The sequence below is a fragment of the Hyaena hyaena genome, unplaced genomic scaffold (genome assembly GCF_003009895.1).
Source record: "Hyaena hyaena isolate Hyena2069 unplaced genomic scaffold, ASM300989v1 scaffold_858, whole genome shotgun sequence".
NCBI classification, from domain to species: Eukaryota; Metazoa; Chordata; class Mammalia; order Carnivora; family Hyaenidae; genus Hyaena; species Hyaena hyaena.
In genome coordinates, this window is record NW_024081484.1 from 245,119 (window position 1) to 389,297 (window position 144,179).

Consider the following 144,179-nt stretch of genomic DNA (forward strand, 5'->3'; position numbering starts at 1 on the left):
TTTGTGTAGCGTCTATAATCTATAGGTTTCTTCTCTTCTGTCATCAAGATCTTTGCACAGATGGTTGTTCATAAAGAGAGTTTGTAAGGGTGGTATATTAATGAGCGGAACTCACCAATGTTTTTCACCCTGATATAATTTAGTGTTTTAATGATGCCACTTAATGATGTGCAACAGATAGCAGAACATGTGTCTCTTTAAGTCATGATAATTAATTCAAAGGCTAAACAACTAGAGTATAAATAATGCTGTCGCAAGGCCAAACAAACGAGGAAAAGAGGAAGGGAAGAGAGAAACGCAAAGCTTAAGAGATCTCAAACCATGCTAGGGTATCATTCCCTTTTTGAGGGGATTTGCAGGAAGAACAGCAACAAAATTAAGAAGGAATAACAAATGGCCTCTCTCCTTGTTATTTTTTTATTGCTATCTTTTCAGGACATCATGAAATTGGACATGGTAGCCCTTAGGAAAACTTGATCTATGTATTAAAGGATATCCCCTGCATACTCAATTATCTGTGCCATGCTGAAGTGTGTTAAACCTTGGCATCACTGAAGTCTTAATGCTGTCATCATCCAAATCATTGTTTTCACATTCTCTAGAAAGCATCATTCCAAAATTTTCAAGATAAGAGAATGAAACGTCCCCTCTTAAAGTAATCTTCTTTCCCATCACTGTCAGCTCCTTACAGTTTTACAATATCTACTCTCTCTTTCCATTATGCCACCAGCTCTCAATCTAGCTGTGGTCAAAGCATGAGAATTTTGTGACATAAACTGAGATCATTTTATCACTATCTACTATAATTTCCCAGTGCCTATCATAATCTTTGACTCTAACTTTCAAGAGATACACAACTTGTTGTTTAAATGTTTTAGTGAAAATCACTATAACATCATTTTGGAGCTTTGAAATAGACCATACAACCAAAAATTAAGCATAAAAATATGTCTTTCATGTTAAATTTTACTCCAGAAGAGAAGACATATGTTCATTACAAACTGTGTTCTTGCCTGCTCATTATATTACTTCTGATGGGATATCTACAAGCACATTCAGGAAATTAACATTTACTTGGAACAGGAGATCTATCCTTGGAGTATATTCTCTAGGCTACCCTTGTTACTTACAAAGATGGTTACATACTCAATGCATTCCTGTTTCCTGTAATCTTCACCTCTTTACTCCTTCCCTTCTAGGATAAAAGAGGTGTGACTCTCCATATCCTAGGTGGAATCTACAAAATAAGAAAGTACAAAGTATACCTAGCTTAAGAAAAAAAAAAAACAAGAACGCCTTGTATAATAAAACGGAAACTTACATAAAATAAAATAATATACTACAGAGCTTTTTTTAAATTTTTTAAATGTTTATTTGTTTTTGAGAGAGAGACACAGATGGTGAGTGGGGGATGGGCAGCGAGAGAGAGGGAGACACAGAATCTGAGACAGGCTCCAGGCTCTGAGCTGTCAGCACAAAGCCCAAGGCAAGGCTCGAACTGTGAACTTTGAGATCATGACCTAGGCCAAAGTCAGACGCTTAACTGACTGAGCCACCCAGGTGCCCCTACAGAGCTTTAATTATGATTCAACTACTTATAAAATTATACTTACAAACACTTTTCCAGTGATTATTAGAAGTACTATATCTACAAATGTGGGAGTCAGGCCCTGGACCTTCAGATCCTGACACTGCCCCCTTGGCAGCAAGCAAAGTGATTAGTGACCTACAAATCATTAACACTAATAATAGGTTCTTTAGAAAAAAAACATTATATTCATTTTTCCTACAGTAACTATTAGCAGAACCAACCCTTTCTCCCGAAGTGTCAAGTCCTTCCAGAGTCTTCTAGAACACAACATGAACATAGACAAGGCTCTGGCAGGTAGAGCCTTGGAAGTATTATGCAATTCATTCAGCCTACTGGCTTGATGGGAATGTGTAACGAAACGCTGAAGACCAGCTCAGGCACGCATTCTTGTAAAGGTATTCATATACAGGTTACGAACTTGTCACCTGCTCACATTTTATTATCTCTTAAAGTTCAACACCACACTACTTACCATTACGACCTCCCATGGTAAGCACTAGCATATAAGAAGGTGGGATGGGGCTGAGGGCATGTCAGAAAATGGTTGCCATCTGCAGTTCTAAGATACCATCCTGGGAATGGGAATGCGAGCTCTCGTTGACCTCATCTTCTTTCTGAGGCATTCTAGCACCTCATTAGCACTTAGTCTTAACCATTTGCACTGGAAAAAGGTCACACAAAGATGAGAATATTCCTGACATCATGTCACCAGGTATGTTACTGAGATACATATCTGGCCTTCCCAAGATTTAGTTTTTAAAAAAAAAAAAATCAAAATTACATAAAAACAATAGAGAAAGATGGGGCGCCTGGCTGGCTCAGTCGGTTGGGCGGCCAACTTCGGCTCAGGTCATGATATCGCCATTCGTGGGTTTGAGCCCCGTGTCGGGCTCTGTGCTGATGGCTAGCTTGGAGCCTGGAGCTTGTTTAGGATTCTGTGTCTCCCTCTCTCTCTGGCCCTCCCCTGCTCATGCTGTCTCTCTCTCTCTCTCTCTCTCAGAAATAAATAAAAAACATTAAAAAAAATTTTTTTAAAAACAGAGAAAGACAAAAGGGAGAGGAACACAGTCAAGGTGGGTTCAAAATAGCCCCTATCTTCAGACTTCTGTTACTTAAACTGAGTTCTAGCTTTTCTACTTGGAAAAACTCTCCTTTTAAACTCAAATCCAGATATAGAAAAGAAAACACATCTGCCACTCTACCCACCTTATGCCAAACCCCTTCCTCTCCCTGAGGAAAGAGGAATCGCTAACCAGATTGATAAGGCTCAAAATATTCACTTGGCCACACTTAAAAGTATGAGAATTCACTGTGCATTTAAAGTGCATAAAGCGCACACAGATTCTCTCTTGGCTTGCTTTCTTCTTGGCGCCGGGTGTGTAAATAGCCATGAAATTGCCGCCAAGAAAGGGCAGGTCCTGCCAGGTAGGGAGCTGCCCATTACTGCTGACTACCATGATTTGGGGCTGCCCAGAGGGTGGTATTGCGACCAGATATAGACAGGGTTGGGAACAGCGCGTGCAAGGCCCTGCTTAGGCTTACAGCAGTGCCTTTGAAAGAAACACTGGAGGGGCGCCTGGGTGGCTTAGTCAGTTAAGCGTCCGACTTTCGCTTAGGTCGTGATCTCACGGTTCGTGGGTTCGAGCCCCGCGCCGGGCTCTGTGCTGACTGCCAGCTCAGAGCCTGGATCCTGTTTCAGTCTGTGACTCCCTCTCTCTCTGACCCTCCCCTGCTCGCGCTGTCTCTCTCTTTCTCTCTCTCTCTCCTAGAAATAAAAAAAAAAATTGGTGAACTGAACTGGAGTATGCCCGGAGGCACACAGAGATTCAAAGATCACCCTCTGAGAAACACTAATCTAAGATACGAGGATCAAACAGGCCTGAACCACCTACGTTTCCCCTTGTCCTCATCTCTTTTGAAAAACGAATTGGAAAGCAGAGAAGCAGCCACAGAGTAAGGCAGCGGCTAGTTCAGCTGGCTAATCAGACCTGAGTCTTACATAGAACACACAGCGTAAGTGCGTCTTATTCTCATCGACAGAGCTCAGCTGGAGGAATCGCCTCTCTCTACTGCCTCGTACAAACTTCCGCCACCAAAGCTGTCTGTGTTCCTCATGACCCGGTACCACTCGATTAACAAGACTGGTGGAGCAGAGAAGGGGACACACGATACCACTCCAGGCCCTGTGGCCTCCACACCACCCCAAGAACGGTCCACTTAGAACTAATTAGAAAAAGTACAATCAATAATGCATTAACCAGCCTTTTGAAAATTCTTAGGGGTCAGCAAGCATGGGTTCTGCTGAATTTTACACTTGAGGAATTAACCAATTCTTGCTTTTATTTCAGAAGTCAGAGAAATAAGGGAAATACCTCTTTCTTTTCCAGGAAATTCATTTAAAAATTGGCATCTCGCATGTAATAATATCACTTACAGTAAGTCTGGAGGTAAAGTAAAAAGAACAATGTTTTCTCTCTAGAATCATCCTATTGATATTTGAAAATCCTCGGGTATTAATTTTAATTAATAATATCTCTTCCCAAGGAGCCTAGGTTGTTTAGTCAGTTAGGCATCCGACTTTGGCTCAGGTCATGATCTCATGACTCCATGTTACTCAGAACCCTGGAGCCTGCTTCAGATTCTATGCCTCCCTCTCTCTCTGACCCTCCCCTGCTCACACTCACTCACTCTCTCAAAAATAAATATTTAAAAAGTAATAATGAAAAATATTATCTCTCTCCCACCGGCATACAGTCACATAATATGGTGATTCTGATAAAATGTTGTTCAAATATGTACACACCTGAAATACTAAAATGCTTAAAGTGGGAGATAAACAGAAGTATTCTAAGATGCTATGACTATATTCACTTCTGCATTTTTGAAATGGGAAACTCCTGGAATCAAAAGCAAAATATCCATCAATAGGGGACTAGATAAATGAATCACAGTACATTCACAAAGTAGTATCACATTCTGCTCTTTGCTTTTTTTAGCTAAATTTTATATATTTAAAATCTTTAAGCTATAAAAAAAAAAACCTCAAAAAAGCAAAAACAACAACAACAAAAAAAACCTGGGTAGATCTAAGTCTGTTTTTCTGGGAAAATCTCAAAGACATATCATTAATTTTGTTTTTAAAGATAACATGATCCTATTTGTGTAAATTTCTTTGTGTGTGCGTGCATGCTCGCACGCATGTGTCTGTCCATCTGTGTGTTCTCAGGAAGGTATATTCACTCATTCAACAATAATGCATTATGCCCTCTTCTGTGCCAGGCACTACTCTTTTCTAGATATTATGAGAACATAGAGGAAAAAGACAATGTCTTTATTCTCATGAATTTACTTGCTCAAGGAAGAGAAAGATAATAAACAATGAAATGGATAGATACATTCAGGGAGTGACCAGTGCCATAAAGAAAATAAAACACACTGATGGACACATTGCATAAATAGGCTGAGGAAAGACCTGCAAGTCAGATGAGATCCAAGTGAATCTTTCAAGCAGCAAAACCATCCAGGTCAAGAACCTCAGACAGCACAAAGCCAGTGAGTTGAAATGGGCCAAAAGGAGACAATGGAAAAAGTTAAAGAAATAGGCAGGGCCAGATTGTGAAGAGTCTTTAGATCAAGTGAAGAAGTTTACATTTTATTCTATATGCAGCCGGAAACTAATGAAGCTAAGATTGAAGGGAGAGGGGAGGTGAGCCAAAATGACTTCCACATCCTAAAAAGTACATAAACACTCCCCATGCCAGTCCCTAGGATGCTTTAGAAACACCTAATATTGAAGGAGAAATTTTTCTTTATTTTTTTAACTATATGCATATAGTATTTGAATTGTTTTGCAAAAGAGACACAGAAAGAACGCAAGTAGGGGAGGGGCCAAGGGAGAGGAAGAGAGATAATCATTAAAAAAAATTTTTTTAATGTTTATTTATTTTTGAGAAAGAGAGATACAGAGTGTAAATGGGAAAGGGCAGAGAGAGAAGGAGACAAAGAATCCAAAACAGGCTCTAGGCTCTGAGCTGTCAGTACATGTGGGCCTTGAATTCACAAACCACAAGATCATGACCTGAGCTGAAGTTGAACGCTTTACCGACTGAGCCATCCAGGTGCCTCTTGAGAAAGAATCTTAAGTAGCCTCCACGGACAGCACCCTGCTTGACATTCTTTCTCTCTACCTCTGCCCCTCTCCCCCTTCCATGCATGCTTTCTCTCTCTCAAAAATAAATAAATAAAATAAAATATTTGCCACTCTGGAAGGTATAAAGCAACATGTCAATGTTAATTTAATTTACATTTTTTAAGGGTTTTTGTTGTTGTTTTTTTTACTTTGAGAGAGAAAATGTGCATGCATGTGTGTGCAAGTCGGGGAGAAGCATGGAGCAGGGTGATTGTTGGAAAGACCACCAAATGCCAAATAGAAGTGAGGCAAAATTTTATTTATGGCCGGGCCAAACCTGATCTCCTGATCTCATGGAGAAATGTGGAGAATGGCCCCTAACAAAAGTAGCAGTGAGCTTATATGGACTTCAGCAAGGCAGAGTATGTCATTATTTAGTTAACCAATTACATTGTGACACTCAGGTGTTAGTTTTGGCAGAGACCTATCAGTTTTAAGTTCTTTGTCTTGAAATGACCAACCGTAATTAGACATTTGAGAAGCCATGGGGTAGTGACTACGTGACAGACCACCAGGGTAGAGTGGTGACGTGATGTTCTGTAACCTTGCGTACCGGGTGTGGGTGTGGTCAACCAGAACAGGGAAGTACAAGCTTGCTAAGCGGATTTACAGAAGCAGAAATAGTATGTTAGTATATTAGTATTTAACCGTGCTTGAGGTTAACCTACAACACAGCAGAGGGAGAGGGAGAGAGAGAATCCCAATGAGGCTCCTTCCTGTCATCACAGAACCTGATGTGGGGCTCGATCCAAGAACCAAGAAATCATGACATAAGCCAAACTCAAGAGTTTGATGCTTAACCGACTAATCCACCCAGGTGCCCCTAGTTTGCATTTTTATGACTACTATTGCATTAGAGCATCTTTTTTTTTTTTAATGTTTTATTTATTTCTAGGAGAGAGAGAGAGAGACAGTGTGAGCAGGGGAGGGTCAGAGAGAGAGGGAGTCACAGACTCTGAAACAGGCTCCAGGCTCTGGGCTGGCAGTCAGCACAGAGCCCGACGCGGGGCTCGAACCCACGAACCACGAGATCATGACCTAAGCGAAAGTCGGGCGCTTAACCGACTAAGCCACCCAGGCGCCCCACATTAGAGCATCTTTTAATATACTCATCAGCTGTTTGGATTTGCCTTTGTGAACTGCAGATTTATATCCTTGTTTATTTCTCTATTGAGTTGCCTTTTCATCAAATTGTAGGAGCTGTGTATTATAGTTATTAACCCTTACTAAGTCCATCATCTGCTTTGCAAATATTTGTTCCAAATCTAATGACTATCTGCAGGCATAGCTTATAGTTTATTTTGCATACCAGATTTTTAATATTATGTTCTCAGATATGTCAATTTTTTAAAATAGCTTCTAGGATTTATTATTATTATTAAGATCTTTCTCTCACCCTAGATTGTGTGTTGTCTTCTAAATTTCTTTCCAAAATGTTTAACATTTTAATTTTTTATATTTAAGTATTTTAACTGGAATTTACATATATATATATGAAATATAGGAATCTGATTCTATATTCTTATAGATGGGCAATCAGTGTTACCAGCGCCAATTGTTAAATAAATCTTTTCTCTCAGAATTGAAATATTCTTGTCATATGTTAATTTTTTTGAGAAAGAGAGAGAGAGCACACAGATTGGAAGAGAGGAGCAGAGGGAAAGGGACAGATAGAGTATCAAGCAGCTTCCACGCTCCAAAACCAAGAGTTGGATGCTCAACCCATTGAACCACCCAGTCACCCCAGTCATATGTTAAATTTTAATGGTTCCTGCTTTATATATGGATGAACAATCTATCTACTCCCATACCAGTTCCATATTACTTGGGTTTTAGTGGCTTTATACCATGTTCTGATATATGGAAAGGCCCCCTTACTATTCTTTTAGATAAATTTCCTGGATATTTTTAAGATTTTTTTTTGTCTTCCACGTGAACTTTAAGGTCATTACGTCCAGCTCCAAAAACAAATCCAAGTTGTTATTCTAACTGTAATTATACAAAATGTATAAATTGATTTGGGAATAATTACCTCATACAATTGAATCTTCTCATCCAAGAACATGGTATGCCTCTCAATTTGTTCAGATCTTGATTTTATGCTGAAATTGTTATCATTTTCTTCGTGTAGAGCCTTCATTCATTTGGTTAATTTTGGGGGATAAATTGATTGTGGAATGCCATCATAGAGGCAGACTAACTTTCCCACCTCATGAAACTTGCTTTGACCAAAACAGGCAGGCAAAAGTGCTAAATGCTGGTTTCAAGCCTAGGCCTCAATATTCCTTGCATATTCTGCTTGTTCTCTTGTACTGTTGCCATAGCCATGAAAAGACTTTTCTCTGTAGCCACTGACCCTCCAACCTAGAAACAGCTCCCAGAGCAGAGACAGTCACCCAAGCCCAGCCAAGAGTTACGGGGGAAATTACCTATCAAGATGGACCATTCAAAGGTCCAATTTGCCATTCCCAATGTGTTCTTGTGAAGAAAGCAGCCCCCAGCTATCTCTGCTGTGACTTATATCATGTACATCAAGAACAACCAAGCCTGCCACTTAGAGCACAGCAGATTGGACCAGATATTCTTGTCTATGCTAAAAGCAGACATGGTAAGCTGCACATTAGGAAGAGCTAATCCTCTGAGAAACTTGCGGTGAAACTGCCCACTTGGGATGCTCTGTATCAGATGGTAACGTATCAATACACTCTGTTCCTCTTGCCAAGGATGAAGTGCTGTGCACATGAAAGTGGGTCTTGCAGGCACTGTGTGATAAACAATTGCTCCACACCCCCCACGGAGCTTGCTCACATGCCAACCAGGGAGGTGCTGGTCGTCCTCTTCAGGTTTGGCCAGCGAATACCAACAAATCTCTACTCCCCAACTTTTCATTTTCCAACAAATAAATAATAACTGGTGTATTTTAATATTTATCATAAACAATACAAATAATACGAAAGAAATCCAGTATTGTACAACATTTTTTTTTTACAAATAGTTTATTGTCAAATTAGTTTCCACATAACACTCAGTGCTCATCCCCAAAGTGCCCTCCTCCATGCCCATCCCCCTCCCCCCCACATCCATCAGTCCTCAGTTTTTGTCAAGCATTCAAGAATCTCTCATGGTTTGCCTCTCTCCCTTTCCCCCACCATTTCCGCCCTTCTTCTCCCCCTTGATCCTCCGTCAAGTTCCTCCTAATCCTCCTATAAGTGCAAACATATGATATTTGTCCTTCTCTGCCTGACTTATTTCGCTCAGCATAACACCCTCAAGGTCCATCCATGTTGCTCAGTATTGTACAACATTTATTTGTCTTACTTTATTTAACCCGAATAATCTGAAGTAATCATTATTATTGTTCCTTTCACAGGTGAGGAAATCGAGGTGTAGAGAGGTAAAGTGACTAGTTCTGGGTCACATAGCTTGGACGGAGAGGAACTGGGGTACAAATCCAGACTTGTCTGGCTCCCAGGGTGGTCTTCTGGGCTTCGTTAGTGTGGTTCTCAATCTGTCGTCCCCAGACCAGCAGCATCACCATCCCCTGGGAACTTGTTAGAAATGCATATTCCTGGGTCCCATCCAGACTTACAGAATCAGAAGCTCTGAAATTGGAGCCCAGGAATCTGTGTTCTAATAAGCCCTCTCACCAGGATTCCAGTCTGCCTGCTTAAGTTTGAGAACCATTGTTCTCTACCATACTACCTCCATAGAAAGATTTTAGGGGCACCTGGGGGGCTCAGTCTGCTAAGCTCAGGTCATGATCTCATGGTTCGTGGGTTTGAGCCCCACGTCGAGCTCTGTGCTGACAGCTAGCTCAGAGCCTGGAGCCTGCTTCTGATTCTGTGTCTCCCTCTCTCTCTGACCCTCCCCTACTCACGCTGTGTGTGTGTCTCTCTGTCAGAAACAAATTTTAAAAAACACTTAAAATATTTTAAAAAATGATTTTAAAGGAAGGAAAGAATTCTGTGAGCAGAAGTGATCTGAAAGACTCTGAAGAAGATATATTGTAAGCTGATGTCACAGGATGGAAGAATAGAACCAAGTGTAAAAAGGAGATGGGAAAACCTAAATCTACTCTTACCACATGATCTCATGATTATTCCTTGTTACTTATCCACATGGGTTGGCAATTCATGTCCCTACAAAAACTGGTACCAAAATATGTATAGCAGCTTTATTCATGATGGCCAAAATTTGGAAGCAACCAACATGCTCTTCGGTAGGTGAATGGACAGACAAACTGTGGTACATCCAGACAACGGAATATTGTCCAGGACTAAAAAGAAAGGAGCTATCAAGCCATGAAAAGTCATGGAGGAACCTGAAATGCACATGACTAAGGAAAAGAAGCCAATTTTAAAAAGCTATTTACTTAGAGTCATATGACTCGACTCGACTCTAAACATATAACATTCTGGAAGTGGGCAAAATTGTGGAGACAGGAAAAAGGTCAGTGAGAGAAGGCAGACATTTTTAGTACTTAGTGAAAATCCTCTGTATAATACTATAATGATAAGTATATATCATTCACCATTGTCCAAACATATAGAATGTACAACACCGAGACTGAATCCTGATGCAAAATATGGACTTTGGATGGTTATGATGTGTCCCTAGCAGTTCATCAATTATAACAACATAACACTCTATTGGGTGATAATGGGAGAGATTTTGTGTGTATGAAGGTGGGGATATATGAGCAATTTCTGTACCTTCCTCTTAATTTTGCTATGAACCTAAAACTGGCCTAAAAATTTTGTCTTAAATTAATTAAATAAAATATAAGTACCAAAAGTATTTTGCCTAGGAAAGTGCAAAGTCAAGAGTGATTATTTGGATGGAAAGGCCAATACCAGCTTTCATAGAGGAGATGATCATTAAAAGAAGCCATAAAGAATGCTTAGAATTTGAACAAAGAGAAAGGAAAGGACTGTTTAGATTGGGTTTCTCTACCTTGACACAGAGATATTTTGGAAGAAATCATTCTTTGTCATGGAAAAGCTGTCCTGAGCATTGTAGCAGCATCCCTAACCCTACCCACTAGATGCCAATAGTACCCTCCAGTTGTGACAACCAAAAGTCTCCAGATACTGTCAAAAGTCCCGAGTCGAGGGGAAGAGAGAAAAAAAAAAGATTGTCCCTGGTTAAGACCCAGGTAAACAACCAGGTGAAGGGAACAGCAATGGAAAGGCATGCAGACAAAGAGCATAAGGCAAGAAAATGTTTGGTTGAAATACAGTATTGTACCAACTATTCATTATGAAAGGAGAAGCTGGAAAGCAGTAACAGAATGAAAGATGGGGTTAGAAAAGTCTTCCGGGACCTTAAGTCTTCATATTTTTGGTTTAAGAGTTTGAGGCAAATTCTGTGAACAAAGAGGAACTACTGAAGGTTTTTGATCTGGGAGTAACAGGTTTAGAGCACTAAGATTTTCAGATAAGGTTATTTGAAGTACACATAACTTCTTTGGTGACAGAGAAAGAATTGTTACATAATTAAACCATTTATACTAAATATTTTCTTCATCAACTATATGGTTGTGAATGCTTTTGGTCAAAAGTTTATATATGTGCAATAGAGTTCATAGTAAAATGTACTTCTTAGAAAGCTCACTGAAAAAGAGAGAGAGAGAAAGATAGCACTATTTCTGGCCATTTATTCCCATTTTCTCTATTATACTTTGAGCTCTAAGGGAAGTGACAGTTCTCAGACCAGAACGGGCACCTATAGATACTCAAAAGATCTGTTCAATGAATAAAAGCTTTGACAAAAAATAATAAAAAATATATTTTATTGTAGGATTTAGGAGAAATTGATTTTTACACTTCTGCATTATCCATGAACAGTGATTTTATTTCCGGGTTGTGTCTTTAGAGTCTAGCTCCGGACTCAGACTCTTCAACACAAAATGTTCGTGCCCTGCTTTCTTGTGCCTCTCCCTATATGTGTCATGTGCTCCTGTAGCACCGTGATAATAATCTGGTCAATAATGCTCCAGTAGCTACAGCAACAGGTAGGCTGTTGCCTGAAGAGATCAAAGAAGATGCTCCAAATTTAGCCTTGTTAAACTGAAAACATTCAGGAACCGGGGAAAATCAAATCATATGAAAAATAAAAATAATACATTTTGTGGTACTTAACTTCTTAAAATCTAAAGTGGACACACACTGAAGAAACAGAAGATTGTAAGTAGCATTCCATTATAATTATACAATGCTAACCCCAAATGTTAAGGTTTTCATTTTCTTCTATTAGAGATAGTCCTACTGGTGAAGATCACATAATAGTAATGAAATATGTGTATTTTCCCATGGCAGCAATTCCCTGACTGTGATTTTGATCAGCACATCTTTAGTTATGCATTAATACATAAATAATAATACATTTTGAATTTATAGATTTCTTCCAGAATCACATCCTGAAAAATGATACCCAAAGCGACCCTGAGTGATAAAGGTTTTCTGCTATGACAAAATGTCCTCAGTCTTCCAAGAGTTATTGGTAAATAAGAAGCAACAAACAAATAAGAGGCAGACAAAGCACATGAATACAACATAAATATGAAGCCTTAAGTACTTTGTGTACTTTTTAAAAAAGACAGTAGAGACTTCTTCAGGACGATGATTATTTTTATTAATATATAAATGTAAACCATGACTTCCTGCAGGATAATATAAAGGGGATCAAGTTTAATTGAATCCAACCTTTTGGAAAAGAATCTGTTCAAAGCTAAGATGAATAAACAAAATAAAAAGGGCAAAGATAGGGGTACCTGACTGGCTTTGACTGTTAGATGTCTGACTTTGGCTCAGGTTAGTAAGTTCAAGCCCCATGTCAGGCTCTGTCCTGCTAGGAGTCTGGAGCCTACTTTAGATTCTGTGTCTCCCTCTCTCTCTACCCCACCCCAGCTCATACTCTGACTATTTCTCTCTCTCAAAATAAATAAACATTAAAAAAATTTTAAGGGAAAAGATAATTATCTATGGAATTTTAAAAGCTTTGAGTCAGCATGCAAAGGCTATAATATCCCATGACTTAGGATAGAGAAGTCCTGTTGGCAGCAAATAAGAAATGTACTGTCCAGGCAGTCAAGGTCTATAGTCCCCTCCCCTTGGGCATGGGCTGGAATAGTGACTTGCTTCTAACAAATAGAATTTCACCAAAGTGATGGCCTAACAGCTGAGATTAGGTTGCAGAAAGACCATGGCTTCTATCTTGGGTGCTCTCTCTCACTCCCTGACACACTTGCTCTGAGGGAAGTCAGCTGACATGTTAGGAGAGCCTTCTGGACATGTGTAACTTGGAACTAAACATACGGAGCAAAGAACTGACCAACAAAGAACAGCCAGCAAAGAATGGAAGTCCACAGTCCAACATCCTAAGAGGAACTCAATCCTGCTAACAATCACATAAATGAACTTGGAAGTGTATCTTTCCCAGTCAAGCCTGCCATGAGGTTGTGGCCCCACCTAACAGGCTAACTGCAACCTCACCAGAGGCTCAGAACCAGAGGCATCTAGCACCTAACTCAGAGAAATTGTGAGATCATAAATGTTTGTTACGTTAGGCCACTGTGTACGTGTGCGTGGGTGTGCATGCGTACGTAAGTTTTGCAAGCTAAAAGAGAACTCACAGCTATAGCAGCTCAGCATTGGCTCAGTGGTTGAAAGAAGGTATTTTTAAAGAGTGTGACTCAGCAATTGATCCTTATACAAAAGATAAGATCTTGAGACCAAAGGGTAATGATGGGGCAGAGGACACTGGAGATGCTGTATCCAGGTTCTAAACCCCTCTCATGTAACCCAGTAAAGTGAGAATTTACTTTTAATTTCACTTAAAATATCTGCCTTGAAATTTCTTTGTGAAATAAAAACACTTAGTTCTACCTTGGAACCAACTGTTCCGGACTGTACTTAAAAAAAAAAAAAGAAGGCAAAGAGGGAAATGGGGAAGTATCAAAGGAAATGAAAAATGAGGGAGAGATCAGAACTCAGCCTTTAATAGAGAATGTTCCCTACTTGGGGTTTGTCCAAAAAAAAGGTTCAAGGTCCACTAGAGCACTTATTCTATACTGCAATTACTGGTTTATCCATCTTCTGTGCATACTATGAGAAACGTGGTTCAAAACTGGATCTTATTTATATATGTATTCCAGTGTATTTTGTCCAGGGCGTAGAACGTAGTAGGCATTTAACTGTTCAGTGAATGAATAAACCCATGGGATAGGAAACTCCAGGGGTTTAAGGTTCCTTATACCACAATACATAGTGAATTTATATAACACACAGGAAACGGGGTATCTCAATTTAAAAGATAACTAAAGAGTTTCTACTTCCATGTAATTTGTTGTAAGCCCACTACACCCTAATTCTCCTAATGATTATAACTTAAAGTCCTACAAAAGAATACAAAGAGCAGTATCTGAGGTCTCTGAAGATAAGTAAGAGCAGGCATATTAGGGAAGGAAACCAAAACAAGGAACAACCTATTCAACAGTTTCCCAGCTTAGACTTGAGAGCAGCACAAATACTACTGTGTAGCACGTGTGGACATGAAAACCTCCATGAAAAATACAGTAAAACCTTGGATGACAAGTAACTTGGTCTGCGAGTGTTCTGCAAGACAAGCAAACATTTCTAACAAAATTTAACTTGATAAACAAATGATGTCTTGTGATACAATTAGCACACGATGCCAAACATCACATGATCACAACTGAGCCAATGGTTCTCTCTCTCTCTCTCACTGCAGGACTGTGGGTGATTGGCTCCCATGTGCAGATCCTCCGTCCAGGCCATGGTGTTTGGCAGAAATCAGTAGTTTTTCAGAACATTGGAAGGTGCCCACAACTGGCACAAGAGTATCTTTGCCACTTCAAAGCACCTATGGACAGTTCTTTGCTTTTTTATATAAGAGTAAGCTTAAGAATGCTCTACTTCATTCTAGGTCAGGCTGCCTGCAGATATAGACCCTTTTCTCTGCTGCCTCATTACCAATTACAGTACATGACAAGACTTTATTAATACTGTAGTCAACATCCGTGAAGGCATAAACAATGGCCACCATGCAGAAAAAGATTCCAGTGAACCAAAAGATACAGTGATTCCATTAGTGATAGTGAAAATCATCCTACACAATAACCCTCCTCTCTCTTGTCTCCCTCACACCAGACACAAAGATTTTCAAAGGTAAGTACAGGTGAATTTATTTATTTTTCTTTATATTTTGTATTTTCCTTATTTTTTTGCATTATATTACAGTATTATAATTATTTTTATATGAATATTTTCAGGTGGTGGAAAAATCATCTGAGGTTACATTATTTCTTATGGGGAAATTAGTTTTGATATACAAGTGCTTTGGATTACAAACATGTTTCAGGAACGAATTATGCTCTCCAATCAAGGTTTTATTGTACTCTCTTTCTCATCATGAGATGGGGTAGTAAGTAGCCTTCCTGAGACTGTGGTAGAAATGTTTGTTTTATTTTTTTCTTTTTCTCTATCCCAGCCTTCCCCAAAGCAAACCCCAGTGTTAGAACAATGAAAGTTGAGATCTTGCAGCTCCTAAAACCCAGAGAGAAACCCTTATCTCCAGGCAGAAAGGGAAGGGCCCGCTCACCATACCCAAAAATGTGAGAGAAGCCCAAGAGATTTCTCTCGCATTTTTTTCTTTGTTCTTTTTCTCTCTTGCTCCTGTGCTCTAGTTATGGGAAGTGCACAACAGTGTTTGGAGGCGGAAGCCCTAGGAGAAACTGCAGCTTTCTAGTAAGAGGAATGGGATAACGAATCCTGGGAAGATGGGAAATCACAGAAGAGGAAGCTGAAAGAAAAATCTCTCACCCTATGTAACCCTGTGTGAATGCACACAGGTCTTGGGCTCACAGCTGAGATGCGCAGGTGCACTAGAGATCCAAGCCAGCATAGTGAAGGCTTTCCATAGAACTGCAGTACAGAGCCCTGCCCGGGTCCCACATTGTGACCATATGGCTGTGAAGACTTAAAAATTGAGCCACTGCCCGCAGAAGACAGGATTTGTAATTTGAACCTAATCAGGCTAACTGTCTACTAAACAATGAAATCAACAGTTCTAAGGATTTTATAGAACCCAGATATGTATAATATTCAAAATGTTCAAAATAAAATCCAAAATTACTAGGCATACAAAGAACCAAGAAAATCTTGGGGCACCTGGGTGGCTTGGTCAGTTGGGCATCAAACTTCGGCTCAGGTCATGATCTCCCAGTTTGTGGGTTTGGGCCCCACATCAGGCTCTGTGCTGACAGCTAAGAGCCTGGAGGTACTCTGGCTCTCCTTTGCCTCTCTTTGGATTCTCTCTTTGCCTCTCTCTCTGCCCCTTCCTACCCCTCTTCTCTCTCTCTCTCTCTCTCTCTCTCTCTTTTAAATGTTTTATTTTTTTCTAGGAGAGAGAGAGAGAGACAGCGTGAGCAGGGGAGGGTCAGAGAGAGTCTCTCTCTCTCAAAAATAAGTAAACATTAAACATTTTTTTAAAAGAAAAAGATATTAACAGCTCTTAAGAGAAACTACAACCATCAGATGCCTGGAAACATGTAGAAAAATTAAAAGAATGTAGAGGTCTCCTATAAATCTACAATTATACAAATTTAAAAAGTTTCATGAACCAAGAACCATGAGATGACTAATTTTAGAAAAGGTAGCCTCTGGGCAAAAAGTGGGAACCCCTGGAAACCATCAGAACCTCGAAGTGGGATCTGAGGACACTCACGCCCCATCAGTGCCAGCGGTATAGACTGACGGGGGCCCGTCCCCTCTCCAGCGATTGTCTGCTTGCCAGCTTTGTAATCTTGGCAAGGTTAAGCTTAAGTAACTCCTTGGTGCCAGTTTCTTGGTTTGCGTAATGGAGATAAAACAGCACCTGCCTTAAAGGTACTTGAAAGTACCTATTGTGGGAATGAAAGGAGTTAGAACACGTAACGCACTTACAGCAGTTCCTGGGCAGACCTCAGACTTTGCAGAAAAGGAGGCAAATGGATGGCGCCGCCTGTGTGCTCTTATGCCCGCAGCTTTCTCCTCCACACCCTCGAAGCTCTGCTAATGCAGCAGCCACTGCACTATACGGTTTACCTGCTTCCCTCTGTTTCATCCTCACGAGGCCACTGTGAAATAGGCGCAATTATTATTTGTATTTTTCAGATAAGAAAATTGGATTGACTTGCTTTACCTATGCACCTACTCACAAGGGTAGACCCAGACACAACAGCAGTCAGGTCACCATTATGTCTTATTTTTATTTGTGAGCCTTTCTGTCTTCCCAGGTAATATTTTATATGTTTGACATATCCACCATCTGTTGATTTTATAGGAAAAAAAAACACAAAGGAAAATACCATTTTCCTTTTTATTTTTTAAATTTTTTTAATGTTTATTTATTTTTGAGAGAGAGAGAGAGTATGTGTGTGTGTGTGTGTGTGTGTGTGTGTGTGTGAGCAGGGGAAGGGCAGAGTGAGAGGGAGACACAGAATCCGAAGTAGGTTCCAGGCTCTGAGCTGTCAGCACAGAGCCCGACAAGGGGCTAGAACTCACAAACCGTGAGACCATGACCTGAGCCAATATCAGACACTTAACCTACTGAGCCACTTAGGCACCCTACCAGTTTCCTTTTTAAAAAAATCTCTTGGCGGGGGGGTGGGGGGGTGGCGCCTGGGTGGCTCAGTTGGTTAAGTGTCTGACTTCGGCTCAGGTCAGATCTCACGGTTCATGGGTTCGAGCCCCGCATCAGGCTCTGTGCTGACAGCTCAGAGCCTGGAGCCTGTTTCAGATTCTGTGTCTCCCTCTCTCTCTGCCCCTCCCCCACTCATGCTCTGTCTCTCTCTGTCTCAAAAATAAATAAACTATAAAAAAAAATTTTTTAAATCTTTTGGGTGGCACCCCACTCTTGGCCTTCATATACCACCTACCTCACCTTTAAATATGTTATTTTAACCCAAAACGTGGAAAGAGCCTAAGTGTCCATCAACAGACGAATGGATCAAGAAGATGTGGTTTATCTATACAATGGAATACTACATGGCAATGAGAAAAAATGAAATCTGGCCATGTGAAGCAACATGGATGGACCTTGAGGGTATTATGCTGAGCGAAATAAGTCAGGAAGAGAAGGACAAATATCATATGTTTGCACGTATAGGAGGATTAGGAGGAACTTAACGGAGGACCATGGGGGAGAAGAAGGGGGCAAATGGTGGGGGAAAGGGGGAGAGGCAAACCAGGAGAGACTCTTGAATGCTGACAAAAACTGAGGACTGATGGATGTGGGAGGGAATGGGGGGATGGGCACGTAGAGGGGCACTTGTGGGGATGAGCACTGGGTGTTATATGGAAACCAACTTGACAATAAACTATTTGTAAAAATAAATAAATAAATAAAAATAAATAAACATTAAAAAATTAAAAAATACTTTTAAAAAAGTATGTTATTTTACAGATTTCCATCTGGACCCGGCTCCTTTGGCTTTGTCATGGGCACACCATGGTACACATGGAGGAATCTGACCAACAGGGTGTTTGCTGTATCTAGAAGTAGGCATTCTTAGAGGCACTGTGGGAACAATTTTCAGTAGCCATTCCATGTTATAATGACAGAAACATAGCATTAATAGATCAGACTGTCCCTGGCATCTGAAAGCAGACCTTACTCCTTCAGAAGGTTTTCTTTAAAATAAGTTGATCAATTTTTTCTGTACTTAATGCCAATGGCTGTGTCAGCGTTGCTGATTTGGAGGCTAATTACATGATTTCATAGCTATTCTGGGAAAACACGAACATACTGGAAATAGAATGAGGGAGGGTATGAGAGTGTTGACCTAAAAATGGAGACAAGCCAAACTGTTAATGACTTCCATGGTGCTCAGCAGAAATCATCTCTCATGGTCTCTTTGATATAGTTAGAATCCAGGAATGACAGATTTCCAAGTTACAGATCACTTAACACGTGACTATGAGAAGTTATCTCATCCTGGAATTAAAAAGAAATTAAGGTCTACTTTAAAATAAATAGTCATTATTCAACAACATTTTATTGACAAGTTTTAGCTTGGTCCCTCGATGAAGGAAGTATAGTATATCCATATAAAAAATTAAATGCAAATTAAATCTCTGGAAATCCTTCAAAACTAAGTGAGAGGAAGAGGTAGAAGTTAGGAGAGATGAGAGCAAAACTATTCACAAGGGTTAAGGAACTCAGATCAATCATTTTATGTGTATTCTTCCCTTGTCAATATTTATATACAGGCAAAATCAGGTAAAACTATATTGCACACATTCTTAAAACAACTAAATTATTGAATCCATTAACAATCAGTATATGTGAGAGAAAAACCTACTCAGACTGGCTTTAACAATAGTCTGTGTCATCAAAGATTCCGTTTTTTCTCCATCTCCCCACTCTGCCTTTTGTCATATATGCTTTGTCCTCAGGATCTATATAATGGCCTTCCAGGGAAGACTCAGGGTTTCCCTACTGGTGACAGTAACATGGACACAATATAACCAACTTCACACGTTATACCTCAACCTCTTGGACAAAACAGATGTTTTCTCTGCCATTTTCCACAATCAAATTTTTTTCTTTACCTTTCTTTTTATGAGACATCTCGGCAAGTGCAACCTTAAATATCATTGTTGTGATCTGGTTATGCACACATGTCTGAGGCAATCACTGTGGTTAGAAGGATAAGACACACAGATTAGCTTAGGTCAGCAGGGTCCACATGTTCCACAATAGATGTAGGCTGCACCCAGCTCTGCATTCATGAACCTCCAAGTCTCCATTATCAGGCTGTTTCCTCTTTTCCTAATCTTTAGCAACCTTTTGGTGGACTTTATGGACATTCTTTCAACAATCTTCCATTAGGACAAACACCACCCATTTAAAAGGTTTTAATAACACTGGACCTCAAAATTTGAAAATTCAATCTCCACTCTCCCAGGATGTGTCTCTTCTCATATATAAATCACTCACCTCAGTGGCCAGCTGTTGATACCATGGAATCATGGAGGAGACTGTCCCTTATAAGGCCATATTTCCTGCAAAGAAATAGGTTCCTCTTGGCTCATCTTTGTACAACTTGTACCCTGAACGGAAGTTGAGCAGCTGTATTTCTTGATCCAAGGAAAGCAGACATGTTCACTGTTAACCTTTTGATAAGTGTAACAAATAAAACAAAAAGAAACATGGACAGATTATAGGCATACAGCTAAGTAAATTTCACAAAGTGAACATACTTTATAACCAACCTCCAAGTCAAGACACAGAACACAATCACAGCCAGAAGTCCCTCCACAAGCCCCCTTCAATCACTTAAACCCCACCAAGACTAATCAGTATCCCGCCTTCTAATACCATAGATCGATTTTGCCTCTACTTTTATTTCTACTTTTATTATAATGACAACACATAGTATCTGCTCTTTTCTGCCCAGCTTCTTTAGCTCAAGATTGTTGTTTTAGGTTGTTATAGCTTCTTTCATTCTTAAGTTCATATTGTGAGGAAGAAAAGTGAAAAGTGAATTTATCATTTCACTCAGAAAAGTAAACAAGATGGATTTTCAAGTTATGTAAGCTTCTTTCAAAGATATAATATGAGGTTTGATTCCAGAGTTCTAGAAGACTTCCAGGTAATGATGGTAAGGAAGCCACCTACTCTGATTAGATCTTGACAATAATAGCTAACATTTATAAGTGCAGCCAGAAACTGTACTGTTTTATGTGGATTATTTTATCTCCACAACTTTATGATTCTTTATATTTAGTAGAGGAAGAAATTGAGGTCTTGTATTATGAAACTTGTCTAAGGTCACAGAGGTAGTCATATCACAGCAGTGCAAGATTCTGGATATGAATCCAGTGTCTCTGGAACCCATGTTCTTAGCTACTAAGCTGTGTTCTCCTCTGAGACACTGAATGACACAATTCACATTACTCAATGTAATGTGCATATCTATTTCCAGTACACTACAGATAATACTTCACATTAATAATAAGAAGAAAAATAGCTTGCATGACTTCTCCCTACTTTAAAAATTAATGCCTGTAATATCAAGGATGATATTATATTAAATTGATCAATATGGTAAGCAATTTATAGACTTCATTTGCATCCTATAGTGGGCATTTTCTTCCTTTTACCCTTTTATAGAACCACAGTTTTCATTCCTGTATCTTCCCTATCTCACTCATTGCACGTGTTTCATGTATAGACACTGATGAGTTTAAGTCAAAGAGCACATTCATCACCTGGTCATAGTAATTAATTCAGGGAAGGGTCCATGATACAATTCACATCAATGAAATAAGAGATGTTTGCTGGAGGCTTTGGGGAAGAAAGCATACTTATTTTCCTGCTGAAGCTACATGAAGAGATGCCTTTAATCCTTCTAATCAGAGGGGTATATGGATGGGAGGCCTAGAACTGCAGCTGTTTTTCCATAATAAGGGAAGTCAGCCTGAGGATGAAACCAAGACACAGAGGAAGGAAAAGCTAAGAGAATCACTGATGACTGAAGAGCCAGATGAAACCGTGTGTAGAGTCTCCCCTCAACATTACATTACAAAGTTTCAAGCCCGCACTACCATGGCTATATGATGAATCTACCCAACAGACACTAGTAGTTATATCTTCAACCATTATCCATGTAACTGCCCTGCTGGAAAACTAATGCTCTGCCTTTCTTCTATAAAACATACTTATTAAGCCCCATGTCACACTGCACAATCATGGTTAATACTCTTCTCCTCTATGCCCACATATGTCTATTCTCACCAGTCGAACTGTGTTGTCGTCAAGTCAGTCAGGTTCACCCAAACCTGTTTATTCCAGTTGAGCTTATTACTGTAAATATATAACTCAGATAAATACCACAAAAATCAATTAAATATAAAAGAAAAAGGCAAAGCTGTTTCAGTAAAAACTAATGTTTGAGAAATGCTAAGTAATAGAATCATACTGGCTCTTTCACTTTAGTAACTCAAGGAAGGTCAATCTCTAAGAACTACGGTCTTTAAATTAGAAGCTGAAGAGACCCTCCAAAAGATAGGTGAACATATGTTAAAAACATAGGAGCTTTCCCATCATTTACTTCACAAGTGTTTTAAAGTTTCCATCCTGGGGACACCTGGGTGGCTCAGTTGGTTAAGCTTCCAACTTTGGCTCAGGTTATGATCTTATAGTTTGTGTATTTGAGCTCACATTGGGCTCTCTGCCATCAGTGCAGAGCTGGCTTCAGATCAATCCTCTCTCTCTGGCCCTCCCCACTCATGCTCTCTCTCTTTCTCTCTCTCTCTTCAAAAATAAACATTAAAAAAATAAACAAAGTTTCCATCCTATTTTCAGGAAACAAAACCAAGAATCACAGGTGACAACTATTGTATGTATACCTCACATATATATGAAAGAGATTACAAAACTCCAATCATGCAACCCATGTGAAAAAAAAAAAAAGCCATGACTCCATTCCAAAAATGTGACAAAAGCATACATATTTATGTTTCAAGTTTGAATTACACATTGAATGTATCAGTTTTTATAGATTCTTGGGGGGGAAAAAGGAAAAGAAAAAATGTAAGAAAAGAGTCTAGGTTTAAGCCACATTGTTGATTAGCCAACCAACCACCAGGCCCAGCTTTGTGAAGTAAGAATGTTTCTGCCATTGTTCACAAACAAATAAAGTTGCACAGTGTACCATTGTCTCCAGCAAGTACCTTGGGCCCAAAATGAGATGTGGAAACAAAGTGCAGATTATCACAAATAAATCCAAGCTTATACTGAAAATGATGATGGCTTATGGAGTCATACTGACTTTCATTATCTTACATGCCTAAGAACCGGAACAATGTCTCTCTCATAATAGGTGATCAAAATACTCTTCTTATATATCTTTCCTGGAAGTGTGCTATTTTTATTGAATACTGCCATTTCAGCAGCTGGCCATTGCTAAATGATTATAATGATAAATCGTTCCTGTATCATACTCAAAGAGGTCTGAGATTATTCCTTACCACTTTTTCAAAAACCTTAGGAACAAGGTAAGATCAACAAAAATATATCCTACTTATTCACTTCTTCATTATATTCAGCCTGTTTTTAGTCTTTTGTCTTACCCAGATAGAATCCTTCTAATGGGCTAATTATTCTACTATACTAAATGTCCTAATTTGAATGTAATTATCTCCCTTGATATTGAACAAATAAACAGCTACAAATTGACTTGCCTATATTTCTAAGAAAATCCCAATTAATTCATTTTCATTTTACTCTAAAAGGTAAGGCTACATAAAGATAATGCTACATTTACTGCTTTGTACATATTACTAAAATAAAAGGCTTTTCCTCTGTCATTTTTTATCATCTATTTTATGTATTTATCCTTTCCAGTTAATTTCATCCATGTAAAATATTCAAATTAAAATTTAAGGTTCCATTGTGGGGATGAGCACTGAGTGTTATGTGGAAACTAATTTGACAATAAACTATTTGTAAAAAAAAATAATAATAAATAAATAAATAAATAAAATTTAAGGTTCCAGGATAGATCGTTTTCAAAGTAACTAACATAATATAGAAGAGAATGCGAATGAAATGTAATATGCTTACGAGTTCTAGTACACAATACATGCCTCTGGGGGCAGGCCAGAAAGGTGCAGCGGGCAGGCCCTCAGCCAGTTTGGGCCCTACTGAACTTCCATGATTCTAGTATAACAAAAATAATTTGTGACCATTTGTTACTACTGAATGACTGCTCTTTGACATGGAAAGTTTAACTTTCTCAACATTCACAAAATTAGACATCAATCTGCTCTTGAAGTCATCCCATGTGGACTTCTTTCTCTCATGTTATTATTTGAGAGTGTCACTTGACTCAGTTCTGACGATAACTTAAGTGTATTATCCCACGTGAGTTGGAATGTCATGCTTTTAAAAATCCAGATGGTAATCATCAATGAGTTAATCCATCAAATGCCTTATTTTACAATTAGATGATGGGAAAGAGAAGTTGACACAATTTAGTTGTAGTCATAAAATGTCATTGAATAGTATGGCAACACTGGCAGACTAATTATTTTGGCAATCTGGAAACAGTACAGATTATGATGCAGTAGAGATTGGGTAGTAATCTACATCACAGCTGTTAAAGCAGTTATACATGTTGATTCAGATGCTTCCACGGAGAAACGCTGAAGTATAAGGAAATTAGTGCCCAGGTTTCTCTTAATCAACATGGAGCCAGAATTTTAGCAAAAGTCAGGGGAGGTTGCTGAAATGAAGTAAATAAACACATTAATTTCCTATGTTCTCACCTAACTTTGTGAGAGAAAACCCAACCTCCAAATCTAAATAGGAACTAGCACAGATCCTTGCTTAGAATAATACTTTTAAGGGGTGCCTAGGTGGCTCAGTTCATTAAGTGTCCGACTTTGGCTCAGGTCACAATCTCATAGTTCATGGGTTCGAGCCCCACACTGGGCTCTCTGCTGTCAGCACAGAGCCCGCTTCAGATCCTCTGTTCCCTCTCTCTCTGCCCCTTTGCAATTCTTGTGTATGCTCTCCCTCTCAAATATAAATAAACATTTAAGAAAAGAATAATGCCTTTAATATCAAATGGAACAAGAAGCTTTAGGATCTGTGGGCTAGACAATCAGACCCAGCTCCTTTTTCCCAGAAAAAAAAAAGAAAAGAGCAATTTCAGGCAAACTGGCATCTGAACTTTTTTCCTAAATTACATTAAAATAAATATAGACAAAAGAAACAAAACTCTGAAAGCACACCTGTTAGGAAATCCTTTCTTTTATCTAATGTCCCAAGTGTGGTCATACAGCCCTGTTTCCTGCTGATACGTTCATCCCAAAAAAGGAAGCAGTAGGGAGACTGAAAGTACATTGATATTGATATGCCATTAATACTGACACACTTGGGTAATCTGAGTTATCTAGGCTAGCAATATGAAGAAAACGTGCTAATGTGCAGGCCATGGTGGGAGGAAAGAAGACGAGGAAAGAGGGGCAGGCTCCTCTCTCAGCCCCTAGCAGGGTGGCATTATCTTGACAAATTCCTCACAGCCTTGGCTTGTTCTGAAAGCTCGTAAGCCTGATTTCTCAGTACACCATGCAGCAACCCACTCATCCAGCTCACGAAGACTGATAAATAAACTCGATTTCAAGCATGTTGATTTGCAAAGAAAAGTGTTCTTTTCGCCACACGTTGCCATCCCCAAGCATCCTCTACCTCCAGGAGCACTAGGTGGGAAGCTAAGTTATAATCCAAAGGTTTCTTGGTGATCATCACCTCAAGATGAGTAGCATTAGTTCTATGCTCCCTCTAGGTTATGGTCTCTTGTCCCTCAGTACAGTTGGTCTTTGCCCATGTGATCTTTCTTTTTCTGAAATTTCAGGGCTAGCCAAGGCCCCATGCCATCTGACTGACACATATTTTCTTTAGCAACTAAATATATTCTCTCAGGTTATAGTTCAGTGTTACCTGCTGAGCCACCATTCTTTCTCTTTAGAGAAGATTTTGCTATTCTGTCCTGTGATCTTTTAAACTTTTAATTCTCAACAGACAATGTAAAGGCTTAGTGAGGAATGGAGTTCACCTTCACTTTCAAGTATTCCAAACACGCAGTAATCTTGACTTTAAAAAATTCCTCTGTAGTTAGCCTTTCTTCACATGTCTCTGAAGTGTCACCTGGCAAAAGACTGTGTTAAGCAGGAGTGCATTTGTGAAGGGGAGGGAGATAACTGAGAGACATTCGTGCTTGGATACTAGGATTTGGGATACCAGTTTATTTTAGCCATACTCAGTTCCCAGATCAGCCTGTTAGAAACTCAAAAACATATTTAAGATGAAAGCAAGGATGAGGGGCACCTGGGTGACTCTGTCAGTTGAGTGTCTGACTCTTGGTTTCAGCTCAGATCATGATCTCTTGGAGCATGTGATCGAGCCCCACATTGGGTTCTGTGCTGACAGCATGGAGCCTGCTTGGGATTCTCTCTCTCCTCTGTTTCTCTCCCTCTGCCTCTCCCCTGCTAGTGCTCTCTTTCATTCTCTCAAGATAAATAAACTTAAAAAAATTAAAGTAAGGATGAGAAAACTAAGATGAGTCAGAAACTAGAAAAGTGAACAGAAATCACAATTCATGAATAGTGAAACCCAGACTAGAGGGTCAGTCATAAAATGGGAGCAGGCGGGACCCAAAAGAGAATAGAATGGGGGCTGCACCACTGGACATCCCGGGGGGGACCTTTGATACCACTGTCCATATGAGTGCTGCCTGCTGCACTCTGGCACATGCACAGAGGCTTAGGCATGAGAATAAGATCAGAGGCCCAGATCTCAGGAATAAAGAGAGCTGAGGGAACAGAATGGGAAGGGCAAAGCAGGCAAGACAGAAGATGGGAAAGGAAGGAGGAGGAGGAGAAAGAGGAGGAGAAGGGGTAGGGGAATGGGATGGGGGAGTGGAGGGGGAAGAATAGTAGGGAGGCCACTGCACTAATAAAACAAAAAAATTAAAATGCTCTGTCTTGGTTAGGGAGCTTTTCTAGAGTTCTGCCCAGGTAGGGAACACATTCTTTAAGTATGCAAATTGAAGCAAGCTGATACCCTGCTGAAGTGGGAAGGGGTAGGTAAGGATGATGGCAAGTCCCAAGGAGTGCTGCTTGCAGTCAGGATTTCATTCCAAGTTTCACACGTGATGGAGGATGACGTTTCCAAACTTATATTCCAATCCAGCCAGATGCACCATTGAAAAAATGCTTTGGTGGCCAAGACATATTTGAGAAATGAGTAGAATGTACTCCCCTGGTCAGGAATTTACAATTCTCAAAAATTTATAATGACACACATATAAAAAGCTAATCTGTTTATTTGAATATGGAATTTCTTTTTGTAACATGAACTTTCTGTGGAGCATGCTTTAGGAACAGGCAATTACTGTCATATGAAATAACTACTTAATTCTCCCTCAGGACTGATAGTACATGTAGGTTGAGAAATACTTTACTTCTAACCAAACAAGATGAGAGAAAATGAGATCAGAGGAAGTGTAGTGCTTAGGAAATGGCTTAGGCTCCTAGAACTGAAGCTCAACTATAATGACTTAAATCCATTAGAATCTCTGTCTCTCTCTCAATCTCTGTCTCTCTCTGTCTCTCTCTGTCTCTCTCTCACACACACACACGAGAGCTACACAGTAATCCAGGAATGCTATGTGGTCCTACAAAGTCACAAAGAACTTGCACTCCGTCTTTCTATTCTGCCATCCTTATCTCATGGCTTCCATGTTGAGAAATAGTTGTCAGGCAAGATAAGGCATAAAATTCTCTCTACAAGCTAAGTAAGTCCACCACTAATTTTTCAAATTCAGTTAAAATTTACATACAGTGAAATGTACAAATCTTACATGTACAATTCAATGGGTATACTGCAGAACCAACACCCCAATGAAGAGATAAAATAGTTCCATAATGGCAGCAAATTGCTCTGTGTTCCCACTCAATTCCAGTCCCTAAAGGCAGGTACTGTTCTGGTCAATTGCTATAGTTTAGTTTTGCATGTTCTTGAATCTCATGTAAATGGATTAATACAGTGTTCTTGTCTGTATCTGGATTCTTTCATTCAACATAATGATTTTGAGATTTATCCATGTGCTAACATGTATCATTTGTTCTTTCTTTCTCTCTCTTTTTTTCCTTTAAATTACCCAGTGTGGAGCCCAATACTGGGCTTAAACTCACAACTCTGAGATCAAGACCTAAGCTGAGATCAAGAGTTGGACACAACTGACTGAGTCACCCAGGCGCCCCTCTTTTCTTTCTCTTTTTGAAAACTGTTGGCTATGCTGTATTTTACTGTATGAATTACCACAATTTTCATGCACCCTCCCATTGGGAGATGTCTGTGCTGTTTCCAGCTTTGAGCTTTTATGAATAAAGCTGCATAACTATTCTTACACAGGTCTCTTTGTGAAGACATGTATAAATTTCTATCAACTGAGAGGCCTAGAAACAGCAATGCTCTAATAGTTATAACCACACTTAGTATCCAGTTCTTAATTTCTAAATATCATCCTGCACTAAAATATCACTGTAGGAAACACAAAGGTAATCACATGTGATGATGTATCATGTTAGCAACTTACGCTCAAATGGCTTAGGACAAAAAGTTGGTTATATCGTATGGCAACTTTCATGTAAGTTTGAGATTGCTTTTGTTTTGAATAAAAAATAAAACCAGGGAGAAACTCCTTAAAAAATAGATTATATTTAAGTCTTCAGAACGCCATGACTGAAGAAAGTTTCTAGTGTGAATTAACTTGCTCAAGGACAGGTAACCAGTAAATGACACAACATTAAATAAGAGATGCAAACTTCTGGCCCAGATTGTTCCCTGCAGGAGACAGTAGTTACGTTATTTTGGGTCATTTAAATTGTCCAGTTCTTCATCTCAAAAATGTCAGATGTTTCTATCTTCAAAGTTGAGTTTAAATCAGTTTCTGATTCTATTCTTATTGTGTTGCTCAAAGAAGGCACATAGAGATCTTTGATCTCTTCAGGTATAGGTTACCTAAATCGAGTTCTCCAGTAGTGATAGGGAGAAGCAGGGAAAGATGACAGATGAGAAGCAAGGGAAGATATTCTTTTTCTTCAATTTAATTCTGTCTCTGCTCTTCAGGGCATTCTTCTTGCCTTCCATTTATCCCAAGTGAGAACCCAAAGTGATACATGCACCAAAATGTTTTGGGAACGTGGAGTATGGCAGAAGACAGAATCAATGTATTTCCTTCTCCCCAACCCAAGAAAGTATAATGACATAGCCCACATATGATTGTATAATTTGTTCACATATTGTAAAAAGTCATTCACATTATGGCTTCTCATGTGAATACTTAATGTGCCAGTGTTTCCAGTACTCTCTGAATGCATTACATAAGATCATGGTTCTAATTTAATATCTTTCCATTTTTGTCAACAGCTCATCTAAGTACTGACAGCTCAAACAAACAGCATATGCTCTTCAGCCATTCTTGTCCCAAATAACTATTTGAGCAAACAATTATTAGTTACTAATTTGCCATTTGTCAGAAGATATTTTTATTCATTCATTTAACTTACCAAGGCCCTTGCCTGGGGCTCACAGAGAGATACTGCAACACTGAATTAAGTTCCCTTTGAATTCATGAAGCTAAATCTTCATCTTTCTCCCTCCCTATTTCACAGGCCTCTACCTCTGCAGGACTTGTTACTATCTCCTGCTATTGCATTCTCTTGCATCTCCATTCAACTGTCAAAACTCTCTGCACCTTCAAACCTTTCTAGAGGTATTTTTTTTTTTTTTTTGGCTATGATAATATAGTCAACATCTGGCTTTTCCCTGATGATATCTTTAACCTTGAAACCTGCTATAATAGGATAATTCTTCTTCTTCTCTCCAATTCAAAAGAAAGAGGGGTAAGCCTTTCCTTACTGCCCATCCCCCTTCAATTGTCCTCATACAACCCCTTTTTTCTGCCCTCCATGCCTTATGCAACTGGCTCCTCATACTTGTGCAGCCTGCCTTTCTCATCTAAGTCAGTCTGTGGTTGATAGGGGCATGTCAAAGGAGCATAGAGACCAACTGAAATAGCTCTTAGTCATCAAAGCTGGAACAATTTGAGCAAGAAAATAAAAAGTAGTATTGAATTATAGCCCAAAAGCATATGAAAAATGCTCACAAATCCACACTGATACTAATAAATTATTGAATAAATTACAGTAGACCCTTGAAAAATATGTTTGAACTGCATGGGTCCACTTATATGTGGATTTTCTTTGATAAATACAGTACAGTACTGCAAATGTGTTTTCTCTCATGATTTTCTTAATGATGGTTTCTTTTCTCTAGCTTACTTTATAGTAAAAATATAGTATGTAATATATATAACATACAAAATGTGTGTTAACCAACTGTTATTGTTATCAGTCAACAGCAGGCTATTAATAGATAAGTTTCTGGGGAGTCAAAGGTATGAAAGGATCTTCAATTGTGTACCCCCAACCCTCACATTGTTTAAAGGTCAACTATAATAAATGGGGAAGAAGAAATAAATCTCCTATGTAGAGTAATTCCAAGTAATGTATGTAGATACTCCATCCTCAAGAAGGCAGAGAATAATGCTCCACTCTGTAAGTGTGGTTTGAACATAGTAACTTCCTTCCAAAGAGTATGTGGTGAGGGTGTGCAGATCACAGGGCAATAACTTTACAGTGGAGACACCTGAAAAATACTACCTTAGCCAGGTGATCAAGATTCATGTTAACAGTAAGAAATAAATTCAAGACAACACCAAGAAATGGAAAGACATTCCATGCTCATGGGTTGAAGGACAAATATTGTTAAAATGTCTGTATGACCCAAAGCAATCTACAGATTTAATGCAATCCTTATCAAAATAACAACAGCATTTTCCCCAGAACTAGAACAAACAATCCTAAAATCTCTGTGGAACCACAAAGTCCTCAAATAGCCAAAGGATCCTCTAAAAGAAAAACAAAACTGGAAGTAGAGCGATTCCAGACTTCAAGTATATTACAAAGCTATAGTAATCAAAACAGCCTGGTACAGGCATAAAAACAGACCCATAGATCAACAGAACAGAACAGAAAACACAGAAATAAGCCCACAATTAAATGGTCAATTAAACTTCAACAAAAGAGAAATGAATCTCCAATGGGAAAAAGGCAGTGTCTTCAAAAAATGGTTATGGAAAAACTGCACAGTCACATGCAAAAGAATGAAACTGGACCACTTTCTTTCACCATACATTAAAATAAACTCAAAGGGGGCTAAAGACCTAACTGTGAGACCTGAAACCATAAAAATCCTAGAAGAAAGCATAGGCAGCAACATTTTTCTAGATGTATCCTCAGGCAAGGGAAATAAAAGCAAAATAAGCTATTGGGACTATATCAAAATGAAAATTTCTGCACAGTGAAGGAAACAATCAACAAAACAAAAAGGCAACCTATTGAATGGGAAAAGATATTTGCAATTGACACATCCAATAAAGGGTTAGTATCCAAAATGTATAAAGAACTGATACAACTCAGTTCCAAAAAACAAATAATCCAATTTAAAAATGGACAGAAGACACGAACAGACACTCCTCCAAAGAAGACATGCAGGGGGCCAACAGACACATGTAAAGATGTTCATCATCACTTACCATCAGGGAAGTGCAGATCAAAGCTACTCACACCTGCCATAATGGCTAAGATAAAAAACACAAGAAACAACCAGTGTTGGTGAGGATGTGGAGGAAAAGGAACCCTCTTACACTGTTGATGGGAAAGCAAACTGGTGCAGCCACTGTGGAAAACAGTATGAATATTTCTTAAAAAAATAAAAATAGAACTATCCTATGAAACAGTATTCACACTACTGTGTATTTACCCAACAAATACAAAAACACTAATTCAAAGGGATGCATGCACCCCTGAGTTTATTACAGCATTATTTACAATCGACAAACTATGGAAACAGCCCAAGTATCCATGGATAGATGAATAGATAAATAATATTGGAATTCAAACTTTCATTTAAGAGAGAATGAAATCTTGTCATCTGCAACAAAATGGATGGAGCTAAAGACTATAATGCTAAGTGAAACAAGTCAATCAGACAAAGACAAATACCATATGACTTCATGCATATGTGGAATTTATGGTTACCAGATGGTTACCAGAGGGGAGGTGGGTGGAGAGATGGTTGAATTAGGGGATGGGGATTAAAGAATATACTTATCATGATGAAATAAAATAAAATAAGATAAAAATGACTTAAAAAGAAACCTAAATAAAGAAACCTAGTAATACTGTATCAGTATTGATTCATTAATTCTAACGAATATATCATATTAACATAAGATGTTACTAACAAGGGATACTGGGTGTACGATATATAGGGAGCTCCTATCATCTTCATTTTTCTATAAATCTAAAACAGTCCTAAAAAATAAAGACTATTTTCAAAAATACAGTTTTGGGCTACATCTAGGATTGATCTCTAAGTCTGTGTTCTTCCTTCCTCACTATCTACCAATTAAAAGTCTAAATTTCTTAGTATCTAACAGATACTATTGTATTGTTTATACTACGAACAGATTGCAAAATATTGTCCCTTGATAATATACAATTTGTCCTATCAAGAGGTCTTTCCTTCAAAGTCACATATGGGCTCAGTCAATGACGTGCTAATGTGATAGAACCGGAAGAATAGCAAGTGGTTGAGCATGGGGTCTTGCGTTTGCTGCTCTTAGCACACTGCTGCTCTGTGAGCAAGCTCAAGGCTGACAGCTGAAGTCACAACATAGAGAACTGAGCCACACCAGCCATCATCCTGTCAACTAGACATGTGAATGAGGCCATCCAATCCCAGCTGATCCTCCAGCTGACTTCAGCTACATAAGTAAACCCAAGCAAAAGAGCTGAAGAACCACCAAACTGCTGCCAGTCTCCATTGCCAACCCATTAAGTGGTAAGTGAACAACTGTTTTAACAAACTAAAAATTAGGGAGGGATGGTCGTCACATGACAAAGCAGCAAGATGAACTGATGACTGATCTACTACCTTCCCCTAGCCAAGTCACATTTCCAGTGTTGTTTTCCAGAATTCCCCTATGCTTCACCGAAATTGCAGGTGCTTTTATTCCCTAGAAGTTCTTTGCACTTTCCTGAATATTTCCTCATGAAATTTTCTCCCACCTGAAGTGCCTTTACTCTCACATCTCTGCTTAAGGAAATATCACTCATATTCCCCTTGCACCGAAAGTTTTATATGTAAATATAAAGGGGGAGAAATTGTGGCTCATAGTTTCTCTTAGTATTCTTACTTTAAAAACATTTTAAAATGTTTATTTATTTATGAAAGGCAGAGAGGAAGAGAGAGATCATGAGCAAGGGAGGGGCAGAGAGAGAGAGGGAGAGAGAAAATCCCAAGCAAACTACAATGTCAGTGCAAAGCCCAAGGCAGGCCTTGAACTCACAAACCATGAGGTCATAACATGAGCCCAAATCAAGAACTAGACGCTTAACTCACTAAGCCACCCAGGCGCCCCTTCCTCTTAGCATTCTTAAGAAATGCCTTGGTGTGAAGGGTGGGAGCTTTAACAGCATTGTACGGATTAGAATACAGACTCAGCTGCAGAAATAGAAACCCAAAATACGAACGGTTTAGGAAGATAACTGTTTACCTCTCTCTCAAGGCATAGTCAGTCAAGAACAGGCAGAGGGACTCCATCAGGTCAGTATGGCTTGCTGCCCTACTAATCCTGTCTTTCTTATCTGCATAGCTTGAGAGGATGCTCACCACCGCATCCACATTCCAGCCAGAAGGAAGAGAGAAAAGTGAAAAGGAGGACAGGCCCATTCCTTTATAGGGAAAACCCCTGATGTTATGTACTCCAGCTCTGCTTGTCTTACATTGGCTAGTGAGAGTCATACAACCATACCTGTCTGTACAGGAAGCTAGGGAATGTATTGTTACATTGGCACTGAAATATTCTACTCATACTATAGAAGAAGGGAGACGCAAATATGGAGACCAGAAGTAGCTTCTACCACAAGTTAGATCAAGTGTATTAGCCTACTAAAATGCTATGTGTAAGGCAAGAAGAGAAATTAGCTCTGTTCCCGAAAGATAGAAGAGAATAGGAGACAGGGATAGAAGCCAGGGAAACGGTGGAAGGCTATGACTCCTCCCTGAAACCTTTAACTCTCCCACAAAGCCTCTAAATTCTTGGAATGAGAACCCCTATGATAACCCCTGAGATTCAATTCTTTTTTAAAAAAATATTTATTTATTTATTTTTGAGAGAGAGAATGAGGGAGGGAAGAGAGAGCGGGAGTAAGAGAATCCCAAGCAGGCTCCACACCATCAGCACAGAACCCAAAGGTGGTTTAAACACATGAATCACAAGATCATGACCTGAGAGCCAAAATCAAGAGTCGGACACTTAACTGACTGAGACACCCAGGTGCCCCAATATTCAATTCTTCATGATAGAATAGAGCGTACACTTTGATGCAAGAATTAGAGGAAGAAGGAGCTATGTAAAACTCTGAGGACCTTCAGGACACTATGGAAAGATCTAAACATAAGTGGACTTTGGAAATGAAGCAATCTTTCATTGATTTCATGAGATGAGAGATGGGAGGCCTCAACATGTGAGTACCACCACAGCTCCTTTTAAAATCCACAATTTTTAAACAAACAAGGGTGCTAAGAGCAGGATGAAGCATCGTTGTTAAAACATAATCAAAAAGAAACCAACGTATGGGGCACCTGGGTTGTTCAGATGGTTAAGCATCTGACTTTGGCTCAGGTCATGATCTTATAGTTTGTGAGTTCCAGCCCCACATCGGGCTCTGTGCTAACAGCTCAGAGCCTGGAGCCTGCTTTAGATTTTATGTCTCCCTCTCTCTCTCTGCTCCTCCTTAGCTCATGCTCTGTCTTTGTCTCTCAAAAATAAATAAACGGTAAAATTTTTAAAAAAATAAACCAATGTAGAATTCCTAATTATACTACTTATAGCAACTATAAAGTTAGTAATTTGAGAGAGCTTCCAGTTAGGTTTAACATAGTGCTAAGTTTTAGCTACTGGAAATAGATAAGAAGTATGAATCACTTTCTTAACTGAAAAGTAGGCTAAATGTGACCATCGCAGATTTTAAGAATTTCACCTAAATTTTTTCTCAACCACATTTTGTGTACTGACACTAACACACCAGTGAAGCAAACAGGATGAACTGCCTAATTTTTGTCTTTCCAAGTGGACTCCATAATATTAGTGGAAATGACCCAGCAGATGGACAACTATGCATTTCTGAAAGACTGCAATACTCCTGATTACAAAATAACCCATTGCTGAATAGGCCTATTCACCATTAGAAGCTGTCATGGAGAAAGTTTATTTAGAACCAAATAAACACAAACCAAGAGTCATAAGGAAGCCCTATGTGACTGTCCACTTGTCACTTTTCACAGAAAGTGACTTTTCAGATATTTAACCAGGTACTACAACACAAGAAGGCCTTCTGAGAAGAAATTCCTTGTTGAACAAAATAGTCCTGCCCTTCCTCTGTAAACTTGTCAGGGAATGTCATCAAGATATAACCACCAACTGACTCATGAGCTAGACCTGGGCACTTGGAGGCTCCCTGCCCCCTCTCCTGTCCTTCGAATGTGGATTCTGCTTGGCTTTCAGCTCCCAGAGGCTGCCCCAAGGACAGAGCTTTGAGATAGGGATGTGGTGCTGAAAAAACCTACATAGCATATGTAACTGAGCCCAGTGAGGCCCTCTTTGTAAACTTTTAAGATTTGGAGGGTGAGTGTCTGAATCCATTCACCTTGCTGCCTCTCACTCAAGACAAGCCTCATATGTACGTTTCCTTTGTTTATCAAAACTGCCATCCACAACCTGGATGATCTGCCTCTTTCTTTGGTCTCTCCTTTCCCTCCTCATACAGGGGCCAGCTTCAGATTACACCTGGGAAGCTCCTTAGAGAGTTTTTAACCAACAAAACTATACAAAAAACAGAAGCTGAAAATGTCTGGTCAACTGGAAATGCAGAACATGACTCTGTCCAGTTTGAGCTATTGGCAGGTACTTCAATTTCTGCCCAGATATTGAGGTAATCTTTATGCTACTAATAGCTGACAAGCATTTCAGGTAATTTGGGACTATGACAAAAATGAGAATATCTATTGCACTCAGACACCACTCCTTCTCTGCACACACCATGGCTTGCAAGTGTTTGTGTCAGTTATATTTAAAAATATGTTAAAAGTAATATGAACAAATTTTTTCAGCTTCTGACTAAAATTTTGAAAATCCTAATCTTTTTAATCCCTTCATCTCCTGTAAGAGGGCTCAACAACTCTGTATTGTCCCCTATTACCACTGTCCCATCTTTCCATTACTATAAAGGACTCAGGGGGATATACCAATCTCAGCTTTTTGGGACCCAGAAGCATCTCTGTGCTCCAGAATGCACTCTGCTGATTCGCTTGTCTCCTAAAAACACTGATAATCTCCAAGTACATATTTCCTTTAATCTCCATTTTCTATGGTAGAATGCTGTAAATTAAAATTCCAGTTCTGGGTATGAATTCCATATCTCCCAAATCCCAAAATCTACCATAGATAGATAGATAGATAGATAGATAACTAGAACATGTATACCTACCTTATGCAAACTTTTATTAATTATGTGAAATCAAATAGCACTTAACATAAAAGCTATATGTCAAGTATTCTTTTAATACAATAGCAATTTTGAGCTACAAATGGGTTGCTATTCCTTCCTGAACTTTCTCACAGCTGTTATCCTTCATAAAGGCAACTTTGATAGCTTTCTCTGCACTGCCTCAGAGGAAGGGCATACACACAAACTAGAACAAAGAAGTAAATTAAACTTCTGGATGGACTTTTATAAACTGATATGAGACAATAGTGAAACTCAGAATCTTGTCTTTAAGAGCCAGGAATTATGGAGGGAAAAGAAGGTTTGGGGGATTCTAAAAACTTTCATTTAAAAACTAATAGAAGGGTAGACACCACCTAGATCCATAGTCTATACTGTGAACCAGAGCATGGGGGGAATGCTGATGATAAAAGAGCTGTTTACCCAACCAAAAGGAAAGGAAATTTTTGAGAAGAGAACAAGCTGTAGTAGATGCGAAGCAACCCCCCCCCCCATGCTACTCCCTGCATGGTCAGGAGTTAACCTGCTAGGTCAGAGGGAAAGAAAGGAATAGAAACTCCAGATAAGTTTGTGGGGGTCCCAGAGAATGAAGTCGTTCCTGGCATTCTAGGGTTTAGTTTAAAAGACTCCATGTTCTGGTTAGCTAGTAGAGAAAGAAAGAAAGAGAGAGAGCCAGAGAGAGAGAGAGAGCCAGATCCCTTCAAAAGGTAGAGCCAGATCCCTATCTCCCTGAGTGTGGGCTGGCCTTAGTGACTCACTTCTTCTTCTTCTTTTTTTTTATGTTTTATTTATTTCTGAGAGAGAGAGAGAGAGAGAGAGAGAGAGACAGCATGAGCAGGGGAGGGTCAGAGAGAGAGAGGGAAACACAGAATCTGAAACAGGCTCCAGGCACTGAGCTGGCTGTCAGCACAAAGCCCAATGCGGGGCTCGAACCCACAAATCGTGAGATCATGACCTGAGCCAAAGTTGGACACCCAACCAACTGAGCCACCCAGACACCCCCTAGTGACTCACTTCTAATGAACAGAATAGAAGTGATCATGTGTAACTTCTGAAACTAGGCCATAAAAAGTACTGAAGCTTCTTTATTGTTCCCACTCTCGGATCACTTGCTCTTGGACGCCAGTGGCCATGTGCTTGAGGACAATCAAGCTGCCCTATGGAAAGGCCCAAAGGGGAGGAACTGAGGCCTCCAACCAGTAGCCAAGGATGGAGCCTGTTGCCAATAGCCATGTGAGTGAAGCTATCCTGGGACTAGATCTTCCAGTCTCAGTCAGACTGAAAGCCCCAGCTGACACCTTGCTTGACTATAACCTCGTGATATTGCTTAAGGAAGTCACCCAGCTAAGCCACTCCTGAATCCCTGCCCACAGAAACTACAAGGTAATAAATCCTTGCTGCTTCAAGGTACTATGTTTGGAGGTGATTTATTATGCAGCAATAGATACTTAATTTGGAGAGGAGGCTGGAGGAGCAAGGGGCTCTCCAGTCATGTTTCTCTTTTTGCATGATGCCTCTTCACGTGCCTTTTCTGAATGGATGAGTTTGGACTTCCTCACAGCTTGGTAGCTGGACTACTTGTATTGTGGCTGCTTACATGATAGCTGATAGGCTTTGGATGATCCATCTTTAGAAGTCACATACTACCACTTTCTTCATACTCTGTTGGTTAAAATAGCCACAGAAACTGTTCCATTTCAAGGGGAAGAGTCTCTCCTCTTGGTGGGAGGAGTATCAAAGCTGTATTGTATGAAGAACATGTTGAATGAGAAATACCATTGCAGCCATCTTTGGAAAATACAATCTTCCACATTTAGGCCAAGTACCACATCCAACAATGCATAGTAGATTAGCAGAATTATAAATGTAGGAGTCATCACTGTAGATAGAAATTGAAGTCACTGGAGTCGATGAACTCTCTTAGGAAGAGAGAACAGAAAAAGAAGGAATGTGAGCCTAGGAGATCACCACAAGGAACTCTAAACTTGAAAAGCCAGGCCAGCCAAGTAGTATTTAGAGATATAGAAGGAATTCCAGAGTGATTTAAAAGTACCAACCATTGCATGTTGCATGTTACTTAGAACTATTTAAGATAAGGGGTACCTGGGTGGCTCAGTCAGTTGAGCTTTGACTCTTGATTTCAGCTTAGGTCATGATCTCACGGTCTTGGGATCAAGCCCCACATTGGGGTCTGTGCTGGGCATGGAGCCTGCTTGTCTTTCTTTCTCTCTCTGTCTCTGTCTCTGTCTCTCTCTCTCTCTCTGCCCCTCCCCCGTGCATGCTCTCTCTTTAAAAAAAAAAAAACACTTAAGATGAAATATAATAAAACTTGAACTTTCCTAAATAACTAAACAAACACCATGTCTAGAAAAAGAAAAAGTAGGCATAGCAGACTCATGCCTACAGCATATGGAACTTCCCATAAGTATTTGATTCTTTCTTCTTGTTGTTCTTGCCAAAGGAAATCTGTACTTATTTTGGTCAACAGTATCACTATTGCTTCAAGTATAACCACCATATATCACACTAGGCTAAATATTAGGCATTTAGTTTTGATACAATAAAAGATAGTGTCCTTTATGCATGGGGGGATCTCAAAAGTATTATATCTCAAAATCAAGAAAAAAAGAGTATTCAGAGAAAGAAGAGGTAGTCATTTCAGGAGGCAATCTTGCTGAAAAATTGAATTAAGTGACAATAGAATATCATTCATTGGAGATAGCAACATGGAGGCCATTAATGATCTTCAATGGCATGTTGGAGGCCAGACTACAGTGGTTAAAACATAAAGGAAGGAATGAGTGTAGTCCTAGGAAAGAAATAGATCAAAAGCACAAAAGAAGAGATTAGCCTTGATTTAAAAGAATGAGCATCTCTAGGACTGCAAAGAAGGAGGTTAGGATGAACACAGATCAGCATGTTAGTGGACACAAGCCATTGAGGGAGTTAAAGACTCTGTGAAGGTCATTTGTTGAGAGAGAGGTGAAACAAATGACTGTCAGAGTCTGGGGAGCTTCTGAAGGCTTATTGCTGAAGAAATAACATTCCTTGAAAAACAATAGTGTATGATCTATGACTTTAACTTATTCATCAGGACTGAATTTTACCTTTTATTTGTTTAAACGTCAATAAAAAGAAGTGAAATCAATCATTTTAGTGGTTTTTCTATTTAATTTTTTTAAACAAAACATCCGATATGTTACTACCAAGTCAATACAGGAATGGTAAGAAAACTCTGGTCACTTGTTGCATCCCTACCAGTAGTTATAAACTACCTACCCTAGCAAAATCTAATTTTTAAATTCTTCATCCAATCTATTACTTAAACAAAATGTAGTTACAGTGAAGGGAGATGTAGGAAATGCCTAAAAGCAAAGAATTCAAATTCATTTTTTATTTTGGCCATTATAAAAGACAGATTACTTATAGAGTACTACATTTACTGTGACCTTTTCAAGTAACAGTTATTTATAACATTATGTACGGAATATTGTTGTATTATATATTTTTCCCGCAATTGGTCTACAGTGGTAAAGCAGCATGGGTTCCTTCTTAGAGGAGATTCTTGTGAAAATTTATTACAGGCTCAAGATCAAGAGTGTTCTCAATAATGATTTCACAGCAGATGGCTCTTTGGCAAAGGAAAAGAAAGGAAAGACTGCAGCATCATGTGGAAATGGGCTTCTGTTCAACAAAACTAGAGCTTATCCAATTATAATGGAAATAGAGAAAGGAGTTTCACCTTCAAAGAAAGACTGTAACAGCCTTATGTCTTATTACACCAGGTTGAACTAACACAGACCAAAAGTTCAGCAGAAATGTAAACTTCTGGTAAGAAACATAAACAGAGGGGAAAGACATTACTGTGACTGTGGGAACCACATAGCTTCCTTACCCTAGGTTTGCTAGTATCAATATAATACTGCTGTAATGGCTACAATTCTAAAACAGGATTATATGTAATAATATTATTCTCAAGTCTGAACAGATGGGCCACAGAAACTTTGCTTCCCTAATCCTGTTATTCTCAATCTCATCAAATTAAAAATTATATATTACACATTTTTACCAGGTCTGCACACTTAAGACGGAGTCATTATAACAAAGGTATTATGCTCTGGAATTTAATTTGCTATGGTTATATTTAATGTAAAGTAGATGTTCTTAAATTAGGTAGGTATTAAAAGACTCGGTTGCTATTTCAGGTTATTGTTTTTGGAGGAATTGCCTGTTTGATAAACCGTTTTCTGTTGAGTCTGGATTTTAAATCTAACATAAATTTCAGGCCATGTTAGTTTGCATGTTTACATGCTTCTGTTGTGTGTATATTAAAGGTATGCAGTGAACCTCAGTAGAAGGAGATTCCTCAAATAGTGACATTCCTTGCAAATGTCACTTTCTCCAGTGCATAAAACACTGCCCAGAAACACAAAAACAGGATAGTCTCCAAGAAGGAGTTTCAGAGAAACACAAAACTCAAAACAATGGAACTATTTCTTTTTTTATTTTAACATTTATTTATTTTTGAGAGAGAGAGAGAGAAAGCATAAGCAGGGGAGGGGCAGAGAGAGAAGGAGACATAGAATCTGAAGTAGGCTCCAGGCTCTGAGCTAGCTGTCAGCACAGAGCCCGACATGGGGCTCAAACCCACAAGCTGTGAGATCATGACCTGAGCCAAAGTCATATGCTTAACTGACTGAGCCACCAAGGTGCCCCAAAACAATGGAATTTCTAATATTCCTTTTCATATTTATCAGCAATACACTGATATTTTGAAAGGCAGTTTACAAAAAATTAAAAAGATATTTAAAATTAGACTACTGTTAGCTATTTTTATTTCAATATAAATCTTCTTTATCAATATAAATCTTAAGAAATTTCTTATATCCCAACTGTCTTCATGGAGATAGAATGATTTCCCTAACAAATCCTTCTCAACAGTCAAATATCACAATTCTTTTCTGCTTTTCAGTTTTTGTTGCTATGATGGGCAAGACAAATAATAATATCTGGCATTTTTGAGCACTTACTACTTGCCAGATATTGTTCAAGTTACCTTTGACTATAACAAATATAGTTAAAATGTCTATACTACCCAAAGAAATCTATAGATCTAATGCAATCCCTATCAAAATACTAATAGCATTTTCCCCAGAACTAGAACAAACAATCCTAAAATCTCTGTGGAACCACAAAGTCCTCAAATAGCCAAAGGATCCTCTAAAAGAAAAACAAAACTGGAAGTAGAGCGATTCCAGACTTCAAGTATATTACAAAGCTATAGTAATCAAAACAGCCTGGTACAGGCATAAAAACAGACCCATAGATCAACAGAACAGAACAGAAAACTCAGAAATAAGCCCACAATTAAATGGTCAATTAAACTTCAACAAAAGAGAAATGAATCTCCAATGGGAAAAAGGCAGTGTCTTCAAAAAATAGTGATGGAAAAACTGCACAGTCACATGCAAAAGAATGAAACTGGACCACTTTCTTTCACCATACATTAAAATAAACTCAAAGGGGGCTAAAGACCTAACTGTGAGACCTGAAACCATAAAAATCCTAGAAGAAAGCATAGGCAGCAACATTTTTCTAGATGTATCCTCAGGCAAGGGAAATAAAAGCAAAATAAGCTATTGGGACTATATCAAAATGAAAATTTCTGCACAGTGAAGGAAACAATCAACAAAACTAAAAGGCAACCTATTGAATGGAAAAAGATATTTGCAATTGACACATCCAATAAAGGGTTAGTATCCAAAATGTATAAAGAACTGATACAACTCAGTGCCAAAAACCAAATGATCCAAATAAAAATGAGCAGAAGATATGAACAGACACTCCTCCAAAGAAGACATGCAGGTGTTCAACAGACACATGAAAAGATATTCATTTATAGTTTATATATACAATGGAATACTACACGGCAATGAGTAAGAATGAAATCTGACCATTTGTGGCAACGTGGATGGAACTCAAGGGTGCTTTGCTAAGTGAAATAAGTCAGGCAGAGAAAGACAGGTTCCATATGTTTTCACTGATATATGGGACAGGAGAAACTTAACAGAGGACCATGGGGGAGGAAAAGGGGGAAATAGTTAAGGAGAGGCAGGGAGGCAAACCATAAGAGACTCTTAAATACTGAGAACAAACTGAGGGTTGATGGAGAGTGGGGGAGAGAGGAAAATAGGTGATGGGCATGGAGGAAGGCACTTATTGAGATGAGCACTGGGTGTTATATGGAAAACAACTTGACAATAAATTATAACAATAATTTTTAAAAAGATGTACATCATCACTTACCATCAGGGAAATCCAAATCAAAACTGTAAGGTGATATCCCCTCACACCTGTCAGAATGCCTGAAATCAACAACAAAAGAAACAACAGGTATTGGTGAGGATGTGGAGGAAAAGGAACCCTCATACACTGTTGGTGGGAATGCAAACTGGTGCAGCCACTGTGGAAAACAGTATGGAGATTCCTTAAAAAATTAATAATAGAACTACCATATGAAACAGTGTTTAGACTACTGTGTATTTACCCAACAAATACAAAAACACTAATTCAAAGGGATGCATGCACCCCTTAGTTTATTACAGCATTATTTACAATAGCCAAACTATGGAAGCAGCCCAAGTATCCATCGATAGATGAATGGAAAAATAATACTGCAATTCAAACTTTCATTCAAGAGAGAATGAAATCTTGTCATTAGCAACAAAATGGATGGAGCTGGAGAGTATAATGCTAAGTGAAACAAATCAGTCTGAGAAAGACAAATACCATATGATTTCACATACACGTGGAATTTAACAGACAAAACAAATGAGCAAAGGAAAAGAAAACAGAGAGAGAGAGAGAGAGAGACAAACCAAGAAACAGACTCCTAAATATGGGGGGGAAGGATGAAATAGGTGAAGGGTGAAATAGGTGAATATACTTATGATAAGCAGTGAGTAATGTATAAAATTGTTGAATCACTGTATTTTATACCTGAAACTAATATAACACTGTATGTTAACTATACTGGAAGTAAAATTTAAAAGCTAATAAAAATATTAAATCAAGAACTGCATTGTAATTTTTTTTAATGTTTTATTTATTTCTAGGAGAGAGAGAGACAGCGTGAGCAGGGGAGGGTCAGAGAGAGAGGGAGTCACAGACTGAAATAGGCTCCAGGCTCTGAGCTGGCATTCAGCACAGAGCCTGACGCGGGGCTTGAACCCACGAACCGTGAGATCATGACCTAAGCGAAAGTCGGACGCTTAACCGACTAAGCCACCCAGGCGCCCCTACATTGTAATTTAAAAGAAAACCAAAATGCTTTGACAAGCAAGATCAATGAACATTGATCCACCTGTCCTACTATTTTTAATTTAGATTAAACTGATGACACCAAGTGATTTGATTCATATTTTATCTTAATCCTCATTAAATTGTTAATAATGAGCAAGTTTTATAGACAGTTGCAACAATTCAGTAAATTGGTAGTTCAACCAAGACTTCTTTACAAAGACACACTGAAGAAAAAAAAAAAAACCCTACTACAATGTAAGCTCCTCCATTAGAATATATGTTCTTTGAGGGCAGAGACCTTATCTCTCTTACTCTCTACCATATTCCTTCTCCTTAAAATAGTGATCAGCACAAAGTATGTGCTCAGGCATGTCTGCTGAATGAAACCAATGAACAAGTGTATCACAGATGTGCAAACTCCTGAAAGCTATAAAGGTAACACAAGTTCATTGTTTCTTTCTGTCAGTCACTGCATATTCTGTGCAAAGGAATTAGCTGTAGGTTGAATAAAAGAGAAGGGAATACATCAGTGACAAGTCTTGAAGTGCTGCAAGACCTTTCACATTTGGATTTCAAAGCACATACCCCTGGTGTTCTTATTGTTGAGGCTTGTCATTGGTCTACAATAGTATATGTACCACTAACGAATTCAAGCCAAAATAATTCCCATCTACTGTCGAAACTACTATTCTGGAAAGAAAACAAAAATCTTGCTAAACAACAGGGACATCTGCTGGTTAAAATGCAATGCTTCTCTCCTTAAAATATTGCAACTAGGTGAACCAAGAGATTTGGGCAATAAAGTAACACCCAGCCTTCTGTTAAAATAACCTCCTTGCCCTACAGGAATAATAAAGGGTAGCATTTGTTTTATTCCAGAGTTATGCAAGCACTGGCACTATCTGAAAAACAACTGAGCTCTCCTGTTGTCAGTAACTCTTGCCAAAGTAAAGAAATGGCTAGCCTCCTGATCTTCTGGCTTCAGACACTTAATTATCTTTGATCTCAACAGACATTTAAGTGTCTGTTAAGTTAAAGTGTCATGTCATATGCTGGCAAACTGAAGCTATAAGATAAGACAGAGGTGGCAGATTGTCCAGCCACCTCTAGGCATGTGCTGATTTCCAGACTTAGAGGAGTGGACTTAAACTGAATTAACGTCTGCGAGAGAGACTGAGCCTATCCCCTTATCAACACTGTGCTCTTTCTCTTTTGCAAATATCATGTAGGCCAGTTGCTTTCTGCAAATACACTCTTTCCCACGTTAACTGAATAAACCTTCTCCTACCTTTTATCCCCTACCATGGTGATTGCTTCTCTTCTTTCCAGTCTCTTTTCAAATGTCTTCTCAGAATGTCCTACTCTGAACGCTCTATGGAAAGCTCACTTTCAGAGCATTCAATTTCTGTCTTCCTTAGAACTTATAAAAATTGGCAATTATTTATTGACTTATCGTCCTTCTCTTTTCTATGACATACTGTAAAGGGACGGATCCTTGAATTTTGGTTCAGACAATCTCCCAACCTTAGTAAAGTAACTTAACTTTTTTATTTTGCACGCGCGCGCACACACACACACACAATTTCAAGGACAGAATGAAGACTTTTATCCTCACTTTCTGGGAGTATCCAAAGTCTAGTTCTCCCTTTGCCTAACTGAAAGAGAAACCAAACTTTGCTACTGTTCCATTAATAAGTCTCAGTAAAGATCTGTCACAAAGGAAAAAGTGCAGAGAGTTTGAAGAGGTGGTGACTATATTGAGAGGTTAAAAAGAGACACTTTCAGGTCACCTCAGTCGGTTAGGCGTCCAACTTCGGCTCAGGTCATGATCTTGCTGTTCGTGGGTTCGAGCCCTGTGTCGTGCTCTGTGCTGACAGCACAGAGCATGGATCCTGTTTCGGATTCCGTGTCTCCCTCTCTCTCTCTGCCCCTCCTCTGCTCATGCTCTGTCTCAAAAACAAATAAACTATAAAAAAAAAAACTTTTTTTAATTAAAAAAAAGGAGACACTTTTTTACGGAGATAAGACACTGTCACAAAATGTTGGGGAGAGGGGCAGGAAAAGGGCTATAAGATGGAATCCCATGAACCCCAAAGAAAAGCCTTGAGGAAGAAAGTGAGGCAAAGGAGAGCCTGGAAGAACCGGAGGTATAGGCCTAACCAGGGACAGTGCGTTCATTCCCCTATTAGTGTAGGAATCCCCATGAGATATCCAGAACTTCCTGAAGGCCTTCCAGTGTAACCCATGAACTGTATTAACAGGACTCAGAAATGGTGTAGAAAGAAAATGAACCTCTCAATAATTGTATTTTTCACGTACTTTGACAAAAGCCCTTGTAAAAACATCTCTTTCACACCATCCAAAACACAAGACAATCAATCATCAAACAACAGAAACTACCTCTCAGTATTTGAAATGCTTTTGTATTAATATCATCATCCTTTCATAAGAGAAGGGTAATTTCATCAATATTCTATCACTGATGAAGTTCAAGAAAGTGTTATAAAAATGTAGAGTCCAAGAGAGTTAATCATAACTAGCAAATGTAGCAAACACCATAACTGTGCTGTAAATACTTTTATAATATAGTAAATTCTATTTGGGACAGAATTATTTCTCATGATTTTTCTGTAAAATATTTAATTCCTAATTAGGTAAATCCTAGGACATTAAAAATCTCTTGAATTCCCCAGGTATACAGCAACTAAACACTAAGGTAGAAATGACCTAGAAGTGCAACTGCAGAAAGTTGCCCTGGACTTCAAATAATATTTTGAGTAGTCCTTACAATGATTATGCAAGTTAAAGATATAATGATGTTACTATAAAATTTTTAATTTTATTATTTTTTAAAATTTATTACTAAAAACTTTCCTTAAGTGCACCCATTTCTTCCAACCTCCACCCATCACCTCTGGAAGGTATCAATTGGTTGTCTATGAGTTTGGGGTTTGTTTTTTGGGAGAGGGCGTGGTTAAGTTTCCACATACAAGCATATGGTTTTTGTCTTTCTCTGGCTTATTTCACTTAGCACAATACCCTCTAGGTCCATCCATGCTGTCACAAATGGCAAGATTTCATTTTTTATAGCTGAGTAATCTATTTTATATATACCACATCTTCTTTATCCATTCATCCATTGATGGACAATTAGGTGGTTTCCATATCTTGACTCTTATAAATAATGCTGCAATAAATATGTGGTGTATGTATCTTTTTGAGGTGGTGGTTTCATTTTTTTTTCCAATAAATACCCAGAAGTGGAATTGCTGGACCATATGGCTATTCTTTCTTTTTTTAATGTTTATTTATTTTTGAGAGAGAGAGAGTACGTGTGCATGCATGAGCACGTGAGGGGCAGAGTAAAAGGGGAACAGAAGATCCAAAGTGGGGTCTTCACTGACAGCAGTGAGCCCAACATGGGGCTTGAACTCAGAAACCATGAGATCATGACCTGAGCCAAAGTCAGATGCTCACCCAACTGAACCATCCAGGTGTCCCTGGACCATATGGCTATTCTATTTTTTAATTCTAGAGGAACATTCATACTGTTTTCGATAATGGTTGTGCCAATTTACATTCCTACCAACAGTGTACAAGTTTCTCTTTTCTCAATGGCCTCATCAATATTTACTTCTCACCTTTTTGATAATAGCCATTCTAACAGGTGTGAAGTGATACCTTTTTGTGGTTTTGGTTTGCATTTCCCTGATTAGTGATGTTGCACATCTCTTCATGTACCTGTTGGTCATCTGTATCTTCCTTGAAAAAAATGTCTATTCAACTTTCTGCCCATTTTTTAATGGTTTTTTTGCTATGGAATTGTATGGCTTCTTTACATATTTTGGATATTAGCCCCTTATCAGATATAGGATTTGCAAATATTTTCTCCCATTCAATAGGTTGCCTTTTCACTTTGTTCATGGTTTCCTTTGCTGTACAGAAGATTTTTAGTTTGAGGTAGTCCTATTTGTTTATTTTTGCTTTTGTTGCTTTTGCTTTGGTGTCAGATTCAGAAAATCACTGTCAAAACCTTTGTCATGGAGATTATTGCCTATGTTTTCTTTTAGGAGTTTTATGTTTTCAAGTCTGATGCTCAAGTCTGTCATCCATTTTTTGGTTAATTTTTATATATGATGTAAGATGGTGGTCCCATTTCATTCTTTTGCAGGTGGCTGCCGAGTTTTCCCAATACCATTTATTGATGAGCCTGTCCTTCCATCATTATATACTCTTGGCTCCCCAATCATAAATTAATTAACCACATATGCATGGGTCCATTTCTGGGCTATTTTGTTCTTTGGATCTATGTGTCTGTTTTTAATGCCAATACCACGCTGTTTTAATTAATGTAGCTTTGTAATACAGTTTGAAATCAGAGACCATGATGTCCCCAGCTTTGTTCCTCTTTCTCAAGACTGCTTTGGTTATTTGGGGTCTTTTGTGGTTCCATACAAATTTTAGAATTCTTTGCTCTATTTCAGTCAAAAATGCCATCAGAATTTTTAAGGGGTTATATTTAATCTGTACACTGCTTTGCAGAGTACTGACACTTTAACAATATTTTTTTTAATGTTTATTTTTGGAGAGAGGGGGAGAGAGAGAGAGAGAGAGAGAGCACAAGCGGGGAAGGGGCAGAGAGAAAAGGGAGACAGAGCATCCAAAGCAGGCTCTCGCTGACAGAAGAGAGCCTGATACGGGGCTCAAACCCATGAACCATGAGATCATGACCTGAGCTGAGATTCAAGAGTTGGACACTTAACTGACTGAGCCACCCAGGCGCTCCCCTACTTTTAACGATATTAATCCTTTTAACCCATGAGCACAGAGTATCTTTCCATTTGTCTTCTTCACATTCTTTCATTAATGTTTTGTAGTTTCCAACACACAGATCTCCCACCCCCTTGGTCAAATTATTTTTAGGTATTTTATTCTTTTTGATGCAGTTGTAAATGGGATTGTTTTCTTAGTTTCTCTGACAGTTTGTTATTAGTGTATAGAAATACAACCAATTTTTGTGTATTTTGTATTTTACAACTTTACTGAATTAATTCTCACAGTTTTTTGATGGAGTCTTCAGGATTTTACATATAAAATATGTCATCTGATTATGAGTTTTACTTCTTCTTTTCCAATTTGGATGCCTTTTATTTCCTTTTCTTGCCTAATTACTGTGGCTAGGGCTTCCGATACTATGTTGAATAAAAGTGCTAAGACTGGATATTCTGGTCTTGCTCCTGATCTCACAGGGAAAGCTTTCAGCTTTTCACTATTGGGTGTGGTTAGCTGTGGGTTTGTCATATATGACCTTTACTATGTGGAGGTACATTCCTTCTATACTCATTTTGTTTTTTAATATAAATGGATGTTCAATTTGCTTTTAAAATTATATACCAAGGGGCACCTGAGTGGCTCGGTTAAGCATCTGACTTCAGCTCAAGTCATGATATCTGGGTCTGTGAGTTCAAGCCCCACGTCAGGCTCTGTGCTGACAGCTCAGAGGCTGGAGCCTATTCTGGTTTCTGTGTGTGTCTCTCTCTCTGCTCCTACCCCATTTGTGCATGCGTGCACACTCTCTCTTGCTCAGAAATAAACATTTAAAAAAATATGTATTAAACTGGGGCACCTCAGTGGCTCAGTCAGTTAAGCTTTGATTTCAGCTGATTCTTGATTTCAGCTCAGGTCATAATCTTGTGGTTTCCTGAGTCTGAGCCTTGCATCAGCTCTGCCCGTTAATGGCAGCGTAAAGCATGCTTGGGATTCTCCCTCTCCCCTTCTCGCTCTACCCCTCCCCAGCTCACACTCTCACAAAAAAAAAAAAAAAAGTATTAAACTAATATTAAAATACATTTGTCCTCCCCAAGTAAATACCAACAGACCTTGTTAAAGGTAGTTATGTAAGAAACTCTCCAAGAAAGGGAGAATAATGAGTATGGGCTTGACTTTTTCAGGGAATTAACAGCAGAGTACAGCAGAGTGCAGGCAGCAAAATTTTGCAGAGGGCAATGGACAGTCAAGCTATAATTTGGACACCACGCTGCTATGGCTTGCCGAAAAAGAATCCTATAAGGTTATGCTTTATGAAAAATGTGGCTAATTAGGAGCCATTTCCTCATAAATGTTAATGTTAATGATTTTACATATGTAATTATTATTTCATTAGAACTGCTCTGAGAGTAAATTGCTTTTCTGATTCAGGGGTTTATTAGTTTCCATTTTTAAGTGCTTACTACACATGTCAGGCTCTGTGCAAAGCATGCCTACATTATTTGGGGAGGTAGATTTTATTCCCATTTTTTGAAGGCTGATGAAGCTGCGTGGTGAAATATCATACCCACTACTAAGCAATAAAGCCAAGATGCACACTCAGGTCTACCTCCAACATCTATTCCTCAACACTATTCTACCTCATGATTTTGCTTATGTACTCATTTAGAAACTGAGTGATATACGTCATAACCATAATGGAATGCAAAGTATCACATTCTGGCAATAGTTAGATGTAATAAAATGCTACTTCTGGCATGTAATTTTAAAATGTTTTTATTTATTTCTCAGAGAGAGACAGCGTGAGCAGGGGAGGGTCAGAGAGAGAGGGAGACACAGAATCTGAAACAAGCTCCAGGCTCTGAGCTGGCCACCAGCCCAGAGCCCGATGCGGGGCTGGAACCCACGAACCGTGAGATCATGACCCGGGCCGAAGTGGGACGCCCCTCTGGCATTTATTTTTGAAAATTAGACAAACATATCCATCTTCCAGTTAAGACTCTGGAAACTGTTTGTAATTCTTTGTTTTCATTATAAAAAGGCTGTTACCAAAGCGTACTTTGTGAGCTGCAAAAGGGTAGTAGCTCAGAGCATAGGTTCTGGAGCTGAAGCTTCAATTCTGACTCTACCACTTATATGCACATTTTTTTCATTTCTTTTTCACTGTCTAAAATAGGATTCATTTGTAATAACTGTACGGATGCATTTGGCACTTGCGAACATTAAATGAGTTTAAGACATGTAAAACATTTGACATGTAAGCACTCAAAAAATGCTGGCTCATGCTGTCCAAATCCAAAAGCTTATTTAGCCTTTTCATTCTTTATTTTTTAATACATTTCTTTTTTTTTAGAGTAGTTTAAAATTCACAGCAAAATTGAAAGGTACAGACTTCCCATATACCACCTGCTCTACCCATGCATCGTCTCCTCCAGCATTAACATCATCTACCAAAGCGGTACATTTGTTACAAATGACAACCTAAGTCCACAGTTCACGTTAGGGTTCACAATAGGGTGTTATACATTTTGTGGGTTTTGATAAATATAGGACTTATATCTACCATTATAGCTAAGAGAATTGTTAAATACACTCTGCTCTAGCTATTCCTCTTTCTAGCCCTAAACCTTGGCAACTACTGATCTTCTTTACTACCTCCAATTTTGCCCTTTCCAAAATATCTAGTTTGAACCATGATGCATGTAACTTTTTCAGATTGACTTATTTCACTTGGTTATATGCATTTAAGCCTCCTGTCTTTTCATAGCTTAATAGTTCACTGCTTTCTAGCATTGGATAATATTCTGCTGAATGGATGCAGCACAATTTAATCCCTTCACATATTGAAGTACATCCTGGTTTCCTCCAAGTTTTGGCAATTATGAATAAAACTGCTGTAAATATCTGCATGCAGCTTTTTACATAGACACAAGTTTTCAACTCCTTGAGTAAATATCAAGACGCAATTGTTGCATCATATAATACGAATGTTTAGTTCTGTAAGAAACTGCAAAACTCTCTCTCAAAGTTACTATCATCTTTTGCATTCCCACTAGCAATTTATGAGAGTTCCTGTTGTTGCACATCCTCACAAGAACTGGGTGTTGTCTGCGGATTTTATTTTAGTCTTTCTAATAGGTGTGTAATAGTATCTCACTGTTGTTTCACACTCCTTTTGTGAAACCCAACATTTATGACTGAGAAATTATTTTACCCCCAAAAATGGCATGGTAACGGAGACTACTGGTGAAAACTAGGTACATTTGGCTTAAATTCTAAATAATATGTTTCTAACCCGTGTCGGTGTTGTTTTGTAGCCTCCTCCTCCATGTTTCTTTGATGCGTTACTCTCCCTTCCACAAAGTATACTTTGTAGTCAAAGGAAACCACAACCGTGTAGAAAAATCAAAACATGCTAAAATAATGGAGGGGGAGAAATTACTAACCATTATTAATCTCATCAGTTACTTAGGACCAATTTAGGAGTACATACACATTCTGCAGAGCCTTTATTTGACCTTTACTACTTGGATGCTGACTACATTCCCCTTGCGTCAATGTAGTGTGAGTCTACGCAAAGCTGTTGGAATCAAGAACATCAGTCAAGTCTACTTTTTAAACTCCCTTCATCCCAATAAAGAAAAAAAGACTACAATATATTTAGTTTTATAAACAAGTAAAAAGAGTTCAGACTCCTACAGAGTTAAGTTTCAGACCACTACACCGTTAAGATTTTCAAGGCTTCGAAGCTCTTTACAAACAAAATCTCTCCCGGGGTCTCATGGAGCTTCTAAAAGACTGGTCAAGGGGCGCCTGGGTGGCTCAGTCGGTTAAGTGTCTGACTTCGGCTCAGGTCATGATCTCACGGTGCGTGAGATCAAGCCCCGCGTCGGGCTCTGTGCTGACAGCTCAGAGCCTGGAGCCTGCTTCGGATTCTGTGTCTCCCTCTCTCTCTGCGCCTCCTCCACTCCCGCTCTGTCTTTCCCAAATATAAATAAACGTTAAAAAAATTTTTTTTAATAAAAAATAAAAGACTGGTCTAGGGGCTGGGCCGGAGTATAAGTCCTTTCTAAAAGGCGCCGGCTTAGGAACGCGGTGCTTCCAGACGGACTGTGCATTCGAGTAGCATCTTCCTACGTTCACAAAGGATACAGAAGACCAGAACAGCACCACACGCCAGAAGAGGGAACAGCTCACACCGGGCGACTCCGGGAACGCAAAGTGGGAAGGGGCAGACAGAATTTCCGACTTTTCTTTTGCATCTAGACACGGCTCTCGCTCCGTTCCGCACCCGGCTGTCTCCGCTCTGAGCTCTGCGAATTTATGAAACTTGGCCAGCGGGACGCTCCTGCCGTCAGAGCCAGAAAAAAAACACAGTTACGCCAAAGAAAGATGGGCCTTCTTTACAGCCCATCTGTAAAGTAGCGGAACTGTCAACACCGAGACTTCCCAGTAGGAAAAGAGAAGCAGCGAACCCCAAACAAACGATACCCACAACAGTACCGAAGCTCCAACTACCCGAGACCTTTTTTCGCGCTCCGACCTCGCCGGAAGTGACGCGAGCAGCCAACGCGCACAGCAGTCCCAAGGGAGAGGAGGGCGGGAGGGGGAGCGTGCGGGGGCTGGGGGCGGGGCGCGGCCGTAGCTCCGTTTCCGGTGGCTCGTCGCGCTCGCTCACTCCAGCTGCAGCCACTCTTGCCCGTGGCTGCTTCCTCCATCCTGGTATTTTTTGGAGCCTCCATCCTGGTTCTTCCAAAGTGCCCGGACCCAAAACAGGAAGTAAGTGCGATGGAACCTTCAGGTCCCAGCCGCCGCCAGGGCCGCTCCGCCCAGTGGAGCCTGTCCGGCCCCTTTGCTGCCGTCGTGTTCCCGCCGGCCGGCGCAGGCTGTGGGCGCCTGGGCACCGCGGGCGGGGTCGGAGCTGGGCCTTCGCGACGCTGAAGCTGTCGTCCCCGCATGCTCGGGCCAGGGCCTCCCTCTCGAGGCCCGGCCCGCGGCGGTGGCTGGGGCTACTGAGTAGGGTAGCGAGCGGCCGCCGAGGCGCAGCAGCGAACCGGCGGGGGCGGAAAATGGCGGCTGCGTCGGAGGAGCTAAATGGCGCCGGGACCCCTGGGGGTGGGGTGGGCCGGGAGCTTCGGTAGAGAATTGGGCCCAAGAATGCGGAGAGTAAGGAAGCCTTAGTTGCTTTCTCGTTGTGTTCCTTTTTTTTTTTTTTTTTTTTTGGTTTCCTTTTCGGGTTTATGTAGTCCATTGAAGGAAAGGTGGGCTTGAGAGTTGGGCGGGTCTTGTCCCCCCTCCCCCTTTTTTTCTTTTACCTTGTTTGCGTCTTAGACTCTTCCATCTTTTGGGATTCGTTCTAGCTCTGCTGTTCAAGGCCGGTGCAGAGGGAATCGGGGTTGCTAGCCGTACTATCTGTCAGCCTTTTAATTAGGAGGGGCAGGGACCAGAGCTAGTGAGATTGTTCTAGTCGAGCAGAGAGAACAGTAAAATGAGTCTGCAAAGCAGTAATTGTATTTTATTGGGTTCTGAGCAAGTTTTTCAATTTTTTAATCTTGTCCTTAATAACAGACTTTGTTTTGACCCATTCTCCGGCGTAGATGTGAGAGTAGAGGTGGCCGAGTGCCGTTCTATGCAGTTGAATGATACAGCATGTATTTTTATAATAAAAATATTCGGTGATAATTACATAGAAGTCAGCGCTCCCTCGAATTTTCGTGATTGAATATGGAGATTCAAATTCAGTGTGTGGTTGCTTTTTTCATAACTAGATTGATCGCCAGTGTTCCTCCTGACAGGCGAGGCAGCTTGTTGGGACATCCGACAAAATGCGTATTTTGTAGGGTGACTTTCGAATGTGCACTGGTTTAAGCATAGAATAATACAGTTTCGAAATTTTTGATCTTGTCTAATTATACCTTTATTTTTAATTCGTGAAAAACGATTAACCGTTTATAGCGTTTAAGCACCAGTCCACGTAAGAAAATATTCTTCCATTATGTTAAAAGTTTTACAAATGGAAAATCTTTTTTTCTTTCTCAGTTAAAGGTTTTATAGTTTCCCATTAGGTGTCTTTCTTTGAGCTGGCTTTAAATTTGTTTTCAATTTTTTTAGTATTACGGTTTTTTGTTTTCTTATTAATTTGAGTAATTACCACCACTGTAACATTTAAAACTGGTGGTAATATGCCGAAAACGTAGCGTTTTACAAAGAAGGTGTAGTGATAAGAGATGATTTGTTAGGCTAAGACTCAGAAATTTAGTTAAGTTGCAAGAAAAAAATTTAAATTCTCGAGCTATAAAACAATTGTCAGGCTACTGTAAAATTTGATGTGAGAGTTTTATTCACCAGGGGCAAAACAGAGTGAATTTATCAGGGAAAAAGAAATAACGGTTATGAAGAAAAAGACATTTCATGTTTTGTGATAATTTTATCTCATTACTTTTACTGTCATATACTTATGTGCCACCAAAAAGCTAATTTTTTTTTTTTACTATTTTAGTTGATAGGCTCACCCCAAAATATGCTTTTTTGGGACATCTAGAATCTGCATTTTCTGCGTGAATCTCTTTAATTGATTGCAGTTGAGCTAGATGGTGCAGCCAAAATGCTATTGCCCTGTCTTCATCTACAGTTAACCAGTAAGTACTGGGCATTGCATACTTGCTTAGAACTTTAAGTTCATACTTTGAGCAGTTACATAAATAAGTATATACCATATAAGTATTTTTTTCAGAATGTTGAGATTTTAAAGGTATTTTGAGGGGAAGCAATCACAAGAACATTTCGGAATTAGGAGTCCATTTTTGGAACAGAGCCTGGCTGGGAAATGATTACTAATAGAATTATATCAAAAGAAGGCAGATACCTTCTTGAATCTTCAAGTTTACTTCTCTTTAGAGGCCTCTTTTTCCTTTAAAGATGGAGCACGTTTATTTCCTTTTACCCTGAGGCAGTGAGAGAGATAGGTGTATTTATAAGGTTAGAAATTGCTATTTGTTATTGAAATAAAAAACTAGTCCTTCCCTTCCCCACATAATGTGTTTCTTTTTTTCACTTCAATTATCTCTCCAACAATATTCACAGACCGACTAGTTTTTATTAATGTAATAAATTTGTGTGTCCTGACAATAACATCTCATTATTATAAACAGTTGCTTTTGTCATGCTCCATTAAGTACATTGCCTTGAGTTAACACCTGTGACAATGAATGCACTAATGTGAAACACAAGCATCCCTAGGGATTTACAGCCTGGCAAATAGATGTTAAAAATTTTAGGGGGGGTGGGAAGTTTTTTTAAAGTATTGAGGTCCTAGATCATACCGAACACACATTTATTGTTTCAGGGACATCAAAACTTGGGAACAGCAGTGAAGTTGAGGAAGAGTTCTAATGTCCTGAAGGCTCCTTATTTAACAGGAGGTGTTAATCTGTTTTCTTGAAATGTAGTTTTCTTTTTAATAGTTAGTTTTCTCATAGTGCCCTAATCATCAGCACTTCCCCCCGCCATATAGAAGAATTACTTATGAATTGCTGTACCTTTAAATGCTTTGTAATTTCAGTTCCAAAGCTTTTTTAATCCTCAAATGATATGAAGTGGCCTGAGAAACTGATGAACTTACTGCTAAGTATGCTAAATATACAGATATATTAAATGTATGTGGCATTGTGTGCTTTCATATCACCGCCCCCTCTTTTTTTCCTTTTGTGAAGATAATCCTTGTAATAGAAATCACAAATAGGTTTTAGTTTTGCTTTGATTCCATAAAGATAAGTGATAAATAAAAGAAGGAACCTGTAAAACATGTCTGCTGCTTCAAGTTTGTGGGAAGATACCCCATTCCATGACTGAATCCCAGAAGTTGTCAGGAAAAGGCACACTGACAGCCCTTTATGAACAGTTTTTAATTTTATTTATTTACATATCCCTTTTTTTTTTTAGCTGTCATTTTGGTTACGTACATTCTTGTCAGGCCATTCTTCCAGTACTGGGTTGTGAACACTAATCTTTATTTACCATCAGTTAAAGAGCTTCTAATGGTACCTTGCATAAAGTGCTCAGTTTTGAATGAATAACATTTTTAAATGTAGCCAAATAGATAACAAGCTCTTAAATCATGCACTGGGCAGAAAATACTCTTTCTTTTTAATAAGCAACATTGTTGCCAAACCAGGTATAAAGTGCTACACCTTGAAATGAACCATGTTGCCAAGAAATCTCTGACAATATTTTCAAGAGTTGGTAATTAAAATCAAATCATAAGCAACTAAAGCCTGTTATGATAAACTCCACAAACTATTGATATGGTGCACAGTCATATTTTGCCGCTGAAACTAAGCTATTAACGATCATTAGTTAACTTTGGTCTAGTGTGCTTTATGTTCATTTATACCTTGCTTCTCAAACTTTCCCACAAAGTGTATGGAAAAGCAAATCCCCAGGAGCCTGGAACCACAGTCTGAAGCATTCAACCTCAAGTCCCTATTCCTATCTTGAATAAAATCAATATTCTGCAGCTTTCTATTCTGCCAACCCTCTGTACACATGTTCAGGATACAGGCATTTGTTAATTCTCTTCCACTAAGACTTTAATTAGCAAAGAGTTTTATTCTTTCAGATTATCTTCAAAGACATCTTTATAAAATATTACTAAGCCAATCCACTTAGAAGCATTTCATAAGGCATTAATTATATGCAGTGATAGGTATGGTGGTGGTCAATACAAGGTCTTTATAATAACATCTCAAACAAAAGTGTTGATTTATAGGATCATGGTTAGATAAATATAGATACTATGTACCCATTCAAAACGCTGTGGAAGAGTAAGTAGATATATTTAAAAATACTCCTAAAAATAAATGCAAAAAAATGTTCTAAAAGATGTGACCGTATGTTTGGAAGAACATCACAAAAAAGTTACAGAGGAGGGGTTTTGGGTTGCCCAGTCTGTTAAGCATTGACTCGATCTCGGCTCAGGTCATGATATGGCAGTTCATGGGATCAAGCCTCGCTTCAAGTCAGTGTAGTTTGGGATTCTCTCCCTCTCTGCCACTCCCCCACTTTGTCTCAAAATAACCTTAAAAAATATATATTAAAAGAAGAAGTAACTGCAGGTTCAATCCCAGATTATTGCAATAAAGGTTGCAATAAAACAAATGAGTTTTTTGGTATCCCAGTGCTTAGAAAAGCTCTGTATATACTTCACTATAGTTCGTTCAGAAACGTGAAATAGCATGTCAAAAATCAATGTACATACAGGCAACGTATGTATATTCAGTGTGCCTATATTAAAAAATATCTCCTGAGCTTCCAGCTAGTCTTAATCACTGATTACCACAGCCAGTATACAGTTGGGAGCTTATACAATGTGAGTTTAGGGATGGTGCCCCCCCGGGCAGTCAGAAATCCATGTATAACTTTTGACTCCCCCAAAACTACTAATAGCCTACTCTTCCATCAGAAGACTTACCCATAGCAGTCCATTAACACATATTTTGTATGTTAGATGTGTCATATTCTTACAGTAGAGAAAAAATATAGCAAAGAAAATCATAAGAGAAAATACATTTAAGTACTATATTGTAAAAAATCCACATATAAGTGGACACATTTAGTTCAAATATGTATTGTTCAAGGGTCACCTATAATAATGAAAAAGGTGGAAATAGTTTGAGAATTACCAAAATGTGACACAGACACGAAGTGAGCTGTTGGAAGTATAGTGTGGCTAGGCTTCCCTAATAATGCAGGATTGCTTTAAACCTTAAATTTATAAAATAACTCCATATCTGTGAGGCATAATAAAATGAGTTATACCTATATGTAGATTCAGTTGATGAAAATACCAGTCTAAGATAATCCATTAAGAACTTTACATTGGTACTGGAATGAAGTAGGATGAAGGATTCATTTCTTTAAATTCTGTATTAAATACCAGATACAGAGTTGTTCTTTTGTTCTACATTAGAGTTCTCATTCACTGGAAGCTCTAAATGAAAACATAATGTATTTATCATTTAAATGCAAATATGAATGTTCCATTATAGTGTTTTGTACCACATTTTCTTGATTTCATTAATATAGTGTTGATGTTTAAGATATCCACCAAATGATGGAAATGTGCTAAAATGCCATTTCACTAGTTAAAAATGGCTGTTAAAATTTATTTTTTTTCTCTCTTCTCATTTTTAGTTAGTATAAAAATAGTACATACAGTATAACCCTTTATGGAGAGTGAAAGGAAGATCTAAACAGGCTGACAGTATGCATTTATTTGCCCCAAAAGAGGACTGAAACGTTGTTGTTAGACTTGGGGATCTTTCTGATATATTTCACCAATAAATCAAATAAGGAACAGGTCCAGAAGTTAAGCATAGTTTCATGTGTAATGAATTTGAGTAGAAGGCACTAAAAATAATCAGCTTTGTGCCTTACTATCATAAATTGATTCATTTACCACCATTTCTCAATCACTCTAATAGACCTATCAAAATACAAATATATTTTTCTAAATAACAGCTCTCTAGATGCGACTGTAGCTAGTATTCTCTCATTTGCCTTGAAAACTAAACCTCCTAAAAGATCTGTTTGTTTTGTCCCCCTACTTTCAGTTCTCTGTGTATTCCAGTAGGGCTTCTGGTCCCCACGATACCTCAAACTACTTTTGTTAAGGTCACTAGTGTTCTTCATATTTGACAGATCAAATAGTCACCTCTCCATCTTTTCTGCAGTGTTTAACACAGTTGACTACTTAATACTCCTTGAAAAACACTTTTATGTCTCTTAATTAGCACCTCTTAATCTTCTCGATCACTAGCTGGTCCTTTTCAGTCTCCTTTACATGTTTATGTATACCTTGATTTCCACCTGTTACAGGAACAGTTCCTGGAACTGGAATGTAGGCTTCTTCTCTAACAGTCTCTCTGGGTGATCTTCTGTTTAGAAAGTATTTGCATGCCACCAACTCAAGTTTGTGTTGATAGGTCTAATCTTATTTGTTGAATTCCAGCTTTCACCTGTCAATATCTTCATTTGAATATCTTACAACTTTTAATTATTCATACAAATAGTAATACAAATACATAATGAAATATATCTAAGTGCCCCCAAACTCAATCAGCTGTTCATGCCAGAAACCTAGGAATCAGCTTGAGATAGTTCCCTTTCTCTTAATCTCCATCAACTCTTCATTCAGCAGATCCTGTCGACACCACCTCCAAAATATGTCCTTTTTCCAGCCAACTTCCTTTGACTGCTTTCAGCTCTTCCGACTTACCTATCCATTCTCCATACTCCAATCTTTTAAAAATGTAAATTATGTTCCTCAACGGAAAACTGTCAAAGGATTTTTAAGGCCTTGTAAGATCTACCCTGGTCTTTATCTCCAACCTTAAATTCAACTACTCTTCGTCTTTATGGAAAGCCTCTGCAATATTAGCTGCTGGATGGTTGTTTTTCCTGCAATAGGCCAAAGCGGGTCCCACTTTAGGGACTTTGCCGTTACTAATCAGGTGGCTAGCTTGCAGTTGCGTGCTGTAATGATGTCTCCTCATCTTGCAGCTGAGGCAGTGGAAAGTAGCCCTTAAGGCACTGTTCAGTGTTGGAGTATTTCTGTAAAAAGAGTATGTGTAGCAGGAAGGGATATATTGACTTCTATATGCATGAAATAACTGTAAGGAAACCTGAAAAACTCATAAGATTACCTACACAGGGAGGGGAGCTGGGTGACCAGGGAACTGGAACTGGAAGTAGACTAAACTGTATAACCCCCTTTATATTTTGAATTTTGAACCATGTAAATGTGTTACCTATTAAAAATAAATTGAAGGTAAAACCAGGTCAGTTTCTTAAATATTAATAGATATACCAGCCTTCTAGCTCTAACTATGGTGGGGAATGGAACAGACCCCTGGAAAATGAGTCAAGAGCAAGATGGTAAAAATGGCCACCATATCCCCAATGCCTAGAAAGTACCTAACATATAGATAGAAGACGTGATAAGTATTTGTTGTTGATTGACCACATATGCTTGTTAATTTGCAAAGCACCTTAGAACCACTTACTAATCTCAACCGTGAGTTGCCGAACTTTGAAAACTGAACACAGATTTCTGATTTAAAGCTACTAAATACACTGCACACTGCATGGGATCACCTGTAACCAATACAACTTGTCAAGAACGAAATACTTGATTGCAGCTAGCTATTTCAGACTCCCTTTTTTCTTACACTGTCATCTCACCATAGCTCCATATTTCCTCAAATCTGCCTTTATTTTTTCTTAAAGTTTCAGATTAATTAAAATGCTACTACACCCGTGACTACTCTGCACCTATCAAATGAAGTGTTGTGCTGTTTTTTGCTTTGTGCTTTCTTTTTCAAAAAAGAATGGTTGCCAAGAATAGAGATTATACGCCTCTGTGGTTTGGATATAAACTTGAACAACATTTCTGGAAAATAGATTGTAGTATTGATGCAGGTAGGCCAGGTCAGAGGACTCAGAAGGGGTCCCACAGGACCAGCCAGGAGGGTTTTAAGTTTCACACAGGATGGAGATCAGTCTCAAGCCAGCAAGAAGGGAGAACAGAGTTTAATGAAGATACTGGAGAAAGCAGATACAGACAGGGTGTCTGGGAGACTCAGAAAGGAAAAAGAGCATGAGTCTCGTCTCTGCTTGGGGATCTGGAGTTTTTTATTAAGGACAGTAGCCCGGTGTCCATGTCCTCTCAGGCTTCTAGCAACTGGTCAGACGAGGAGTGCTCAGGTGTCCTCCGTAAGTCACTTATGCTCTCGAGCCAGGGGTCTTAGGTCAAGGTGTATGGAATCCGTGGTTTGGAGAACATTCATGAGGACCTCACCTGGCCACTCCTTAGATGCTATCTGGAAGACTTCAGAGAAATAACTAACTCCCTGACCCTTACAAGGGGAACATACATCAAGGTATGTGTAAGGTGGGAATGCAGCTATTGGCGAAAATAGAAGCAGGAAAGGGAAGAGAAAGAAACAAGTCTTTTTTGCATGAGATCCTTTACAGTTTCCCTGTCTCGGTGTTCTAAATTTTGGGACACCTGCATAGCTCACTCAGTTAAGCGTCTGACTTGATTTTGGCTCAGGTCGTGAACTCGCAGTTCAAGCCCCACATTGCACCCCACGTTCTCAGTACAGATTCTATCTCTCTGTCTGCCCTTCTCCTGCTCATGCTCTCTGTCTCTCAAAATACTTAATAAAATTTAAAAAAATAAAGAGTTCTAAATTTGGTCATTTTCTTTCATGTAATAATTTCCAGTTAATGTTCAAGGAAATAGAGCGTATAAATGTTTCATAATGTTTTAAGGAAATGAAAAGATAGGAACAACATAAATGTCCATTGATAGGGTAACTGTTAAATAATGTCATGTGTTTTATGTGGTGTAAATTTTAAGTGATACTGAAAACCAGTTAGGTACCTAGCTTGGTTTCATCATAACTTTCTAATGTGAATGAACTCTTAAAAAACAAAATATAGGGGCACCTGGGTGGCTCAGTTAAGCATCCGACTTTAGCTCAGGTCATGATCTCACGGTTCGTGGGTTCGAGCCCCACATTGGGCTCTGTACTGACATCTCAGAGTCTAGAGCCTGTTTTAGATTCTGTGTCTCTCTGCCCCTCCCCCTCTCTTGATCTGTCTCAAAAATATAAAAAAAATTTTTTTAAACCAAAATATAAGTTGCTTGTACACTGTAGTGTATACACATTTACAAATACGTACACGGAGAGCGAACTCTGCTTTGGGTAAGTTTGTGGATTTTTTTTTTTTTTTTGGAACTGAATTTCTCCATCTTCTGCACTATTACCAACCAGCGTTTTAAGAAAATATAATGGATTCAGAAGTGAGAACAACATAGAATCTAAGAGTTGACTGGAGTGGACTCTAGCAGGATCCCTACCTTTTCACTGCAGACTTATTTATGGATAGCAGTTCTCAAAATATAACCATGCTGGAGAGGAGTTCTAATTAGAACACTGCTAAAATGAAATGTTAATTGTTAATTTTTGCTCAGCTAGTCCCTTGAATCTCAAATCCTGCTGTACTTTTTGATTCTTTGGTTGAACCATTGGGAAGATAATGAGAAGTTTATTGAAAGAAACCTTTAAAAATCTTTTCAGATTTTATAAGTTTCACATTGCATTCAAGAGCTTGCTTGTAATTTGCCTTTCTGGCTCAACTGTTGAGGGTTTCTTTTTCCACACGTCCGTAGGCAGGTTTGATCACAGATAAGATACAGTTGGTAATGCTTTAAGGTGAAATATGGTTATTATGTATAAGGAAAGATGTGAGTAAATTATTATAAAGAAGAAATATAGTTACTGGTAATATTTGTGGCACTCTACACCCCGGATCATGCTGCACATACCGAGATCTGCATTCAGAGAACTAGTAGCGTAGTTTAACCTATTTTTTTCTGAGACTGCCTGTTGAGGTGGAGAAACTCCTTGGGTTGAGAAGCTGCCTATAAACGAACTAAATAGGTACAGGATGTCATCATTTCTGCCTTTCATTGGGGAATACGTTTAGAGGCTGAGTTCTAAAAGGTCTGTTTAGATAAGAATTCTAGTTTTTGTCATTCCTTTTCTAGTTGAGACATCACAGGATTGAAGCTAGAATGTCATGAGCCTATGGCTAGCACACAATTATTTGTTCTTATTAAGCTTATTGTGTAATGCTGTTACTTTTACAGTGTTGCAGAGGTAGGAGTATGGGAGAGAAGCAGTCTGGATAACATGAAAGTGATGCTGGTGTCTAAGGGAAGGCGACTTGATTCCGTGGGAAGGGCTATTCCTGATCCATCTCTTTTCTAGGTAAGCCTGCGTTTATTCTAAGGACCTCCCCTTGTGTTTTGCAAATTTTGGTTATAACTAGATCGTGATTTCTATTTATCTTGAATTTTGGGCCTGTCATCTTTATTATTGTAAAGTGATATCCTTTTAAGACAATAATTTGTATAGTAAAACCTGAATGAACCAGATCTTCACCCTGTAAATATCCATAGCTCTTAAGATTTTCTGCTAAGGGAAAATGCACTTAAGTAAATGGTAATAAATATATGAGCAGACTAATATGTTGTATATAGGAACCAAATAAATATTGAGTGATTAGCACACATTAAGCCTTATGGTCTCTTGTTTAGTTGGTAAAAAAAAAAAAAAAAGTGTGTGGACAAGACCAAAATTGAGTATTAAGGGGAAAACTTCTTTGAACTTTATAAGGTAAACTGGAATATTTCAACCAATCCTTTGATTTTAATTCAATACATTTCCTTCTGTTAACCATGAGGTATTGTACTGTGAGAACCTGATCATTCAGTCTGTCTGAACAAGAGGAAAATAATCTGTGTGTAAAATAGCAGGTAAAGGCCCTTTAAACAAAATCACCTCCCTATTTCAAAAGAAGGCCTTATGCTATATTCATTTCAAAAGCAATTTGGTCAGTGATGGTTGTATGCATTTGTTTAATATGAGGGGGGGAAATGATGAGAATAATTTTTAAATTTTTTTTAATGGTTTTTTTTTTTTTTTTTTCCTGAGAGAGAGAGACATCGTGAGCTGGGGAGAGTCAGAGAGAGAGAGGGAGACACGGAATCTGAAACAGGTTTCAGGCTCTGAGCTGTCAGCACAGAGCCCGATGCGTGGCTCAAACCCACGAACTGTGAGATCATGACCTGAGCCGAAGTCGGACGCTTAACCGACTGAGCCACCCAGGCGCCCCAAGAATAATTTTTTAGTGTTCTTAGTTTTCAACTAATAATAGAGCTTAAATACTTGTAAAAAAAAGTGTTTTAGAGAAGTAATTCCTAGGTTTATCAGTGCTTTCTAAGATAAAAGTCTTAATGCATCTTCTGAAAGAGTCAGGAGTTAAACACCTATTTGTTGCCAGTAAATAAGAAGTGGTGAGAGTTCTGCTGATAAAACCTCGTATTTTATTGATGAAACAACCTGGAACAGAGTCTTTTTCATTGGATGTGGTAAAAAAAAAAATAATAATAATAAGTCTTTTTTAAAAATAAATGCTGTAGAGACTCAGTCATTTAAGTGCCGGACTCTTGATTTTGGCTTAGCTCATGATCTCACGGTTTGTGAGAGTGAGCCCCACGTAGGGCTCTATGCTGACAGTGTGGAGCCTGCTTGGGATTCTCTGTCTTCCCCCCCCACACACACACACACCCCACCTCAAAATAAATAAACATTAAAAAATGCTGTAGGTTTTTGGGGCGCCTGGGTGGCTTAGTCGGTTAAGCGTCCGACTTTCGCTTAGGTCATGATCTCGCGGTTGGTGGGTTCGAGCCCCGCGTCGGGCTCTGTGCTGACTGCCAGCTCGGAGCCTGGAGCCTGTTTCAGTCTGTGACTCCCTCTCTCTCTCTGACTCTCCCCTGCTCACGCTCTCTCTCTCTTTCTCTCTCTCTCCTAGAAATAAATAAAAATATTAAAAAAAAAAAATGCTGTAGGTTTTTAATTAGAGAAGTCAGATTCTTGCAGATTATTACATTTAATTCTAAATAATGGGTATAACCTTTTGAAAAACAGTTTGAAGTCTGAACTGCCATTGTAATTTCATATAAAGAACACTGTAGCAGTTAATCAGTTGTGGGTTTTTTTTATGGGAGGAGGGGAAAGTTGGGGGCTACTTTATGTTCATATTTGGAAATAATTTTTAAATCTGAAATCTATTGTATAGATTTGAGTATGAGCACAGTTGAAGAGGATTCTGACACAGTAACAGTAGAAACTGTGAACTCTGTGACTTTGACTCAGGACACAGACGGGAACCTCATTCTTCATTGCCCTCAGAATGGTAGGAAAACTTACTGACATGTAATTACGGATCTTTTTGAATTTCTGGATTTCATGTTCCCTTTGATCCTTATTACCCAGAGAGACACTCTGGGCTAGGACAGTAGAAATGGGAGTTCTCTCTTTGGCTCATGAATTAATCTTAATTTATATTTTTATGTTTTTAAAATATACCTTTGTATTTTTTTTAATTTACCATAAATTTGAACTTGTATGACTCTCATAGCTACTTTATAAATAAGTAGAATCTATTGAGCCTCTACAGATGATGGATAAACTGTAATACACTTCCTCTTTGATATCATTTGATGCCAGCAGTGTATATAATACATTAAAAATTCAGTACTCTGTGGATGAGGATTTTGCATGATTTGAATAAGATTTAATATGATTATCTGTAACCAATTAAGGTTCAAGAGCCTTGAGGCTTGTGATTTTGTTGTCACTTCTGCCTATTCCTTATTTATATTCATTTTGCTTTAAGTTTATCTTTGTTCAACCGAGGTTTTGTGTTTTCTTCTCATTCAATACTTAATTTCTGGTAATTTTATTCAAACCTGTGATTTTAATTACCACTTACCTATTAAAATGACTCAAATTTCTGTCTTTATTCTGAATTCTTTGTATTTCTTATAGAACACCTTAAATGTCACATGTTCCAAACTGACATCTTTCACAAAATTCCAAGACCTAGTTCTCTCTTTCTTTTTCAGTCAATTTCACTACTTAATATCCCAGATCATAAATATGGGTAGGAATAAATCCTTTTCTCATTTCCTACATTCATTTTATCGTGAAGACTTGTTGGTAGTATTTTGTTTCTTGAATTCATTGCTTCCTCTGTCTCAAGTTCCCCTTTCTTTGTTTAAAGTCTCACTTCTCACCTGGGAGGCCCCAGTAGCCTTTTAATGAGTCTCCTTACTAACTCATCTTTCAAACTGCCAGTGATCTTGGTCACAATACTCAGTAGTGTAGGAACGTTTTTTTTTAAGTCTCCCATTGGGTTTTAGAACACAGTGATGGCCTCCTACCATCTCAGCTTTTCTGCTACCCTCCCTTCCTGCCACATTTCATATATCTATGTCCCAGTAATTCACCGGTGTCGTTATTTTCCTAACACACCTTGAGCTTTTCATACTTCACTGTCAGTGCAAATAATCATTCCTAGTGCCAGTAATAATCGTTTTCCCTTGGCTTCTGTTCATTCAAGTTCTTTCCAGTTCAAGACCCTTCTCGGGGAAACCTTCACCTATAATCTAAATTAAGTGCCTCTCCTCTCTGCTCATGGAACAGCCTCTTCATTCCACCCACATAGCTCTTACAACAAACACTATTTTGAAATTGTCGATTTAGTCATTTCCTCTACTCCCCTGTGAGCTCCTCAACAGTCAAGGGTATCTGTCATTGTTACGTTCGGAGCATTTAGCACATAGTAGGCATTGAGTAAATAACTGAGTAAATTAAATAACCAGCCTCTGTGTTTACATGTGAAATATTTGGAAAGATGGGTAGTTAGTAGTATAAAAGCATGATGTTTAAACAGCAGCACCTCTCTTCATAGTTCTTAACAGAAGAATAGTTGCTGAGGCACTGCACTGGGGATCGAGATGGCAGGGTCGTAGGGGGTCCTACTTGCACCCCTGGGTTAACTGAGCAAATGGATAAGAAGATTGTTTCACACTTACATGTTGAAGATGTGGGGTTTTCCTCATTGGTTTGAGATTTTGAGATTTTTGTTTTATTTTGTTTCATTAGAAGCTGATGAAATAGACTCAGAAGATAGTACTGAACCTCCACATAAAAGGCTTTGTCTGTCTTCTGAGGATGATCAGAGTATTGATGATTCTACTCCTTGCATATCAGTTGTTGCACTTCCACGTAAGTCACCATGTACAAAGAACACAGTTCCCTTTTGAAATCTGATTTTAGCTTGTGTGAGATCAAATTGGCTTTTCAAGGTAGACTTAGACCCATTATTTTTCTCTTCATTTAGTCAAACAAACAAACAAACAAACACCTCTTTTTAACTAACACTTAATGAGTGGGCATGGCTCTAAATGCTTTTACATATTTTGCCTCTGAATTTTCTCAGCCTGTTTTATCACCTGTAATCACCCTCCCCATCCCAAGCTTTTTCAGACATTTTCTCCTGATCGTGCTCTCAAAATTGAATGGTAATACCACAGATACACTGGTGGTTATTTTTTTTAATGTACTATATGTATGTATTGTTTTAATAATAAAGAGGATACTTTTTTTACACCCACACCCATCCTAGATGCAATCATGTTTGCCCTCATTGAGAAAGCATGCTGTAGAGTAGGTATTATCATCCCTGTTTTATAAATTTTTTAGGAAAACTAAAGCATGGAGAGGTATAATAACTTGCCTAAAGTCATACCCAAGCATTCTGGTTCTTGAGAACTTTCATTTAGTACTCAGCATCAAGTGAAAATCACATCTTCATCCAGCTGGAAAAAACTTAAGATTAGGTTTTCATCATGGCAGACTTTGTCTTCACAAGTAGATGTGTATTCTTTATTTAGAGTTTATTGCTTATTCAGTTGAACAGAAACCATTTTATATCAGTTTACTGTGAGACTTTATTGAAAGACAACGTTAACGTTAATATTGCTTCCGGTGACAAAGACCGGAAAAATAAAAAGCATGTATTTCTAATTAAATGATCTTTTCTCCTAGTGATGATTCATATGATTTTTTTAAAACTCCTAATTTTACCATCATTAAGTTGTGATCCAGTCTTAAAATTTGATTGGCATGTCAGTACAGATACAATCCCTTATGGACATTTTCTAAGCTAGAATTTTTTTGAATTCGGATATAATTAACATGTAACATATTAGCCTCAGGTGCACTGAATGATAATTTGGTATCTGTACATGTTCAGAAATGAACATAATAACACTTGCCAGCACACATAGTTACCCTTTTTTTCCTTGTGATGAGAAATTTCAAGATAAGTTCTCTTAACAGTTTCCAAATATACCATAGAGTATTATTAACTATAGTCCCCACGCTATATATTACATCCCCAAGACATAAAATAAAATGAAAATATTTTATTAAGCCAGAATTTTTGAGGGATTATTTTGACATAAATTATGACTGGTTAATTCATTTGGGTAAAGTTGAGTACCTTGATCGTGATTGTAGGTTCGAAGTCCACTTGCTATTTTCTATTTTATGGTGTCACACTGAACCCTTCACACCCTCTTTCACTTAACTGGGTAAGATAATATGGACGTGCTGACCTGAGCTGCTTGCTGTGGGGTCAGAGAATCATCACATATGGAGAATGTTCTAGAGCCTAATATTTACAGTAGTACTAAATTTATGAAAAGCGGGCTTGAAGTATTGTTCCCTAGATTTGTAAAAAAAGCATGTTGATAAAATCAACGCAGGAAAACTTCTCTATTAAAAAAAGTCATGTAAAAAAATGAAGTCCTATATCCGTCACCATCATCTGGGACTGACTGAATGGGCAAGTCGTTGTTTGCTGCACTTGGTGGAGGTAAATACTAGTTTTTAAAGATTTAACTTCAGATTTCATTTTAATATTCAAGCTTTCTTTATATGCTTTATAAAACTGATAAAAAAATTTGTTCCTTAAAAAATCTTAACTCTCATGTTAACCATTCTAAATCATTTGCCTCTTCTTATTGCTGCTATCTGCCACCACATTGACTCCATTCCCTATTTATAGTTAACAACTCTTGGTGATTATTCATTTAAATGATCGTTGCAGTACTTTAACCTCTTCTACCTTTTGTTCTCCATACTACCTCATTTATTACTCCCATCACCGCCTTTGCTATTTACCTGTTAACTGGAGTCCATTTGTGATCTACTTCAGACTTTGTGTTCCTACCACTATTTCCTATCTTTCCAGGTTACTTTCTCTAATACTCTTTAACACCTGGAATCCTTTGTCTCTCAAGGACTCACTAATCTTAACCACATTTTCATTGTTCCTTTTATCTTTTGTTTTCTCCTTACCTGGCTTGACTCATAATTAGTCATTATAATCACTGTTGCATTTACCCTTAAATCCTTTTTTCCTTCTCTCACTTCACTGTTTTTAGTGAAACCACAACCCAGGTTAAATATGTCTGGCTGTCTATGTCTATACTGACATAGCTAATTGAAAAATAGCACAAGCAAGCTGAATGATCTTATTTTAAATTCGTGATCATTAACTTGTGGTGGTTTCATACTGTTGCCTGCCAGTTTATGCCACGCTCACCAAATGAATGTTTTTTCCTCCCACTCAGAGACGACTGTTTCATACATTCCTGAAACCTCCAGTATTTTCTCCACCTTTGTTACTCTCAACTGATCACCTTGCTTCTACTTTACTGAGAAAATTGAAGTAGTTAGAAAATAATTTCTGCAAGTTTCCACCACTACAAGTACACACCTACATGAATCTATGTCCATTTATTCCTATCTTTTCTTCTCCCTAAGGTCAGCCCTTCACTTTTACTAGATCCCATCCGTTTTACCTACTCAAGGACACTGTTGGAGGATTTCTTTCCTTTCTCTGAATCATTACTTTTTAATTCTCTACGAGTCATTCCCATCAGCATTACAAACATACTATAATTTCTTCGTTAAAATAAAAAGTCCCATTAGCCCACTTCGGGCTCCACTCCCAACTTCTCCCCTTTCCTTTAGAGCAGAATACTTTGAAAGAATCCATATACGTCCCTCCATTTCTTGTTCCATTCTTTCTTAAACCCACTCTAGTCTGGCCTTCATGTCTGTCACTTCACCAAAATTGTTCTTCCCAGGTCTCCAGAGACTATCTTGTTAAGTCCAGTGATGATTTTTTTGCTTTAGTCTTTGTCTTCATTTGATCTATCTACAATTTTTGATCCAAGTCTTTTTCACTTGATCTGTCCACAATTTTTGACAATATTTAATTACTCTGAGTATATTTATCAGATAAATTTCAGGCAGTATTTATCAGTCTTCTCTGAAACATAATGTCTTTTGGCTTTCAGGGCACATTCTTCTAGTTTTCTTGTACCTTTCTGTCTGTGCCTTCTGAGTCTCTTTAGGCTGACCTGTCCACATCTCCGCATTCTCTAATTGGAGTGCTCCAGGACTCTGTTGTTAGGCTGCTGCTTCTGTTTTGTTTTCTCACTCCCTAGAATTCATGGCTTTAAATCCTGTCTCTGGTGATCATGCTCAAATTTGTTCCAGTCCAAACTTAATCTTAATCCTAGATGTTTAGTAGGTATCTCAAAGTAGTATGTTTGAAAGCAACCCCTAAAACTTCTTAAATTCAAAAATTTGCTGCTCTACAAATCTTCCCATTTCATTAATGGCAGGTACCTTCTTCTAGTAAGTAGCTCTGATTTTTAAAACTTTAATAACATCCTTTAGTTCTCAGTTTCTTTCATATTGAGTTTATCCACAAGTCCTGTTGATTCCCATATCAGAATATACTCATCATCCTCACTTGCCTTTTGGCTCTGGTCCAAGTCCCTGACTTCTCTAACCTGGATTATTGAATTAGCTTCTTAACTAATTTCACTGCAGCCCTTGCTCCCCTTCAGGTGTTTTCTCACTAGCCTCTGAAGGGATCCTGTTAAAATAAAAGTTAGATTATATCACTCTGTATCTTCCAATGGTTTCCCATTTGAGAATTAAAGCCAAAGTCCTTGCTTTGGCCTGCAAGTCCCCACAGAATATTTTATCATTCTTGTTCAGTCTTCTCTGGTCACACTGTCCTACTTGGCCATCCCTTTGAACAGTCCAGACAGATGTGCCCACATCTCAGACTCTCTGTTCACAGCTTTCCTTCTGCCTAAAGTGCTCTTTCTCAAGACACCTGTATGACTAACTCCCTTTCCCATTTTGTTCCAAGTCTACATTACTTTTCCTGTCCTATTAACTAAAATTTCAACCTCCTCCCCCAGTATATTCCCTTTCCTGCTTTATTTTTTTCTCATTTATCAACACCAAACATTATATGTTCATTTTGTGTCTTCCTCACTGAAATATAAGCACCATGAAGGCACAGTTGTGTTTCATTTGCTCACTGCTGTCTTCCCATCACCCAAAGCAATACTTAGAATGTATTAGGCGCATAATAAATTTTTCTCATATATATACATATATATATGTGTGTGTGTATATATATATATATCTGTATCTTTATAGATATAGATAGACTTAATTGGCAAGGAATGTGCTAGGAAATTAGATGGTCATGTATTTTTTCCCAAACATTGTAATTTTTTAGTAGTTAGAACTTGCTATTATTCTGGAATTGAATTGTTCTTTCTTCTTGAAGTTTCAGAAAATGATCAGAGCTTTGAGGTGACCATGACTGCAACCACAGAGGTGGCAGATGATGAGATTACTGAGGGAACTGTGACACAGATCCAGGTATAGTGAGTCTTTTTACTGACTGCAAGAGGATTATCCTTAACACATACCTTAGGTGATAAAATGATGAGAACATAATTTGTCTGACAGAGGACAGAATTGAGGTAAGATTTATTATTTCATTCAGGTTTACAGTCCCCACTTAGATGAATCTTAACAATAGTAGGCAAAGATAGAGTTTTAAAATTCATTCCCTCTAGTGGTTCACATCTGTTGAAACAGATGGTGCACGTGTATTTTTTAGCTACATGGAATGATCTCACTTGCTGTTAAATAACTTTAAATTTTATCTTACCAGTTATATAAGATATTGATATAAAGCTTTTTAAGTGTTACCCAGCACTTCTCTTTAGTGACTGATTTAGAAAGGCTACATGTGTTCTCTGTTCTAATATGAATGGAAGCTAGTTATTTAACATAGATTTTAATTCTAACATTTGTAGTTAAGGTAGTCCCTTTTGGTGCGTATAGGACTTGATAACATTTTATTCTGAGTTAAGTTGGATAACAATCCGGGCTTACTGCTTTGTTTTGATGTGAATTTCTTTGTTTCATGAGTTATTTCTGCCAAAAGTCATAGAATTCTTTGCTCTTTTAGAGAGCCTGGTGCTTAAATCTATTTTACTTGTAAGTTAATACCTCTGGCTGATTGTGCCTTTCTTTTTAGTATTTTGTCCTTTTGCTTCAGTTTTTTAATTAATAAAATATTTTTGAAGAAGACAGTAGAGACATTATATCATTATCTTTCTTATGTGAAGCATCACAGTGAGCCTTCTTCAATTAGGTATAAGCATTACAAGTTGATAATATAACATCAAGGACTAAGGATACCTCAAGTGGGTGCACGGTGAACCTTTTTCAATGGGGAGCTTCACAGTGGTTCCAGAATGACAGAATTTTTAGAAGAGTGAGTCTTTCATGTACTTCAAACAGCTTTGAGCCTAGCTAGAGATTCTCATAATCTGCTCTTGTATTTCAGTGGGTGATTTGGATAGGAATTTTTTCCATGCCCTCTGAAGCAATAGAGCACATTCTTCAAAATGGGACTTGTCAAATACATTTCCAATTCAAAGACTATGTAGTCCCACTTAGATTCTGTTTTCGGCACAGTACAAATAGCTGTGTATACATACATGATTTGGTTCACAACCTCGTTGTTAAAACATTGAGCAGTGGCAGTGTTAGTTAGACAAATTGTAGGGTTGTTTCATTTGGGTTATTTCTTAAGAGTTAATGAGTTATAACTTCCTGTTAGCCTTTTGGTTTGTTATTAGCCATTTTAGTGAATGAAAAACTCTTAATAGTTCCTAATATTTGTTTCATAAGAATACCATTAGGTTGTGAGTGAAAACATAGTTAAAAGTTCAGAAATAGTCTGCTTTTTGCTTTTTCCTCTGTGTCAAAGCAGGTATAGCTATTTCATATATTGTGGTAGTTAACATATTGTCCCATATCAGCAATGGAACTATCTTGAAAAATATTTAGAAACTAAAAAATTTATTTTTATATATATATATATATATATATAGTGCTTTGTGGCTGCTAGGGGCATTTAGTGGGTGAAATGGTTAGATTTAGATTTCTAAGTCAATGTATGTTATAAGCATGAAACCCTACAACCAACTCAAAAAGGTTGCATTTAAAAAAACAAAAAACACCATAGTGGGACACCAGGGTGGCTCAGTTCGTTTAGCATTCGACTCTTGATACCAGCTTAGGTCATGATTCTAGCATCATGGGATCAATTCCCATGTGGGGCTCCACAATGAGCATGGATTCTGCTTACGATTCTCTCTCTCCTTCTGCCTGTCTCCCCTGCTCGAGCTCTGTCTGTAAATTTTTTTTTTTTTAAGTATACTAAATATATCTGAGTAGTTTAAAAAATGTCTACATAAAATAGTGAAAATGGGGGTAAAACAATATAAAACTTAGTATGTAGATACTACCAAGTATAAGAAAATAACCTTTAAGGTACTTATGTCTCCTCATTTAACTCATTTGTTATGGAAAGTGTTAAGTATTACTGCTAAAATACTGTAATTGTTGGCTTCATTTGATGGCTGTTCACATGTTTACCATTATATGACTTAAGTAATAATTTTAATTCTTCATCAGGTTAATTTGTTAGGTGTTTGCCCAGAGAGAGCAGTTAATTAGCATGACAGGTGTATTCCTAAGTTCATAGAGCGGGCTGTATATTTAAACTCACTTTGGGAAGTAGTGATTTTATTCTTTTAACCAACTGATAAATATGTAAGAGAAGATCATTTCAGGAGAATATTTTCTACATTACATTTCTTAACAGTGGGTGTTGTTTGTATCAAGGTCTTTTCACAGCATTCTCTATCACAGTGAGCTTTGTGTCAATCTTAGACATTTGGGATCTTCAGAGTACAAGAAGCCTTAGACATTATCTGTCTAGTCTGTCTCTATTCTCAGCTTTATAAAGGTAGCCTCTTGATCTTTTTAAAAAAAAATGTCTAAAATATATGACACATAAATACAGGGTTACAAACATTTCATACTTGTTCCAGTGACTCTAGCTTTTTGCCCATGGATTTAAGAAAAACAGTTTCATCATTACAATATATTTATTACCCCCAGATATAAAAATAAAATGGGTGACATAAGAAACATGGCTTTTCTCACTTTTCTCTCCATTATGCTCAGGTTGTTCACTGACAGCTTCTCTCTTTCCAAGTAGGATGATTTCAGTTCCTCTTGAAATTAGAAATTCAATTCTGTCTATTCAAGAAATAGTCCAGTCTCTATTAGGATTTACCTCCAGCCAGTGACACAGTTTAGTTACTCCAGTCCAAGACTGAGTGGAATTGAGTGGTCACTAGGCATATGAATCTTCTCTTAATCTTGTCTGCCTGTGGTAGGTGGGCCCATCCCTGAAATGGTAGCACTGTTTCTAAATCTTTCTGACTCACACTATAGGTATCGTTAGCCCAAGGCCAACTCTCTTAAGCGGCTTTGTTCATGCAGAATTCGCTAGATTAGGTATATCTGTAGTCGAAAATGTACCTCGTGTGACAGTTGGATAAATACACTGAAATTTTATATTATAAAGGGTGAATTTTATGGTGTGCGTGAATTCTATCTCATGCTTGCTTTGGCAGCACATATACTTAAAAAATTGGAAATGAATTATATCTCAATAAAGTTGTTAGTTTTAACTTGACCTCATTCAATAAAGATTGTTTTCACTGTAACAATAATAAGTAACACCATATAGTTCTTTGAGAAGAAGGTACATTAATGAGGTTAGGAATAAACTCTCGAGGTTGGCTGAAACAAAGTTGTCAATAAATAATAAGCAGACTGATTTTGCAATAATGTCTTTTGATTTAGCCTGTTAATCCTTTAAACTTAGCAAGAGAGTACATTACAGATGACTGTATATTTAGGCAACAAAGTACCTACAAGGACATGAACAACCATGACACTCACCTGTAGCATTTCCATTTTATTGTATGTATGAGCTCATCTTACATATATCAATGTACACATGGCTTCAGATATATTGATTCAGGCACTTAATGGAATCTTAACTATTATCCTGTTAAAATTCAAGCCACTAGGACAGAGTTACGTTCTTAAATGAAGGTCATTTTGTTAATGCAGGCACTTTTATTTTCATGCTATCATAATAAGAACAGCAAAAAATTTTGTTTTTCTATAAACTGAATATATTTTTGCTATATCTAAAATGAATCCCATATTATTAGAGTTTTATAATGTTTAATATTGCACACGAAGATGAATCAGAATGGGTATTAAGTCAAGCTATACTTTTTTTCTTTCTTTCTTTTTTCACATTTACGTCTTCAAGATTCTACAGAATGAGCAACTAGATGAAATATCTCCCTTGGGTAATGAGGAAGTTTCAGCAGTTAGCCAAGCATGGTTTACAACTAAAGAAGATAAGGATTCTCTGACTAACAAAGGTAAGCTATATTGTGAATTTTAGTGTCCACTGGAAAAAATGGAGGTAAAGAGTTCTTGTAGTCATCAGGATTTTGAATTGGACCTTCATAGTTATGATTGAGTAGGTACAGAAATTGAGTTTTTCTAATTGATTAAATTTGGCTCTGAGACCATGAAACCAACATTTGTTTTTCAATAATTGATCATTATTTCTCTGACATGTAGTAAATTATAAACAGAGGTCCAGGGTGGCATTTAAAAGAAGTACAGTTACTGCACATGGGAGTAGGAAGTCAGGTCTTTTCAGAGATTTGACTTTGGTCTGATAAGCAGCTTAGTGGCTACAGTAAGTGTTTTATAGTGCTGCAGAGTTCCTCAGGATTGCTAGCGAGCTGCTGCAACAAAGTGCAGCTCATGGATGTGCCACTCTGAAATAAAAGGAAGGAAAAGTAAGTAAATTGTTTTCAACCACTGTATAATAAATACTCATTAAGAATATATTATTCACTTGGTATCCATTGGATTATGCTTACTTACCTTGTACTAGAATCTTCTGTGCACATTCTTTTGCCCATAAAATTTATTTTTTCCATTGGATAAATTTTTCAAAAAGTTTTGAGCATGATTTGGCTTTTAAAATTGTCAGGCCTTTTTTAAGCACAGTTGTATTGCTTAAAGAATAAGAAAGGTAACTGAGAGGAAGTAATAATTTTATAGTCTTTTACTTACTATTGTCTTTTATTTAGTAAGATCAAATGTATTCTTTTTAAAAACCAGACGTTATGAAAGCAACTGCATGGAGATCTTTCAGATAAATGAGAAATTAGCTACATTTTATTCACAGATAATTTATTTAATCACTAAGCAAATCTTTAGTGTTTTATCCATCTTGAGGGATAACATTTTCTATAACGTTATTTGTTTTCCTTTAAAGGACATAAATGGAAACAGGGGATGTGGTCTAAGGAAGAAATTGATATTTTGATGAACAATATTGAACGCTATCTAAAGGTATCTTATGGCATTTTGTTGTTGTTGTTTCACTAGTTTTTTTTCATTGCCAGTTGCAAAAATTATCAAAGCATCATATTGTATGAACTTTTTAGGAGATTTTCAGTAATTTTCATAATGGATGATTGGCTAATATGTGATAGCTTAATAATTGTAAGGTGTATGCTTATGGTATGTTTTTAAACAAATTTTGAATTCTTAGTTTAAAATAGTTTACTGCTTTAGTTAATATAAAAAGTTTGGACAAAATCCTAACAGCTCCTCAAAACCCTAAAGCTCTGTCTTTTCAAGCAACATAATTAGAGTTTAAGCTTATACTGTCTAAAGCTTACGATACACATCTTCTTTGAGTGAATTTATGACATGACAGACCTCCCTTTTTTTAAAAAAATGAATAATTTCGTTTATTTTCCTATTAAAGCTTATATGTTGTTGGCTAAGTCATTCTCTTCTGTAATTGTCTTTGAACCCATTATTTTTGAGTCAGTAGACGTATGAATTCCTATAACACATGGTACTGCTTTTTGAAAAGCCAGCAGTTCATTTGGGAGTCTTGACAGTAGGTGAAGACCAATACAAGGCTTTGTACCATGTGAGTGATAAATTCTGCATGAAATCAGAGACAGAAGAGTGTATTTTAAGGGTTAGGACAGTTTGGGAAAAATATTTGGAAGAGCAAGGATTTGATGGAGTCTTAAAGAAATAGAACTTAGGCTAGAATAGGGCTGGAGGGAACAGCATGAGTAAATGCTAAGTACCAAGGAATCAGAAGTGAAACCCAGAGCACATTGAATTAGCCCCTTTAACTTGAACTGAGTTAACTAGCCTCTGGCAACTTTACTTTGAAATCTAGTCCAATGAATTAGAACTCTTTCCTATAGGAAAATGAGAAAAACTGGTCAATTAGTTAAGGGAGGAATTGGTAGAGTAGATCTGTGCTCTTCTCAAGGAAATCTTTCCAGAGATTTGCTTACCATTCCTGTAAAGGAGTTAGTGCATGTTTGAAATACAGGCATAACCACTGTTTGGGAATGGGAGGAGTACAGTATTTGTTTAACCATTCTCCTATTGTTTGATCCTTAGGTGGTTTATATTTTTTTTTCCACTATTACAAATACATTGCTGTCTGGAATATCCATGTTCTAAAGCTTAATTTTAAGCTGTACTCTTCCCAAGCTAAGCTTTGTAAACTATAAAGAGTAAAACACTTCATTTCTTTCTTAATGGGTAAAGATTCTTTCTACCAAACTAATTTTTTAAAGAGAAAGACAATTACAGTGACCAGTGAAAATGTATCTAGAAATGTATTTAAGTTGTCCACTGGTCACATACACTTTAGTTAAAACTGGGAAAATGTTGCAGGTTGAGATAAGGCAGTGGCGAACAGTAAGAACACTAAATGTTGAGAATTAAGCTGGTTTCTTATCTAGGAGATTGGAGTAGATGGTTTCCAAGGACCCTTTAAACTTTATGATTAAAGGGTAGGAATGTGTCTGAAATTTGTAACCTTTTAGATGACCGTTTCACTTGGCCAGGTGAAAGTACACAGACTTTGGTATACTATGGTGGTGGGAAAAGAATTGGCAGGGAAAGGACAGATAAGCAGGTAATATCTAAGGAAACCTGGTGACTGGATGTTGGGGAAGAGGGAAAATGAGGTGGAATGACTTCATAGTGTTTTATTTTGGGTGACTGGGAGAATGATGAATGGCTTGGCAGAAATAGGAAGTGTCCAGAAAGATGTACCGATCTTGGGAAAAGATCATTTGTTTGATAATTCACCATAGTTTTTATTATGTGCTTCTGTTTAAGAACATTTTGGTGCCATTTTTAAACCAATTAATTAGATGTCAGATAAATGAAAGTGATTGTCATAAATTTAAAAAAGCAGAAGAAAAAGAAAATCTTTCCATTTCACTGTGTATGGTCATCCTGCAACACATTGTCTTTCATATATTTAGACTTGTAAATATTAGCTTTAATTATTTGTGTAATTGAAACTGCATAAGAGAATTTTAGAGTCTAAAATTTAGAAACTTGGGGTGCTTGGCTGGCTCAGTCAGTAGAGCATGTGACTCTTGATCTTGGAGTCATGAGTTTGAGCCCCCTGTTGGGTGTAGAGATTACTTAAAAACAAAAATTAATTTTAAAAAATTTAGAGGCTTTTTACTGTGCAATTTTATATATTCAAAAGAATGTATAAAATGCATATCAGTGTAATTTTACCTCTCTTTGAAATTTATGTAAGTAGATTTATTCTGAGAGTTCTTTAACTGCTGTTGTTCATTATTGTGATTTTGTGACCCATTCCCTTTTGATTTTTTTTGCTGTATTTCATTATGCTAGGGTACATACTGTAAATTATAAAGATAATTTGGAGTCTTTTTAGTTTTTTGCTATTATGTAAAAATCTGCTGGGTGTAAATGGTATTTTATTATGGCTTTAATTTGTATTTCCCTGATTACATACTTTTATATATACTTATGGCTATTTTTTATGTTTTCTTTTTGAAATTCCTGTTTGTATTTTCTATCAATTTTTTGGTAAGGTTCCTTTTCATTTTCTAGACTTTTGTTTGTTTATTTATTTATTTATTTTGAGAGAGAGAACACATATGTGAGAGAGAAAAAAAAAAGACCATCCCAGGCAGGCTCCATGCTGTCAGCACAGAGCTCATTCTCCCCAGCCCCTGAGATCATGACGTGAGTGAGCCAAAATCAAAGAGTTGGGTGCTTTTGGTCACCTGAGTGACTCAATCAGTTAAGTGTCCGACTTCGGCTCAGATCATGATCTCACAGTTTGTGGGTTCAAGCCCCATGTCGGGCTCTGTGCTGACAGCTAACTCAGAGCCTGGAGCCTGCTTCCGATTCTGTGTCTCCCTGTCTCTCTCTGACCCTCCCCTGATCACGCTGTCTCTCTCTCAGAAATAAATAAAACATTAAAAACAATTAAAAAAAAAAAAAGTCAGATGCTTAACTGAGCCACCCAGGTGCCCCTAGACATTCTTAATGTAGACTGGTTACTAATGGTCTTGTTTATTTGTATTACAAATATCTTGTCCCAATTTAGTGACCTATCATTTCCTTCTCCTTAGGGGTCATGTGATGAAAAAAGATTCTTAATTTTCAATGTCAAAATCATCATTTTTACCTTTATATTTTGCTTGGCTGTTTAAGATAATCCTCCTCTCCCTCAAGAACATAAAAGTTTTGCCGTTCATACTGATTTTTTTTTCCTATAGTTATGGGTTTCACTGTTGTTGGGGGTTTTTTGATTTATTTTATGTGGATGGCAGTTGTCCCAGCATCATTACGGAATATCAGTTCTTCTCCCAATCTACAATGTCCATTCTGTCCCAAAGCAAGTTTCCACACATTTGTTTTTTGATTTTATAACTTGTTCCCGGATTCTGTTTGTTGATCCTTGCACTAGTATAGATAGATATGGGACAAGTCTCTTTATGAATGTCTTGGCTAGTTTTGGCTTTTTGCTCTTCCTTTATAAAGTTAGAATTAGGTTGCAGAGAATGGAAACTGTTGGGATTTGGGGGGAGGGGACTGCATTGAATCCATATGCATCAGTTTGAGGAGGGAATTAACATCTTTCCAGTATTCCATCTTCCTCTTGAGAACATTGGAAAGCTCTCTATTGTAGTGGGTTCTGCTTTAATGCCTTTTGATAGTTTGTTTTTCTCCATAAAGGACTTGCGTAACTTGCCCGAGATTTAGTCCTATTGCTTTGTTACTGTAAATGAGAACTTGTAAACTTTTCTATGAACTTTCTATAGAAACACAAATGACTTTATTGATTTTGTAACCTGCAGCCTTAAATGACTTTTTCATATATACTGGGGTTTCTACACATATAACATCTGTAAATGATTTTTCTTTGTCAGTCTATACTTTTTATATATTTTCTTCTATCAGATTGTCAGCAAAACAGACTTGATAGGAATGTGATCACATATGAAAGTTCTCTGTTATGAATGTTCTTTCCACAGCTGTAGAGATTTATATTTTTTCCATAAATCTTATAAGTAATAATAAGTAATTTTCCTGAAATTAACACAAACTTGTACTCCTGGAATAAGCTCACTTTTTGCATTGATTATTAGTTAACCTTTTTATACATTGCTGGGTTCAGTGGGCTAAAATATTTTAAGGACTTGGAGGACCTAATGAGCTTGCCTGAAAAATCTTTTCTGAAACTGCCCTTGTCTGGTTTTGCTATTGAGGTTATGCTAGCTTAATAAAGAGAATGAGGAAGTGTCCCGCCTGTTTTCTATAACTTAGAATAGTTTAAAATCAGAATTATCTTGATTGTTTGGTAGGTTTTACCTGTAAAGTCATGTGGGCCTGGTGTTTCCATTGTGAGAAAAGTATTAATAACTGATTAAATTTTCCTGATGGTCTGTGCTTACTAGATTTTCTTTCTCTTCCTGAGTCTATTTTGGTAAGTTGAATTTTTCTAGGAGTTGGTTCATTTTGTGTAAGTTTTCAAATTTATTGCCATAGAATTTTCATAATACTCAATTTTCTAATCTCTGTAGCATTTCTCTTTAGGCCCCATGTTTTTCATTTCAGGATGGTTTTGTCTTAGTTTTGCTGTAAGTTTATCTTTTCATATTGTATTAGTCTTAATGGGTCTTTTTAAAAAATCATTCTTTAGCATTACTTATTGTTTTTATTACTTATTTGATTCCTGATTCCATTAATTTTGTAATGATTTTCTACTTTAGATTTTAACTTTTTACAATTTTAAAAGGAGTTGACACAATTTGACTTTACTGAATTTTATACAGTTTCTTTTTGGAACATTAAAGTATCACTTTATTGTCTCTTGAAACATTTTAAAGTTTATGTTTGACTTATTAATGAATTAGCAATGTGTTACTTTTCTAAATGCCATTGATGATCTTGAACATAAAAGAAACAACGTTTAAAAAGCATAGTATATCCATATGCATTTTATCAGAAATCCCTAAATCAAAGAAATGTAACCCATTTAGGCACGCGGAATAAAAGATGCTACAGAAATCATCTTTGAGATGTCAAAAGACGAAAGAAAAGATTTCTACAGGACTATAGCATGGGGTCTGAACCGGCCTTTGTTTGCAGTTTATAGAAGAGTGCTTCGCATGTATGATGACAGAAACCATGTGGGAAAGTATGAAAACTTGTAATGCTGCATGTTTTCATGTAATTAGGGGAAATACCTTAAGGAGCTTTCATTTTTTTTAAGTATAGTTATGATTAAAACTTTAATTGGAAACAGCTGTGAATTATTGTTGTATTAATATTTTTTCTCCAGGTCCATGTTATAAATATGGAAACCTCATTTTAACAAGGGCTCCTAGAAATTAGAATCTAAATCCCCTTGTATATGTCAGATTTTAGACGTAGCTGTCTTCATACGTCAAACTCTGCTTTGTAATAAAGTAACATAATAAAAACTATTATAATGGTTAAAGATTTAGGAAGTGCGAAAAAACCTCTACATTTATTAGTAACATTGTTCCTATTCATTTTTTTTTTTATAGTATAGCATTTCCTAGGTTAGTGACTTTTTTTTTTTTTTAATAAAACCAGAGTGGAAAATAACTAAATTTCTGAATACAATGCATGGATTTCTGTTATAGGTAACATTTATGGGAAGGCATCATTTTTTTAACACAATGACTATATAGTGTCACTAACATATTTATAATTTCTCTTTGGGAATTTTAGGTAGTCATAGTAACAGCCTATTAGATACTGCTTTTAAAAAGAAATTGCAGTGGCTGTATTGAGTACTTGCCCAACTAAAGAAAAAGAGCCTTTACATTAGAGCAGGAGTATGGAAGATGTCCATGCATGCATAGGGGAATGAAGAGAATTTAAAATTTTTCAGTGCCTTATGAGAATTCACCATAGATTTACATCTTGGCTCTGGTTTATAATGTCATGCATAAGTCTTTCAGAAGAACTATACTATCAGAGGACCTGAAACCAGTTTTAAAATAAAGGAAAAGTTAAAATAGGAGCAAATACATTTTAAATGTTGGATTTTCCTAGAGAAAAATGTACACTGATCACTTTTATTACAGCTAAAAGTAGTTTTTTTGCAAAAAAGATAATAGAAGCATTAGTTTTAATTCTCAGTAATTTACTTTGAAATTGGTCACTTTAAAAATATTATCATTATGCCAAGTGACTTACTGTTTGGCCCCCTAAGTGAAATTCTAATTTTTACCAAGGTTGTTTAGCATTCTCTGTTTTAATGGATCTTTTTAAAAATTTGTTTAAATTTCTAGATACACACCTGAAGAAATTGAAAAGCTCAAGGAGTAAGTTAAAAAAATTTTTTTCTTTTCATTAATTCTGATAGTCGGGTTTTAACTTTTTAAAAAATATCTTTGTGTTTAAAACTTTTATTTTGAAAATAGCAAGAGGATTTCAGTAGACTGGTATAATTTAATCCTGCTGTTAGGCATGATTGACCATAAAAAGAACTTTTCAGATCCATACATGCAGAGGACCCGTGCCCATAAATTTAGTGTCCCATTGTGAGCTGCCAAATGAAGTGTGTCCTCAGATTCAAACCCAGGGATGTGCTACTTGTTTGTTTAGAATGGTGACGTAGCAAATGTTTCACTTAATATCTGGGTGGACTCTACCTAATAAAGGCTACTTCACAGGAAAAATAATTTCACTTCATTGAGTAGGGCCATAAAGTATGGGTTAATGGATTGTATGGGTCATGGAGAAAATTGAAGGTTGGTCCTCATTATGATGATAGCAGCTTGTGAAACTTTTTCAGATGTCTGAGAAGAGCTTGTTAGGAGTACTCAAAAGGGAACAATCTGGGGATTGCCTGGGAGATTGTCAGTAACCTGAGGGGAAATTTGGTCTTTTTTGAACACATATCCAAGTTACTTATTTCTTCTCTGACCCAGGAAAAAGGCAATTGCTGCCTGTTTTTTTTTCACCCACAGACAACTGTGGACCCCAAAAAAAGGCCACACTTTCAAACTTTGGCTCGCAAAGTATTGCTGCCCACAACTTCCAAACCACTCAAATGGGAAGAAGAAGAATGAAGAATAAATGATGAAATTAAAAGGGAGAAAACAGTTGAACCAAATGCTGATTGGCAGACTCTTGTTTTAGGCTCCGGATAAAGCATGGCAATGACTGGGCAACAATAGGGGCGGCGCTGGGAAGAAGCGCGTCTTCCGTCAAAGATCGGTGCCGACTGATGAAGGATACTTGCAACACAGGTACCGTGAGCCCCCGCTGCCGGCTTCTCTGGGGTCTGTTGGCACTTCCCGCCCCTTCACGTCTTGCTTTCTCTTCTATCCTGGGAAGAAATTTGTCATTCGTTTTAATTCAGATTTTATTTTTGGTCTTCCTTTTTCATCAAGCTTATGGATCTGAGTAATCTTTCATTTTTCTGCTTTTGTGTGAGGTGACACTGTTCACAGGGACACCTCACTTTTCAGGTAGACCATGTTTCCTTTTTGTAGCAATTCAGAACTCCAGTTGTGAAAGTATTTATCATTAAGGCTTATGTACAGGAGTTTGTTTTAATTTAAGCCCATCTAATTTTATAAACTCAGGTTTATAAAACACTTTATTTCAGGCAGGTCCCAGCTTAAGTTATGTTCCAAAGGCGTGGCTCTATTTTGCTTATTTTAAACAAGTAAGTATATTTTTCCATAAAAAACAAAACTTGGGACTGGTGTTTTAATCTGCAGACAGCAAATGCCTGTTTGTCTCTTAATGTAGGCAAATGTATTGATGATACTGTTAAACCTAACTTTTGTGATCAACAACAGTATTTGGTCTTTGCCACTAACTCTCATTCCATCTTTCTGAGCCTCAGTTTCCTCTGTAAAATAAAGAGGTCAGAATAGGTGATCTCATAGTTCCCTTTTAGCCCCAAAGTTCTCTGAAGGATCCACAATTTGTGCTCATTCTTTCAATAAGAAAAATAGTTATCAATTAAGCTTAAGCCTCCAGTGTATATATTTTCTGTTTTCACCTCCCTATCCTGCTAACGTGGAATTAGGAATATTTTCTGAGTAACCATTCCACCAGCACTGTGACCTGCAAGACAATGAGAACATAAACTCCACTAACTCTGTTATTCTGTGAATGACAGCTTACTGGATGAAGCTAGAATAGGAGCTTTAGATTTAGGATGGGACCCTAGAGTTTCATGTCAGACACTGAGAATAGAGCCCCATTTGGTAGCATAATATGGAAAAACTGCCATTTCCTGATTCCCAGTCTGAGAGATCAGTTTGCCTGTTTCCTATTCATGTTGCTACATCGTATTTCTGATCATGAGTTCTCTTTTTGGACCACACCATGAGACACTCATGCTAAAGCGGGAGAACAGGATTTTGCCTTGAATATGTGGTATCCAGAACTGTGCCTAGCACATAATAGATGTTCCGGAAATATTTGTTGAATGAATGGAATCCCTGAAGCAGGCATAATGGCACTTTTGAAATTTTCAAGATATTTTCAGTTACTAGTAATAAAATGCAAACAGTGGTGGAAGGGGTTAAAAGTGTCTCATCTTTTCCTATTTTTCTGCTCAAGATCCTTTAGAAAAGACCAAGAGGATCATTTGGTGTTATTATTGGTTTATGGCTTCAGGAAAACCTGGAGTAAAATCATGTGTGAATGCCAGTCTCAGACTTCTCTTTTATTATAGTATCTTAGAGTTGGGATAGGGGGGCTAGGAGATCATGTAAACCTAGTTTTCATTTTTACTAAAATGGGTGGGAGCCCATAAGAGTTACTCCACTTGTCTCTCACCATCCATTCCTGTAAAGAAGGATCTCTTTTGTGCTTACCCCACTTCTGCAGAGCAGGGAGTCTTAGGTGAGACTAAGGGAAAATTGTGTGAGTTCCTTTGTCCATCAAGCCATCCATGAAGTGCTTCCCACTTATAATTAGCACAGCTTGACAGTACATAATTGTTTCTAAGTATGTATGGGTAGTTTTTCTTTCCTTACAGAGTGAGTCATTGTTTTCTTTCTTTTTTTTTTTAATTTTTTTTTTTTTGAGTCATTGTTTTCTATAGGACTCTCTATTTTCCTTCATACCAAGAACCTTACTGGGCTAGTAAAGGCTAGTAAAAGCTAGTAAAACAACAACCATCTTAGTAGATTTGTGCAGTTTCTCACCTTGGAGTCATTCAGAAATACTTTATGTGCTACTGTGTACTTCTCATCAGTCCTTGGAAATACAGGGCTCAATCTGATTTGAGAAAGAAGAAACAGTAGTAGTCTAGATGATTTCCTTCTTTCAGGGAAGTGGACAGAAGAAGAGGAAAAGAGACTTGCAGAGGTGGTTCATGAATTGACAAGCACTGAGCCTGGCGACATAGTGACACAGGGTGTGTCTTGGGCAGCTGTGGCGGAAAGAGTGGGGACCCGTTCAGAAAAGCAGTGTCGGTCTAAATGGCTCAACTACTTGAACTGGAAACAGAGTGGAGGTACTGAATGGACCAAGGAAGATGAAATCAATCTCATCCTCAGGTTTGTGTCCTAAATGTTGTAATAACAAAAGCTGCTTGATGGCTTTTCCTCTTTGGGTTTCCCTAGATGCCTTATGTCTAAAACGCATCCTTTCCATAATGAAAGGATCCATAGAGGATCCTTCAGAGCCTATGTATTTCGTATTGAGCTCTTGTTTTGTTTTGTGTTCCTTTGTAGTGGATTTAGGGCTCGTGCAAAGTAGCAGATTGAAGGCGTGGAGACTGAAGTCCTCTCTGTCCACAGAACAGATATGGCACAGGCGGTGGCCTTGCAGCTCACCACCAGCCCAGCAATGTGCCTCACTCCTAGCAGAGGGAGCCCATGTTGAAGGGAAGAGGGCCGTTCAGTCTCCATGCCTTTCACTCTTGGGCTGCTAGGATTGCCAAGAAGGGTGTCCACCTAGTTACCCCACATCTTCCTGTTGGGCCAAATCAGACTTACATTTCACATGTATCCAAACATAGCTAGAAGATAATAATCCTAAGTTTCTTTAAATTAGTCGTTTTAACCATTAAGACTCAGTGACTGAAATGGGCAAAAATATCAGCAAGAAAATGTTCAGACATTGAAGTAATAGAAGCTACTCCCTCCTGAATATCAAAATCATCATGACAATTGAAGCTAGGAAACAAACAGACCATTTATACTCCAGATTTAGTTGTGCTATTATATTGGTGGTGGTTGTTTTGGTTGTTGTAGTATTTGTCTTTTTAACATTTTATTTTGGATTTTGTCTTTAATATACTTTTTTCAACTAGTCATCAACAAATAGCTCATTTCTAAACATTTTTATTATAGAAATAGAAAAGCACAGAGGTAGGAAATAACTTGCTTTAACACGCTATAAACATTGCAGAACACTTTCCAAGTAAACCTGTTTTATCCTGTTCTAACCTTTAGCTACGCCCTTTCCTTTACAGTGTTTTGTCTGGTTCTCACCATTTACATTGGTTGTACCATTAATAAAAGGCTGGCCCATTGGTTGTACCATTAACAAAAGGCTAGTGAGTTTTCATAGCTCTTAGCTCTGGAAGCAGTTGTGCACTCCTGGCATTCCTTCTTTCCCATGTACCTGAAAGCATCTCTGACATAAGCTGCCCTTCCCTTTATTGCCATTGCCATCACATGTAGTCAGAGAAGGGTTCTTACAGAGAAATAAATATCATGTAACAAATGGTTGTTTAACCTGTAGGATAGCAGAGCTTGATGTAGCTGATGAAAATGACATAAACTGGGATCTGTTAGCAGAGGGATGGAGCAGTGTCCGTTCACCACAGTGGCTTCGAAGTAAATGGTGGACCATCAAAAGGCAAATTGCAAATCATAAGGATGTTTCATTTCCGGGTAATGTATTAGTTGCTTCTTATGTCCTTCCCAAGTCTTACCATATTTACTCTTCAGGACTTACTTAGAGGTTAGAAGTTCTTTTCCTCAGCTAGAAATCAGAAACATGACAGAATTTCATTTAAACCTCTGCCCTATTTCTTTGGGTAACTGTCTTTTCTTCCTTCCCTTGAGAAGAATGGGTGTGATTTGTAATTCTCAAAGCACCTAAGATGAAAATATACACAACTGCATGCATTCTTGTTCTCTTACAAACTGTGAAGAAGAAATTGAATTTACATATTGTGTACAAAGATTTTTTTTTTTAAACTTAGGTTTAAATCAACTTTTATGTGTTGAATAATTTCAAGTATCTTAACTGGAGTTGTCATTTAGAGAAATTCTTTGGTTTTATAGTACAAAGACTAAATTTGTAATTTCATTTGTTATGTAAATCTAGAGATCTTAACTTGTGTTTGGTTAAAAGTGAGGCATAGCATGTTTGGCCCTTCATTGCCTGCTTTGCACTTAGGCACATGTCTGAGTCGTACAGTGTGTTTAATTAAGGTAATCAAATTCATTCCCCTTGGTATAGTTCTCCAACTTCATTTTTCCAAAGGAAAATACTAGATCCTGAAGAACTTTGGCTTGAATACGTAGTTATATATTTTTAAATCAGAGTTAAACCCAGAAGAGTGTATGAACACCAGTGTGACATGAACCCACCCAGATTTTAACCTTGAGAGGGTTGATAGAGTTTATCATGACTAGTGCAGGGAGGGGGGGGAGGGGAAGTCTAGATTTTGCTTTCCTGCACAAGAATTCAAGGTGGTTGTATAGTATTGTTTGCTGAAGATGAGCTGCTATTCTGGAGTTGTGAATTAAATTCACAGCCACCTGATTATGCTTTTGCAGTGGCTAAAACAATCAAATGTCCTTGAGTCCTGGAGGGCATTGGGGGGAGTACGTTATTCATTTTAAAAAGAAAATAAGCTACTTTTTGTTAATAATATTCTTCCTAAATAATACAAATTTTATCCTGAAGCCTTAGGACATGGAAGAGGTCTTATTTTCATGTTCCACACAGGGCTTTTTGGAGTATTTTTAATGGATCTTAGTTGACAAGAATAATATGATTTTTTAAAAATTTCTTGTGATGGTAATATTGCCAGAAATTTCCAGACAGGTTGTAGCTTTAAAATATTTTTATTATGATTTTGCTGAGATCTCACATGCAGTATACAATTATTTATTCCAAATACTTTCCCTCCTTACCCCACCTCCCTTGCTGCTTAGATGGTGGTCTGTCGGAGAATCAATGTTCTTTTTGTCTACCCATCTCCCTTCAGTCTTAATAAAAGGTCTTAAACAGTTACATGAGAATCAAAAAAACAACCCAACGCTTTTGGAGAATAAATCAGGATCTGGAGTTCCAAACAGTAATTCCAATTCCAGTGTACAGCACGTTCAGATCAGAGTCGCCCGCTTGGAAGACAATGCAGCCATCTCTCCAAGCCCTGTGACAGCCTTGCAGATTCCAGTTCAGATCACTCATGTCTGTAAGTATTTCCTCAAGACTCCTTGCTTTTACTTTTATTGGACCTATACGATTTGGTAATGGCTTTACCGTCTAGTACCTTTCATTCTTTAGAATGTTGATAGAAATGTATGCAAGTTGACAAAGGCAGTGTGAGCCTTTTATGTTTATTAGCTCAGTTGGTATTTGCACAAAAGATGAGTGTAACAGGAAGGACTGATACCAACTGTCCGGCCATTTTAAGCCATTTTAAATCATCTTTCTTTTAGATGTTACAAAGAATGATTAATAAAATACTACCTGAAATATAGCCAATTCAGCAAGGGAATAAAGTTCACAAGGTTGCACATCATTTGTAGTAATTCATAAAAGACATTAATTTGGGGTGGATTTGAGGCCATGTGTAGAAGAAATAGGTTTGGTGAGATTTAAAAATTTTCTTCAGGAAGAGCCAATTTCCTGTGGGAACTATTGTGTTTACCCTTCTTTTCCTTAGCCTCCTTACCCTTCTTTTCCTTTCCTTTCCAACATTTTTTGTGATTAAGGAGATTATGAGAACCCAACAATTATTGTAGAGAGGGGAAACTTGTTTCCTAAGATCTCAGCCAGGTTGATATTTCTGCCTTTTTTTCCATGATAGAGTAACAGAAAAAGAATGAGAATAATTCTAAGAACCATATTTGTATTCACACGTATCTCATTTTTCTCTACCTAAATGCTATGCCTATGGAAAGGTCATTGCCAAGAGTATACCAGTTTGCTTTGTGTCATTCTCAATCAGGGGATGATTAGCATTTTGAGACTATTCATTGTTGACAGGGCTGTCCTCCACACTGCAAGATGCTCCATGTCCCTTGACTTCACCCATAGAATGCCAGTAATACTTTCTAATCATTATGGTAAATATAAAAACACCCTACAGGGTTTCAAGTGTACCCTATGATCCCATTTTGAGAATCACTGAGCTATATCTATTGGTGGTAGTAACACCACATATATCCAGTGACTGTCAAAGTTACCTTGGACCTTTAATCATACCTGTCTTAAAGTCCTAGTTTAAGTTTGGTTATTTGCTTTAGCTTTCTACCAATGTGATATAAAACATGAAAAATTTGCTTAGCCCTGTTTATTTTGCTTTATAGTATGAAGAATTGCAAAGCAACTGAAAATAATGGTCTGCCCATATATATGAGAGCTACTGTTGGTTACAGATTGTACACACAGACTGGTAGAACTTTCCTTGGCTATTGGAATGACTACATTTATTGGGAATACAGACATTTTAAAATTGGTACCCTAATATTTATAGATTTTTTTTAACTATGTAGAATAATTTTCTTTCAGCAAGAAATGTGAGTACAGTCAGACATCAGTTATAACACATCAGTTATTGTTTTCATCCAGGCTAAAATCGCAGGATTGTTTCTTCCTTTATGTTAGGAGTTAGGGATTAGTAAACTTTAAGCCAGAACAGTAAATATAAATATGTTAGGGTTTGCAGCCCACATAGGTCTTTGTGGAATTATGTGGAAGGTTTGTGTTTAAACAATCCTTTAAAAATGTAAAAATCATTCTTTGCTTTGCCCCACATTTGTCCCTGCCCATAGTTTGTTTACCCATGACTTAGGTTATTTATCAGGAATCACTTTAGATTATTCTAGGTATGATCTTAAGAATCCATCTAATAGAGAAATAACCGGTATCAAGTGCATTTATTTTGAAAAGGGTCTCATTTTCTTTCCCACTGGGAAGAATTATAGTTGGAATAAATACTACATATTAAAAGTTGATTCCAAATCTTTTTTTCACATGGATTTATATACAGGTACAATTGAAAGCACCAAGAGATAACATGTCTTCTAGTCAGTCTTAGTTCCTGATCATCTTGACCAGGTATAACCAACACTGCTCAAGTCTAAATCAATTGACACATCTGTAAGGAGAGATTATATGATGTGATCTCTCCCATGCCGTTCTGTCTCTTGTATGTGGTCTTCTGAAATAGTACTCTCTTATATATCATGTTTCTGGTCCTCCCACAACTCCGTGGTACAGGCAGGACAGCTAGTCTCTGAACGTTTAGTAAGTTCAAAGTAAGTTATTTGCTCAGGTTTACATTCTCGGAAGTAATGTTGCTAGAACTAAAGCCTGGTGCTTGGGGACTACTGTTCCAGTCATCTGCACTGCTTACCACAATGTCTAGGAAAATTTATTTATTCAGTTCTATCACTTTATAAGCTAGCCTTAGTGTCTTCCTCTTTCTTCTTATTATTTAATACCAGGGGTTAACAGATACTCTCTATATCACACCTAGTCTGCCCTTGTAGCACAAAAGCATCTACGGGAAATAAACAGGTGTGGCTGTGTTCCTCTAGTATTTTATTTACAAAAACTGATAGTGGGCTGGATTTGGGTATGAACTATGGTTTGCCAATCCCTGATCTATGCCATACCAAGTAAATCTGTTAGATTTCTTCTCTCATAAGATTAAATGACTTCAGGCTTCCATGCAGACTATCCAGTATGAGATTATGTATTTTATTTATTTTGTCTTTGTTCCTACCATAGCTTCAACAGAGTCCCCTGCTGCTACTGTTGACTCGGAAACAATAACACTAAACAGCGGAACACTACAGACATTTGAGATTCTTCCAGTGAGTAATACTTCACAAAATAGGTATTGGCCATTTTATGCATTAGAAAACTCATTCATTTCACACTGTTATCACGTGAACAAATGAAACAAAAATGACCATGAATGGCATTTAGTACAACCGTGGCATGTTTTTGAGGCCAGATGGTTAAAAGAGGACATAAATCAGACTTCTACTTTTATAATTAACTTGTCTTTTTTTTCATCTGTATATAAGCCAGCAATAATATTTAAAAGTGACAGTGCTTAATGTGTAGGGTGCATGCTATGGATCTGTATGGAGTCCTTTTTTTAATTTGCCATTTTAATCATTTAAAAAAAATTTTTTTTGTTATTAATTCTTAAAGTATTTTTTAAGTTGATTTATTTATTTTGAGAGAGAAAACACAAGTTGGGGGGTGGGGGCTAGGAGAGAGAATCCCAAGCAGGATCTGTGCTATCAGCACAGAACCTGATGTAGGGCTTGAATACACAAACTGTGAGATGATGACTTGAACTGAAGTTGTATGCTCAACTGAGCCACCTGGGCGCCCCTGTGTGGAGTCCTGAACAAACACCACATATAACCAAAAAGCTTATACTGGTTATCTGACAACAAGTTTATGGAATGAATTATTTCACAATAGTGTTTCAGTAAATACCATACTATCCCCTTTGCAAAAGAATCTTGCAGTTCCTAAAAAGGTAAACAATATATTTAACATCTGAGTCACCAATTCTAATCCAAGGTGTATTCATTTCTCTTAAAATGAAAGCATGTTGGCATGACCTTATACATGAATGTTCACATTCATAATAACCAAAAAGTGGAAACACATGTCCATCTGAACAAATGGGTAAATAAAATGTGCTATAGCCATACAATTACTGAGCACTAAAAAGGAACAAAGAAAGTACTGATAACACGTTCCGAGGATGAACCCTGAAGACACTGTGCTAAATGAAATTAGATGCAAAATACCATACGGTGTTTGACTCCTATTTCTTTGAAAGGTCTAAAATAGGCAAATCTGTAGAGACAAAAAGTAGATTAATGGTTGCCTATTATGAGGTTTCGTAAGAGGCTTTGGGGAGCAATGGGCCATGATTGCTACTTTGAATGGGGTCTTCTTTTGGGTGTGACAGAAAAATTTTAGGTCCTTGTTCTGTTAATAAAATGGGTAATGCCCACAATTAGCTCATTATTCAGGAAGAAAATAAAAAGTAGATAGTATTTAAATTATGTCAACTTTTATTTGCTGTAAAGAACATAAGGGGTATTAGTGTAGGAATTTAGCCTCTGCACAGCCAAATCTCATGAGGATGGCCAACACAGCAAAAAGTTCTTTTAGAACAATTTTGGAACTTTTATTAGCAACTTAATTAACCTAAACTTCCACTTCTTAATCCTGTGGTCTCCAAAATAGGGACATATTTGTCACATGTAGGGAACTTTTGCCAACTCCCCTTCTGCCCCTCGTCAAAATAATAGATACATATACATTTAGAGTATGCGTTCAGGTTTTTACTTGGGTTACAATCAAGTATTTAGTGGCTTCTGTCCTAATTTAGTAACAGGATGGTAGTAGTGCTTCAGCTTCAAAAAACTGATTATGTGAATTTAAGTATATTAAATGCATATATGTAATAAGTATTTACTGTACTGCCTGACCACATGTAATTTACTAAAGGTTGTGTTTATTAAAAGATCAGCTTCTACTTTTATGAACTGTGTGCCAGACACTTTTGTAATAATTTGTAATGCTCACAACCCCTTCCCTGAGAGGTAGTGATTATAGCAATAAGGAAATGTAGATTCACTGAATCGGTACCCAGAAGAGTTGTTGTGACTGAAGTACACAAGACCACAGGCCTAGGACTTAAACATCACCCTTTCAAATGCAAATGTTTTTCCTTTCAGGGGAGGTGGAGAAAGATAAAGCAAACTCAAATTATTGTATAGAAACCTATGGCTAGGAAAGGCTTGTTGATGTTGAAGAGTTTTGTTACAGTTCTATAAAAAAGTCTCCAAAGATAAACATATTTTCAATTAACCAGCTTTTCAAATAGGAATTTTCTTTTTCATTCAGATTTTGAATTGCTATCCCTGCACATTTCTTCTTATACTGTGAAGAAAATCTGTTCAAGTCAATAAACTCTGCTATAGTACCTTTTCAAAAATGTGACACTTTAAAAAAAAAGGGGGGGGGGGGTTGGGGAGACTGCCAGTTTTTTATGTGGTTGGGAATCAAGGAAGACGGTGCAGGTTACTGCACCTGACCCAGTGGCTTGTGCAACCATGTCTTGGTGCCGTGAAATAAACAGCTAAGACCAGATAATAGACATAGGAGTGAAGAGCAGGATCAGAGCTTGACCTTGTCTGTTAAGTCTCCAGAACAAGTAAGGACTTGGGGACAAGTCAAGAATATTCTACCTTTCGTTTTGTTACTTGATGGCACCTTCAAGGTTGGGAAGTATATCTGTGACTAGTAAACTAAAGTCCTTGTTTTGGATGTAAAGCTAGACTTAATATACGTGTCAGAAGACTTAATATAGTATACATAAGCCTACTTACGCAGTGTTCTTGTACCTGTATTGATCTTCATTTTTTCCCGTAGTCTTTCCATTTACAGCCCACCGGCACTCCAGGCACATACCTACTTCAAACAAGCTCAAGCCAAGGCCTTCCCCTCACTCTGACGGCTAGTCCCACAGTAACCCTGACAGCTGCTGCTCCTGCTTCTCCGGAACAGATCATTGTCCATGCTCTATCCGTATGTTACATTAGTTCCTTAATTTTTCTACTTTCTCTAGACTGGCTAACTCATGAATGTCACCCTAAGGTTTTTATTTTTATTACTGCGATGGAATCCATGTGCCTTCAAAAATAATGTATCTCAAGGGAACAATCAATTATGTATTCCTTCAAGTATCCGAGTATTTGTTAGGGAACAGGATTTGTTGACAGAAAGTTTAAGAGCCAGAACTCATGTCTGTTTATTTAAACAGTTTTTCCTACCACTGTTGTCTTGGGAACATAGTTTTACACCATCACTGCCTTCACTGGGGTATAACCCTCATCCCATGTCTGTCCTTACAGGAGATAGAATGACAGGGGTTGTAGAAAAATAGTTAAGAACTCGGCCATTCCAGAGGTGAGAGGGGAGGGGCGGTGGGGGGAAAGTAGGGTACCACCTATAGATGGTATTTGTTGCCTGTAACACAGGTCTGGTAGGTACTTTTTCACTTTACCATTGTTTTTCTTTAACATTTTATAGCCAGAACATTTGTTGAACACAAGTGACAACGTCACAGTACAGTGTCACACACCAAGAGTCATCATCCAGACTGTTGCCACAGAGGACATCACTTCTTCCATGTCCCAAGCAGAACTGACAGTAGATAGTGATATTCACTCATCTGATTTTCCTGAGCCTCCAGATGCCCTAGAAGCAGACACTTTCCCAGATGAAATTCATCAGCCTAAGATAACTGTAGAGCCATCATTTAATGATGCTCATGTATCCAAATTCAGTGACCAAAATAGCACAGAACTGATGGGTAGTGTTATGGTCAGAACAGAAGAAATCTCTGACACCGACCTTAAACAAGAGGAGGAGTCATCTTCTCCTTTAGCCCGTGCTTACGTTACTGAGGTAAGTTACAGCTAAGGAAAGAGGCTCGGGATTTTTGCCTGGAGCCTCAAATCTGCAGTTTTTAAAGAGCCTAGAAATAATTTGTGCGAAGCGGGGGCCATACATCCTCTAAAACCTTTTTTCTCTAGACACAAAATCAAGTGCAAACCCCTACCTGTGACCTCACAAGTGTCCATCAGACAGCAGTGTTGCTCTGTCTAGCACTGTTTTTCACTAAAACCTTTCCCCCCTACCCTGCCAATAGACTGAGAATTGTTTGTTGAAACCTGGACCCATTTCCAGGAGCGTGGTTCGCAGTTGGTCCTTGTGGTTCAGCTTAACCACCTTACTTACCCCAGTATAATGGCATTTGTTTCTTCTACATTCAGGGGACCTGTAACTGAATTGCTGCTTTTAGGTTCAGTTTTGTCAAGATTTAATATTAGTAGGAGGTTATTACTTTTGTCCATTTTAAGGCTTCATTTTTCTTTGCTTTATAAAATATGGGATAATGTTTTGAGTATTAAGTCCTTTTAAGCCTAAATGTGTTGGGGATCTTAAAGAAAACTGAGAAGAGAGTCAATCTCATTTTTTTTGAATTGCTATTATTTAGGGTCTAGAGTCTCCTACCATAGAAGAACAAGTTGATCAGACAGCTATTGACGATGAAACAATACTTATTGTTCCTTCACCACATGGCTTTATCCAGGCATCCGATGTTATTGATACTGAATCTGTCTTGCCTTTGACGACACTAACAGGTACTGTTAATAGAATTGCATTCTGTCCCCTGCTACATCTTAAGGGGAAAGTCAGGCTTCTTAGTTCTCTTGTTTTAGTCTTTCTTGATCCAACAGTAGTAGTTCAGCATCTTGTTTAACTTTGCACTTTGGTAGAGTACTTTAACTTCTTGACCTGGCTTAGAATACATACATTTAAAACTTAACACTTAATTTCTTACAGATCCCATACTCCAGCATCATCGAGAAGAATCAAATATCATTGGATCATCTTTGGGCAGTCCTGTTTCAGAAGACTCCAAGGATGTTGAAGATTTGGTCAATTGTCATTAGGTAATTCTTAAGAGACAGGTAGCTCAGGCAAAGAAGCCACACTGTTAATTACATCTCCAAAGAAATAGGAGCAACTCCCGAGAGGCTGAATTTACCGTTCCTCTGGCTTTCAAATAGCTACAGTGCTGAAGCCACATACAGTGTTGCTGCTATGACTTTTTACCTCCTTTAAATGGATCATCTGAGGTCTAGTCTTATGACAGTGTGTACGTGAATTGAGTATGGAGGACTTACCTGCATAGATCCCTGTGATTAGTGTTAAATGACAGCAGGGAATTTCATTCAGCTACTGAAAAAAGTTTACAATCACCAAAGCTCAACTACTCTGTTTTAAAAGCAGTAATATTCATCTCTGAAGATCAGACATGGCTCTATCCAGTCTCAAGTAGGCTTTTTCATATTTTGGAGAAGTCCTGTCAACATGGTGTAGAGCTTATCAGTGACCCTCAAAAATGATAAGTATCCTTAGTCTGAAAGTTAACCAGCATACACATATAAAGACCTAAGAGACGGTTGTGCGGCGGTTACTTTTGGTTTACCCATTGCTGGCAGTGGGAGCTCATTTAGGCTGGGTACACAGAAAAGCATTAAAAGAATTAAGAAAATTCACTACAGGTTTTTTATTACTTTTAAAGGGAATATGGAAGAGTAGCAACACAGCTCACCGGAAGCTAAGTAGAGTTTTCACCCCTTCAGAACCCACTGTTGTTGGTTTACAAAGTTAGCACTTTGAAGTAAAATTTAAATGGCAAAGGAAGGAAAGTTGCCTACCCTATACCAGGAGTGTTTCTTACATGTTTTGCTATACAGATTACCCAGGAAATAGTTGAGGAAGGTATCACAGCCTGCCCTTCACTTAGTGAATTAGCTGGTGGGGTGCGACCTAACTTCTCCCTCTCAGGCAATTTAAAAACACAAAATTTGCTTCTGTTATCAAAGGAAAGAAATCAAGAGTCATTCCTGTGTTAGAGAAGGTTAAGTCAAAATTAGCCTCTAGGGCTTTAATGAACATGACCCCAATAGAAAAGTCACAAAAAAAAAAAAAAAAAAAACTTGTATAAATTATTTTATTTATTATTGTAATTAGATCTTCACAATCAAAGTTGTCTTCACCGTCTGTGTTTTGTTAATGTGAAATTTAATTGTAGTTATAAGCAAAAAGTTGGTTGCCTAGGGAACAATAATTGTATATTCAGTTTAACAGAAATAAAAGAATATTTGTCTTAAAATGCAAGATTGTTACATAGCGTTTTGCCATGCACCTACATTATAAAAAAATTTTAATTTCGAAAGTGAAAATCACTTGTGCTGTTCGAGCTTTAAGGTTTGGAATGTTTGAGTGCAACATCGGCTCCTTAAAGAAAAAAACAAAGCAATCTAGGATATGTCTCCCCTGCAAGAGGGAATTTGAGATTTACAGTTAACATGAAAATCATGTATCAGACTTGCACAGGAGAATCTTCAGCACACCTGCCCCAGCTCTTACTTCATAGTCCAAGAGACAGCTTCGCAGAGGCCTGGTAAGTGTTTCTCCTGGGCAGCCTCACTTCCCCACATCGTGGAAGTACAGGTTCGCACATATACATAACATGATGATTGAAAATAAGATATAGTAAATTAGATTTCTAAATTTCGGTTCTAAGTCTCCTTGTCGATACCAGTAGATCTAAAAAGAAGAAGCATTAAGTCAAAGTTTAATTAATAGTCACTGGTCCTGGTATTAAAAAATTTAAATACAACTAACTCTTTTTCCACCGTGACTGATTTCATCTGTATAAACTTTTCTCCCTCAATGAAGTCTTTACATCAGTCTGTATTCCTAAAGCCATGCAGCCAGAATGTAATTTTTCTTTTTCCTAGTAGGACCGAGTATTCACATCCAAGATTATGCTTATTCCTGCTTTCTCAGCTTTGGTTATGTTCAAACTGGTAGCCATCCCATTACTGACAAGCCATCCAAGAATTTGTACCTTGTAGATCTGTTTTAATTATATTTGAGTAAAAGATACAGCGCTCTTTCAGTACTGGGAGGGAAGACAGCTTTTAAATTCACAGAATAGAGTCAGACTGCTGATTCAAAATAATAACTTATACAAAACTGGACTACTCTGGGCATCAGGCTGGGAGGGAAAGAGCATCTCTGGTAGCTTTGTTTAAAGGCTCCGTAAGGGGGTGGGCCAAGTCTCCTCAGATCAAAGGAGTAGAACAGGGTAAGTCAGTTAGATAAACACATCACTATGAAGATTGAAGCCCCATGTGAATCAAAACTATTGTTTTTAAGGGTGTCATTTATAGTTTTGGTTCTACCTCTCCTCATAGGAAACAAAACAAGTCAACTAATGAATGACTAAGCACTTGTCAAATATCCAAATGAGGACCTATCACCATCTTTCTTTATGTAAAAGAAAAGCATCTTTATGGTAAAATTGTACATTCCTGTGGTAAGGATACAGCTGTGGTTTAAGATTTCCCAGGAGATTCTTGGGTTAATTACTTTCATTTGGGGGAGATAAGCACAGAGATTAAAACAGGCTAATTTTGTAATTATCAAATAAATCCAAAGGGCTGTACCTCTTCCCTTAAGAGCAGTAATGGCACTTTCCAAAACCTGTTGGGCCCTGTATGTTGTAGTCTTTGAAGAAAGTTGACTTAAGTTAAACTGAAACCAAAGCTTTGGCCACCCAAGTCTCGATTCTCTTTTCCCCTTCCTCCTGTTGGAGTTTTTTGTTTCTCACTTTCAAAGGAGAAACGTTTTCCTTTAGAAAGGAAGTTAACAACTTTGAGATTTAAGGGAAAAGGAAACTGATCCCAAGAATAAATAAAATACCTACAATTAATACTGAGAATTCTTAACATTCTTGGTGGGGCCACTTAGGGGATAACTAGACACAGCCCTTCTTACAGACCTAAGGCTGGGAATCTGTCCTAGGTAGGCACTGCAGCCATCTGCCCTCAAGGATATTCGGTTTAAATTCTCAGTAGTACTCACAAGTATGCAGGCAGTAATACAACTCAAAGAGATGCAGACAGCAAAAAATATATTCAGCGGTTTTGGAGGTAGTTGAGGGAAAACAAAAGCACTGATCAGCGTTACCTGTATGAAGAGAAATCGTGTCAGGCCTTAGGAGTAATTCCAACACTCAGACTAGAGTTTAAGCAATGTCCTATTACATAGTACCTACCACCAGGTTTGCCTTCTGGAATGGTAATAGTAAAGTATTTGTAAATGTGTTCCAATGTGTTACTTCTCTTAGCACTTCGTATTCCTCCTCCATCAAAGGACACAAAACATCACAGCACAGAAAACTAGCTAAGCTCAAAATAATCTCTTAACAAAAAAATTAGAAAGCATTTAAACATTCCAGGATTAAGGATTACACTGGGAAAAGTTCCAGCCTTTGTTTTGTTATTTTGAAAACTCCAACAAAAGTTAAAACCAAAAATAGTTTTTGCTGAACATTCTGGAGAATACTCAGAGGTTTCTAATACACTGGAGTTCTGTTTCTACCACAGATAAAAGATGATACCCATTCTTTTCATTAAGAAGTCAAACAAACTAAAATTCTCAGACTTAATAAAAATGTGGTACAAAGACACCATCTTCAGACCGTGGAAAACCTAGCCTTGTGTATTTTACAGTAATAACACCAAGCTCACTGCAGTTGTGTTCAAGCAGTAGTAAAACTAAAAGCACTAACTTAACCATGCCTGCAACACTTCACATGGTCACATACTGGTCCCTTGTAAGGTTTTTTGTTTGTTTGGGGGTTTGTTTTGTTTTCTTGAGTGTCAACCACAATACTCAAGTTATATACTCAAGTTTTCAAAACTTTGGTTCAGAGCAGAGCCTGGGGAAGACACAAAATAAAGGTACTTACTAGAATCAATAAGGATGTTAAGCTGCCAACAACTAAATTGATGATTCGATCCTGAAATAGAAAAGAATTTTTTAGCCCTATGATGGATCCAAGACACTTTCAACAAGGTACAAAGCTAGCCACTAGGGGGATTTAGAATTGAGACACCAAGGTCTTGCCTCTCTCTGAGCTTGATACGTACACACTACTGCCAGAAAGGCAAAGTGTACTGAGCCACCACTGTAGAAAAGGTACTTTAGGAAGACAAAGGCAACTAGCTGGAAGTTTCTTGGAGTGCCTGGGAGGCTCAGTCATTTGGGCATCTGACTTCCGCTCAGGTCACCATCTCACGATTCATGAGTTCGAGCCCTGTGTGAGGCTCTGTGCTGACAGCTCGGAGCCTGGAGCCTGCTTTGGATTCTGTGTCTCCCTCTCTCTCTGCCCCTCTCCTGCTCACACTCTGTCTCCCTCTTAAAGATGATTAAATATTAAGGGGGAAAAAAAGCGTTTCTTGAAGGGACACACCATTTTTACACTAGTGTCTTTTGGAGGCTGGGAAGGACTAAATGGGAAAGGGGTGCTTCTAAATATATCATGTACTGCTGGAAACCGTCTGAACAGAAGCCAAGGGACAGGAGCACTGAGATGGCCAGCCCAGAGCCATGGTGAAGAGGATCAGGAATCAGAGTGCAGATGATACTGAGTGCTATGAGTTTGGACCTATTTGTGATAGTGCTTAGGTGTCTTTCTATAAGGTCGTTTACAAGGAGATACTACTGCTAGCAGGGATCACACCGTGCCAGGGCTGGAGGCAATCTAAGACCACCTAGTCCAGTGCTTTTCCTACTTTCTTAGTAGCAAAAGCCTTCAATACATAACACAAGTAGAACAATATGACTGAATGTGCAGCCTAGGGTCTTACTCATTGAGCCTTCTCATCATTCCCATGCCCACCCAACCATTCCACAGGATAGTTTCAAAATTTTCTCATGGAATTCAATCCTCATTTTATAAGTTAATAAAAATTTAGGTCCATTGAGTGTGGTTAAATTATTTGCCTAAAGTCATACCGCAAATAAAAAGCAACTTTTAACACATTTCCCAAATCTAGGTCACTGATTAAAGTTTCAGCTGTAGGAACTATAAAGCTAAAATATTTCATACGTATAAAACTAGTACGTCTAATTTAGCAATATATAATACATGTATAATAGATTTTTTTTTTAATGTTTTTATTTATTTCTAGGAGATAGAGAGACAGCGTGAGCAGGGGAGGGCCAGAGAGAGAGGGAGACACAGACTCTGAAATAGGCTCCAGGCTCTGAGCTGGCAGTCAGCACAGAGCCCGACGCGGGGCTCGAACCCACGAACCGCGAGATCATGACCTAAGAGAAAGTCGGACGCTTAACCGACTAAGCCACCCAGGCGCCCCATGTATAATAGATTTACAGAACAAGGTCATAAGAATTTAAGACCTAATTAGGAAACACTATTTTCAGGCAGTGAGAATACCAAGTAGTCTTATTTCTGAGAAGTCGAAACTGAGAAATCAGTTGTCTTAACGAGTGTTCTGGTAACATCTGAGCAAGGACCAGCAGGGGAAGGAAGGTGAGCAGCCAATAAACAAAAGCTCACAGAAGGAGGGCACAGGAACAAGCACCGAGAAACAGCAGAACAGCCATTTTCAAGTTAACTGCATTAATTAATTAATTAATTTCATTTTAACTGCATTAAAAGTTAAGAATCTAAAGTTAAGAGGCAGCCAAAGCTGGAAGGAAGAGTGAAGGAAAGCCAAGCATTAAACTGGGTATGTTTGATCTAGTCAAGGACAGACCACACTCTCCAGACTAAGGCCACTGCAATTCACACGTTGTGTAGGACAAAGGCTACACAGCCACACCCTCACCCCTCACCCCACCGCTGGAGAAGCCTGCCCAGCAATAACTATCTGTGAGGAAAGAGACCGAGGCTAAAATTACTCCTCAGTAATCACTTCTTTCCAGATGCAAGACGTGTGTTTCTTAACCTAAGCTGTATAGATCGTCTTAATGAGAACCCCATTGTTTTTACCTTCTGAAAAAGGTTTAACTGAACTCTGGTCTACTTGAGAAGAATGTCTGCTCCCACGGAGTTCCAGGGATTTGCAAAAGTTTACGTAAGTCTGTGTATCTCTCAACAGCTGTCTTAAGGCAGCCAAAAAGCATCACTTATCTACAAATAGCAAGATGCCAACTAGGATCAGAGCAGGAGGAAAAATAATAGTGAAGGGATAATAACTACGCCAAGAGCTTTCACTATCTTCTACAACATCCTGGGACGAAGTGGCATTAGGACTCTTACAGGAGGCATTAAGTGGCTCCGGGAAACAGAATCTGCCCAGTGTCTCAGTCTCATAAGTGAAGAAGCCGGGATTCAACGCCAAGTGGTGAGTGGATTCTGTTGACACTTCTCACTGGAAGAGCTGCTACAGCTGGTCTAGACAGACACAGCAAGTGGCAAGTGGCCTTCAAAGGATTTTTTCACATTGTGAAACTTAATTCGTGTAAGCCTAATGGTTTTAATCCCTCATGAAAATACATCTAAATTTTAATAAATACTTGCTTGCTTGCCGTCTAGACAGTTCACTGAATAGAATTCTAAGTCATCTTCATGAATATCAGTAATTCTGTTATGATGCGGGCTTTGGGCCACCCCCAAAATGGGATGAGCCATTTAGGGCATTCTGATAGGCATCTCTTTCTCCAAGCCAAGGCCTTGGCGTCAGGCCTTCTGCCATCAAAGTAACCATGAATCCACACCAAAGAAAACAACAGACATAACTTGGGAAGACCTCCCACTTCTAGGCTCTTCTAAAATTTGCTATGCGAAGTGTGGTCTGCAGACCAGCAGCACAGGCCTCACCCGACGGCCTGTGAGAAATGCAGAATCCTGGGCCTTGCCCCAGGACCTACACAATTAATCTGCATTTTAACAAGATCCTCAGGTGAACTGCACAAAAATTTGAGAGGATCTAAGCCATTCTGAATACTGAGAAGTTCAAATACTAGTGGAGACGCTTTGCCCAGAGATTACTTTTCAAGGCTTTAGTAGCTCTCCCAGGTCCCAGCCTCCAAAGAGAAAGCACTAAAAGGAAGTAATTAAATAGTCAGCATTTCAAAGGGCAGCTTTCAAACTAATATGCATCAAATCAGAATAAAGTACAGGAAAAGAAATACTAATTTCTCACAGAAACTCTCTTCCCCAGTTTTAGTATTATCCTATTTCCATCTACCAAAACTTCCCTCCCAAATCTTCCTTCAGACCTTGTACTGTTGCTTATTTTCACTCCCCCCAAAAGCCTGACAGGATGAGAATCAGCCTTGATCCTTAACCTGCAGAAGAGGATAGGATACAGAATTGAGACCTACTTCCCAAAGACTCAGCAACAAGTTCAGAGTCTTCCCTTATATGCGTATCACATATACATATATAAGCACGGAAAACACAGAGTATAGTTTTGTGAGGAATTCTACATATATAACTTTTTTTAAGTGATTTATTCACTGAAACATCTCAGTTATATCTCAGTAAAATGAAAAAGTTACTATATTCCAGATATAAATAACAACATATAAAATGGTCTTTACCCTCCACAAGTTGATGCCATCCAGAGCTCAAGAGGGCACTAAGGAGAATGGAAGGGAGGTTCTCTAAGAGAAGGTCAAACCTGGAAGACGACCAGCAGATGAACAAAAAACAGAAAAGGTGGCCCGTGAAGAAGGAACTTAGCCAGGACTCGGAGAGAACAAAAGCATGGCAAATGGATACAGCCAATAGTTGAGCCAGCTTTGTTAGAGCTGAGGAAAGGGGCTGGGATCAGCCTGAGCCCAAAACAGTTAAGTCTTCATCTAACTTTGATATAGGGAAGGAGAATACAAAGGGAATACATCCCAATGGTTTGTACCTGGAATGGCAGAAGGTAACCCTGTAATGTAAGGAATACACAATCTCCATTTACTAATGAGTAACTAGGTTCAATGGGACTCATCGGTCAAAGTCATACAGCCAGGTAATGGACAACTCTATCCAATGCTCTTAGCAAAATGGAAACCAAAGGTCTAAGAATCCTTACACTAATCTATATGGACTCTGAAGTCTAAGAGTTATAGAGACCAAGGTTCTCATCTCTATTCTGCCACTGGTTAACTATGAGTCTACCCTCTCAGAGGACTGGGCTACATGATATCTGGTCCCTTCCTGCTTTAACAGTTTATGGTTCTGGATCATCAGCTTCAGACTGCCCTCGGGCCAGAGTAGAAAGCCTACTCCCCAGCCATCAAAAAGCAGAGAAGCCCCCAATCTCGCCTGGTCAGTCAATAGCATCCTGATACAAGACAGAGAACACCAAACTTATGGCAAATGCTCAGGTGTTTAATGATGGCTGTGGGAAGAAACTGGCAGTAACTTCCCAAATAACCAAAAACTGGCATTTGCCCTCAGCAACCTGCAAACATCCTAGTTCTAAACTGTTTGGAATGCTACCATTTCCAGATCAACTTATTTTGTGTCTACTTCCAAAATGGATATAAGAGTTAAGGCTACTATAACAAAACTCCAACCCATTTAAGTAACAAAACAGCAAGGCAAATTTTCTAAAGGGGCTTGGTGAGTGGAAATCTAGACGATGAACCCGTATAAACTGAACCAAAGAAAACTTTTCTGATTTAAGCTCAAATGTTAGCCAGGACTCCTGACAACCAAGTGGAAAGCACAACAGAGTTTACTAGTGCTTGCTAATTCTTAAGCACACTGGATCATTAGACAAACTTCTGGATCTAAGGGTTCGTTGCATGGGTCTCTGCAAATACAGCGACACAGAAAACACACCCACTTTACACATAACCGTCTTGTATTGACCCACAAGATAAACAAAAGGCATAATGTTCTCAAAAGAGTGAGCTGCGGGGTGAGAGGTGGTGTGGCTGACATGCCACACTCCCGATTTGACCCCTCACCCTGCAGAGCTCAATGCTTACTGCATCGCAGTAAACTATCAGCCATCTCCTCGATCAGGGCTGGCATTTAGTTTAGGGCAAGGCACGCAGCCTTCTTGTCTTCTGTGCAGCCTGGCACACCACTGGTGCTCTATGAATACTGGTTTAAGGAGAGAAGTGGCCAAGAGCATTCTCCTTAAAGGGCCTCTCACCACCAGAGGCCACTTCGGCACTCATGTGGGGCCTGGCTCCTGGGAAATCCCAGCTCCCAGACAGAAGAGCACGCGGCCTCACCGTTCCAGAAGGGGCCTGCACAGCATGGAAGCAACGGCCTGCAGCAGGCCGACAGCGTCAGGTTTTTGCCAGCCACAAAAGCACGACAGCCTACTAGTGCCTCCCAGGCTAGGTTCCATTAGTTCCGTGGAATTATCTAGGTTTCCCTGTGTGAGTACTAGCCCAGTCACTCCTTTTCCGCCAGGGCAAGACCAAGCCCCGGTGTCAGAGGCGCGGCGGCGGCTCCTGCCGTGGAACCGTTCCTTTGGCGGTGCTGCTCGGCACTCCCAGGGAGAAGCGAAGGGAAACAGGTCTCTGCAGACAAGAAAACCCCTGGAGGGACAGAGCCACGGAAACGTGCCCTTCCACTCCCTGGAGGGAGACAGCAGGGGCCCAGGGTTGGGGTAAGACTGAGAATTCGGTTTTTGGCGTTGCCTCTCCCTTTGTGACGCCTTCGTATCCTTTTCAAACACCATCGCAGATCACAGCAGACCCCCACCCTCCCACTAAATGCTCTCCCATCAGTCCTCATACCCACCCCTGCAAGTCCCGTGGGCCATCCCATCCCCCAAAACCTGTCCCATGTGAGCCAACGGCTTTGTGGACCTGCAGAGTTCTCCCACACCCTGGACCTCCCCTGCTGCCCCGGTCTCTGAACCGTCCCCGACAGAGACTGTCACCCGCATACTCATCCCAGGTCCGCTGGGCCGGGCCGTAGGGTGCATGCAGGGCATTCCCCGCTCTGCGGGCCAGGTGGGAGTCAGCAACTTCAGGAACATCCTCTGCTACGGGCTAATGCCCAGTGTGACAGTATTAAGAGGTGGGGTCTTTGGGACATAAGTAGGCCATGAGGGTAGAGCCCTCCGGAAGGGGATTAGCGCCCTTATGACGGGCTCCAGAGATCTCCCTTGCCCCTTCGGCCATGTGAGGTTGTAGCTTGTGTTTGTACCTGATCTTGGTAGGAACAAAGAAAGGTTTGTTGTTTATAAAATCCCCGAGTCTGTGGCAGCCCGAACAGACTAAAGCATCCTCTACAATGTATGTCCCTGGCAATGTCGGGTCAACTTCTTCCCCTCCCCCTCTTCTCAGTTACTTCAGTTATTTCAGCACCTGCTTCAGCCAAATCTGTATTCCTGCAACACTCTGTAGAGCACCCACTGACTAGACCATTCCCTATCTGTTACACGCTGTAATTTGAGGGCCCCCCCCCTACCAATTTCTGACCAGCAGCTTCCCAGGCATGGAAGACTCCCCAGTGGATCTGCTCATCTGTTCCTGATGCTCTGAAAACCCAGTCTGGAGTGCCCCCAACCCCTCGACTGTTTCCGTGCTCCGGCACAAAGCCTTGCTGTGAAGCCTTTCAACTCCTAACCGTACCTATCAGTTTACCGTGCATCTCCCGAGGGCCACATATTTCTTGTTCACAGTCAGACTGTGGGCCACTCACTCCACGTGGCCGGGTGGCTGCAATCAAGCCCCATGCTTCTTCACTCTTCAAGCCAGGCACCCTGGCAGCAGCCTGCATCACCCTACTGGCAGGAAAACCTTTCTGTAATCAGACAAAACCAAGCCATGTGGCTTGGGAAGCTGTGACTGTCCAGAGTGAAAATAACCTTCTGACTGTGTAAGGTGCCAGGAAACCAGGCAGCGGCACTGGTCATTTCCCCCTGCTGACCACAGTGCCCAACCCATACTGGATGCCCAAATATTAGCTCAAAGACACACTACCTGAGTTTACTGCAAATCTGTGTTTTCAGCTGAGCCTTCACTGTATTTCCACAGCCTTCTGAGCCGACTGTCCCTATCTCTCTTCAGAAAGTGGTTTGCAGGTCCATCTCAACTCAGCTTCCTGATCCCACTGTCTTGAAGCCTGTGCATCAGCAGACATCGTTTTAAAAATAAGATGCCAACTGGGGCTCCTGGGTGGCTTAGTCGGTTAAGCGTCCGACTTTCGCTTAGGTCATGATCTCGCGGTTCGTGGGTTCGAGCCCCGCGTCGGGCTCTGTGCTGACTGCCAGCTCAGAGCCTGGAGCCTGTTTCAGTCTGTGACTCCCTCTCCCTCTGACCCTCCCCTGCTCACGCTGTCTCTCTCTCTCTCTCTCTCCTAGAAATAAATAAAAAATATTAAAAAAAAAAAAAATAAATAAGATGCCAAGAACAGGAGGAAACCTCCTCCTATTTCCATTCCTTTCAGCCTGAAGACGATCAAAAGGTGACCAGCTTCTCTAATCCTGCACCCATTTCCTGGCTCAATTAATTATCGCCATTTTCAGCTTTACATTCAATCTCTCCTCCAAGGAGTCCATCTCCAGCCCAAAAATGTCAATTCCCTCCAACATCAGAAGAGCCTTCCATCCATACCGTGTCCCACTTTGATGCTGGCCATTCATTCTCCATTCATTTTACAAGCAAAGTTATTAGGAACTTAGAAAGAAAATCAAACAGGGCAAATGGAGAATGACCAGGGTGGAGATGGGGGGGGGGGGAGCTCTATTTTTTAAAAAAGGTCAAAGAATCCTGAGGATGTGACACAAAGCAGAGGCCTTTATAAGGAAAAGGAATGACACAGGCAAGGATTTGGAAGAAGGGTGTTGCAAACAAGCCACTGCAGCATGTGCAAAGGCCCTGAAGCAGAGGTCAGCTTGGGAATTAGTGAAAAATAAATTAATTAATAAGGAAGGGAAAGGAAAGAGAAATTATTTAATGCCTTTCTATCTTCCGTGTAGTATATACATGTTCCGTGAAAAAAGATACACTACCCAGTACGTAGCACACCTACAGTAGGCACTTGGTTAATAAATGAATACAAGAATACATACATGCGCACTCAACAACCTATAGCCTCCAGAAGATAATCATTGTCCCTAGCACAGCATTCAAGGCTCTCCACCCAGCCCAGCTTTTCCTCTGTCACATGGTGCTCAGAGTTCCTTTACCATTTCCTTTACTTTCCAGCTCCCAACCCTCTGAGACAGCTGGACGTCCTGCTTGGGATTCCCAGTCACCCCCTCCTGTCAAAAATCCTAGGCCTGCTTCAAGGTCTGAAACTCAAAAGACCTCTGATCTGGTGTCACGACTACAATTTTCTCTTCCTTCAGGCATCCGGCACTTGGCTCTTCCTTTCAATAAAGGCCTCAACCCTATTTTAAATTCAGAACTTATCCTCCATAACCCACAAGAGCTTCACGTCACTGAAAACAGTGATTATCTTCTTGCATGAGGGCAAGAGCAAACAATCCATTCAGCACGTCTGAAATGTCCAAAGGACACCACTTCCTACCATTGTTAACCAGACTGAGTGATTCAGACCCTTGAGCCACATCCTACAATTCTATGTCAAAAGTTTTTGTATTTCTCGAACATAAGGGTTCCAATACCATAAATAAGTAGCCAATTCTCGGAAATGATTTCCCTTTTATTTCTTCCAAATCACAGTGGAAAACTTCTTGTCAGGAAAGCTCTGGAAATGGCCCAGTCAGAGGTCTTAAGAGGCAGCTCTATAGGAATAAACATACCGAGGGGACGTAAAATGTGGGAGGTTGGGGCCCAGATGAAGCAGGAAATCTAACATGTTTCAGTGGGTTCATTTGGTTCCCCCAGAGCTACGTGCTCTCAGTAGGAAGCCCCCTCACACTGTGATCTGAGGCAAACCTTGGGGCGGCATCCACAGGGTGGAAAGCCAGAGGACACCTTACCTCGCTGGCAAAATCTAGGTAATAGATGCCACTGCTCAGGCTTCCCAGAGACACAAGGGACTTTGAACGGGGCCAGGAGCAGAGGCAGCGTGAGACAGGATTTATCAGAATGCAGACACGCCCACCCTTTACAACCGTCACACCCACAACTCTCACAAATGGGTGTACCAACTCCCCCACCCCACCTCATCTCTATTTGGATAAAGTACCCTGCACAGACAGCATGTTTCCCTTGTTTCACAGATTGGTATTTTGAAGCATTTTTCATTTGTGAGTATTTTTGTATATCCATCCCACCAGATTCTTTCTCGCAGATAAATGCACTTGAAATGTATTAATTTCATGAAGCACCACTTAGGAAAATCTGATTAACAGTAAAACCAGAAAACCCTCCTCCACAAGCTTAAGGGGCAAAATAATCTCTAGGGTTGGTACTCACAGGAAACACCTTATTTTTATGTGCCATGACCTTCAGCACAGGAGGCAGAGTGCATGAGGTTAGGAGTCTGAAGGACCAGACAGATTTATGCTTCTGCCATATGCCAGCCTGTGTAACCTTAGAGTCACTCAAATTTTAGGACTAAATTGCCATATCTGCACAGGGGGCGAACATGTAGAGAGTTGCCGTAAGGATTTGGAGACAATATATGTAAAGCCCCTAGAACAGAGTGACATTTACCAGAGTCAGTAAACAGCTGCTAATATGGCCTTAGTATTATTTCTACATCTAATGAGCTATCTTACAAATGAAATGCTGGGTCTTCAGAGAGGAGCGGGAATGGAGAAAGCCCATATCCTGGCCCCAATTTCTAAGTCAGCCCCAATTTCAAATGCATTTCATCATTCCCACAGGGACACGCAAATCTGTCAACCCACTTGATCTTAAAACAGCTCAAAAAATTATTAGAGGGGCACCCGGGCAGCTCCGTCGGTTAAGTATCCCACTCCTGATTTCAGCTCTGGTCATGCTCTCACAGGTCATGAGATGCAGCCCCGCAGTGAGCCCCACGCTGACAGCACAGAGCCTGCTTGAGATTCTCTCTCCCCCTCTGTCCCTCTCTCTCATGCATACATGCTCTCAAAATAAACTTGATATATACAAATACATACTATGATCATACATATACATGGCCTAGAGACTGGCCATAAGAAAAAAAGGACTCATTTCAGTAGACCCAGCCTATCACCACACACCTGCAAAAATCACATCTATGGAGAGGACACCTCAGCAGATGGGACAGCCCTCTTAGAGGCCAATCTTGGTTTCCAGTTTTCGTACAATACTGTGTGAAGTCTCCTACCTGCCCCTCGGCTGAAGCTCAGCAAGGAGAGGCTCACATAAGGACTCGAACTGCACGAGAGCCTGAAACACCATTTCCTGTTCTGCGGTCCAGTGTTCCAGGTTTCTGAACACCAGCCCCTTCTTCTGCTATCACCCAGTAGGTCCCAAGAATATGGGTCACCCTTCTAATGATGCTCAATTTTCACTTACATCTTAGCATACGTAACTTCCAAGAATCAGGTAAGGCATTGTGCCCCGCGCCGGAGCAGCTGGAGAAATGAGGCAGCTGGCTATCCCTCAAGGAGCTTACACTCGGGTCAGGAAGGCACGATGCAAACAAATCCCAGACAACACAAGGAGTTATTAAGTTCCAGGGGGCACCTCTGACCTCCTTTAAGGGCAGCATGGATGCCAGCTGGGTTTTAAGAAAGGCTCTGAGGCAGAGACTCAGACGGAGCAGGATTCAGATATGTGGAGAACAGAGGGCGCTGAGCCTGGAGAACAAGTTTCTCTTTACTCAGTTAAACCTTTAAGAGGCTCTCCCTCCACAGTAACCTCAGGGGCTGCACACAGACACATTCCTTCACCACCCTGCAAGAATTATTAACCCTGTCCTTTCATTCTTTTTCCTGAGGTTAATTACAGACACCAGGGGTGGGAAACCAGGTGATGTCTGTCTTGCAGAACCGTGTCAGACACCAGGTTAACATGTAACACACCAGGAGCCCCCGGCTGGCACCAGGACTCTGAGGACAGCCCACAAGACCTGCAAGAAGTTACAGGGCGTCTGGGTGGCTCAGTCGGTTGGGCATCCGACTTCGGCTCAGGTCATGATCCCACAATTCGTGGGTTCGAGCCCCGCATCGGGCTCTGTGCTGACAGCTCAGAGCCTGGAGCCTGCTTCAGATTCTGTGTCTCCCTCTCTCTCTGACCCTTCCCTGCTCACGCTGCCTCTCTCTCTCTCTCAGAAATAAATAAAGCATTAAAAAATTAAAAAAAAAAAGAACCGCAAGAAGTTTCCAGACCCCTTTGCTAAATTTCAAGGCCCACCCACGTCCTGCTATAAATGCCACTTACTTTGCTAGTCATGTTTCTAGGCTCAACAGGGCAACTCAGATTTTGCCATGCTCGCCTCACCTTGTTGGGCTGCCCTCCTCGTAACACAACTTTCTCTGCTTCAAACCCAGTGACCCAGAGACAGGCTTACTGTACATCACCAGTGTGATTTCAGGGTTCAGCGGCAACGCCACGGGAAAGGTAAATGGCATTTGCCCAAAGCAGGAAGCAGCAAAAGGCAAAAGTCGGTGGAGAGGCGCAAGCCTGCACTGAGTGTCCACACAGCTTGGGTAAGGGCCAGAGATTCCAGCCCTCTCTACAAACCAGCATCCACTGAGGGACTTTCTTAAGTTACATATGCCAGAGCCCAACTGCCAAGGATCCCCCATCATCTGGTCTGAGGATGGGACAGAGCAACTTCATTATGGTAGGAAAGACAAAAAGCAAAGGCACGGATCACCCTGAACAGTCTCCAGCACAAGAAACCGCAAACCAAAGGGGTTTGTCAGGTAGGCTGAGAGGCCAGGGGGCAGCTGATCTGGTCCCTTGGGCTACGAGCTCTCCACTGAGGGAGACAGGAGTTGTGCTGCAACGTTCACCCAGAAGCCGTGTCAAGAGCAAAGCAGCTAGAAGCCTGTACCCCTCAGAGTAAAGACTTGAGGGTTCTAGGCAGGGGGAGGGACAGCAAGCAGACACAACTATCTTAATCACAGCTTTGTTCTTAATTAAGCAGCAACCTTTAAACCCACCCTCCCAAAAAAAAAAAAAAACACCAAGTAGCACTCTCATTTTACACTATAAATTGCAGAAGCCACATGCCCCAAGCCTGAATTGCTTTAATTGGAGTACAGGTCATAAAAAGACGTTCCTCCCACCCCCATCGATTTTGTTTGTTTGGTGTTTTGTTTTTTTTTTTAACAGAAAAAGAACAGAGGATGCTTTTTGTACACGTAACTCTTGCCTTTGGAACGAAAGATCTGAGTCTCAGGGCCCAGTGACTTGTCCTCTACACAGAGCTCCCCACCTCCTGATCATCAGGGTTCAATGTATGCACCTTGGCCAAAGCCACTCACTTTCTTCTAGAACATCCAACCACCATCACCACCCCCCTTAGAAGATGAATCACAGTGACAAATCAACAGAATAGGCTGGTCTAGAAGGTGGTTTATACGATATTCTACCAGGAGCAGAATTTCCCGTTTGCTCTAACTAGGAGCTACTGGTTTGCCTTCTCCCCAGAGACAACCATCTGCATCTTGGATTTACCTATCTGGAATGGAACACATGGATTTCGGATGATTGGGCAGGCAGCCAGCAAACCAGGGAAGACTGACTCAAAGGCCTGAGAGCAACGTAACACCCCTCCATTACAATTACATAGAAAGATACCCCAATGATGTTGTCCTAAGGCATACTTTTAAAGGCAGTCCTGGAGGGGCTCCTGTAAGGCCCAGTCGGTTAAGCATCGGACTATTGATTTCAGCTCAGGTCACGATGTCAAGGTTCCTGAGGTGGAGCTCAGGACAGTGCAGACAGCGTGACACCCCAGGGCCTGCCTGGTATTCTCTCTCTCTGCCCCTACCCTGCTCGTGTGTGTGCGCTCTCAAAATTAATTAACTTAATAACTTCTTAAATTAAAATAATAATAATAATAATAAAGGCTGCCCTGCACAAGAAAGGGGGTATTTCTCCAGGTTTTAGCTCATACCTTAGGAGGGAAGGAAGGAACAAAGGACGAAGCTTCACATAGTAGTATTTACCAAAGAGTGTCCTGTAAAAACTGGTCTCATGAAAGCTCCCAAGGGGGAGGTAAGAACGCCATACATAACACCTCATGCCACTTCTAAAAAGCCACGTCACCAACAGTCCCGAAGTACTACTTATCACCTCCAGTCAGAGTCCCAGAGAAAATTACCATATTAAAAGGTTCTGAGAAGTCCCCCAGGAAAGAAAAATATTTTGTGATAATGACTATGGAACCACCGTCACGAAGAGGGCAACTGCTTCAGAACCGTGCTGTCCAATAAGGTAGCACTAGCTGTTTGTGGTCACTGAGCACGTGGAATGTGGCCAGCACAAACGGACATGGGCTCAAAGTGAAAAATACATGCTGGATTTCAAAGGCCTAGTCTAGAAATGTAAAAATAGATCTGTTTTTTATATTGATTGTACATTCAAATATATTTTCAGTTTATTTATTTTGAGAAAGACAAAGAGAGTGAGCAGGTAAGGGGCAGAGAGAGAGAATCCCAAGCAGGCTCTGCACTGTCCACAAGGAGCCTGACGTGGAGCTTGAACTCACAAACTGGGAGATCATGACCTGAGTGGAAACCAAGAGTCAGCAGCTTAACCGAACTGAGCCATCCAGGCACCCCTCAAAAATCCTTTTTTTTTTTTTTTACGTTTATTTATTTTTGAGAGAGACAGAGAGAGAGAGAGAGCAGGGGAGGGGCAGAGAAAAAGGGAGACACAGAATCCAAAGCAGGCTCCAGGCTCCAAGCTTTCAGCACAGAGCCCGACGTAGAGCTGGAACTTATGAACTGCAAGATCATGACCTGAGGTGAAGTCAGACGCTTAACTGACTGAGCCACCCAGGTGCCCCTCAAATGTACTTTTTTTAAAAGGGGCGCCTGAGTGGCTCAGTCGGCTAAGCGTCCAACTTCGGCTCAGGTCAGATCTCACAGTTCATGGGTTCGAGCCCCGCGTCAGGCTCTGTGCTGACAGCTCAGAGCCTGGATCCTGTTTCAGATTCTGTGTCCCCCTCTCTCTCTGCCCCTCCCTCCTCATGCTCTGTCTCTCTCTCTGTCTCAAAAGTAAAATAAACCATAAAAAATCTTTAAAAAATAAAAAAAATAAAGTTTAATTTAATTGTTGGTTTATTTTGGAGAGAGGAAGGGAGAGAGAATGAGTGGGGGAGGGGTAGAAAGAGAAAGAGATTCAGAATCAGAAGCAGGCCCCAGGCTCTGAGCTGTCAGCACAGAGCCCGATGCGGCCCTCAAACTCACAAACTGCGAGATCATGACCTCAGTCAAAATCTGACACTTAACCGATTAAGCCACCCAGGCACCCCTCAAATGTATTTCTGATAAGAAATTAAATAAGATGTATTAAAATTAATTTTACCTGATTATACTTTAGTATGGTTACTAGGACATTTAAAATCATAGAGGAGGCTCACACTTTATTTCTACTGGACAGGTCTCCTTTAGAAAATGCTAAGCTAGAGCACAGGCTTGGAAATCCCAGGTCTATCAGCCAGGTAACTGTGTCACATTTGTTTTTCACTCTAAAGAAAATATATAACTATATCCCAGAACTTGGGAATGGATAAAAATAGAGGAAAACAGCATCCTGACCAGGATTCAAAAGCTACCCCACCTAGCAGTATGTAATTCCAAAGGAATGACAGGTTTCTAACAAGATAAACAGCTTTCCTGTTTTTGTCTATTTTCCCTTCACTATCAAGGTAGAGACACAACGGTTTCACTTCGGCCTTCCCTCCGTGGCTCCATCTGAGAGGGCACCTAAGCATCATCCTGAACACTGAGCAAGTTTCAAGTTTGGTAAATGAAGTAAGTATGTGCATCCCGTACAGGTGAAGACAAAAGTTCCTTCAGAGACTGCCCAAAAGAGCTGCTCAAGTCCCACTGGGTTACAGATCTTTCTATAGATTTCAGTAGCTGTCACTTACTCTGTGACTTTGGGGAAACTCCTTCTGTTTCCTGTGAATGGGAAACTGGTATGTGAATGTCCATAGTGCTTTTCAAATATGTAGCACAGGGGCTCCTGGGTGGCTCAGTCAGTTAAGCGTCTGACTCTTGATACGGGCTCAGGTCATAATCTCACAGTTCGGGAGTTTGAGCTCCGCGTCAGGCTCTGCACTGACAGCATGGAGCCTCCTTGGGATTCTCTCTCCCTCTCTGCCCCTCCCCTACTACTTACAGGCATGTGCTGTCAAAATAAACAAAATTACAAAAAAAAATTTTTTTTTAATTATGTAGCACAGATTGCCTAATTTACCATTTACTATCCTATTCAACTCATGAAACCAAGTCGTTAAAACATTACCAGGCAAGAGCTAGTAGCGTGACTGAACAAGCCTGCTTTGTGTTTGGTTTCCTGAGTTCTAAAACACAAGTAACACTGCCCACCGCATGAAGGAACTGGGTGACCGGCAAGGGAAAGCGGGATGGCCAGCAGGGTGCCTGGCGCCGAGGACACACAACTTCCCTAGAGATGTTGCTCTGTTCTGTGGGCTTTCAGCCATCTTTGCCTTAAAGTCAAAGACAGGACCTAAAGCTCTCGTCCTTTCTTGATTTAAAATTGAGAGGCTATACATGGTCAGCTACTGTATAGCAAACATGATTACTGAAAGCTCAGGGGCTCTATCACACGATGACAGGAAGTAGGCTTTCCTCTTTCTGGATTTTCTCCTCAGAACTTGTAGTGTATGAAGTTTCACTGTTAAGTGGCTTTTGTGTCCAGTTTCCTAGCATCTGACAGAGAGCAAGCTGGCAATGCCTCCATGGAGGGGCCGTGAAGGCTCTTCTCAGGGTCTGCAGGAGCCCAGCCCGCTCTGGCCCTGACTGTCCTCCATGGGAACGGCTCCACGGCAACTTGTCCCGCCCAGCTCCTGTGCCTTGCCCGCTTCAGATGCTCCAATAAAATCATCTGCTGTCGTTAAAGACACAGAACTCTCCCTCTTCACACCTGACATCTCAATTTAGAAGACACGTGATGCACAGATACGCCTCCCTCAACCACATCCAGGCACCAGCAGAGCTCAGCTGTCGATTATGCAAAGTCTGATAAAAGCTTCAGATGGCGAAGCATTTCCCCTGAATGTGTGTCTTACACCTCAATAGCTAATGCTTAAATAGCCACTTTGGGGACGCCTGGGTGGCTCAGTTGGTTAAGCATCCAACTTCGGCTCAGGTCATATCCCGGGGTTCGGGAGGTCAAGCCCGACGTCAGCCTCTGTGGTGATAGCTCGGAACCTGGAGTCTGCTTCAGATTCTGCGTCTCGCCATCTCTCCCTCTCAAAAATAAATATACATTAAAATAAATAAATAAAAATAGATGGCCACTTCGGCTTCTACCTGTAAGTTAAGACCTTGGATATGGTTTCATTGTTGTCCTTAAAAGAAATAACACTTTTCTGCTGATTGGGGGGAAAAAGGCACGAGGTTTTCTCCCATCTTCAGACCACTGGTCTCTTTCTCAGTCCTGTGTAACTTCTCTATTTCCAATTATTCTGTCAGCCTCATGGAGGGAGCTAAAGGGAGCACTTCTGTTATCTGGAATTACATCTTATTTTTAAGAAAAAAATTTCTAACATTTAGCTGTTTTTGAGAGAGAGAGAGAGAGAGAGAAACAGCACCAGCAAGGGAAGGGCAGAGAGACAGACAGACAGAAAGACAGACAGAACCTGAAACAGGCTGCAGGCTCTGAGCTGTCAGCACAGAGCCCAATGTGGGGCTTGAACTCTGAACGGTGAGATCATGACCTGAGCTGAAGTAAGATGCTTAAGTGACCAAGTCACCCAGGCACCCCAATTATATCTTATTCTTAACGCTGTCTCTGAATAGCCAAATCTTCTGTTATAATGCCCAAAGCTGCCTAAATAATGCCAGGCCCATATACTCTTGGATTGAATAATTATGAAACAGACAGTTAAACATTTTGAAAAGTTCTTGGATGGATGGGTTTCAAATTGATCACAGGCAATAGGAAACTTAGAGTCATTAACTCTTTAGGGCCCAAGCAAGTCAGAAAATATCACTATGTCTCAGCGTGTCTATAAATCAAGTCCATTACCAAATCATCCACCTCAGTATTCAGGGGCTGTGGGGCTTAAAGGGGATCAGAAGTCTCTATCACCCAGAACCCCAACCGGTGCACCCAGGCAGGCAAGGCAGACAGTGAACCTCTTAGCTCTTGGAACAGCTGGACGGTCAGGTGCCCTGGGTCCAAGACCTTCAAGAGGCAGGCTGCTGTCTCCACTCTCCAGGCCTCAAATCCTCTTCTTGTTAAACCTCAATTTAGGGGCATTCAGATCTGAAAGCCCAAGGCTACCAGAAAGTCTGAATGGAGAAGCCATCCAAGATCGTGCCAAAGCTTCCCCAGCAGTGACCAGTTTCTCCTGTGTACCCCCAACACACCCCCCTTAAGCCCTGTCATAACACAGATCCAGTGTATCACATTGGTTTACATATTTCCCTCACCTATGTTCCTTGGACCCCCAGGGCCTGGGCCTGTCACATAACGCTCAGTAACTGTATCAGAAACAGGAACATCTAGTAGACTAGAACCGTGCTTCTCAAACCACAAGCAATGTGGGCAGGGATTATGCAAAGCCCCCAAACAAACAAGGTGCATCTTTCTAGAGATTAAGCTGAAAACATTTTCTTGTTACGATACTTTAAGAAAACAAGGACATCATCCACACAGAGTTTACAAAATTAAGTAGTTGTCCTGTAGCAGGCTGGCGGCCCAAATTCAAGACCATGCCCCACACTGCCGGGTGTACCAGTTTCCAATCCGTTGTGTTAGAGGTGTCCCCCAAAGCCGAGAAACCCAAGAAGCTACGGACTCCACATGTGCCCTCCTTTCTGAGAGGCCTGAAAGGACTTTGTCAGGAGTCAAAGGTTACCAAGATCACTTTCTAGGTGGAAAAAAAGAAAAAAAAGAAAGAAAAAAAAAACACCACAGGCTAATCTTGCCAAAATGAAAGTTACAGCTGAAGACAGGAAAAGAGCTCTCTTCAACTACTGGCCCAGAGCATCACATGATAAAGCTTGTAAGAAGGCATTATCCTTTTGAGAGGGCTAAAATAAGACACTATAGCTTGTTTAGGGCCAGAGACCCTTTGATCCCTTCCCTTCCAGGAATGGAAGGCCATCAAAGAAAGCTATGCCTCTTTTTCTTTGCTTGGCAGCCTCGGTGTAAACCCTTAATGGCTCCAGATAAATACTAATCAGAAGCACCTCGGCGGAAGCTTTGGTCTGACACCTGAAGCCTCTCAGAGATTAGCACTCGAGCCCACTTTCCCTCCGGAGAGAAGCTTCCGCACTCCCCTGAAGGGCCCCTAACAACCCAGAACTTTCTCAACTTTCCTCCACTCCCGCCACCCTACCCACCCCACCCCACCCCCGCCCCAGCCCTGCTTTCAGAGCTCCGGGCCAACCCTAACCCCAAAAAGGAGCCGAGCGGCAGGGCAAACATCTTAAGAAGGAAGCAAGACCGAGGAACCAGCTCTTTGTACCCACAAGTGCTTTCAGGGGCCGCAACCAGGACTCTGGGCGGGAGCGCAGACACACAGACACACAAACCCACAACCCTGGAATCCGGGTCCGCGCTCACCTTGGCCGACGTCTCTCCGAACAGAGGTCTGTTGTCCAGGCCACTGGTGCCGTAGGTCCTGGTCGTAAAGTCCTCCATTTTAGGGTTTCTTCACTCTCCCCGGGCCACTCAAAACTGGGCCAGCATTACCTCCCGAAGCGGCAGGTCCTCGGCTCCCCACGCCGCCTATTCACCGAGCGCCCATGGCCGAAAGCCCAGGTGGCTCGGGGACGTCCCCGCGGCCGCAGCGGGTGGGCGCTCAGGCCCGGGGGACGAGGCCGCTCCGCCCTGGGCCCGCTCCCCTCCTCATCGCGAGCCGCCGCTGCAGGAAGTGAAAGGAAACAAACACCGCGTGGCCGACTCTCCCCGGGACGCCCCGCGCGGGCAGCTCCCACTTCCCCAAATCTCGGCGCTCGGCCCCGCCGGACGCTGCGGCTGGCAAAGCAGACCGGCGGCCCCGCGCTCCCGGGGCTACCCACGATTCCCGCCCCTCACCCCCCTCCCCCATTTCTTTACGCGGTAGTTTCCCCAGCTTTCTAAATATCCTGGGGAGCACCAATACCTCCACGCGCGAGGAGGCGGTGGTCCTGAGAATTCATTACAAGCCCTTCTCCAAACCCCCGGCGCCTCTCCACCCCTCCAGCTCGCGAGCGGCGGGAGAAGTGAAGTTGCCCGAGCCGAGCGCCCCCGCGGACCTCTCCCGCAGCGCTGCAGCTTCAGGTCGCGGCCCGAGCAACTCGGATCCCCTCTCAAGGGTTGCAACTAGCCGTGCACGGTCCTGCTTTCCGCAGCTCTCGCGCCCCTCTCCGCAGCACACTCGGCCCGGGCCGAGCCAGCGGAAGAGAAAATCCCGCCTCGGCCCCGCACAGATTGGCCACCCTCCCAGGAAACGCCCCGCGCCCGCAGGCCAAACCTCCGCGTCCCCTGCAGCCCTCGCGCTGGGGCGTCCTGGCCGCGCGGGGTCTGCCGGTGTCAGGTTAGCACGCCCGCGGGTCCCGGTGCCGCGGCTCCGCAGCGCGCGCGAGACGCGCGGGGACGAGAGAACCCCTGCGGGCTGGCGGCGAACCGGCTGGCGGGCGGAGCGCTGCGCTGCGGACCCCTCCTCGCTCCCCCGGCCGGGACCCGCGGCCTCTGTCGCAAACCGACTCGGCCCGCCCAGGCTACGTCACGGCCGCGGCCGCCAATCCCGCGGGCCGTGGCGCCGCATTGGCTGCAGAGCTTTATTTCTAGAGGTGCCAGTTTATTCCCGGAGGGGCGACCAATCGCCCTGGGTGCGTGCTTCTGAGTCCCTTCGTAAGTAGCGTCGGCGCGATCCACGTGGGCAGAAAACATTTCTGAAGATAACTTGGCATTTGGCTGAAAACATCACAAAAACAACCAGCCTGTTTTACCCACGTTGCACGACTAAGACGCAACGGGGGTCACTAATAAATTTGCTTTAGGATTGTTTGTATATTTGTCTTGCCTTGTTCTGTGATAGGGATCCTATGGCGTTTAAGGAAACAGTCGGGACGTGATACTTGCAAGGTCTTCCTTGACTTGCCCACTTATCCTGCTACTGATTGTGCTGACTAAGCATGTTAGCAGCCACGGAGAACGCTTCGTGTGTCAACCTTTTCTCCGGGTGTTAGAGCATACACATCTGGACATGGACGGGCCTTAACAAGCAACATAGTGTCACTGCATTTGGAGTCATGTACAGTACAAGTGCTGGGAAACAAACATAACCACGCTAGGTTCGCTGGACATTCCAGTTCCTAGATTAGAGAGAGCTCTGACCATGCTGTGTGCAGGCAGAAGCTATGTTGGAATGCTGTAGCCATATAATATTTAGAGTCCAAGCAACTATTCCAGGTGATCTTTCGACGTTTAGGTCAAGGGATTAATGGACAAGGGATGGACTAAGAACCACAAATCAATCGATATGAAAATTTACAGCACAATAGAGTCAAGTATGGTGCATATCTGATCTACCAGTTATAGATTTCATAAAAGAACTTTTTGTTCAGGACTTTTTAACAGTAGTACTACACAACCCTTCACCCAGTTCTGTTAGAAGGTTAATTGGCTTAACAAATAAGTTCACTCACGCACATTCAGCCACATCCGTTCAACAAATACCTTTGAGTACTGCTCTGTACCAGCCAACCACCAGACAGGATAGTACAGTGATCAAGAGACAGATGAGATTCAATGGCTAAGAGCACAAGCTTTGACGTAGATCATATCTGCTCTCAAACCTAATCACCACCATCCACAAGCTACGTGATCCTGGGCAAGTCATCTAATCTCTCTTGAGATCCTTTTTATGTAAAAAGTGAAAATGATGTTAATAAATGGAACAAGAATATCTAACTTCAACTAGTTTTTATTAAGAAAGACGTGTAGAGAATATATAAGACATTTGGCAAATAAATATCCCAATGGTGGTTGTCATGGTGATAAATGCTATGATCTGGACACCAAGAGGTGCTATTGGGACACACAGGAGGCCACCCACCAGCTTCAGCTGACAAAGAAAGCTTCCTTAAGAAGCTTTCTAAATCAAGACCCCAAAGAAGAGTATGGTTTAACCAACGTGAGGAGGAAAGTCAAGAAGGCAGGCCAGAGAGGCCAGATATTTGTGTAGGGCGTATTTGAGGAGGAAGGTTGAGTTGCAGATAATAACCTTCTCATTCTAGCGCTTCTTATTTTTTCAGCTCATTAATTTTCTGTGCCTGTGCTCCATTCTTTTTCCTAAGAACCAGCTTCTTCATGGTTACTACTCCCCAAAATTTTAAGCGAGATATGGCCTAAGCTTGTTTTGCTGCTAAACTTAGGGAAAATAGGTCTTATACAGCCACTATCCACCAACGGTTTGCAGACTTCATCTCTAGTTTGTAAGTTCAGAATCTCATGAGAAATTTCAATCAGCTGAGTTCAGATTATGGGTAGTTTCTAGTAGCATCAGGTCCTCTACCCCAACAAGGCAACAAGTAGGACCAGGTACAACACGTAACTTCTAAGGTCCATCCCCTTCAGCAAAGTGGGATAGAGGGTTTTTAAATAGAGTATGTGTAGAAGTCAACGATGGGCTTACCACTCAAAGTACAGCTCCCGCACCAACAAATCAGCACCACCTGGTAACTCGTTATAACTGCAGAGCTTCAATCCTCATCCCAGCATCATAATCTACATTTTAATAAGATCCCCAGGGGATTCATGTGCACATTAAAGTTTGAAAATCACTTCTTTCATCCACTTCTATTTTTGCAAATTGTACCTCGGGCCATATAAATGGCCCTTCCAATACTATAGCTTTTCATTTCTCCATCTTCATGGTGCTTAAGCCACTCATTCTAATGCAACGTTCTGGATGTTTTCAACACCCAGGATTGTACTGTGTTTGAAATAGGTCAGCCCATTTGCTAAGCCTTATCCTCCAATCCAATCCAATTCATTCATTCACGTCAGTCCCTTGGCCATTTCCGTGTCTGATCCTTTGGTCTGTTGATTTTCTCCCAGCGGAACTACTCCTCAGATTGTGTGTGCTATCAGTGAAATTGCTCTTTAGATGATGCCTTCAGTTCCCTTGCCACATGTGTTTTGTCACACCTGTACGGAAAGTCCCCTGAGACAGTAGCCGTTCTGCCTTCTCATCACCCGTGGCCAGGTGTCTAGTGCAGCTGGAGGGAAAGAAAAGTCATGAATGCCACTGATTAGAATAATTTTAAATTCAGGGCAGCCAACCTCAACTGAGCCCTTTAAGTCAACCAGAATTCCTGTGTTCCCTGGGCAACTCTATCCTGTGTTGTCCTGTGTTCCCCTTACCCAAGGCAGAGAACTCAGTCACCCACTTTACAAGAAAGAAACTGAAGCCATCAGGGGCAATCCCCTCAATGCCCCAGCAAACCAACACGTTTACTGTATCTACCCTCTTCATTTCTCCTTCCCTCCAATTAGAATAGAAGAGACACCTGTCCGTCTCTCATGTTTTACTTCCCATGCATCCCACAATCACAGGGGTCTCACTATTATATTCTTTGTGTGAAAAGCATTTAAACATGGCCAGCTTCGAAGTTGTTAAACATGCAGAAAACTTGCATTAAGTCCTTATCTTCCTCTGACTATCATGTTTCCTTCATAATCCTCTGTGGAACTCTATGGTTGCCTATATAGCCATCTTTCTCCTTCCTGCTTTTTCTTTGAAAGCAGAGGCTACTTCTCAGTATAAAGGAAAAAATGCCAGATGTTCACTGGCTGGAAATCCCTTGTAGCTGGGGGAGGGGCAATGTGGCCGTTGAGGACAATGAGTCATTAGAGCAAGTCAGCTTGGGCTTTCAGGAAGGTTTCTTCCCTAATAGAGGGGAGGCATAAGAGGAGCCCTATCCCTTAGATGTTGTCACATGAGGATGTAATATTTGAAGATGCTTCTACCATCTCATGACCATGAAGGGGTGGCCAAGAGTATCCCAGAGAAGCCAGCTGCAGTAGAAATCTGTGAACCATCCACCTCTGGGCTTCTTGTTTCATATGGGGGGTGTGTGTGCGCGCGCGCGCACGTGCATGTGTGTGCATGCGTGGTGAATGGGAGGGTCTCTGTTGTGTATGTCACTTTTATTTGGGGATTCTCATGCTTACTGCTGAAAACATACTGATACATTTTTAAAGCCAGCAGTTCAGTAAAAAGGTCAATATAGATTGTATCTGTTCCTTCCCTACCACACTGGCCTCAGTCACTGAAATCTGCTCTACCCACACTGCTCCCCCGTGTTCTCCCATAAATGGTCCCAGGAAGACTTGGTGCTGGATCCACAGGTTTTCAGGCCTTCTCCTACATGGCCTCTTGGTAGCACTTAGCATTTAAAAATCCTGGAAATAGCCTTCCCTCTTCTCTTCCTCCACACATCCCTTAAATATTAGCCCCCAGGCCTCTGTTCTAAGCCTTTTTCTCTCCTCACTACATGCTTTCCAAGAGCCAGCTCATCTACATCCATGGTTTCACTTTATGTCTCTATGCTAATGACTCCTAAACTTATACAGACACAATTTGGCAGGAGACAGATAAGTTATTACAAGAAGCCATTTTTGAAGTTAAATAACTCTCATTCATTTCGGTTATGATTTAATTGTTGTTTCTCCTCTTCTGTGGTCTCTACAGCAAGGTCATCACAGAAAGCAGTGGCCAGACACTAAAATACTTGGATTTATGGAATACGCTGATGTTACATCAGAATCGCTCAAAGCCCCCCAGAGGATTCTGGTATACGGCCAGAGAACCACCGGCTTCCGCACAGAGTATCAGGCTAAGTAAGTGGACTTGGAGTTCCACTGTGAATCCTCACTCTACTATCTGACAAGTCAGTATCATAGACTTTGGAGTCCATGCACCTTGGTTTGAATCCTGACTTCCCTCCGCACTAGATGGATGGATTTGAGCCAGTTATTTAACCACTCTGAGCCTCCGTTTTTTACTTTTGTAATGAAGATGAAATGAGCAAAACAATACTTGCTCTGTAGGGTTTTGTGGGAGTCAAATAACATTTTAACCACTGGACATATAGTTAATACTGTACATTATGCATACTATGCATCTACTAAAATGAACATAATAAAGACTGTAGCAAAATGAAAAAAAATGCACATGACTTAAAGGGAAAAAAACTGAATATAAAGTAGAATCTTTATAGTATTAGTGTTTAAGATATCTGTGCATGTGAACCAAGACTGTGAAGAAACATGAAAATATAAAAGCATGGGGGCACCTGGCTGGTTCAGTCAACATGCAACTCGATCTCAGAGTCATGAGTCTGAGCCCCCCACTGGGGTAGAGATGACTTTAAAAAAATAAAATATTTGTATAAAGGAAAATATAAAAGCAGAGCTGTCATTTAAAAATCTTTCTCTCTTTTCTGAAATGTTTTCTCAGTTCCTTGCCTTTACCAGAAGATAAGAACACTGATAATAATGCTTTGTGCCTCTTTATTTTCTTTTCTCCTGTTTTTCCTCTTAGTATATACTCCCTGGCATAACATGTTCCTTTAATAGCCAAGGGCAACAGTTTTCAAACACTAACACTAGAGCTCAGGAGAGTGAGGAGAGAAGCAGTATTCTCAGCCCAGGGGTGAGAACAGAGTTGAAGGAAAAATTCACCTTCCAACACTTGTCAGTGAGGTGGCTTGCAAAAGGCATGAAGCAGTTACCCACACACAACCCTCACTGGGGAATAGAATAATATTAAGTAGCTTCATTTAGGTAGGATTGCAGATCAGAATTTGGAAGAGGTGTACTTCTCCTTTGTTGGGAGCCACGCTAAGCCCACTAAGTCAAGAAAGCTCCTGGTGAGGTTAAAGCAAGTTTGCACAGTCTCTTGCCAATCAGATGATGACCAATATCCACCCCCACTCAATTATTTCTGCTTGAGCACCAACCCCCAAGGTACCTTGCTGATCGGTATCGGGAGTGACTTGCCCCCTTATTCTGGCCCTGGTATGATGATTGCACCTTGTGAAGGAACTTACTGTGGGAACTTCTTCTATGATTATGGGAACAGACATCATGTCTCCAACAGGCCCTGTTTTCCTCAATACTTTCCTTGAGCTATGAACAGGCTAATGACCCTTACTCATAAAAGATTGACCTTTACATGTACAATTCTGTTTCTACCGTTGTGTTAGTCCAAGATGTTCATACAGCTCAACATGTAAATCAGCTAACCAAAAATATCTCTCACGCCCTAGCTATTCGAGAAATCATAAAACTAGACACAAAGGTAAATACACTCGAAGAGGCTATTCTATGTATTGGAAATGAGCTAAACTCTTTAAAGGTATGGTTGGCTCTCTGGTGCCATAAAGCATATAACTAGAAAATCAAGTCTTGCCCGGAGACAAAGGGCCTAACTTAGAGAGAAGGAACAGATAAGGGCAGAATAAGTTACCACATATACTTTTGCTAACTGATGATGTATAGCAGCCCCTTCCCTAAGGCCTACATTCCACAAACACCTTCCCTTATACTGGCAGCTGTGATGAGGATGGATAAGAGTATCTACAAACCTATGACTTAATCTTAGCGTTATTAATATGTGTATGTTATCCTTTTGTCACTAAGAAAACCCTGTTATTTTATTAGTTACTAAACCTCACTATAATTGGGACAGTTCTGCAAGAAGACTTCTGTAAAACATGTTTTATACACTTTCCAAAACATCTTATCACAGAGAACCATCCACTGTAAAAATTCCATTTTCTGATGCCATGTTAATGTTTGACCTATAAATAAAGACACCAAAACCGACAGGATGGAGATGCCTGCCTGGTGATCAGAAAGGATCTCAGGGCTCCCTCCCTCCCTCGCCAACACCGTCCATCCTTCAGGGACCCCGGGGCCCGGCCGGAGCTGTACTCTGGCACTCCTTGACCCCAGAGCTCAAAGATGATAGGAGTCCACGCCAGGTAATTTGTGCCCGAGTCCTGTCCAGCTAGGATGTCTCTTAAATTGTAGGGATGGGGGGGGGGGGGGGGAGAAGCGCACATCTTCAGCATTCTTCTGTGAGTGCCACCCTCACAGCCTCACTCAATGGACACAAGAAAAAGAGTACGTTGGAAAAAAGAAGTCAGGCTGGAAGAAAGGCTGCAGTACCAATGCAAAGCGAGGAAATGAGAAAAAAGGGAGTAAGGGTCTTCCTACCTCACGGGGCCAGATGGCAGGAACTGCCGGCGGCCTTTGCAGGTGCATATAGCTTGAATAGTCATGTGATAGGAAGATTGATTCACAAATATCATGCATTCAGGCATCCCAACATACTGGACATATTCTTTTTTTTTTTTTTAATTTTTTTTTAAAGTTATTTCTGAGAGAGAGGGAGACAGTGTGAGCAGGGGAGGGTCAGAGACGGAGACACAGAATCTGAAGTAGGCTCCAGGCTCTGAGCTATCAGCACAGAGCCCGACGCGGGGCTCGAACCCACGAATCAGGAGATCATGACCTGAGCTGAAGTCGGACGCTTAACCGACTGAGCCACCCAGGCGCCCCCATACTGGACATATTCTGCATGTGTTCCCAAGAGTAGGTGAGATCCGCGGGCTTGCTACAAATTTTTCTGAATAAAAATATGCGATCTCTACACATGCCCTGAAAACCAGGCAGGTGTCGTGGAAGAACCCGCTTCGTAATTGCGAGTCTGGTCTGGTGTGAGCTTAGGCAAGTCAGCCGGCCCCAGCTTTCTTATCTGTAAATGGGAAGATATATTCCAGACCACCAGATTTAAAATTCTAATACACTTGGAGAATAATTAGAGGACCTATTTTTCAATCTCTTGAAGATTTGAAATACTTTTACACTTCCTGAAAGGTTACAGTAAAGAGAGAGAGTTCCAGTAAACCCCTCACCTGTATTTCCCCATGTTAACATTTTACACAACTATGGCACATTGGTTTATGAAACCAAAGAAAATTATTGGTATAATACTATTACTTACAGACACTTTATCTGGAGTTCTCTACTTTAAATGACCCTGATGTGTAATAGAGAACTGTGATCTTGAGCAGATCTCAGGAACTCAGTTTTATATGCACTAAAAAAAAATCAGGAAAATAAATTCCCCCTCAGGGCTGCCGTGTGAGAATTAAGTGAGATATGGTGGAGGAAATTGATTTTTATACTCTGAAGTGTTATTCGCTGGAATGAGCCATGACTGATAAAAGTAATTTTTAGGTGTTTTAATAATTGACTTAGCAGCGAGAGTGACATGAATAAAGCCTGAAGCAATTGTCTATTGCCCATAGCTGAAGCCCTGTTCTCCACGTGAACATGCAGACTTTGCACAGAGAAATTAAACAAATATGCCAATTTAAGCCAGTCCTATCAAATAGGAACAAATAGAATTTTGAGCAGGTAAGCACCTCAGTGTACCTACAGAAACTTCTGGGTTTCAAATTTTGTACCTGTGTGTATATTGTGTCTTTAATTCCATGAATTAGAAATTTGAAAATAAAGATGCAAAGACACAGTATTTTGTTAGGCCTCTCTTTAGAAAACTTAGGAAAAACCGATAGAAATGACAGACAATTACTTTTTGTAATCAATTTCTAATTCACCTGTTCTCCTCTCTGCCTCTTCAGTCCGTGCAGTGGCTGCCTCCATTTTATTTTGCACCTCACTTATAGCATTTTTTAATTCATCATAACTATTTTTAAGATCCATGATCTTTGTAGCAGTAGCGTCTCTGCTGTCATCTATGCCTTTTTCAAGCCCAGAGATTAATTTTATGACTATTTTTCTCTAAATTCTTATTCAGTTATGTTGCTCATATCTGTTTTTGAGCAATTCTTTAGCTGTCACTTCTTCCTGGAATTTCTTTTGAGGAGAGTTCTTCTGTTTCATCATTTTGGCTAGCTTTCTGTCTCTTGTCAGTTTTGAAAGCTTGTTATGCTCTCTGCACCTGCGAGTACTGCTATATTAAAGAAGGCTCATAGACTGTCCAGGGCCTGGCCGTTCTGGAAGTGTTCTTTGAAGTGTGTCCATTGGTCTCTCTTGTTGTGACTTTGGTTATTTTATTTCCCTTCTCATAGTGATATTTTGGACTCTCCACCCTGCGTACTTTGGTTTGTTCCTTGAGGTAGCCCAGAGGGCTGCTCTCTTTCTTCGCCATGTGGGAAGGACTGGGCCCTAGTGAGCTTTGTTCCCTGATATGCAGGGACAGCCTTTTTGTAATCATTTTATAGGAGATCTAGAATATTCCTGATACTGATTTTGAATAAATTGTTTAATCTTCAGGCATTTGGATTCAGGAAAAGCGTGTGCCAGGCCAAGGCTTTGTCACTAAATGTGTCACATGCTGTTATTCATTTACCCTTAAGAGCTTCCATTTCCTCACTCTGAAATGAGAATAGCATAAGTAACTTTTTAAGAGTCTTTAGCAGTAAAACCATGCAACTCCAACCTTAGGAGAGGGAGGCCTAAAGTTAAAAGGGAGAAAGAAAGGAAAATATAAACGTAATATACTTCACAGTGCAGTTATATTAGCTTCTTATGTATTAAGCTTCTGATGAAGCTTACATTAGCTTCCTTGGCTACTTTGGTCTTTTTTTTTTTTTTTTGTCCCAGAGGGCAAGATCTTTTTCACAAAGGTATTTTCCCTGTGATGCTTAGATATAGTTAGCACTGTATGCATAGCCCCTCACACTCCAGTCTGAACCTGCTCCCCCTGCTCAGAGGCACCTGTCCTGCTCTAGCTACTTGAGGTGTTGTCTAAATAGACATAACAATGGAATGATCACACTTCTTTTCTTAGAATAATGTCACTTTCATTTTTTTCTAAGGAAAACTAGACAGGAATACAACTCTCTTCCTGCTTAGAAATCCAGGGTCAGAGTGAAAAAGAAACATCTGAAGAAGTAAATGATATTGCTTAAAATATCTCTGATGTCTCTTGCTAACAATGGGGAATTTACCAAAGTAACTTTTGCACGGTAAAAATACAGAAAAGTTAAAAAAAACAAAATTAAAAAGTTCACATGTTGTCCTTCTTGCTTCTGACTTTTTAAATAAAATAAGTAGAATGTTACAGAACAGGTTTATTTTCCAGGGAAGAATTTTTCAGGGATGTGGGGAGGGGCTTTTTTTTTTTTTTTTTTTAATGAAGGACATTAAGATCAGGAAGAAAAAGTTAAGTAAATAACAACCAAGATAAGAAAATTCTTTTGCAACCTGTCCATCCAGCAGCACATATATTTTTCCTTCTTAGGGAGTCATTTATATCCTTCCCAGTGAAAATATTAACACTACCTCCTGTTGGCTGTCTTCCCTGACAATCCCTATGGTGAGATCAGACATCTGTTACTGAGCCTCTATTTAGGGAAAAGCTATGAACTCTCAGAATACACAAATGAAAAACTCTCATCTATGATGCCCAGCATGGTGTTTTTCTGCTCGACCCACTAAAAGAGAGATATGAGCAGAACCTCTGAATGAGTGACGTAATTAGCTTCTCCCCACCACAACATCCTTTGTTGCCTCCTGGAGCAGATTGAATTCATGGACTCCTGAAAGATATGTTTACCAAAACCCTTACACTTTGACCCTATTGAGAAAAAGATCTTTGCAGGTGTAATGAAGGTAAGAATCTCCAAATGAAAGCATCCTGGATTAAGTTGGGGCCTAAACCAGTGACAAGTGCCTTTATAAGAGAAGAAGGTCTTGTGAAGACAGAGTCAGAATTCAAACTTCAGTGGTCAAGGAATGCCAAGGCTTTCTGGCAGCTTCCAGAAGTGAGGAGAGAGACATGGAACAGATTCTCCTGCAGAGCCTCCAGAAGGAGGCTGGACACCTTGATTTTGGACTTCTGAATTCCAGAATTGTGAGAGAATCAAGAGTCAGACGCTTAACCAACTAAGCCACCCAGGTGCCCTAACAATATCATTTTGAGCAAAGATCTGAAACATTAGAACTCTGGTACTCTGCTGCTGGTACTTCTCCTGGAAAAATACTGCACTCATTATGTAGAAAAGGCTGAGATGCAAATACTTCCTATCCCAATAACTCTTTTTTTTTTTAATTTTTTTTTTTTTATGTTTTATTTATTTCTAGGAGAGAGAGAGAGACAGCGTGAGCAGGGGAGGGTCAGAGAGAGAGGGAGTCACAAACAGAAAAAGGCTCCAGGCTCTGAGCTGGCAGTCAGCACAGAGCCCGGCGCGGGGCTCGAACCCACGAACCGCGAGATCATGACCCAAGCGAAAGTCGGACGCTTAACCGACTAAGCCACCCAGGCGCCCCCCTATCCCAATAATTCTAAACCTAGGTATAGAAGAGAAACTCTTGACAAATGCAGCAAGAGATTTGTGAAAGAAAGTAACAATGTTTCTGATGACCAAAAAAACAAAAATAGAAACAGACCAAATGCCCATTAACAAAAGAAGAAATTAACAAGAAAGTGGGGATAAATAAGAAGAACATAGGCATACAATAGACTACAGCTGTGAAAATGAAGGAACCGCACTTACATGTCCCAGCATGCCAGCGTAAGTGAACCTCACAACCACAGCGGTGAACGGGAAGCAAAGGAAGCAAATTGCAGGATGCTCACGGAGTATGGACCAAGATATTGGAAGTGCCCAGCTCCTATTCTCTTCGGTCTTACCATTTCCACACTGGCAAACCAGCCCCTACGTCAGTAATATCAACCATTTGCCAGGGGGGGTTCTCTGCAAAGCTTGCTCTGCCTGCATGCATGGTGGGCCAGGGTACCCAGGAATTAACACCCCCGTGGGAGCCAAACCTCAATCCATGATCGACAGGAGTTGCTGTATTAATACTCTGGTTCCCACACCCCTTGGGTGGGATCAGTCTTTAGTGTATATTCATTCTGCTCCAGCTCCTCAATGTGATTAAGATACCGTTGCCCATGGGGGTAAATTCTTTGTTGGCTTTTCCTTCCTGGTTTGTTTTCCATTCCCTTACTGGGTTTTTGTGGCTGTGATGCTTAATATTATGTGTCAACTTAACTGAACCAAGGAATGCGCAGAGAGCTGGTAGAACACTTCTGGATGTGTCTGGGAGAATGTCTCTGAAAGAGATTAGTATTTAAGTGAGTAGACTGAGCAAAGAAGATTGCTTTAGCCCATGCAGGCGGGTATCATACAATCTCTAGAGGACGTGAACCGAACAGAGGTGCCGGTAAAGGGCAAATTTGCTCTCTGCTTGAGCTGAGATGTCCATCTTCTCCTGCCCTTGGACAATGGCACTACTGATTCTCTGGCTTTCAGACTCAGACCAGAACTTATACCATGAGGCCCCAGTGCTCAGGCCTTTGGACTCAGACTGAATTACACCAGCTTTCCTGGTTCTGCAGCTTGCAGACAGCAGATGGTGGGACTTCTAAGCCCCCGCAACCATGTGAGCCAATTCCTATAATAAAAATAAATCTCCTTATATATATCTATGTATATCCTAATAGTTCTATTTCTCTGGAGAACCCTGACTAAAATAAACCCAAATAAACCACTCTCATTAGAACCTGCATCTCAGAGTGTGCTTCTGGGCAAACAGAATCAACATTCTGTTTAAATAGAATTCTGTGGGATTCTATGTGTATGTGATTCAGAAATAAGGAGAATGAGTGGGTAGAATAATGGGGCATCTGATGATTCAATAGGTTAAATATATAACTCTTGATTTCAGCTCAGGTCATGATCTCATGGTTCATGAGATCAAGCCCCATGTTGGGCTCTGGGCTGACAGCATGGAGCCTGCTTGGGATTCTCTCTCTTCTTTTCTCTGCCACTTACCCCCTCAAAATAAATAAGTAGACTTTAAAAAAAGAGTGGGTAGGATAAGCAGATAAGGGTACAGAAGCTAGAGCAAGCTGCCTGGATTTGAAACCAGGACCTTCCAGCTTTGTGACTTTGAGAATGTCACTTAACCGTTCCATGCCTCAGGTTGGTCAACCTCCGAATTGGGATGTTAATAACAATATTTACCTTGTATGGTTGTTGGGAGGATTAGAGTTAAAATACGTAAAGAAGTTAGAAGAGTGTCTTACAAAGAGAAAGCACTCAAAGAATGTTAGCTGTTGCTGTTATTAAGGATGGATAGTTGGTTAGGTGTCTGACTTCAGCTCCGGTCATGATCTCACCATTCGTGAGTTCAAGCCCACACTGGGCTCTCTGCTGCCAGTGTAGAGCCCACTTCAGATCCACCTTGTACCTCCTTGCTTCCTCCTCTCTCTCTCAAAAATAAATGAATATTTAAAAAAAAAAAAGAATGTATATATTTGCAATAAAACTGTAAGGGAAATGTTAAATACAGAATTCAGAAGAGTAGTTACTTTTGGAAGGGCAGGAGCTTGGTGGGTTTAGAGAGAGGTATATGAGGGTCTCAAAGGCATTAGTCATGTTCTGTTTTATAAGTTGGGTAATGGATATATTTTTGTGTTTTATTATTATGCTTTACAATTTACGTATACATTATATCATTTAAAATGTCTATCAAAAAGTGCACAATTTTTGGAAGTCTAAAAAATAAAACAATTTCTACCAAATACATTCAAATTTGTGTGCCCTGCATGAGCTCAGAGTACTCTGTCCTTCAGCAGTACTCAGCCCCCACCATTTTCCCAGTATTCCCTGAGGGTACTAGCCTCTGAACTTCACTCTCAGGGGCTCCTTTAAGGAAAGTTCACAGGACATCTGTACCATCAAAGGCCTCTGTGGCCCAGCCCAAATCTCATCATCTTTCTGAAGATATTCAGCAACTCTGTGCTGTTATCTTTAAAAATATCTTGGTTTTTAAAATCCCTTCTTTCTTCTTTAAATTTTTTTTAAATTTATCTTTTATTTTAGAGGGTGGGGGAGGAGCCGAGAGAAAGGATGCCAAGCAGGCTCCACACTCAGTGCAGAGCACCATGCAGGGCGCTATCTAACCACTGTGAGATCATGACCTGAGCTGAAATCAAGAGTGAGACAGGTAACCAACTGAGTCACCAAGGCATTCCAAAATTCCTTTTCACTTTTTAATGACCATGTACTTCAAACGTTAAACAATTAGCATATGATTATTTAGGGGGGGGGGGGGAAACTTGTGCAAAAAAAGAATATGCTCCCAAATCGTCATTCAGCTAGAACCACTGTAATATCTTGATGTATACCCTTCCAGATTTCATGTTGTACATTTTAAAACAAAATTACATTATAAAGAAATGCTGTCAAGGGATATCTTTTTGTTTTAACTTAATATACTGAGAACATCTCTCTCTTTTTGTTTTTTCGATTAGGCTCCTTTTTAGGAACAAAGAGAACATAAGTCGACTGCGGCTTGGTCAGCAAGCAGAGCAAGAGCTTACTGTAAGGATCCCTGGCACCAAGGAATACTGGGTTCCATGAGACTTCTAGAAAGGAGCCGGGAGCTCCAGGGCTACTAGCCGCAGGAGTGAGATCTTCCCGCCAGGGCTCCCGTTAACGTGGCTGCACCTCTGTGTGTACTGACGCTTTCTCCTCTTCCTGTGGGCAGGCTTCTTGCTTTACATATCTTTTTTTAGCACTTGATATCTTCTTTTTCAGTTCCCTCTTCCCCATAACTTCTGAAAGTTTACTGAAACCTTTGGCTTATTAGTGGCCCATTATTACCCTCTAACTTCTCCGTATCTTGTGGATTTTCACCTTTACTTTGCAGATCATTTAAATCTCTGCAGTTTCTGTGTCAGCTGCAGGTGATTGGGATCCTGATAGTCTCTGTAGGGGCAGAGATTTTTGTGTCAGGGTTTGGATAGGTCAATGGCTAAGAGATTAGCTGTCCTGCAGCCAGATACCATTGGGACTGGTCCATTTAATTGTAACCTGCAAAAGACAACATCTCTGTCCTCTCCTCTTCCTCCAGCCCGGAGCCTTTGGTGGAAAATGTGTCTGCCCAGAGAAGGACAGATACCATATGTTTGCACATATAGGTAGGTTAGGAGGAACTTAACGGAAGACCATGGGGGAGAAGAAGGGGGAAAATAGTTGGGGAGAGGGAGGGAGGCAAACCATGAGAGACTCTTGAATGCTGAGAACAAACTGAGGGCTGATAGGGTGGGGGAGAAGGGAAGGGGGGTGATAGGCATGGAGGAGGGCACTTGTGGGGATGAGCACTGAGTGTTATATGGAAACCAACTTGACAATAAACTAAGAAAAAAAAAAGAAAACAAAATGTGCCTGCCTAGAATTGTGGTGCCTTCTTGTGGAAACTTTAGGTATTACAAGCACCATGGTTTGCTTCCAGAATCTGTTTCAAATTTGGTGTATGTTAATTTAGGATGATGAAATCAACTAGAGGCTCACAACCAGGATTTTTAAGAATGGAATAGAACAGAACGAAAAATGTTAAGACTGCTCCGTAATTAGTAATATTGAGTATTGTTTTCGCAAAACTGTTTCAGGTGTGTGTGTGTGTGTGTGTGTGTATAAAACAATGTATGTGATACTCAAAAATTTAAGAACTGGCATGACACAGGAATAGAGACACCCACCATACACAACTAGCATAGCTGTACTGGCAGAAGCCAGCTTACCCTCAACCTGTCATGGATGGGCCTGGTTGTAATGCAAAATGTTTATTTCTTAATAGAGGTCATGTCGAAAGAGTTTGAAAGACACTGTTCTAGAACACAATTCAATACAGACAGACCTGAGAGATATGCAGGTTCAATTTCAGACCACTGCAATAAAGTGAGAATCACAGTAAATTGAGTCAAATGAATGCTTTAGTTTTCCAGTACACATAAAACTTATGTTTATACTCTACTGTATGTAGTCTAGTTAGTGTGCAATAGCATTATGTCTTAAAAAGTAGGGGTACCTGGATGGCTCAGTCGGTTGAGGGTCCAACGTAGGCTCAGGTCATGATTTCACAGTCCGTGAGTTTGAGCCCCGCATTGGGCTCTGTGCTGACAGCTCAGAGTCTGGAGCCTCCTTCAGATTCTGTGTCTCCCTCTTTCTGCCCCTCCCCTGCTCATTCTCTGTCTCTCAAAAATAAATAAATGTTAAAAAAATTGTTTTAAGTATAAATCTTAATTAAATAATACTTTATTGCTAAAAAATACTAATCATCATCTGAGCTTTCAGCCAGCCAGTTGTAGTCACTGATCATAGACCTCCACAACAAATACAATGAAAAAGCTTGAAATAGTGTGAGAATTACCAAAATGTGACACAAAGACATGAAGTGAGCCAATGTTATTAGAAAAATGGTGATAACAGACTTGCTTCAAGCAGGATTGCCACAAACCTTCAATTTGTTAAAAAAAAAAAGCCACAATATCTACAAACTACAATAAAACGAGCTATGCCTATGTAGTTATACAGTTATACATTATCATTTTTAATAATTGCATAGTATTTGTATAAATGTGCTATAATTCATATACCCTCTCCTCCTACCTCTGTGTTCTCCTCCTCCTCATTCTCCCTCTTTTTTCTTCTCCTTCTCTCTCTCACTCTTTCCCTCTTCCCCACCCCCTTGCACATATACACACTGAACACTGCTGATTTTAACCATCTCACTATTATTGGCTATTTAGATTGGACAGGTAGTGGAGAGGAATGGTTCAGAGTGTGGACACTAAAGCTAGACAGCTGAGGCTAAATCTTGACTTTCCTGCTTACTGGGCATATGACCAGATTACTTAACCTCTGTGTGCCTCAGTCCTTCATCTGCAAAATGGGGGTAGTAATAATAATAGTATATCCCCATATTGTTTTTTTGTGAGATCTGCATGAATTAAGCTATATGAAGTACTCAAGCAAGTGTGTAGGATGTAGTAAATACTCAATTAAATGTTAGCTATTATCATTATTTAGATCATGTCCAGTTTTTCACAATTACAAGGAAATACTGATACAATGAATATATCTGAAACAAAATCTTTGGAGAACAGACTTTCTTAGGTCGTGTGGAATTAGAATTGCTAGGTGAAGTATGTACATTTGTAAGGTTTTTAAATTTTTTGCTAAATTATCACCTGAAAGGATCTTCTAGTGTTTGAGAGCCTGCCATCCCAAACTCTAGTCAACACTGGATACCATGACTTAAAACAAAAAACTTTGCCAATTTGATTAAAGACTTATGATATTGATTACTGTGTAAATTTCTTTGTCTATGATTATTGGTAAGGTAAAATAATTTTCCAAATACTTACTGACCATTAATATTTGACCCTCCACTAGAGCATCTTGAGAATGTGTCTTGATGTAGAGTTACTTTTACATGTGACTCTCCCAATTAACATGGGAGGCTCTCACTTGTGATTCATCCTCTCTGGCTGAGCATAAATTATGCACACAATTGTTCCCAATACATTTTAGCTGAACTAGGGATCACGGTCACCACATCTGATCTGTGTGGTGAATTTTTGAGCAGAAAAATCTGGCAGCTAGAAAGAGGAAGACATCACTGATCTCCTCCCTACTTTATCAAAATGACCTTGGGCAAAGGCAGGCTGTAACCTTTCTTTGTGCTCCTGAGAATTGTTTGATTATATAAGAGTGTTTAAATTCATTTCCTTTTTAAATTACAGAAACACTGTAGCTCCAAACAAGACTGCCTTTTCATCACCAACAAATATTTATAAAACAACTACTAGGTGGGGCCTGGGTGGCTCAGTTGGTTAAGCGTCCAGACTCTTGATCTCAGCTCAGGTCTTGATCTGAGGAGTGTAACTTTGAGCTCTGCACTGGGCATGAAGCCTACTGGGTGCAAGGCTTGGGAAAGGTTATGTGGGGTGGAAGAGGGAGGGACCGGTTATGTATACAAAGTACAAAGTACATTCTCTTCCCACAAGGAAGTTACCTTTAGTTGGTGAAGGAAGCAGCCTAGTGTGAGGAGAATGATGTTGAAGGGGCATCCAGAAATTGACATTCTACACCCATGCCTGCTGTAATTGTCAACTTGTATCAATCCCTCAACCTTGCTGCACCTTTGTCACCTTACATGGGAAATCAAGAACAAATTATGTTTCTAACATCTACCTGTGAGCTATACAGTTTAGGAGGTAAAGGGATGGGACCAGAGAGAGACATAATAAGACTCATAAGTAGTCACTGTCAGGAGGTGAGAGATGGAACAGACAAGAGAAAGGGTTTGGGGGGGGGGCGGAGGATGGCATTCCCAGTTGGGACAATCAAGGGAGATTTGTGTTGAGGTAAGAATCTGATTTCAAGCTATACAACAAAGCTGTAGTAGTCAAAACAGTCTGATATTGGCACAAAAAATAGACATATAGACCAAGAGGATAGAATAGACAGCCCAGAAATAAGCCTACCCTTATATGGTCAATTAATTGATGGCAAAGGAGGAAAGAATATAAAAGAATATAGAATGAGGGCAAACAATCTTGTAGATAAGTGGTGGTGGGGAAACTGAACAGTTACATGCAAAAGAATTAAACTGGACCGTTTTCTTAAAGCATACATAAAAAATGAACTCAAAATGTGTTAAAGATGAAAATATGAGACCTGAAAACATAAAACCACTAAAAGAAAACATGGGCAGTAAGCTCTTGGATACTGTCAACCTTAACAACATTTATCCGGATATACCTCCTCAGGCAAGAGGAGCAAAAACAAACATAATCTATTGGGACTACCTCAAACTAAAAGCTTTTGCCCAACAAAGGAAATCATCAACAAGTCACAAAAAGGCAACCTAATGAATGGAAAAACATATCTGCAAATGATATATCTGGTAAGGCATTACTATAAAGAATATATAAAGAACATATACAATTCAACACTGAAAAACCCCAAATAGTCCAATTTATAAATGGGCAGAGAATCTGATAAGACATTTTTCCGAAGAAGATATACAGATGCCCAAAAGATACATGAAAAAATGTTCAAAATCACGATCCATCATCAGGGAATTACAAATCAAAACCACAGTGAGAATGGCTAGTATCAAAAAGACAAGAAATAACAAGTGTTGGTGAGAATGTAGAAAAAAGGGAACCCTCATGGTCTATTGGTGGGAACGTAAATTGGTGTAGCCACCATATGGAAGTTCACAGTACAGAGGTTCACAGTATGGAGGTTTCTCAATAAAAAAGAGAATGCCACACAATCCAGTAATTCCAGTGCTGGATATTTACCTCAAGAAAATAAAAATATTAATTTGAAAACACATATGCACTCTTAACATTTATAGCAGCATTATTTACAGCAGCCATTTACAATGCCCATTGACTGATGAATGGATAAAGAAGACGTGGAGTGTATATATGTGTGTATATATGTGTATGTATATATATATTTGATTACTCAGCCGTTAAAAAAAGGATGATATCTTGCTGTTTACAACATCATGGATGGACCCAAAATGTATTATACTAAGTTAAATAAAGCAGACAAATGTAACCATGCCTCATAGGGTTAATGAAATTCAAACTAACAAGAAATTCAAAGCTTACATTTCAGACACCTGTTTCTCCTTCATCAACTATTGTTTCTTTTCACACTCCACTAACAAATCCACAAGGAGGGTCACTGATAGGTTTCCAGCCTATGAACAAGCATGAGCCTGCATTTCTTACCCTAAATTAATGAGCTCAAAACCACATCCAGTTAATACAGCCTCTAGAAGCATGCCTCTAGTTCCTCTCCTCGTCCTAAAGTAACCACCTGCTGTCAGAGGGTGAATTTTGCCTCGTTTAATGTTGAGTGTCCACCCCAAAGTGAGCATGGATGCATTTTACATATATGTTTGCACAGTGCACATGCTTCATCTTTCCTCATGAAGAGTCATATATTTCTCCGCCTTTTTCATCAATATGTATGTAATCCCATCCCTAGGATTATAAATAAATAAATAAAAAAACTTGTTCTAATCTCAGTCCAGGAAACAGATTTGAACTAGCTTTCTGTCTCATCGTTTAGCTGCCTCTAGAATAAACCCTTGCCTTGAATACATCCTCAGTGTCTCAGTGATTGGCTATGCTGTGCCTAAGCCAGATGAACTTGCACTCTGTTACACAAACACCATATGATTTCACTAATATGTGAAATCTAAACAACAAAACAAACAGAAGCAGACTCATAAAAACAGAACAGACTGGTGATTGCCAGAGGGGGTGGGGGCGGGGGATTACTGAAATAGGTAAAGGGGATTAAGAGATACAAACTTTCAGTTATACAATAAATGAGTCACAAGGATAAAAAGTACAGCATAGGGAATATAGTCAATAATATTATAATAACATCACATGGTGACAGATGTAAGTACAACGTATTGTTGTGAGCACTACATAACATAAAGAGTTGTCAAGTCACTATGTTGGACACCTGAAACTCATATAACACTGTATGTCACCTGTACTTCAGTTTTTTTTTAAAAAAAAAGTTAGACTCTGAGCTGCAATCTGAGAAGGGAAAAGGGTTCAGTGGGAAGCAAAGTTTGGGAAAGAGCATAGGCTAAGTGCAAAAGCCAAGGTGAGAAAGTGCCAGACGTGTCCCTGGAACAGTAAACAGAGCAGTTTGGCCAGAACAGAAGGGCTCATGCAATGATCCATAGAGATTTCAAGTGAAGAATGAAACCACTATTGGGGAGAGCCTTGACCACGCAGGCAGGACTTTCCCCCCCCAGGGCTCTAGGCCACAATGCCAGTAGAGTGTCTCCTGTGTGCGCCTGACTAGTTGGATTCCCAGGAGCACTGGGTTGAGAGAAGACGACTGGTCTTTGAGCACTGTGTGCTCAGATGAGAGCAGGGGGGCACGGAAGGGCTCTTCTGGGACCTCTGTTTGTCATTCCATTTCTAAGTCCTAGGAAGACTTGAAGGTATTAGGACAGAGTCCACACAGAAGCAGTGTTTTAGGGCAAGTAGCCTGTGTGAAATACAGATCAGTCTGGAGAAATAGGAGACTGGAGGACAGATCTTGGTAGGAGGCTCTTATATATTTAAAGCCTCACCACTAGCTGGGGATGAGCAGTGGCCTTGAAGACAGCCACAAGCGCTGGTTGCCAGGAATGGCCAATGGGAAATTCTCAGCAGGAAGTTGGCGATGCAGTCCCCGGAGGAGGAGGAGGTGAGGAAAAGTTCCAGCGAGGTGCAGACAAGAGAAATGCAGAATGCAGGAGGGGGACAAAGCGAAGCATCTTTTCCTCTGAGCTAGTGGGAAGAAGACACTGACAGGCTCCAAATGAAGCAGGAGCTTATGCCTTTGGTTTTTTCTTTCTGGTAGAGTACATGTGGTGGGAGCCAATCTACTGTGGTGGTTAGAAGCGTGAGATTTGGGGCGCCCGGGTAGTTCAATCCGTTGAGCATCCAACCTCAGCTCAGGTCATGATTTTACAATTCATGAGTTGGAGCCCTACATGGGGCTTCTTACTACTGTCAGCACAGAGCCCGCTTTGGATGGTCTGCCCCCCCCCCCACCTCCTACTCTGTTCCTCCCCTGCTCTTTCTCTCTCAAAGATAAATAAACATTTTAAAAAAAGAAGAAGCATGAGTTTTGCATACAGACAGACACGGAATGATTGTGGTCACTGAGTTTCAGTTCATGGCCCACTGCTGGTGGAATACATGATTCTCAACAAGTTACTTGGAACCTCCCTGAGCTTCTGTTTCCTCCTCTGCACGTGGAGATATTAACACCTCCAGCCTGGGCCATAGGGAAGATAGTCACCTGGGACAGAGTAACCACAATAAACCATAGCTACCCATAAAAGTATAATTTTAATTTTCAAATATTTACATTGTTACATGTACTAAGGCTTATGCGTGCTGTGGCTGGCAGCTAAAAGGCAGTCCAGGTTAGACTGCCCTTGAGGGGAACAGAAAAGGGAGCCCTTTCACCCTCCTAAACTGTTGGTGGGAATGTAAACTGGTGCAGTCCCTCTGGAAAACAGTGTGGAGGTTCCTCAAAAAAATTAACAATAGAACTCCCCTATGACCCAGCAATAGCACTGCTAGGAATTTACCCAAGGGATACAGAAATGCTGAAGCATAGGAGCACATGAACCCCAATGTTCATAGCAGCACTCTCAACAATAGCAAAAACATGGAAAGAGCCTAAGTGTCCATCAACTGACGAATGGTTCAAGAAGACGTGGTTTTCTCGATAGGGGGCAAGATGGCGGAGAAGTAGGGAACTCCGTACATTGCACTTGCCCCTATATCTTACATGGAGAAGGCCTGAAGCCATAGGCACCCTTACAGAATCCAGGAGTTTGGGAGGAAAAGGAGACAGAGTCCGCTGAGAAAACCTTCTAGCGTGAGTGCAAACTGGGGAAGATAAAATCGGGCCGGGACCAGAGACACAGAGGGACGGGGGGGATCCCCCTCTGCGGGGAGTTTAGAGGGGAAAGAGAGTGGCCGAAACTGCTCAAGACATGGTCCCTGTTTCTAGGGAACAGAAAAACCTCCGCTCGGGACACAGAGGGACTGGCTCCCTGCTCTCCAGGTGACCCTGGGCGGGACACACTCATCCCAGGAGACCCCAGGGAAACTGCTCCCCGCTCGCCAGCTCGACCTGGAGAGGATGCGCGGCAACCACGCCTTTGTGCTTCTGGCTCGGCTGGATCCCCAGAGGGGAAGTGAAGGCCTTAAAACTGGGAGATTTGTCCCTGAGTTCATGTTTCGGTTGATGAGACACAGAGGGACCCGGTTTCCCGCTCCCCAGCTGACCCTAGGCGGACGCACTCATCCCAGGCGACCGCCGGCTGAAACTGCTCCTCGCTCCCCAGCCCGGCCTGGAGGAGCAGCGGCTTCTGGCTCGATCCCCAGGGGGAAGGCGAGAGGCTTGAAACCGCTCTGAGGAGATCGTCTGCGAGTCTGTGTTTCCGGCAATTTCAGTGGGGCGCACGGACTGGGATCTGGAAACAAGACCTGCACTGGGATACAGAGCACGGCCCACATTGGCTGCACACCCAGCACAGGGAGTTTACACACCCAAAAATGTGAGTTGCAGCGGTTGGTTCAAGAAGGGAGTGGAGCGCAGTCACTCTTCTCCCCACAACCACCAAGGCAGGACTCCCAAAGGATGCGGGACGCATTGGAACAAGCCACACCCATCCCTGCTAGAGAGCTGCCCTCCTCCATTTTTTTTTCCCCCCCCCCGGAGGCAGGGCAAGACCAGCACGGATGCACTGCCCTGATTAATTCTGCTCACTGGCTTGCTTAAACAGTCACATTTAATCCGTTCTCTAGATGTAAATTCTACACCTACCTACCTTTTCATCTCTTTCTCTCTGGAGTAATCAGACTATAGAGTTTCTCTGGATAGCATCATCGTCATTTCTTCCTCCTCTTCTCCAACTATACTCCACTCTTTCGCTCTTTGAAAAAAAGCTTCTTATCCCTTCTGCCTGCTATTTCATTTCCAATTTCGCCTCATCCCCGCCCTGTCATCTCTCTCTTTCTCTTTGTTTTTCCACCAGCGCTGCATACACCCGACTATTTATTTGTAGCTGGGAAATCTGGATATATGCTTTGACTGTTCTTTGTCTATTGGGTTTCTTCTTTTTTCCTTTTCTTTCTTCTTTTTTTCTATTTTACATATTTTTATTTTTTTTTATTATTCGCCTTCCCTCCTCCATCTTTTCTCTTTTCTTTTTCATTTTCCCTTTCAGTTTGCGTGTTTTTTGGATTTGTCTGTGTGTTTGTGTGCCTTTGTTCCCTGTGTGTTTGTCTGTTTTCTTCTCCAGGGCTACCTCAAGAAACAAGCCAAAGTACACATGGTGGAGAGACCCAAAAACCACTACGAGCAGGAAAATAAAATAACCAAGGTCTCAACAAGAGAGACCTAGAGATACCATTCAGAGTACACATTCTGAACAGATAGTGTGGGAGCCCGACAGTGACCACAAGAAAGCGTGGTTAGGGACGCAGAGATGTGCCTGCACACGGGGCTCCCTGCCTGGGCAAAGCATGCCTGCAAACAGGGTGCTCTGCCAGGAGGCCTGCACACAATATCCAAGGTTAATGGTCCGCTCACACACGAGGGAACATGCCCTCCTTAGAACTAGGGAGGAGGCTGGAATTGTGAGCAGGCCTCTTAGTAAACATGTTGTGTTCGCTTCCTCCCTTTGCTCCCCCCTGTCCTTGAAATGTGTTTGGCTACTTGCCCTTAATTGGTAAAGGAATGCATCTTGTAGATTTCAGTTTGTATCCAGTTACCGGGGTATAAAATAAACCGCAAGAGGGGCTTGCGTAGAATTGTTCTCCGGCCAGAGTTGTGTCTCTGTCTGTCTTTTGTGTGTGTCTTGTCCTTTGTGTCATTTCGTCCGCAACAGATAGGCCCTGGACAGTCAAGGACCCTTGTTGGTTACAGCAGCGCTCACAGGTGTAGAGATCATAACAAGCTTCTAAAACTAACAAGAGATAGAAAGCTAACCAAAGTGACGAAACGAAAGAGATCTCCTCCAAAGAAATTCCAGGAAGAACTGACAGCTAAAGAACTGCTCAAAACAGATAATAAGCACATAACTGAACAAGAATTTAGAACAATAGTCATAAAATTAATTGCTGGGCTTGAAAAAAGCATGGAAGACACCAAAGAAACGATGGCTACAAACACCATGGAGCATAAAATAAGTTATGATGAATTAAAAAATATGATAAATGAGATACATAATAAACTGGAGGCATCCAATGCACGGATTGAAGAGGCAGAAAGGAGAATAAGTGATTTAGAAGACACTATTATTGAAAAAGAAGAAACAGAGAAAAGAGATAAACTGATCCAGGAACATGAAAGAAGAGTTCGACAGCTCAGCAATACAATCACATGGAACAATATCTGTATCATAGGAATTCCAGAAGAGGAATAGAGAGGGAAAGGTGCTGAAGGAATCCTGGAACAAATTATAGCAGAGAACTTCCCCAACCTGGGGAGGGAAGTAGACGTTGAAACTCAAGAGGCACAGAGAACTCCCCTCAGACGTAATTTGAATCGATCTTCTGCATGACATATCATAGTGAAAATGGCACAATATAAGGACAAAGAGAGAATTCTGAAAGCAGCTAGGGAGAAAAGGGCCCTAACATACAAAGGGAAACCTATCAGAGTGGTGACAGACCTATCTACTGAAACTTGGCAGGCCAGAAAGGAATGGCAGATCTTCAATGTGATGAACAGAAAAAATATGCAGCCAAGAATCCTCTATCCAGCAAGCCTGTCATTCAGAATAGAAGGAGAGATAAAAGTCTTTCCAAATAAACA

General features: G+C 40.0%; 2 protein-coding genes across 10 annotated transcripts; one reads left to right on the plus strand and one right to left on the minus strand.

Annotated features, from left to right (window-relative positions):
* Nucleotides 1-52,786: 52,786 nt before the first annotated feature.
* DMTF1 (cyclin D binding myb like transcription factor 1) lies at nt 52,787-97,267 on the plus strand. 7 transcript variants are annotated; one of them, XM_039219957.1, is made up of 19 exons: nt 52,787-52,900; nt 54,621-54,759; nt 62,838-62,958; nt 64,832-64,948; nt 66,703-66,837; nt 71,270-71,364; nt 75,203-75,317; nt 76,232-76,308; nt 81,318-81,475; nt 82,602-82,634; nt 83,455-83,564; nt 85,610-85,838; nt 87,031-87,182; nt 88,511-88,720; nt 91,267-91,352; nt 93,949-94,104; nt 94,609-94,986; nt 95,579-95,726; nt 95,929-97,090. In XM_039219957.1, exons 4-19 carry the CDS (start codon nt 64,840-64,842, stop codon nt 96,036-96,038), a joined length of 2,301 nt encoding a protein of 766 aa, XP_039075888.1. In that variant the 5' UTR covers nt 52,787-52,900; nt 54,621-54,759; nt 62,838-62,958; nt 64,832-64,839; the 3' UTR covers nt 96,039-97,090. The 7 variants fall into 7 exon arrangements, with proteins under 7 accessions (XP_039075888.1, XP_039075889.1, XP_039075894.1 ...); XM_039219956.1 differs by lacking the exon at nt 52,787-52,900 and adding an exon at nt 52,922-53,287; XM_039219959.1 differs by lacking the exon at nt 52,787-52,900 and adding an exon at nt 52,922-53,287 and having other exon boundaries at nt 66,703-66,825.
* Nucleotides 97,088-119,655, minus strand: TMEM243 (transmembrane protein 243). Of its 3 annotated transcripts, none has more exons than XM_039219965.1 (5): nt 119,429-119,655; nt 118,537-118,837; nt 99,917-99,967; nt 99,028-99,132; nt 97,088-97,704 (listed from the first exon to the last, which is right to left on the minus strand). In XM_039219965.1, exons 2-5 carry the CDS (start codon nt 118,612-118,614, stop codon nt 97,582-97,584), a joined length of 357 nt encoding a protein of 118 aa, XP_039075896.1. In that variant the 5' UTR covers nt 118,615-118,837; nt 119,429-119,655; the 3' UTR covers nt 97,088-97,581. The 3 variants fall into 3 exon arrangements, with proteins under 3 accessions (XP_039075896.1, XP_039075897.1, XP_039075895.1); XM_039219966.1 differs by lacking the exon at nt 119,429-119,655 and adding an exon at nt 119,211-119,353; XM_039219964.1 differs by lacking the exon at nt 119,429-119,655 and adding an exon at nt 119,078-119,353.
* Nucleotides 119,656-144,179: the final 24,524 nt, after the last annotated feature.

Excerpts from the sequence above, each read along its gene's own strand:
- DMTF1 (XM_039219957.1), top strand. The coding sequence starts at position 64,840 with ATGAGCACAGTTGAAGAGGATTCTGACACAGTAACAGTAGAAACTGTG. Across the intron at positions 82,635-83,454 it reads GAAATTGAAAAGCTCAAGGA|GCTCCGGATAAAGCATGGCA; the intron begins GTAAGTTAAAAA and ends CTCTTGTTTTAG. Across the intron at positions 95,727-95,928 it reads GCCTTTGACGACACTAACAG|ATCCCATACTCCAGCATCAT; the intron begins GTACTGTTAATA and ends AATTTCTTACAG.
- TMEM243 (XM_039219965.1), bottom strand. The coding sequence starts at position 118,614 with ATGGAGGACTTTACGACCAGGACCTACGGCACCAGTGGCCTGGACAAC. Across the intron at positions 99,133-99,916 it reads TAACATCCTTATTGATTCTA|GTAACGCTGATCAGTGCTTT; the intron begins GTAAGTACCTTT and ends CTCTTCATACAG. Across the intron at positions 97,705-99,027 it reads GTATTACTGCCTGCATACTT|ATCTACTGGTATCGACAAGG; the intron begins GTGAGTACTACT and ends TCTTCTTTTTAG.